The sequence below is a fragment of the Phyllostomus hastatus genome, unplaced genomic scaffold (genome assembly GCF_019186645.2).
Source record: "Phyllostomus hastatus isolate PE091 unplaced genomic scaffold, TTU_PhHast_1.1 phas_contig_1, whole genome shotgun sequence".
Classification (NCBI taxonomy): Eukaryota; Metazoa; Chordata; class Mammalia; order Chiroptera; family Phyllostomidae; genus Phyllostomus; species Phyllostomus hastatus.
The window spans coordinates 5,115,870-5,260,048 of record NW_025333498.1 but is presented as its reverse complement, the minus strand read 5'-3'; the positions used below and the strand labels follow the sequence as shown (position 1 = coordinate 5,260,048).

At 36.7% G+C, this 144,179-nt stretch overlaps 4 protein-coding genes and 1 pseudogene across 10 annotated transcripts; 3 read left to right on the top strand and 2 right to left on the bottom strand.

Annotated features, from left to right (window-relative positions):
• Nucleotides 1-55,345: 55,345 nt before the first annotated feature.
• ASDURF (ASNSD1 upstream open reading frame) lies at nt 55,346-59,671 on the top strand. The gene is made up of 4 exons (XM_045831125.1): nt 55,346-55,581; nt 57,301-57,354; nt 58,856-58,931; nt 59,559-59,671. Exons 1-4 carry the CDS (start codon nt 55,486-55,488, stop codon nt 59,627-59,629), a joined length of 297 nt encoding a protein of 98 aa, XP_045687081.1. The 5' UTR covers nt 55,346-55,485; the 3' UTR covers nt 59,630-59,671.
• Nucleotides 59,651-63,689, top strand: ASNSD1 (asparagine synthetase domain containing 1). The gene is made up of 3 exons (XM_045831110.1): nt 59,651-61,123; nt 61,413-61,594; nt 63,335-63,689. The coding sequence occupies exons 1-3, from the start codon at nt 59,651-59,653 to the stop codon at nt 63,618-63,620; spliced, it is 1,941 nt and encodes a 646-aa protein (XP_045687066.1). The 3' UTR covers nt 63,621-63,689.
• Nucleotides 63,690-67,844: 4,155 nt separating this feature from the next.
• Nucleotides 67,845-128,734, top strand: ANKAR (ankyrin and armadillo repeat containing). Its single transcript, XM_045831928.1, has 22 exons — nt 67,845-68,445; nt 72,198-72,635; nt 74,190-74,353; nt 74,892-74,995; nt 76,574-76,754; nt 77,656-77,875; nt 83,388-83,589; nt 87,044-87,252; nt 90,372-90,476; nt 92,209-92,450; nt 96,466-96,634; nt 106,327-106,568; nt 106,739-106,892; nt 106,980-107,141; nt 111,697-111,803; nt 113,383-113,505; nt 116,533-116,691; nt 119,176-119,293; nt 121,489-121,598; nt 123,059-123,255; nt 127,198-127,244; nt 128,487-128,734. Exons 1-22 carry the CDS (start codon nt 67,845-67,847, stop codon nt 128,732-128,734), a joined length of 4,302 nt encoding a protein of 1,433 aa, XP_045687884.1.
• Nucleotides 100,566-101,455, bottom strand: LOC123806499 (annotated as a pseudogene).
• OSGEPL1 (O-sialoglycoprotein endopeptidase like 1) lies at nt 126,511-142,745 on the bottom strand. 7 transcript variants are annotated; one of them, XM_045831962.1, is made up of 10 exons: nt 141,908-142,738; nt 140,730-140,743; nt 138,736-138,877; nt 135,875-136,262; nt 134,914-135,118; nt 134,690-134,838; nt 133,790-133,920; nt 133,604-133,675; nt 131,886-131,990; nt 126,511-127,879 (listed from the first exon to the last, which is right to left on the bottom strand). In XM_045831962.1, the coding sequence occupies exons 3-9, from the start codon at nt 138,795-138,797 to the stop codon at nt 131,912-131,914; spliced, it is 1,086 nt and encodes a 361-aa protein (XP_045687918.1). In that variant the 5' UTR covers nt 138,798-138,877; nt 140,730-140,743; nt 141,908-142,738; the 3' UTR covers nt 126,511-127,879; nt 131,886-131,911. The 7 variants fall into 7 exon arrangements, with proteins under 7 accessions (XP_045687918.1, XP_045687908.1, XP_045687950.1 ...); XM_045831952.1 differs by lacking the exon at nt 138,736-138,877 and having other exon boundaries at nt 140,503-140,743; nt 141,908-142,744; XM_045831994.1 differs by lacking the exon at nt 138,736-138,877.
• Between the last annotated feature and the right edge of the window lie 1,434 nt (nt 142,746-144,179).

Below are 144,179 nucleotides of genomic sequence, written 5' to 3'. Positions count from 1 at the left end.
TTCTAAAAGCAAATATAATAAAGAACTCCTTGCTCCTGCACAGATATGGGCATCATAATTACAAGATTAAACAATCTTAAGGTCAAAGCAGTTAGGTCAGAATTCTGATTCTAATCAGACCAGGATGAAGCTGCTGGTTAAAAAATAAATCTAAATAACAAAACAAAAACCCTATCCAGTGCAGGAGAGGGCATTTAAACTATTTGTTTATTAGATTCAGATACCTTTGCTCGGCTGGGCAAATTCATTAAAAGATTTTCATGAAACCCAGATTTTCTTGTTAAACTGAGAGCCCTCCAAATTTATTTAAAGGTGAGGCTGATCAATATAGTTATTTATTTAGAGTGTAAGAACACTAGAAAATTGGTGTTAGAGGAAAAGATTGATTTGTATTCTCTGAAACAACCTCTAAATAGATAATTTTGGAATTTTGCCATTTTGTACATTATCAGATTTTTGAAAGTATGCTTTACTCTGCAAAAGTAATAATTATGGATACTCTATGCTAAGGGATCAAGACCAAAAAAATATGTACAGGTCTCAGTTTTTCCAAACAAATTGAATACTTGTTTTTTAACTTGTTTTTATTGTTGTTCAGGTACAGTTGTCTCCATTTTCCCCCCACCCCAGCCATTCCCACTTCCCACCCTTGATCCTACCCCCCTTTGATTTTGTCCATGTGGCCTTTATAGTCTTAATAAGTTATTTTTGTATGGGTTACATACTAAATAAGTTACATAAGAAAAATAAGCTGGTGCATAATGGCCTCTAATATAGCTATATAGTTTTAATATTTGGAATAGTTCAAAACAGATAATGGATTAAAATGTTATCATAAATTCCCTGTGCAGAATAGCACTACAAAATATTATGTGAAATTATTTTTAATAAATAAAACTATGCTTCTAAAAAGGTTCTTGCAGAAAAGATGCCTAATATTACTGTGTTAACTAATGAGAATCTAAAACAAATTAAACAATTAAATAGCTATGCATTTCATTTTGTCATTTTAATTATTTATTTATTAAATTCTTAACTTATAGGATATACATAGATTTTATGAATAAATGAATGAATTGGTTCTATTGCTCCTTTGTAGCTTCAGAACTGCTCTATTTATGGCTAAACCACATTTGTCTTGGGTCTGTTTGTATTTATAATTCTCAATAGTATCCTAGGGTCAAAAACTAACTTATTTTAATTTTAAAATATCTTTAAGCGTCTGAAGATTATCTGTATTTGCTGGGGTCTGGTATACATTCAATCCTAGTCTGTAAACATTGCACAACCTGAGAGCAAGGGCCTGTCACACACATACACATCATTCTCAAAGCCCTAACTCCCAAATTTAACTACCACCATATGCACTTTATTTATAACAAAACCAAGGAATCATAATTTGCTTCTTTCAAATTAACATCATTAAAATGTTCATACTACCCAAGGCAATGTATAGATTCAGTGAAATTCTTATTAAAATACCAAAGGCAACCCTGACGAGTGTGGCTCAGTTGGTTGGGTGTCACCCTGCAGAACAAAGGGTTGCTGGTTTGATTCCAGGTCAAGGCACATGCCTAAGTTGTACGTTTGGTCCCAGTCAGGGATGCAGAGGGGAGCATAAGAGAGGCAACCTATTGATATTTCTCTCACATTGATGTTTCTCTTCCTTTCTTCTCTCTCTCTAAAAAACACTAAAAATTCAAAAAATACCAATGGCATATCTCAAAGAACTAGAACAAATATTCCAAAAATTTATATGGAACCACAAAACACCCTAAATTGCCTCAGCAATCTTGAGAAATAAGAACAAAGTTGGAGATATCACACTACCTGATATCAAACTATACTACAAGTCCATAGTAATCAAAACAGTACAGTACTGGCATAAAACAGGCATATAGATCACTGGAACAGAATAGAGGGTCCAGAAATAAACCCACACCTTTATGGTCAATTAATATTTGATAAAGAAGGCAAGAATATACAATGGGGTAGAGAGTATATTCAATAAATGGTGTTGGGAAAATTGATCAGATATACGCAAAAAAATGAAACTAGATTACCTCCTTATACCATATACAAAAATAAACTCAAAACATATTAAAGACTTAAATGTAAGACTCAAAATCATGAAAGTTCTAGAAGGAAACATAGACAGTAAACTCTCTGACATTTCTCATAGCAATATTTTTTTATATATCCTCAGGCAAGGAAAACAAAAGAAAAAATAACAAATGGGACTACATTAAACTAAAATTTTTTTGCACAACAAAGAAAACCATTAACAAAATGAAAAGACAACTAGTAAACTGAGAGAACATATTCACCAGTGATACATCTCATAAGGTGTTAATTTCCAAAATTTATAAAGAATTTATACAACTTAACACCAAGCAAACAATCTAATTTTTAAAAATCATCAAAGGACCTGAATAGATACTTCTCCAAAAAAGGACAAATGGTCAACAGATGTATGAAAAGATGCTCAATGTCACTAATCATCAGAGCAATGCAAATTAAAACCACGGTGAGCTATCACTTTATACCTGTCAGAATGCCTCTCACCAATACACCAACAACCAACAAGTGCTGGCAAGGAAGTGGAGAAAGGGGAACCCTTGTACACTGTTGGTGAGAATGCAGATTGGTCCAGCCACTGTAGAAAACAGTATGGAATTTCCTCAAAAAATTAAAAAAAGAACTGCCTTATGAGTCAGCAATTCCACTTCTGGGAATATATCTGAAAAAAAACCCAAAACATTAATTTGAAAGAACATAAGCACCCCCCTGTTTATTACAGAGTTATTTACAATAGTGAAGATTTGGAAGTAGCCCAACTGCCCATCAGAAAGTAAGTGGATGAAAAACAGTGGTGTATTTATACAATGGAATACTACTCGGGCATAAAAAAGAAGGAAACCTTACCTTTTGTGACAGCATGGATGAACCTGGAGAGTATTATGCTAAGTGAAATAAGCCAGTCAGAGAAAGACAAGCACCATATGGTATCATTTGTAGGTGAGATCTGATGAACAAAATAAACTAACAAACAAAATGGAAACAGACTCATAAATAAAGGCAACAGACTGACAGCTTTGTCAGATGGGAGGAGCAGTTGGGGGCCTGAGTGAAAAAATTGAAGGGATTAAACAAAAAGAAAAATGACCCAGAGGCAACAGTATGGTGATAGCTAGAGGGTAAGGGGATGGGGGAAGGTGGAAGAAGGCAAAGGGAGGCTAAAAGGTGGCACAAAGAGACTTGACTTTGGGTGGTGAGCACATGGTGCAATGTGCAGATAATGTGCTTATAGAGTTGTACACTTGAAATCTGTATGGTTTTGTTAACCGATGTCACCCCAATAAATTTTAAAATATGGCTCATGTTCTGTGTGAAATTGGCAAAGCTTTTGACAAATAGCCAGTAGCAAGGAGACTCTTCTGTTCCCCGTGATAGAAGCAGTGGCTCCTCTGTTTTCCATCCAGCCCTGGCTGACAGGTATGCAGGAGGCCAGGCGGAGACAGTCAAGAGTTGGAGCTACAGTGTGTGTTTATACGCATATCTGTGCATGCACACATACATGTCTCTCTCCTGGCATTGGTAATTTGGTCCATAAAGTAAAATTGATTTTAATATAAATGTCAGAGAACCTACTAAATTAATAAATACAACTTTGGTACCTGCAGAGTTTAGCTAAATGTATTTTTTTCTCCTAGTCAACTGCAATCATAATTTTTTGTTTTATTGTAATTTAATCAGATGTTAATTTTTCATACACGATCACTTGTGACAAGTCCACACTTTTAAGTGAAGCTTCTTTTTTTAAATAGAGTTTACTTCTTAGAGCATTTTATGGTTTACAACAAAATTGAGCAGAAGGTACAGAAGTTTCTTATACACTCTTTGTTTTTATATATTCATAGTCTCCCTCATTATCAATATCCACCACCAGATGGGTACATTTGTTACAGTCAGTGAACCTACATTAGCATATCATTATCACCCAGAGTCTATAATTTATTTAAGTGTTCACTGCTGATTTTGTTCATTCTATAGGTTTGGACAAATACATCATGACATTTTAACTCTCACAATCTACAAGTTATTTTGCATTACAGAGAAATTTTTATAAGTATATATCATAAGAAGCAATCCTTAAAGTCAAGTTAATCATAGTAAAGTTCCTTCAGCTCTTGGTAGACTCACCAAAATTTACGCTGCTGTTGCCAATAGTCTCTTTTGCAATGCCTCCACTTTTTTTGAGAGAGCTAACTTGTAGGCTTAGTATTTGGAATTTTGTCTTTGTTCTGGTTAATTTTGTTTATATTTGTTTTTAGGAAACTATAAAAACACACAAATTGAAATAATATTTTACTAAATCACTTGTTTGATTGAACCAATTAACCATTTCAATCATGAGTGTTACCAAGTACAGAATGAAGTGTCCAAGCTGAAAATTCTATTTGTTTAGAAATATTGAAATTCAGAAAATACAGCTACATTTATACATTGCCTATATACAACAAATATGTGTATCACCAGTACTCTCAGACAAAAAGGTGGTACTATGGGACATGTTTAAGGAACTTGAAAACACAGGTGCTTTTAAAAGCTTTGAATATATGAAAATACACAGAATAATATTTTTGTTATTAAACAGTGTATAAAAGGTGTGGCTCTTGATTGCCACATCATAATTGTTACTTAGGTTTTTGAGCTTGTTCAGACATCTACCAGCTCTTTCCAGGATCAGGAGAGAAGCCAGGCTGAGATCACAGCGAGCTGCTGGCTGGCCAGGCCGATTGTCAGGTGGGCTGAGTGGGCCTTCAGAGCTCTCCTTCCCTTTGCCAAAGCTCCCCTTACCTTTGCCTGACCTTCCCTAAGTGTATCCCTAACACCACATATGCCCTCCAGGTACTTCCGTATAAACTTCTACTTCTGAGCCAGCTTCCCTCCCCTCAGCAAAACCTGCTCCAGGAAATATGGACTCACCTTCATGTATAAACAGCTGACAAAGCTTCATTTGCTATGTTTCCTTTATTACTTAATTTTAGTTAAGCAACAAATAAGCATACAATAAAATATCTACTTTTTTTAAATTCAAGATTCTAGCAAGTGAAGAAAGTATTTTTGCAGGATGGCGGGAAGGGGAGGGATCTTCCCAGACAAAGGAATAAGGAAAGTTTAGCAACCTCAAATTACTTTCAGAATTGGTGTAAACATTCATATGTACTTAGGAGAGGTGAAACATTTCCACATTAAATGTGATTACTAGTATTTGCTTACATCAAGTACCTGAATAGGAGTCCAAACTACAGCTTTGCGACTTAAACCGTAATTATTTACAAGCCTCATTTCATCCTGAGTTACTCCCAAATTGCTGTAACCTAGAGAAAAATATTTGGTTGTCCAGTGCACAGAGATGTTGATTTGCTGCCTGTTTCTCAGCCAGCCCTGATGTAAAGTATACCTTGGTTCACATCCAAAAGAGAAGAATATTGTTTTCTCATTCAAGTATTAATAGAACAAAAATATAGTCATGTGCTGCATGATAACATTTTGGTCAACAACGGACCATATGCACAGCCGTGGTCCGACGAGATTATAATGGAGCTGCAAAATACCTATAGTCTAATGATGTCATAGCTATTGTAACATCTTAGCACAATGTGTTATGTGTTTTGGTGATAGTGGTGTAAACACACCTACTTCACTGCTGGTCTTATGAGTATAGTACAAACAATTATGTACAGTACATAATATTTGAAAATGATAATAAATGACTATGTTACTGGTTTATGTATTTACTATGCCATACCTTTTCTCCTTATTTTAGACTGTACTCTTTCTATTTATTAAAAAAAGTTTGTTGTAAAACAGTGTGTCATGTTATGCTGGCAGCAGACTCATACATCTCATTACCACATCTCTTGATTTCATTATTTTCCCATGCTTGATTTAATCTCGTGTTGTTTTGTACAGTAACATGCTGTGCAGACTTGTAGCCTAGGATAAATAGGCTATACCACATAGCCTAGGTGTATAGTAGGCTATACAATCTTGGTTTACGTAAGTACATGCTATGATATTTGCACAAGGTCAAAACTGTTTAACAACTCATTTCTCAGAATGCATGCCCACCGTTCAGCAGCACATGACTGTAGTAACCATGTACGAGGCTAAGTAAGGAACACCACATGAGACAAAGGGCAGTAAAATATGTGAGATATTCGAGATTTAGGAGGATGATTGCCAAGAAAGTATTAAAGTTTACTGATATGATGAGGTTCTTTGTTACATCCTTTCACTGCTTCATGAACTACATAAAGGAAGAGCAACTTCCAAAGCAGTATTAGCCAAAACTCCAGTTCTTCTCTTTCCTATGTCTGACAGTGGATGTAGAAAGCAGTGTAAGATATTTGACAGAAGCTATTCAGCTAATGAAAAATATCTGTTTCCCAGGGCTTTTCAAGCTCCGTGCTTCTAATCATGAGCACCAGCGTCAATGGCATTTTAGGTTGCATTGTTATCATATAGTTTATTTATTTCTCTTTCTTTTTTCTTTTTTTCTCTTTCTTTTTAAATTTTATTTATTTTGTTTTATTTCTCTTTCTTTTTTTATATCCCTGCCTCAGGACCTTTGCACATACGTCCTTTTGACAGAAATGTCCCTCCCTCAGATCTTTACCTAGTAGTTCCTTCTCTTCATCCATTTCTTGCTCAAATGCCACAACGTCAGAGACCTTTCCTAACCAGTCTACCTGAGCCAGCCAACCCCTTCCCCCACTCCAGGCATTCTCTGGCCTGTTATTCTGCTTTATTCTCTGCATAGAACTTACTGATATATGAAATATGTATTTTATTGTTCCTTCACTAGAATGTACTCTCCAAACCACCATCTCTCTAACAGTGACCAATGTCATAAATATGGAATGAAGAAAAATCAATTATAGTTTACAATCAATTTTCTTTGTTTCATTTAAATTTTGTTCTATTTTCTTGGTTTTTGTTTATTACGTCACCCCTATGGCCTGTCAAAGACCCTTACTGTGGCTGTGTTCCCCAGGAGAGCCCACAAGAACAGGGTAAGGGCTTCTGGAGGCTCCCAAGGGTTTGTGGGGAAAGCGGAGCTGCCTTGCTTGGACAGGAAGTTTTAAGATGAGCCATGTTTGCAGAACTCTAAACAGTTCTCCATACCAGTTCATTTTCCTGATGGCATGTGCGAATTGCACATAGGGCAGATCTCCTATGAGGTAAAGAAAGACTTGTCTTTTTTCTGAACCTAAGGTAGAGACTCTCGCTCACACTTTCACAGATCGAAACTAGAAAAATTCTGTACCTCAAAAAGCCAGAATAAAGTCATAAGATATGATTCACATAGACTAACAGAAAAGAACAAAGAGATGGTGGGTAATAGTTGGAAGGCAGCACAGTGCAGCAAGAAGAGCAATAGTTGGGGGAGAAGGAGGGAGTTTCTAATTGCTAGTGAGACATGTGGATTCAGACAGGGCCCTCATTCTCTGTGACCCTGTCTCCCTGACCTTTAAAATAAGTGGGCTGTCTTTGAAGATCGTGGCTTTCTTATTGTTCGAACACTTCATGGCACTGAGACTAGAATAGTTGCAGTAAACATCCCAGGTGTATTATATTTCCACGGATGTGTAACAAATACCACAAACTTAGCAGCTTAAAACAACACACGTTTAGTATCTCATAGTTTCCATGGATCAAGAGTCAGGGCTCTGCAAGGCCCTGCAAGACTGCAATCAAAGTGTTATCAAGGGCTTCATTCCTATCTGGAAGCTAGCGATCCATTTCCAAGCTGATGAGGTTTTGGAAGCATTGTTTCTGTACTTGTAGGACTAAGGGCCCTGGCTTCGTGCTAGCAGCTGTCAACTGGAGGCCACTGTCAGCTCCAAGAAGCCATCCACTGTTCTTCCGAAACATGATCGTGTCCATGGGCCCTCTGATAACATGGCTGCTTGCTTTTTCAAAGCTAGCAAGGTAGAAAGAGAGAGAGCTCAGCAAGATGGAGTCCAGTGTAATGTAATCATAAGTGACATCCCATCACTTTGCCATGTTCTATTGGTTAGAAGTTAGTCACAGGTCCCACCCACACTTAAAGGGAGATGATTACAAGGGCATGAAGTCCAGGAGGCAGTGGTCATGGGGCCACCTCAAGGTCTGACTGCAACACTTTTGTATTTTTTCTTACATTCATTCTTTCAGCAGACCCTGTCAGCTGAATCTTTAAGATATCTGCCACTTTTCATCACTCCACTCCAAATCTGCCACTTTTCATCACTTCCATTTCCACTCCAACTTCCCTAGTTTATCATCATTTTCTTTCATTTACACTAGTGCAATAACCTCTCAATTAGTCCCCTCTATCTACCCTTGTCCTGTTAGCTTAAAACCTTCCAGTGGACTTCCTGTTCCATGTGACATATAATCTGAATCCCTACCCCCATGCTGGCCCCAACCACTCCTGTGATCTCAGTTCCCACTCTCTCCCCATTTCCTCACTCCACTTCTGCTACTACCAAGCCCACTCCCACCTCAGAACCTTTGCACATACATCCTTTTGACAGAAATGCTCCCCCCTCAGATCTTTACCTAGTAGTTCCTTCTCTTTATCCATTTCTTGCTCAAATGCCACATCCTCAGAGACTTTTCCTAACCAGTCTACCTGAGGCAGCCAACCCCTCCCCTGACTCCAGGCATTCTCTGTCCTGTTACTGTTTTATTTTCTGCACAGAACTTACTGATATGTGAAATATGTGCTTTATTGTTCAAAGGTTGTGTCCTCCACTAGAATGGAATGTCCATGAGGACAAATCACTGTCTCTCTGACAGTGACCATAAATATGGAATGAAGAAAAAATAGAAAAATCCAACTTAAAATTTAAAAATTAATTGAATTAAATTGGCTTTCAGATAATTTTACTGTATTGTCCTTAAATCTTGCAATTTGCCATAAACCAATGATAAGTTTATGAACAGCTGCTACCTATTCATGCCCATCTTTTTGGAGACAACTACCTTATTCAATCAACTCAGTAGCAATTGTTTTTATGGGGGCAGCTCTTGCTCTAAATCCAAATGTCTGATGAGTGCTTGGGGCACAGGTATTTTGAGTGATGGACTGAAAAGGGGCTTATATGTTTTAGACCAAGATGAGCAGAAGCAATGATGCAGGAATTAGGAGGAAACACCTCTTCTTTATTAAAAACTTCTAAATCCAGTCATTTCCATTTTTAGTGAGCAATGCATATGCAGAGGAGACAGCATAATATGGGCAAAAGAATACTGGTCCAGGAACCAGGAGACCTAAAGTCTAGGCCTGATTCTACTGCAAATAAGGCAAATTAGAGTATTTTTTATTTGTCCTGGGCCTCGTTTCCCCTTATCTGTAGCATGATGGAGTTCAGCTGGATAACTCCCAAAGTCCTCTCTAGTATTAAACTTTTAAAAAATCTATGAGTTCCACCAGTCTATAAAATTCTACAAAAGGGTAGCTGCTGAGTTGAGTCATTGTGCAAAAGTCTGTCCTTAATCACAGCATGTATAGACAAGAGGGAAATAGCCCACGATTGTAACAGTAACAGCAAAGATGGTTCCTCGCATTCCTCTGGAATATTGAGATTGCCTTTCCATTGACAGTTCTGAATATTATAGTGCTGAAACTTGTCTTCAACCTTTGGTGATTACATGTTATCACATGAACAATAAACATGTGAGCCACAGGAACGGTAGCTGTTTCAGTCATTCATACCATATGTTAAAAGCTTCTTGTACTAATACAGCTACTGGTTTGGAATTCCACCCGTACAAAGGAAACCTTTCTTTTATCTAAGCCACAAAAATCATTTGTTAAGACAGAAAACACATATACCAATTTTGGGGCCAATAAACTTCTTGGATGATGTAGACACGGCTTTCCAGAAGGCTTCAAGAATCTTCTAATTTTCTAATAATAAATATGTCACCTATATTCATTCACAACCCTTCAAAGTGATTCCACATGCCATGTTATTTTTGTCTTTGCTTGCATAAAATTGTATGATTTAAGTTTATTTGTAGTCCAATTAAAACACTGCATGATATTCTAATAAAAATAATAATAATAGTTAATTAAAATTACTTAATAGGAAATTCATCATTTCTGATTTTTAGTGGGTTGCTTAGTATTAATGTGAATTAAAAAATCTTAATTAAACCTTTAATTTGCTTATGCTTAATTTACTCAAGTTTAGAACAGTTATAAAAACAACTTACGGTAGGTTCCTCAAACATAAAATTATCAAATGCAGCCTTGTACTTGAAGATAGCACTGTGGTTTGCAATAAATAATAGACACTATAAAAAAAAATAGGAGAAACTGACAGAAAGACTGACAAAATCTGGTAGGCAATGCAAAAACAATGCTTATTGGAAAAACAGAATAAATTTGCTTTTAAAAAACACTGGAAAACAAATCTAAACTAAACTAAATTAAAAATACACAGCAATTTTATTTCACAATCCCCAAATATTTCATGACTGTGCCATTGGAGTTTTGAATTCATTCCAGTGACTGTCTCTGCCTTTGGCCCTGTTTTGTAAGGCTAAAAAAAGAGTACACACTACCTAGTTAGGGTTGATGTTGAAAACAGCAGGACCACATTCCCCCTGCAAATTGCTTTATCTGTCATTCACATGCTAATAATTAAATAAAACAAAGTATAAACAAATGAGGCCTGAAAGAAAAAAGCAAGAAAAATTACACATGTATGTTTCCCAGGTAACTCAGACAAAAGAGAAAGAAAGAGAAGGGGTTGGATATGAGGGTTGGGAGTAACATGAACTGCTCAGGTTGGAAAGACATGTGTTATGGCGAGAAGTGATGTGGGATAAAGCATGTTTTTACCAGTATCAGGTGGGCAGATAAGAGCCACCATCTTCCCATTCATTTTGCCTGTGTTCACCTATTGGTAACTGAAAATGTGAGACAGATGAACTCTTCTAGAGCATGATTTATAAATGACAGTTCATTCGTTACTCTAAAATATTAGGACTGCATATCCTCATCAAATTAAAATGTCTCAACCCCCTCAAAAGGGCATCAAGCACTGTGGTCACAGCAACAGTGCTAACGCTGTGGGTGGGTTTGGGACCCTACTGTAAGGCTGTGGTTATTTAAGACTTCAGAAATTCACTGTGATCATGTGCCCAAGGTGTCTAGATGTTCACATTATTTTGAAAGCTCTCAAACTTGCTATTTTTAAACTCACAATCAATTTATGCCTCCTACATTAAAGGCTTAACATTTGTTTTTGTCCAAAAGAAACCACTCCCAAGGATCTTTTATTTACATAGCTATTTGGTACCGGGAAAATTTTTTTTTTTATCTTTCTCTGAGGCCTAGATTCCAAGGCATACAGAAGACAAGTAGTAAGGGAGAATGAGACCCTGCCGTTGGGAGCCTGAGATCAAGCCTTGTTTACATCAATGAACTACAAGCTTTACTGTCCTTCTAAGAAAAGAACTGAGGGAAGGAACAGTAGTGTCTCTTTCCAAGACCATAGTGAGACTGTGAGCAGTGGTTCCCAGAGAAGGACTGCCGAGGCTGGTGGAGCAATGACCTTTACAAGGGCCATCAGTGGAGAGGGAGCAAGAAAACAGCAGTGCCAAAAGGCTCAAGTGGCAGAACCTGAGTTCTTGCTCTGGGACCTGTGTGAGTCAGTGCTTTGAGAGTCTCCCTGTACGCAAAAAGGAACCTGGTGAAGGTTGGAAGCTTTAGTCATAATAATTTGAACATGCAAAGAGAGTTGTCACCTTATTTTAGTCATAACCTGTTGAGACCTGGGACATAGTCTAATGTTTATGTAAGCTCCTGAAGAGCAAAGGTCTCTGTGCTTTAGTTTCTTTACCTATAAACATGGCTAAAAGTTAGGTCTGAGGATTAAAATTATGTATAATTTATATAAATATAAATGTTTACATTGTATCATATATACATTTATATTTATATATTGTGTTTGTTACATATTCTGTAATACAAGAATTTATATTTTATACTATATATATCTCTCTTTATAAAATTAAATTACAAATGTGTAAAAATTATAAAGTACCTGGCCATAGAAAGAGATAAAAAAATAAAGTATTCATGTATAATTTTGTGCATTTAACCCCTGGAATTGGAAAGAAGGGGAGGAGAGAGGAAAAAAAAGAGAGAAAGAACAAAGAGGGACAGGAGAGGAAAATGAACAAATGAATGAACAAGGGCAAATATTCCCCTCATGTGCCTTGAGAACAATGGAGAATTTCTAAATATGCAAGGAAGTGTTCTTATAGAAATAGTATGGAAATCACACATTTAAATAAAACAACTCCATTTCACACAGATAAATCCACCTCTTCTTTTGACTGTTTCCGTAATACTTCAGCTGGGCTCTTACATCCACAAGTATAACAAAACTGACAGAGCTGGGCAGCAGGAGCAGCCCCAGAGTCCCAGACCACAGTGACTGACTGCCCTGGGCCTCCACAGTCACTGCCTGTGCCTTTAGCCTCTGGAACGACTGGGGGAATCAGCCAGTGGGAGAGAAGATGGTGGCTCTGTAATCATAGTGCTATAAGAACAAAACCTCAAATAAGCAGCAAGACAAAATTGGTTAGATGGTCTTTTCTCCTGTCCACTGACATTCCTCTGACTGTTCTCTGGAAAGATGGTGTTCTGATTCTACCTACAATAGCAATATTGAGGAAGGCAGGTGTGGCAAAGGACATGCCCTGGCCCTATTCCACCCCCTCCCCACGTCATACACTGTTAGAAATGTTGGCTTCCAGTCTCTCTCCTTGCTATACTAGCTCGCTCCCACCTGTCCTAAAAAAAAAAAAAAAAAAAAAAGCAAACCTAGATTATCTAAATTTTATTAAACTTGAACCTCATGTATGTCCCTTATGTCATAATGTGTAAAACCATGCTGTGTACAAGCAGGCCTGCACCAATCCAATTCATTACGCTTTTAGTCAAAAGTGTATATGGACTGAGGGCTCACATCAGAAAGTCCTCTTTGTGTTTAAGTTGATTTGGAAAATTATTTCCATGCCATTGTCATTCTGGAAGAAACTTAGTAGTAGTCATCTGAGTAAAGCCAAAAATAGGAAAGAGACAAAGTTATCAGAGAAAGACTGAGATTATGAAGTTCCTCCTGCTTAGGACAGTGCTTGTCACAGTGCGCACACCCAGCCAGTGCGGGACAGTGAATTGTTCAGTTGCCCCTGGCTGTAGTCTCGACTCTGATATCTACTAATTGAATCAACCTAGACAAAACCCACAATTTCTCCAGTACTCAGATTCCTTACCTATAAAGTAAGAAAATTAAACACATTTTTCTATTTTATTTTCAGAAATTGAATCTTTTCATTAAAAAATCTTATGTGTAAAACTCAACAGGACAAACAGAAACAAGAGTTTCTAGACAACCTAGAAATAAGAGTTTCTGAATCAACCTAGACAAAACCCACAATTTCTCCAGTACTCAGATTCCTTACCTATAAAGTAAGAAAATTAAACAAATTTCTCTATTTTATTTTCAGAAATTGAATCTTTTCATTAAAAAATCTTATGTGTGAAACTCAACAGGGCAAACAGAAACAAGAGTAACTGTATGTGTAGGGATGTTGGAGTGAAAGGAAGCAGAGCCTCATCCACTTGCCTCCTCCCCGTTCCCTTTGATGGCTATTGAGCCATCACAGAGTTTGAAGGGAATTGTGATCGCTCAGCTAGTCCTCCAAGATGTCTTTAAATTTAATGTGCACTTGCACCCTGTGTGGTGATGCAGTGATTATGTTGCAACAGAGCCAACTATGGAGCAACCCAAACTATGTTCTTTCCGGCCTTTGGGTTCTATAGGGTGCCTCGGGGCTCTTGGGGGTAAGAAAACCCTAAAAAAAAAGCCTAGCCATTGGGGTTCTATAGTTTTCCAACCCCATCCCCCACCATTTCATCCAGAGCATGCCTTTTTACTTATTTTATCCATTTCAGAGCCATGCTAAAATAAAAAGATTCTGTTCATTTAAAAGTTCAAAATTTGCTATTTTGGAAAAGTGGTTCTTAAGCACTTTTTCACCTTAAAGCACAAGACAAGTGGTGTTGACATGCACCTTGCTGTCCCATGGGAATGCCCAGAGTTGTAGGCAGCATCTCCACTGCTTTTCCTCCCACTCAGAATGCAGAGGGAAGGCTTGCAAGAGGGTGAGAGTGATGTTACTACATGCCTTGTCTTGAACATACAGTATGTATTTGCTCCTTTTCTGTGGCTAACATGATTGATCACCCCACTGCTGTAAGTAAGAAGTGAATAGGATATATTAATATTAAATAGAAACTTCTTTATTTATAGAATAATTCAGTCCAGATGCAGCAAGTTTACCAACCATGAAAAAACTAAGTTTGATAATTAAAAAGAAATCTAAAATACAGTGCTATGTAACAGAGAAATATTTACCTTCTAACTACTTCATGATTTGTAATTCATCTTTAAGGCTGACTTGGCAAGTGAGCAGGCCTGAAGGGCCTAATCTAAGGTGGGTTTTCTTTCAATTCTTTTTAAAATTATGGGATTTAAAAGAGATGAGAATCACCAATACTTGGGAAAAGATATGAGGACAAACCGTATGTAGGATTTAGAGAGATGACTTGATATGTTGCTGTTTGTAAAGTCTGATTTGTTTAAAATGTATGTGTAAACAAAGCCCAAAGGCAGTAGAAGGAAGGAAATAACCAAGATCAAAGCAGAATTACATGACATAGAGACTAAAAGACCAATTCAAAAGATCAATAAATCTAGGAGCTATTTCTCTGAAAAAATAAACAAAATCAACAAGCCTCTAACTAGACTCATCAAGAAAAATAGAGAGAGTACCCAAATAAATAAAATCAGAAATGAAAGAGGAAAGATTACAACTGATACCACAGAAATACAAAGGACTAAAAGAAGTTGCTATGAAAAACTATATGCCAAGAAATTTGAAAACCAGGGTGAAATGGACAAATTTCTAGAAAAATATAATCTCCCAAAACTGAATCAAGAAGAAGCAAAAAGTCTGAAAAGACTGATAATAGCTAGTGAAATTGAAGCAGTAATCAAAAACCCCCCAGCACCAAAAGCCCTGAATTGGATGTTTTCACAGGAGAATTTTACAGAATATTCAAGGAAAAGCTAACCTCTATCCTTCTCAGACTACTCCAAAAAGTCCGAGAAGAGGGAAGACTCCCAAACTCTTTTAATGAAGCCAGTATCATCCTAATCTCAAAACAAGATAAAGACACAGCAAAGAAAGAAGACAACAGGCCAATATTGCTGATAAACATAGATGCTAAAATCCTCAACAAAATATTGGTAAACTGTATCCAGCAATACATTAAAAAAGTCATGCACCATGATCATGTGTGATTCATCCCAGGGATGCAAGGATGGTACAATATTTGCCAATCAATAAACACAATACATCACATAAACAAAAGACAAAAATCACATGATCATGTCAATAGATTTGAAAAAAGCATTTGATGAAGTACAGCACTCATTTATGATAAAAACACTTAGCAAAGTGAGAGTAGAGAGAGCATACCTCAACATAATAAAAGACATATACGAGAAACCTACAGCCAATATCCTACTCAATGGGCAAAATCTAAAATCTTTCCGATTAAGGTCAGGAATAAGACAAAGATGTCCACTTTTACCACTTCTATTCAACATAGTGTTGGAAGTTTTAGGCACAGCAATCAGACAAGAAAAAGAAACAAAAGGCCTCCAAATTAGAAAGGAGGAAGTAAAACTTTCATTGTTTGCAGATGACATGATAGTGAACACAGAAAATTCTATAAACTCCACCAAAAAACTGCTTGACCTAACAAGTGAATTTGGCAAAACAGCAGGATACAAAGTCAATATTGAGAAACTTAAGGCATTTTTGTACACCAATAATGAAATAGCAGAATCAGAAATCAGGGGAAAAAATCTCATTTTCTATAGCAACAAGAAAAATAAAGTATCTAGGAATAAACCTAAAAGACCTGTACTCAGAAAACTACCACAGTACTGAAGAAAGAAATTAAGATAGACACCAATAAATGAAAGCATGTACCATGTTCATGGATTGGAAAAATTAACATCATCAAAATGTCCATACTACCCAAAGCAATTTATAGATTCAACGCAATCCCTATTAAAATACCAATGATATATTTCACAGATGTAGAAAAACATTTCAAAACTTTATATGGAACCAAAAATGACCCTGACTAGCCTCAGTAATTTTGAGAAAGAACAAAGTAGGAGGGATCACAATATCTGGTATCAAAATATAAGTCCACTGTAATCAAAACAGTCTGGTAGTGGCATAAGAACAGACAGATAGATCCATGGCACAAAATAGAGAGCCCAGAAATAAACCCAAGCCTCTGTGGTCAATTAATATTTGACAAAGGGGGAAAAAGCATAAAATGGAGTAAAAATAGCCTGTTCAAGAAACAGTATTGGGAGATCTGGACAGCTACATGCAAAAAAATGAAACTTGACCACCAACTTATACCATACACAAAAATAAACTCAAGATGGATAAAAGACTTCAATATAAGTCATGACACATGAGAGTCCTAGGGGACAACATAGGCAGGAAAATTTCAGATATTCCATGCAGCAATATTTTCACCTATATGTCCCCTACAGTAAGCAATATAAAGGAAAGAATAAACAAATGGGACTTCATCAGTTAAAAAGCTTCTGCACAGCTAAAGAAAACATCAGCAAAATGAAAAGGAAACCACCCACATGGGAAAATATATTTGCCAATGATGTCTTGGACAAGCGTTTGATCTCCAAAATATGTAAAGAACTCACACAACTACATACCAGGAAGACAAACAATCCAATTAAAAAATGGGCAAAGAACCTGAACAGACACGTCTCCAACAAGGACATAGAGAGGGCCCAGAGACATATGAAAGGATGCTCACCTTCACTAGCCATCAGAGAGATGCAAATTAAAACCACAATGAGATACCTTTTCACACCAGTCAGAATGATCATCATAAACAAATCAACAAACAACAAGTGTTGGAGAGGTTGTGGAGAAAAGGGGTCCCTAGTGCACTATTGGTGGGAGTGCAGACTGGTGCAGCCCTGTGGAAAACAGTATGGAATTTTCTCAAAAACTAAAAATGGAACTGCCTTTTGACCTGGAAATTCCACTGCTGCCTTTTGACCTGGGATTCCACTGCTGAAACACCAATTCAAAAGAACCTATGCACCCCGATGTTCATAGCAGCACAATTTACTATAGCTAAGTGCTGGAAAGAGCCTAAGTGGCTATCAGTAAATAAGTGGATCAAAAAAATGCGGTACATTTACATAATAGAATACTACACAGCAGAAAGAAAGAACTCCAACTTTTCTTGACAGCATGGATGGAACTGGAGAGTATGTGAACTGGAACTAAGTGAAAGAAGCCCACAAACCTTTGTGGTGGGTCAGGGTACCAAGTAGTCATCAGATTGAAGCCAGGAGAATTCATCAGGCCCAAAGAGATCAAGAGATGGCTGTGTGAAGGGAGGGCTCTGCAAGGGAATTGTGGTGTTAGTCAGGCATGCAAGGGGAAAAATGGTCCCTGTCTAAGAGTCACCCAATTCAGTTTTCCCAGAATCTTCCTGGAACTCCTGGAGAGTCTTCTGCACTGGGGGACCAGGCTGGCCACAGCTTGCTAACAATTTGCAGAGTGCAAGCTTGGCAGGGCAAGGCCCCTGGGAATCAGAACAGCGTAGCTAGTTGTTCCCCTATGGTGGGGCTAGTGGATCTCCTGTGGGAGGGGGATGGTGAGGTGCTGCTGCTCTGCATGTGGAAAAGAGAAGAAAAATATCCCCCACTCCAGAGTCACACAAGTCAGTCTCTGACCCCTCTGGTGTTTGCTCTCAAGATCCTCCAAAAAGTCCACACCACAGGCTCAGGAAGCAGATTCCTTCACTGGGTGTGAGCTCAGCTGGGCAGGTCATCAAAGAGTCAGAAGAATGAGGCTAGTGCAGTCCTCCAGGCTGATACTGCATGGAGGGGAATGCTCAACCCAGGAAAAATGAAATCTGTAGGTGGTACAGGAGAAGGACTCAGCAGAGGGACCCTGGTGGCTGTCCCTTTAGACTCTCCCTAGAGCCACACAAACCAGTCTGTCTAGCATGACTCCAATCCACTCCAATCTGCCCTCCTTCTGCTGAAGCCCAGGGTGAGTGGCTTCAAACAAGATATTGTGCACTGGCCCTTTAATAGGGCATCTGGTTTCTAACAAACTCTTGTTTCTCCTTGACAGACGGAATCCCTGCTGCCAGATGTTATATGGGTACCTCTTCCAGGCTCTGGTGGTCCAGGCTGTGGAGCCCCAAGATCCCATGTTCCTCAGCTAAGGTATCCCTCCAAAATCTCAGCCACCACCCTGGGAGCATGGAGCCAGCCCCTTTTCGTATTTCCATCCTTTCTGCGAGTCTTGATGCAGTTTCCTCTGCAAATCCTTGGTAATAACATTTCTGTTCAACTGGCCATCAGTTGCTTATTCAGGCTGATTGTTGTGTAATTTATTTATAATTCCAGTATGAACCTGGAAGGAGATGAATGTAACTTCCACTGACTCTGCCACCATCTTCTTCCTGAAAATCCATAGTTTATTTTATATATTTTTTAAAAACTCTCTACTGACATATGATTGACATGCCAAAAGCTGTACATATTTAATGTATACAACTTGATGAGTTTGGAGTTAAGTGTACACTTAAGGAACCATCAGCATAATCTATACCATAACATATCTATCACCTCCCAAACTTTTACTGCCATTATCTGTAAATAAAATAAAAACATAAAATCTACCCTTTCAGCAAATTTTAAGTATATAATACAGTATTGTTAACTATAGGCACTAGAGATATCTAGGTCTTATGGATCTTTTATAACTGAAACTTTGTACCATTTGACAAATACCTCCCCAAATCTCACCCCCTTCAGCCGTGGCATCTACCAGTCTACCCTCTGCTTCTAGGAGTTGAACTATATAAGATTCCTCATACAAGTAGAGATCATTTTATATTCCCACACACATAACCTCCATCTCCTACAACCCTGTCTCTAACCTACCAACCAAGCCCAAATTCAACGAAATTACAATATAGAAATAATTAGTGACTAAAATCTGTCAGTTATTTGGCATTAACATTTTTGTAATTGATATTTAGTTTGGGAATGTTTTAGATTTAAATCTGTGAGGGAAAACACTACAACAGCCTTTATATAGATATAACTGTTTTGTCTGAGATGTGTGTGCATTTTTGATAAAACAGTGGGAGACTGAGGCCCAGGGACTTGGGATGAGAAGTCAGGGGAAAATGTATCTAATCTGAAGGCAGCTGAGCCCAGCAGCTGGGGCCTAATAAGAGAGATTCAACTGGAAATGCCTCCTTATCAGTAAAACACACTGATCTAAGATACATGGTCATGAGAGCATCTTTTGGTTATGAATTACCAGTGTAAAAAGAAAACTTTTATTTATGTAAGGGCAAACAATAATTTTAAATATCATCATTGAACTGAAAACACACACAGTCCGCATTTCAAAACACAAAGACTTGAGGATAAACCCTGACTGGTGTGGCTCAGTTGGCTGGGGGACATTCCATAAAGCGAGAGGTTGGCAGTTCAATTCCTGGTCAGGGCACATTCCTGGCCTGCCGGTTTTGTCCCAGGTGGGAGATTGATGTTTCTCTCTCACATAAGTTTCTCTCACTCTCTCTTTCCCTCCCTTCCTCTCTCTCTAAAAACAAATAAAATATTTTTTTAAAAAGGAGGGTGGGGGGGGCTTGAAAATAAAGTCCTCAGATCCCTAGGTATCCAGATTCTTGAGAAACAGTACTCTTTCACTATACTCTCATCATTTTGAGCACCAATATATGGATTGAATAGTGCTTTATATTATACATAAGTAGAATGTTAAATTGCTGGAACTCATTTTTAAGTTAATAATCTGTAACAAGACATGAAAATCCATATTCCTGATTTCTAATTTGCATAAAAACCTCCACAATGTATAGTTGCATTTTTGCAAAGCTTTGCCAAAATGCATTGGCCTCAGAAAAATCAAAGTTGTGACACACTCATGCTGTGTAAGGCCACTGTTTTGGGGCCTAGTTTCTCTCAGGGTGCGTCCTGCTCTCCTTAGCATGTTCAGTCGACTGGTTTGAACAGTGGAGACTCTTGCAGGCGAGCTGATCTGGCTTTTCTGCCCCTCCCCCTCACAGAGCTGCCTCGCTCAAGGCTCAGTTTAAACAAACCAGTTACGACCAGCTTTCTATGTATCTTATCTTACCCTTCAAGAGTAATTTCAGTTCAAATTCCAGGGTTCAACTCACATGACACAAACTTAAGTCTGAGAACAAATGGGCCCCTTCAAGCAGGAATTTCCTTTATCCTAAAAACTGCATCAGCTACTTCAACAAACATGATTTAGCAGTCTTCCAAGGAATCCAGTATGATCCTTCTTTGCAATGCCAGAGATAGATATCACAGTTAAAACCATAAGATTTCTAAGTACAGATGGAAAATACATTGTGTAAATCAAGCACCAAGAAATGCATTCTTCCTAGAATTCAACCTTTATCTTCTTGAATTTATTTAGTAGGCATTCTAATGCCTTGTTGATCATTTTTTGAAGATCTGGAATACCTAAAGTTTAAATCCCATTAAACATCACAAAGGGAGAATTATTTCTGATTCAGAACCCAGTCCCATTACCATATGGGATTTCATTTGCTCCCCTTTAAGACAACATAATTAAGTCAAGTGGATCCAAGGGCTTAATCCAATAGTGGACATTTAAATTACAGGGAAACTAGGTGAACTAACCTAGAGAACGAACATTTTAAATGAGCACTGACTGCCTGTCAGGGACTATGCTAAGATGTTTTACTTACTTGTCTCATTGGATGCTCAGTAACCCTATGAGGTAACCCTATTACTATGCAATCCTAAAAGCTACCTTTTCACCTAGACAACCAAATAGCCCATGGCAATGGAGCCTCTGGAATGTCTCTATTAGAAGGCCTTAGGAACTGCATGCAATATAGGAAAATTACGGACTTGCCTTAAAACTGTAAGTAGCAAGCACATTGTTTTTAGATTAAATATTTAGTTGTTATAGTTCAGAAAGTGGCTAAAAGTGCTGTGGAAGGACTCAGTGATCCCGCCCCAGTCCTCCGGACAGGCAGGCTTGCTTCTAGTGTCATAGCTCCATGACACCAGTGGGGACCAGCGCTGTGGGAAGAAGGCTTCACCATGAATCTTGGTTACTACAAGAGTGAAAATACATGGTAAAACTGTTTGTGACAACTAAGAAAGGAGAGATGGAGGGAGTCTAAAAAGAGCTAATCATGAGACAGTGGAAACGTGAGGTTTTTGTAGCAAAATGGAAACTGCTTCACAGCCCCCAACAGGATGTTTTCTATTGCTTTCTCTGCATAACCAAAGGACTGGCGTCTGATTTAGGAGGCCTTTTCCATCTAAAATGTTTACACATACCAGCTCAAATGCACGGTGTCAGGAAAAAAAGAAAGCCAAGCTGTATACATACTTTGCTCTCACTAGTAAGAGCTGAGCCAGGTGTTCTCAGGTGCCCACTTTGGCAGGGACACCGGAAGCAAACAGTGCGGGGGAGGAGGGGTGACGTCAAGGTTCGCACAGGCCTGCAGATGCCACAGCTGGCTTACAAGGTGCATTGATTCACATGTTAATACTGGAACCTTCACTAAATAAGTAAAACTAAACAAAGAGTTTGTGTTCTACATGATTCTTTGGCCTCCAACTAGGGAAAAGAAAGAATATTACATCAGTCCTACATGATATATTTAATTTCTTGTTACATAAACCTTGGAAGACAAATTGCCTAAAAAACAACAGAAAAAAAACCCCACCCCAAAACCATATTACTAACAGGTTTCTCTTTACTCCTCTCTCCTTCCTTCTCTTCTTCCTTCCCTCCTGTCTTCATTTCTTCCTCCTAACAGAGACCTAAACAATAAATGTGTTGTGTAAATATCTGTGTACTGATTATTGTTAGTTAAGAAAGGTAAAACAGCAAAACATTTTTTCCCTTGATACTAAACGTCAGTGACTGAACCGTTTTCAGTTCAGAGGTGTTTGTTTTCCACCAGTGGGAGTCTGCAGTCCTTTAAGACTGAAGCTGATATCTGGGACATGTCACTGGGGGTGTTAGATAATGAGAGCCCCAAGCGTGCTCAAGCCTGAAGCATGCAATGCCATATCTTCTCTTTGCTTTTACTAGCCAGAGCTCCACTTCCTGTCATTCTTTTCCAGTGTGCTTCTGTGCTGTTTCGCAAGAGTTGACCAAAAAATGTCAAGATTGCTTGCCATCTCCAATCCCTGAAAAGAACTTTGATCAGAACATACATGATTTCTAAAAGGGAAATGATAGAATTGATGGTAAACTTTTTTATATGTTTTTTTCTTCCTGGGAAAGAGTAACTATTGTTTTTTAAAAAATATTTTATTGTTTATGCTATTACAGTTGTCCCAATTGTTCCCCTCTGTCCCCCTCCACCCAGCCTACCCCCACTCCCTCAGGCACTCCCCACAGCATTGTCCATGTCCACGGGTCATGCCTATATGTTCTTTGGCTAACCCCTTCAAGAATAACTATCTTGAAAGAACAACTCAAAAAGAAAAATGTTAGGTCTACAGGGGGGTCAGAAAATTAAAATTTGGGTAAGACTCAGTTAAATCAACCAACTGACAAATATCAACTACCAAGTCGAATTAGAAATTAGTTCCTTCCCTTCCCTTCCCCAACCCTCCCTCACATATGAGCCAACTGCAAAATAAGAAATTTTCAAATGCTTATCTCCTCAAGCAAAATCTCAAGCACAGTTTAACTTATACCAGAAGAGGCAGGCAAATCTGACATGGAAAAATGAGGTTGCCACTCACATAGAAATAAAGTATCAAATCAGGAACTGGGCTTAGAAAGATTTTTTATCAAGTTTATTGGGGTGACATTGGTTAATAATATTACATAGGTTTCAAGTGTACGGGTCTATGATACTTTATCTGTATAAGGCCTTGTGTGCCCACCACCCAACGTCAAATCTCCTTTCATCACCAGATATCAAATCAAAAAGCTTCTGCACAGCCACAGAACGCATTTTGAAGTGTGCGTATTTTGTGTTCATAATTACCTAGTGTTTCTGGTCTGCACTTTCCAACGCACTTGATAGTAGACCCTGCCTGCTGCCCAGCTGCTTGTACGAATGCAAACCACTGAGCCCTCTCCAAAGCTATTTTCAAGTCAATGTCACAATTGGATCTGTTTAAGTAAGTGTGTTAATCTCATGAAATGTGTTTTGAATACAAAAAATCTTTAATTATGGAATAAAGGACTTTTCCTTTTTTAAAAGAACTTTTAGGCTTCCTTGTACAGGTTTGCTACTGTGGTGGGAGGGCAGAGAATTCCCTATACTATCCTCAAGACTGACTTCCATAATGAGGTTTAGATCCAGGCTCAGCAATGGCAGTGAGTCTGTGTAAACATGTGCCATACAATCTGTGTTTGAGAGAATTCTGTGTGTTTGTGACACTTGTACTTTTCAAGCTCCATTTCGCTGGCAGAGTAAAAACAACTATTGCAAATTGCCTTTTCTTGAAAATAATGGTAAAGCATTTTTGCCCAAATGTTTTGGTGGTCATCTGCCTCACAACAACCTGTGAGGTCAACAGAGCTTGCTTATTTCCCCATTCTACAGTTTGGGAAATCAATGCCCACAGGATGTTGAGAGCTGTGGTCAGGGTCAAAGAACCCAAGTCGTCTCAGACATCTTTCCTTTGCACAAATGGGTCCCAAACATGACACCAGCATCCAATTCCTAGATCCCACCTCTACCAGTTCTGGAATAAGCCTGGGAATCTGAAAATCGGTAAAGGGTTCCTTAGTGATTCAGGTGCCCAGACAGGTCTACACTAATGAAGTAATAATGAGCAGGCAGGTTAAGTAGAGGAAATGCTGACACAGTATGGTGTCGTCTGTGATTATCCCTCAATCAGCTCTATATCCAATTAGATGGGGTTCTACCTCACAGAGGAGGTGGAAAGGAGATATGAAGAAAGCAGAACATCCAGATCTGGGGAAAAAGAAGGAAACTCAAGATTAATTCCAAATCAATCTAGAGAGCTGTCTATACAACACATTGATTCAGATTCCCCCAGCACACCAGAGTTGCTACTGACCACGTGGTCCCCTCACTAGTGTAGCGCTAGTGTAGAAAAACACTCTCTTTGCTTTATTTCTGAGCTGGGGACAAATTTTCTTAGCAAGGGATATCAGCAGGGACTCAGGGTAACAGGCAACATTGGCAAGGGGAGGGCTCTTCCTGTATCGCTGGTAAATGAGGTCTCTGGCCAGTGGCAAGGGACGAGAGGGGAGGCCTTTCTTTGCTTAAGTTTCTACGTCAGATGTTTTTAAAGGTAACATCATAATTAACATTTGCAATGGTGACAGGTTCCAGTGGGCACTTCATGAATAAAGAAGATACCAAAGGCTTGTATGGATACATACTAGAATAACTGCATTTATTAAAATGTTTTGTTTAACTAAATACTCTTATATGTCTGATGCCACACAAATTTTACTGCCTATTAATTGGTTATTTTGGCTTTTGTTCCTTTCTGGAAGTTGAAAGCACTTTTCTTTCTCAGCTCTTCAGTTTTTGAAAATCCTAAAAATCAATTTTTTTTGTCTTTTAAGTCCTCTAATCCCAGGACAAAGCAGCAGCATTCTAACAATATCTGTTTACAAAGTGTCATTGTAACTTTATTATCCTAGAAAGTGTCACTTTTAAGAAATCATATTTTTCAGGACATCAAAATGGAAATGATGTTTATTTTCTAGGATTGTTTTCTTCTGCTACTATCTGACACAGGGAATGGATTAGATGACCTCTGGGACTCCTTTATGTTCGTGTAGTCCCAGGATTCTAAAGTCACTGAAGCTTCCAAATGGCCATATATCACATTCCAGGGACATGTCACTAAAATTATACATTGAGGTAGATTTTAGCAATTCATTCCTTAAATTTCCTGTTATCAACACATTTAAAATATGAAGTATGTGTTAAGAATATTCACCATTCGCTACCAACTAAATTATAAGCACTTTAAGAGCTGGGATCCCAGCTAAGAGATGGGAACCTGGTGCATGTATAAGTCTAACATGGTGCTTAGCATATAGTAGTTGCTTAATAAATATTTTTGATTGAATAATGAGTATTGTCATTAAATATCTAGAGATAGAGATTCTGATTTAAAAAATTAGTAAAATTTTTGTGTTGGTCTCCCCAAAATGGAAGACCACTCTATAAAAATATTGAGAAAATAGCCATTTTCAAAAGCATCTTTTCCCATTTGAGAATAGTTTATATTTTAGAATGTGAAAAAGAAAAACACAGGATCTAATGCTATTAATTATTATACCACAGGTACAGCAACAATTCAAGTATTATTGACAGGGTTAGAAGTTTATAGTATTATTCTCCAAAATGCTTCTTCAGCTTCTTTCAGAGTATATAAATCATTTTTTACCACACTCGTATCTCATTTCCTTCTGGTCATTATCTGAACTATCACATAGTCATGAAACTGTTGTTCTGTTTTATTGTTTTTGTTGCTGAAAAGTACTAAATAATTTAAGACCTTTTGGGTCACCATTTTTGGAAAAATAAGTATATGCTCCTCTTTTAAAGCTATCTAAATTCTGTTTTTGATGTGTCTTCAAATGTTTGCCTTTCGGGGAGCTGTTGAAAAATTAAAAACAGTGGTGAAAGAGTTCTTTGTCTGAGAGCAACTATAAAACTGTCGGAAGTCTGACTGCGGTTAAGAAAAATAACAAAATTCCATGTTAAAACGACTTCCAGGAAAATTATTCCATTTTGTTTGGAAAAGGCCTGTCAGAATTCATACTGATGGGCACATGCAGTATAATTGTAATCTACTGTTTTCTTAGTTTATTTGTTTGTTCTTTGCTTTTGCAAGGGGGCTTGGAGCAGGGGACTGGAGAAGTCACATTTTTGGATCTATGAAAAGTTCCTAACCCATACATCTAATAAATGTTATTTCCATCTTCTCAGATCCTGTTCCAGGTACTGGTGATAATTAGTGAGTTAGATACCAAGCTTCCAGCCCTGGGGACTCACAGCCTTGTAACTGAGACAGACAATAAACAAGTAAGCAAATAAATCAAGGATATAATTACAGGTTTTTGATAAGCAACATGAAGAAAATAAACAGGGTTCATGAGAAGTAGCCCTGGAAAGAGGGGACCATTTCAGAGAGGTTTGTCAGGAAAATCCTCTCTGAAAAGCTGTATAGGTTAGAACTCTTTACATTATAAATAAAAACAAGAACTGGCTTAAACAATAAAGAGAATTTATTGACTTATTTGGGAATAGGTCTGATTTCCTGCAGGGTTTGGTCTAGCAACTTGAAGTCATTCCAAAAGATCTCTGCTTTCCTCACTGATGAAGTCGTCCAGTAGGACTGCACACAGTTGCTACTCTCCACTCCTCACCCCCACATATGTACACAAATATACTCCCATTTATGAACATAACTACTACCCAATAATCTAGGGAAAGAGGAAGGTCTTACCCAAAAGCTCTCAATGAATCAAAAGAAACTTTTCTTTACTCAGAAACCCTGATAAATGTTTTCTCACATGTCCTTGGCTCTGACTGGGTTACAGAGCCACCCCTGAACTGACCTCCATGGCCAAGGTAATGGAAAACGCTTATTGGCTCAAGCCAATCAGGACCACACCTGGACCTGGATATAGGGTCCATTCCCCACTAACCACAAGTTTAAAAAGGGGTAAGTGTGGGACTCCAGAGGAAAACTGAGTCACTCTTTTACCAAGAGAGATGGATAAATGTTGGGTGCAAAACGACAGATGCATCTATAAGGAGATGACATTTACACTGCCAAGATGAAGATATGTTACAAGCCATTGAGGGAGGGTTCCATGTACCAGAAATAGCAAGTAAAAAATTCTAAAGCAGAAAAGAGTTGAACATGTTCAAGGGACAAAAAATGTTTAGGTATTTATAAAATCCATAATAAATGAGCTCTGGTAATTTCATCAAGAACTCTCTGCTAGCCCTGACTGGTATGGCTCAGTTAGTTGGGTGTTGTCCCACAAAGTTAAAGGTCACCAGTTCAATTCCTGGGCTTGGAGCTTGCCTAGGTTGTGATTTGATCCCCACTAGGGGCACAACCAATTGATCTTTCTGTCTCACATCGATGTTTCTCTCCTGTCTCCCTTCCTAGCCCTCTCACTAAAAAACAAATAATAAGTTTTCTTTTAAAAAGAGAACTCTCTTCTAGCCACACATACACACACACAAAAAACTGAGTGGTAATATGGCCACTTCAGGTCTGTTTTCCCATATTCCTATATTTTCCCTATAATAGCAAATAGCTTCACATGGGCTATTTCAATAATATAGGACCATAATATGGCATAAAATGCTACATATGGTATAACTAAATAATTCTATATAAATTATATATTTGATTGTTATGCAGGCAAAATTAGGGAATGTCTGAGTGGAATCACAAATTCTTATTTTAGACGTGTAGCAGCACTATTTTTTATCAACACTAGAAGCATAGCAATCTAAAGTATTTTTAAAATTACTTTATTGTTGTTCAATTACAGTTGTCTGCATTTTCCCCACACCACTCTCCCCCCAACCTAGCCAAACCCACCTCCCTCCCTTGCTTCCACCCTTGGTTTTGAGTCTATGAAAACACCAGCACTCTTAGACACACTGTGAGTGGCCCTATTTTAAAAAATGCTGAGTGGACCCTGAACTATAATCCACCATGAGCCTTAATGTTTATGCTGACAGCTGGCCTTTCCTCTGCTTTGTAACAGGTTGTGCAGACCAGCAATGTGTACGTCTAAGACATTGAGAGTCTATTATATGTTGTATCACACTGGTTATTTTAATGACTTTTTATTCTTTATCTTAGCTTAGTAAATACCAAAAATAAATAAATAAATAAAGTAAATGCTTTGTAACTTGTACTTAGTCTGAAAAAAATGAAATTTTTATGCTTTTGTATTCTATTTCATGCAAATAAAAATATTTTTTTCTTAAATAGTCAAAAACAAACAAAACTTGCTTTTGGTTATGTGTCCTTTACAGTAGTTCCTGAAAACCCTTCTCTCCACTGCCCCTTCCCCTCTCCCCTCTGGCTATTTTCAGATTGTTCTTAATTTCAAAGTGTCTGGTTACATTTTGTTTGCTTTTTCTTTTGTTGATTACATAACAAAAGTTAAAGGTGAGATCCTATGGTATTTGTCCTTCACCCCCTGGCTTATTTTTACCTAACATAAAGCTCTCCAGTTCTATCCATGCTTTCGCAAAGGGTAGGAGAAAGTTTTAACCACATTTTCAATTGCTTGTTTTTGCATATGGCAGTTGCTAGGTGATTGAAAGATTATGTGAGTATGCACTGAAATTACTTGAGTCAGATAGTCAACTTCCTTGTGTGTTATATGAAGAAAATGCATTCAAAATAGACTCTAGAGCTGACTAGAGAGCAAGGCAGACTGTCACCCAGAGCCTTGAAAGCACACTGAGTGCCAGATGAGGAAAGTGCGTTTCTCAAGTGGTGAAGGGCTGGAGAGCTCTAAAGTGTTGCAGACCTTTGCCTGAAGGCACTTAGCACTGCCTCCAAGAGATGGGGACACGAAGTTCCACTGGAAAAACTGCTGTGTTGTGTTTTTTTAGAGGTGGTATTATCACAAGTGACAAAAGGACATAATATGTAAAGGAGGAGTGGGTATATAACAACTAATTATATTTTTTCTCTGATGTGTATTTTGAAATTTTTCATAATAAAAAATTAAAATTAATTAATTAAAATATAGTTTGTACCTCTTGATGAGAGACAGTTGGTCACTGTTTCAATTTGGAAGTAATATAAAGGCCCAAAGAAAAGTTGTATGATCCATATTTGCCCTCTTTAAAAGGACAGAGGAATAGATTTTTTTCAAACATTTAATGGTAGGTTACATAATCAAAGCTCTTTTCCTATAAATATTAGTTTCCACATAGTTAAAAAAAGAGATTCTTTTATATATACACAGTACACATAAACTACCATAAATTTAACATTGTTACATTGTCTTTATTAAAATCCTGTCAATTGACATAATTTTGTCAACAAAGGTATTTTCTTTGCCATTCAGAACATGGTTTAGTAGGATAATTGTATTTGGTTTTCATGCTGGAAACAACCTAAGTGCCCATAAGGAAACGAGTGGACCAAAAAACTGTGGTACATTTACACAACAGAATACTACACAGCAGAAAGAAAGAAGGCACTCCTGTCCTTTACAACAGCATGGATGGAACTGGAATGAAATAAGCCAGGCAGTGAAAGACAAATACCATATGATCTCACTTACAAATGGAACCTAACCAATAAAACAAAGAAACAAGCACAACAGAACCAGAGACATGGACATAAAAAACAAACTGACAGTCACAAGAGAGGGGGGATCACAGGGGAAAGAAGAGGAGGGGTCAAGTCAAGGAACATGTATAAAGGACCCATGGACAAAGACAATAGGGGGCAGAGGCTTGAATGTGGGGGCAGGTAGGTCAGGGGAGATTAATGGGGGGAAATGGGACAACTGTAATTAAACAACAATAAAAAAGAAAAAATAGCACATTCAAATAAAATAAAAGGAGAAAAGTTTTTAAAAAATGTCAGAATCATGAATCAGTCACTGTGGCTGGCTCATCCACATTCCATGAGCCCATGTCCTCAGCCAGGCCCTGTAGGCTGTGTGAAGGAGGCCAGGTTCCTCAGGCCACCCTCCCCACTGTTTCAGGCTTCATCTTTTGGGATGCATTTCATCAAGGTAGCAAGAAAGTCTTTTTCCTGAGAAGGAAAATTTCTACCAAAGAAATGTTTCTGTACAATTAGAAAAAATTAATTAGTCCTCCACACGCTGCCACATTCTCTGGATAGTCTCTGTTCACTGTTTATCATAACCAAGGATATTTATTCTTTCCACATATATTTTTTCTTCTAATAGCTGAGTGATCTCCTCTGTGGGTGCTGTGTTTGGGTGATATTTAGGGAATAACAGAAGTTTGGGCTTAGAAAAAGGAAGGAGACCTCTTCAGCCCTCATGGAGTACCTCCTTTGGTTTCTCAGAGGTGACTGGGGGCCTGGGAAGGAGGTTGAGCTTGCTTTGCTCACATGCCAGCTCAGAGTTACATTACAAAGGAGGAGGCAGCAGGGAGGCCTTGTTTACCCACTAAAGACCTTTTCTTCCTTTCTCACCAGAGAGGTGAAAAGAGTGTGGTATGAGAGTTACATGTGTGTCTGAGTATGTGCATAATAACCTTGGGTACCTGACTATGTTGACTCAGGGTGGAATGAGGGTTGTAAACAATATCTGTTGTCCCCTTTCCTCTCTGTCAGGAAGAAGCCAATGACAGGACAGAACAGTCCAGAAGGCAAAAGAAGACCTGGAGAAGCAGTTTGTATTTATTTTCATATAGCACTCCAGTCAATTTCAACAACTGGAGTGTGAATTGGATTCCATACTAGTGACTCCTGACTGGCTCTCCCCGCAACCTTTTCTGAACTGTCCCATCTTCACACCAAGACAGTGAAGCTCTGGAGTAGGCTTCACAGACTAAGATTAGAGTAAATTCACTTAAGAATCCATCAAGTCTGTAGTGCTAATCTGTATAAGAAACAAACTTTAAACATGACAAATAGGTCTCCCTCTGAAGTGGGCACCCTAGGGAAGGGAATCCCCTTCCAGCTGAGTCTCTCCAAGGTATCCAATTGGATGACACTTTGCTAGGATAAGGTATTATCTTGCTATTAATGGTGGAAATGCTCATAGTGCCCTCTCTCTGCTTGGAGGAAAATGAAGTAGAGAATAAAAAAAATGGTTTAGGTTTCACTAAATAAGAAGGAAGAAAAAAATAAAAAGGGAGAATGATTCAGCTGGTTGGAATAAATGAGAATGTTCCCATTAACCCCAATCACAAACAACCTGATCCAGGCCTCACCTCTTTGAGGCTCATTAGTCATTCTAAGCATATTGATGTCATCGTGGAGGAAGGGTACAAGGATCTTCTCTTTGAGCACAAGATAATTTCATACGTATATTTTTGGCATGACATGGCTGTATGCCCACTCTGGGGAAGGTGGCTATGATGTAGTCCTTCCAGCCGTGCTTGATGACAATGTGCAGGACATGCACACACTTTGGTCATTAGGGTCAAGGCACTGCCTTCCTATTTTAAAGCTTCTGGTGAATCCCTGAAAGAACTCTGAAGAAACTTGCAGTTCATGCAGGACAGGTGAATGGCTGCTTCCAGGGTGAACTGGTGCTACAGGTTGCCTGGGACCCCAGTTCAATGTCTCAAGGTCAAAGTAGTCATAGATACCAAGCAGGTCCTCCTCTTTATGCACATCCATATCATCTGATCAAATCCGACTTCCAAAGGGAATATCTGCAAGCAAAGAAGATGTCAAAGGGATAGGACCACAAAGGAGTCAATAGTAACTTCTGGGGCCCAATAAAAGGCAAACTTAAAGAAGTCCCTTGAGCTACCTAATGTATCAACACCAGACTGTAGGTCTCAGGTGAGAACGAGGGGCAATGTGGATCATCCTGTCTCCATCCAGTCTCATCATCCTATCCAAGCTCCCAGTTCATGGGCCCAGAACAGCAACCATTACAGAGAAAGCCAGTGTTGTAGAGAAAGCAAAGCCTACAGGCTGGCAAGATTAATTACAGCTCTTAAAAATAAAGAAAATAATATTGCACAACCCTCATTTTTTTATTATCATACCTTAAAGTTTAGAGAGGCTGAGTTATCCAATAAGTAAAAAAATCAGTATTACAGAAACCCAGCTGTGATTGTTATCCTGGGGATCTTTGCCATGAACCCACAGGATACCTAAGGGCTGACTGGATGGTCTAGGAGCACACCCAAAGTCATTCCTCGTCCCCAGATTTTTCCTTATCTTTAGAAACACACAATAGATAAAGCAATCAGATAGGATTGAGAAAAGCAGGAAGCTAGTAAGGAGGAATTCCCTATTCTTACTCTACTTCTAGCTATGTGTTTCTCCTTTGCAGGATCCACGCCATATAAGAAAACAGGAGGGCAAAACTCATTAGCAGCAAGCATTCCAACATTCACATCATAGAGGTGCCAGAAGGAGAAGAGAAAAAAACTGGAAATCTATTTTTAAAAATAATAATAAAACTTCCCTAATTTGGTGAAGGAAATAGACATGCAAGTCCAAGAAGCACAGAAAGTCCCAAACAAGATGGACACAAAGATGACCACACCAAGACACATTATAATTAAAATGCCAAAGGTTAAAGATAAAGAGAATATCTTAAAAGCAGCAAGAAGAAAGCAGTTAGTTACCTACAGGGAGTTTCCATAAGACTATCAGCTGATCCTCAAAAGAAACTTTGCAGGCTAGAAAGGATTGGCAAGAAGTAGTCAAAGTGATGAAAAGCAAGGACCTACAACCTAGATTACTCTATTCAGCAAAGCTATCATTTAGAATAGGAGGGCAGATAAAGTGCTTCCCAGATAAGGTAAAGCTAAAGGAGTACATCATCATCAAGCCATTAGTAAATAAAATGTTAAAGGGAATTATTTAAGAAAAAGAAGATCAAAACTAGGAACATTAAAATGGCAAAAAAATCACAACTATCAACAGCTGAATCTAAAAACACAAACTCAGCAAATTCAGAATGGAAACAGAATCATAAATGCAGAAATCATTGGGATGGTGGCCAGTGGGGAGGGGGTCTAGGGGAATAGCGGAAAAAGTGAAGGGATTAAGAAGTACAAATTGGTAGTTACAGAAGAGGCACAGGGATGCTAAGAGAAGTATAGAAAATGGTGTTGCCAAAGAACTTACATGTATGACCCATGGACATGAACAAAGGAGGGGGTATCACCAGAGAGTGTGGGGAGTACTCAGTGGAGAGGAGCAAAAGGAGAAAAATTGGAACAACTATAATAGCATAAATAATAATACATAAATAAATAAATTAGGAGCTATTTCCCTTTAAAATAGAGTTTTTAAAAACTTTGTGCCCAAACCTGGGGTTCATAGTGTTCAACTTCAGGGTCATTGTTCACTTGGTATAGATTTGTGCTCTAGGAGTGAACAGTGATATAAAGCACAATGAGAATTGGGCTCCCTGAGGTTATAGGATCCCAAGTCCAACACCCTACACTTAATACAAAGCTAATCAAAATGCACAAATTAAAAATGCATGAATGGACTGGAAGCTTGGTATGGAGTGGCACTGGTTTATACATTTTAGGGAGTTGATGTTTTAATGTTATAACTTGTCATAAACTTAATGGGTAAAAAGTGGCATGTTGGTGTTACAATTTATAGTTCCCATAAGTTTATTGGTCATTTGTGTTTTTAAATGAATTTCCTATTCCTTCCTTACCTTTAGTTTATTTTTCTGTAGGACTGCTCGCTCTTTCTTTTCCTTCCTTCCTTCCTTCCTTCCTTCCTTCCTTCCTTCCTTCCTTCCTTTCTTCCACAGTTAATAGGCAGGATTTTCAGAATTTTAAACTTTTTTCTTTATATGTTTTAAATATTTTTCCGTGTCATTTGTAGTTTAACTTTGTTTTTAGAGTCTTTTACCACATAGAAATTTTACATTTTTATGTATCAGTTCTGCCAAACATTATATTTTTGGCAGTGTTAAAAATTCTGATGGTTTTAAACACTAGACAGATAGCACCAATAAGTGAAATGGTTCAGGAGAGGACTGGGTGAACTAGAAAGCATAAATAGAAAGTAGGCATTACTTCTTTAAACAAAAAGGGGAAAACTCTAGGTTATAGGCATGGCTGAGCTGGTTTTCATGTGCTCCCAGAGCTTTGGCAAAGGCACATAGGCCTTATTAAAAGGGTGCCTGGTCATGCTGAGCTGGAGGATTCCTTGAAAGCACACTGAAGCTATGAAAGCAACCTCTAATGGCCGAGTGGAAGAAGATGTGACTTGCCTAGGTTGGGACTGGCCATTCTTTACATGTGCACTTTGGCAAAGAGGAAATTGTTGTTCATCCAACTTTGATGCTTGGGATCCCAGGTAGTGCAACGTGAAGGTAGCATTCAGAAACAGACATTGCGTTGAAGTCTGCTTGTGGTGATTATAAGTAAATACCTTTATTTTCCTTCTCTTTTACACCCACTCTTTGATCCTTTGCCTAGCTAATTTGGACCCCTTCCAATCTCATCTTAAAACTTCCTTTAACTTTTTTTTCCCTGGGCTCTCCTTGTCCACTGTACCCCCATCTGGTTGGAGGCCCCTCAAATATGCCCCCATAGCAAACTGCACTTTGCCTGTCACTGAATTATCACTTCAAAAGACCATTATCTGTTCACCGTCTACCTTTCTGACTACATCACATGCTACGTGAGGCAAAGACAGCTGTCTTGATCACAATTATATTCCCAGCACCTAGCCTAACACAAAGTAGAATCTAATATTGATTTCTGACATGAGTGAATAATGTGTGCATGGCTCTGCAGGAAGTACTGCATCTGTCTCATATTTTCATTCAGCACAGGAATTTGTAAGGCAAAAGTGGTCTTCCACACGGGGCCAAGAAGTGCTTTCTGGCTGGGCGGTGATGCAGACTTTGTCTCCAGCAGAAACTGGAGAACTATGAAAACAAACATGTGGTCACTTGAATCTGTCTCCCTGTCAGCTAGGGAGAGCTTGACTCAAATTTCATCCCAGAAACTGACCCGTGTTACTTCGGTTGTTTATTTATTTTTTTAACTTGAAAGGGAATCAAAAAGCTAACATGGAACACAAACTGTTTTAAAAAAACACAAAGGGGTGGAGGCAAGGAGGAAGAGTTGGAAATAGAAAAAAACAGTGAAAATAAACTGAGTAAAACAGCATTTCAAAACATATTCATATCCTGAGACAACAGGTAGCTATATGACTCTGGTTCTCATGATGTAAAACATCTGACAAAGTTTGTTGATTTTCAAGAGAAAAAAATAAAAGCAACTTCTGGATTTGAATGCAGACTTTTTCTTACATATCAAGTAAAAAACAAAATATTCTCTTTCTTTTTCCTCAGCAGGGATCTCACCCCAAAAGAAGAGAAGAGAGGGGAGGTTCTGAAATTTTGTTTTTATGATTAGGATTATTCCATATAGACTAAACATAAATAACAAGGAAACAGTAAAAAGATTAAGAAATAAAAAGAAAAACTTTACCTGCTAATTTTAATGATTCTTTATAATATTTTTAATGCTTAGAAAGGAAACAATCTTTCTCTATTCAAACTGAGCAGTTACTGTAGGCACTTCAGGGGTATCTGTAGAGCGAACCCCTTCCCACTATCTCCTTACCCATTCCTCCCATGCTCACCCACCAGCTATGACTGCAGCACCCCCACAGGAAAGAAGAATCTCAGGGACCACATGACACCCTTTCCCTGACATAGCTGATGGAATCAGGGCCAACATCTTCCCCCACTGTACCAATCAAATATATTCTCTCAATTTGAAGATACAGAATTTGGTTTCAATTTATCCCTCTTTATAACTAGAAGAAATTTCTGTTGCTTCAACCACTAATTTAAATATGATTCCACAGCAATATAGCAAAGAAAGAGAAAGAAAGAAAGAAAGAAAGAAAGAAAGAAAGAAAGAAAGAAAGAAAGAAAGAAAGAAAGAAAGGAAGGAAGGAAGGAAGGAAGGAAGGAAGGAAGGAAGGAGGGAGGGAATGAAGGAAGGAGAGAAAGAAGAGAGAGGAAGGGAGGAAGGAGAGAAAGAAGAGAGAGGGAGGGAGGAAGGGAGGGAAGGAGGAAGGGAGGGAGGGAGGAAAAGACAGAAAAGGAGAAAGGGAGAGAAACAAAACATACCGCGGATTTCCACAGAGCTGAGATAAATGTACATTATTAACCCTAGACAGGTCCTCAAACAAGAAGACTCAATACATTTTGACCTATTGAAAGTCAAATCTTGTTATTGGGGTATTTATAATATTTATAATATTATATTATATAGTATATATTATATTATAATATACTATACTATATTATAAATATTATACATTATACTATTTACAAGTATTTATAAATTCTGGAAATATTTACTGAAAAGCAATTTATTGGTCTTAAAATTTCTAAAATGGTTTCACAGGTCATTTGAAAAAAATTGTATCACATCAGCCAGTTATTATAAAATTATCTATGAGTTTTGAATTCAAGTATGAATCCAGATAGAAAAAATTAAATAACTGATTTCCTTTGGAAAAATATGTAATAAAACTGAAGGCAATAAAGCCATTTCCAAGAGTATTTAGCTTTTTTTAAATAAAATTCCATTATTAGGTAATAATATGGTAGACAATTAAATTTTAGGTAAGCCAATATAATTAATTATAAAAATTATACATTTATTCTACACTTATTAAAATATACTATATGCTATAGCAGTGAACAAATGAGACATAAACCCCACTACAAGGAATTTACATTCTAGAGGAGGAAGATAATAAACAACATTAATAAAATAAGCAGCATAATCTGTGATATAGTGACAAAGTAGCATGAAAAAGGTGAAATAAGAAGGAGATGGTCAGAGAATCCCTCTATGAAAATCTTACCTCTGAGTAAAGATCTGAATGAGCCTTCAACTTTATTCATGTAGTCTAAACTTTTAAATTGAAATGATAAATTGAACTGATACTTATTTCATAAAAACAAAAACAGGAAGGGGAATTCTTCCTTGGTGAGAGAAAATTTTCTGTCCCTAGAGTGAGCAGCCCTTCAAGGTGGTGCCACTGAGACTTTGTCCTCCTGGCAAATGCCATTCAAGTCCTGAGCTGCCTTCACAGACACCAGGACTCTCAGACAGGATTCATCATCCCTCCTGTCTGATGTCCCCTCAATAGGTACAGACTTGTAAGATAAACTAGGCTTTCTTCTCTAATAAACTATAATCTCCTTGAGGTCTTTTTTGGGGGGTGGGGGGCTCTATTTCCCCTACAAGTAGCACAAGAACTTGTTTATTACAGGCACTCATTTACTTAATAACTGAACAGATACACATAGCCAAAGAGTTAACAATAAACATAATTATAAAACACATACCTCAATATTGGCTAGATTATCTCTGGCCCAGAGTATAGGGTATCCCTGCCTATAAATCCTTCAAGGGACTCTCCTGGCCACCAGGAAGAAGGGTTAGAAGATTTTAACTAGGCATTCAAGGTTGCCAGCAGCTGGGCCTTGGCCACTTTCTCCGCTGTCTCTCCCACCACCTCTGCTCACCAGTCCCAGTCCGGTCATGCAAACATGCTTATCACGCTTGAAAGCCAAGTCTCTGAGCTTCTGCAGAGGTTGTTTTCTTTGCCTAAAGTTCTTGTTCTCCTCCTGTGTCTAGTAAATTCCTACTCATCTGAAGAATCCGTTCCAGCTTTGCTTCCTCTGCAGCCTTCCTGATTTCCTCAGGTAGAGTTAGTTATTCATTCCTCCAAGCTCCCATATTGCCTCATCCATTCCTCAGTGTGGACAAGGCAATATTTACATCACATTATGGTATGACTGTTTCCTTGTCTGGCTTCTCCACTTGACTGAGAGTTATTTGAGGTTAGATACAATTTCATTCATCTTTGTACCCTCAGTGGATAGCAACAGTGTGAGGCAAGTCTCCAGTGTACTTGTTCCTAGATGTCATTCTGCATATTGAGCTGTGGTTCACATTCTAGAACCACACAAATTTAAAGCAGGCACATCGTTTATCTACAAAGCCAAGAACTCTGAAATGTTTGGTGGTGGAACACATATGTGGCATGCTCTTTCATATGACATTAAAGATTTAAAACACATTCAAAATTAACAATATGAATAACTAAATGGAAGAATTTAAGCAAGAGGTTTTAACTAGGGACATTCAGCAAAGTCTGCAGACATTCCTCATTGTTGTACTTTGTGGAGTGGAGCTCCTACTGGTATTTGGTGAATAAAGGCCAGGGATTCTGCTAAACATCCCACAAAGTGCAAGGCAGCCCCCTTAAAAAATTATCCAGCCCCAAATATCAACAGTGTAAGGTTGAGAAATACTGACCTAATTCTTTTACCTTAAGAAACTATAATTTTTTTAAAAGTTACTCTAATTACAAGTTATGATGGGCTCTAATGCAGATGGCTACTTCCCTACTCAACTTCTAAGAATGCACAACTTCTAAAAGTAGTTGTAAAACATTGTACTCTGAACAGAGGGAACTGTTGGTCCCAAGAAAAAGGGAAGGGCCAGGTTTTCATGTTCTACATTTGTTCAGTAGCAATTTGAACTCTGCTAAAACAATTAGATGATAATAATCATCATGCTCAATCTCAGAAATATTTGGATGAATAATTAATATCATTATTAATGTATTATTGCTGACAAATGGATGACAACTTTGGAAAGAATAACTTGACTACCTAGCAACAAGATTACCAACTTTTGTAACATTTTAGCAATGCATACTCGGCTCCAGTAGTTAAAATATAAGGAAATACATCAAAGCAGAATCAGGAATGTGAAAGCACTCTCAACGATGACACCTAAGATTAACCGGTCTCCCAGACTCCAGAAATATGTCAAGAATCTGAAGAGACTAGCAATACTCCAACCCCACCTACTTATTCCAGTGACACAAGAGCAATGTAGTAGGAAAGCAAAATTCTACCTCTGTCTCTAGCTTCTCATTGACCATATTTTGATTGTCCAGAGGTGATCTGCCCATAGGTTTCCCTTTGACATACAGAATCTAACATTTTAAAAACTGAGCTTGTCCTTTTTTCTTAATAAAATGGAGGTCTTGCAATATCACCAATGGCATCACCCAACTTCTGAGCACCTGGGCTCACAATCCTGTTTTCTTCTATTTCACATCTACACATCAGCCTCAACATCCAACTACCCTCTGGGTTTGTATCATGCAATGTCTTTTGGATTTGCTCCTTTGCCCCACTGATTCCCATTTATCTCTGCTTTTCTTTTTTTATTTATATTTATATTACTTTATTGTTGTTCAATTAGAGTTGTTTGCATTTTTCCCCCTCCACTCCTGCCACCCCATTAATCATCTTTTTTTCTAAATCATTGTTCAAATACAGTTTTCTCCCTTTTACTCCCATTCCAGCCCACCCACCCAATACTCCCCACTTCCCTCCCATTACCACCCTCCCCCTAGTTTTTGACCATATGACCTTTAAATTTGTTCCTGTAAACCCTACCCATTCTCCCCTGAAATTCCCTCTTCTCTCCCCTCTAGTCACTGTCAGTCTGTCCTCTATTTTAGTGTCTTTGGTTATATTTTGCTTGTTTCTTTGTTTTGTTGTTTAGGTTCCTATTAAAGGTGAGATCATATGGTATTTGTCTTTCACTGCCTGGCTTATTTCACTTAGCATAATGCTTTTCAAGCCAGTACCTTAATGCAGGTCTTTATCGTTTGTATGCCTGGATTTCTATAACAACCTCAGGCAGTATCCCAACAGGTAGTATCTTCCTGATCCACGCTGTTCCACATGATATTATAAGAACAACAACCACAGCAATACTGATAATTCTGGGCTGCTTGTAGCTTGGGAGTTTATAGCTCAAGTTTTGGGGTCAGACTGCCTGGATTTCAAGAACTTACATACATCATTTAATGCTTGTAACAAACCGATGAAGTAGCTACTATGATTATCCCCATTTTACAAATGAGAAAACTGTCACATGTCTAGTAAGCACTGAGCCAGGATATGTCCCAGACTGCCTGACTCCACAGTCTGAGCCCTTACCATTGTGTGCACTGCCCATCGTCCAGCCTCTTACCCAGGACTTGGAGAGTCCTCCATCCACACCATGAGGCCGCTCTCTGTATATCCGGATCCCGTGAACCCAGCTCCTTTTATCTTTCCGTATCACTTTTGCATGTGAGGGGCTGGTTGCCTTTATTTTATGCTGCATATGTAGTGAATTGTTTTTTAATTGTTCTCAAGTAGCTCCATTTGCTTGTATTTTGTCTCTAGGTTTAAGTTTTTAAAAGAACTTCGTTATTTTTCTACATTCTTCCAAAGTACCTAGTATAATACTCATGACTATAGAGTGCTCTAACACTAATCTTTTAATTACTTGCATGAAAACACTTCACAAATAAAAAAATATATAACAAATTTAGGTGAATAGTTAATACGGGGTATTATTATGAATATAAAAATCAAGTTGGAGAGTTCCTTACAGGTCATCAAAGCAAGCTAGATTTGAAGATTCTGAAAATAGTAAAATCTTAAAGCTTCATTTGTGAAGGCCAAATACAGGCAGAAAAACTAGACTTTATTTTTCCAATTATATAACTGGCCTTATCATTCCATAATACTGCCTAGCTTGAAGCATAAAAGCTCCCAATAGTTTCAATCCCATGGTCCACTGAAATTGGAATCTAGAATTAGAAGTAAACAGTGGTGGGCAGTCCTACTATTTGTATAGTCACAGCATTTGGGCAAAAATCCTGGGGAGAACAGAGACTGGCATCTTGCTCCACTCAGGACCACTATCACCGCTGCGGCTACCACTCAGAAATCTCTAATTGGACTAATAGCTGTGACAAGTCATTATTATGAGTCTTTGGTTTGGCTTACTTTACCGAATCATGTAAGCTCAGACTCAGTCATTGCAGTTCACTCATTGTCTGTCTTGTGTGCCCATAACAGATAACTCAACTTACTGAATTAATGAGTGGGTTCAGAAATTTATTTTCTCTCTACATAACAGTAATAATAACACTAATATCTGTCATTTGTTGGATTGACAGTATGTATAGTGGTTAAAATCCAGCTCTCTCGAGTCAGGTTGCCTGAGTCCACACACCAGCTATTTGTTTTTAGGAAAGTTACTTAATTTTTTAGACTCCTGGGTTCTTCACCTATAAAGTAGGCCTAATAAGAGTTACTACCTTCCACAGGACTTCTGGAAGGATTCAAGTAGAAAATAAATGCTACACAATTAGTATAGTCTTATACATATTACTTAAATACTCTAACAACTGTAGCTATTTTTGAGTGCCCACTTTATGTCAGGCATTACACCAGGGTTTCTCAATCTTGGCATGATTGACATTTGGGCCCAGATAATTCTTTGTTGTGGGGGGTTGTCCTGTGCATTGCAGAATGTTTATTTAGCACATCCCTAGCCCGTACCCACCAAAAGTCAGAAGCACCTCCCATGTCGTGACAATCAGGAGCAAAACCAGCCCCAGTTGAGAGCCACTGCACTAACTTCAGCTCTTTAGAAATATTTTACTGATTCCTTAACATACTCTGACAAGATTGTATGCCAATGGTATTATCTCCATTTTACAGGTAAGGAAATGGCAACTCAGAGGTGTCACCAACTTGCCCAGGGTCACCCAATCTGCCCAGGTTCAGCTGACACCATAGTGTCGGTTGTGCATTATACCTCCCTAATGGAGGTGATGCTTCTCTTCATGACATTCTTGGCTTCTTATCTACAAAGGCACTACCCGTAGGCAGAGGTCAGGAGGACCTTCAGAGGATAATAGTGAAGCCAAATCTCACTGCTACAGAGCCATGAGGTGACCTCAGGAATCCTCATCTCATGCTCATAATCCAAGCCACAGCATTTCCATGCAGAGCAACTGAGTTTTGATAAATCCCACTGGGAGTGGGTAAACGAGAAAAAAAGGCATTATTCTAAAAACCCCCTCAAGAATGTGAACTAAAAATATATACAGGACCCATCTTTAATTCCTCCCTCTCCCTCAGTTTCCGAGTCAAGTCCCTCTCTAAGTAATAGGTATGCTCTTCCATTCAGCTTCTTTTTGTTTCCGGACTCCACCTGAACTCTGGCCCTCACAAAAGACCACATCGAAAATGCTCACTGGCTGTCCCTGTGCCACAGTTCATTTAGCATCCTGCTGCCAGACCAATTTCCAGCAGAAATTAACTACACCAAGTTCCTGACACACTAGGAAAGCACTAGTAAACCCTTATTTTCTGAAGCATCATGTTTAAATTTCACTAACTGACATTCAAGGCCTTTGAAATGCTGTTTCACTCTACCCCTTGTCACTCTGTCTCTCTACGTGCCCCACCTACTCCTATTCACCACCTCCTCACCCCACCACACTCCTGGCCATTCCACCAATGGGCTGAGGGGAACCCTTGCTTCTCTGTGCTCCTCATCCTGTGGCTTCCATGTTCCCTTCTCAATGCCTTTCTGTCAAAATCCTGACCACTCTTTCAGGCCCAACTCAGGCTGAAGCCTCTCCACAAAGCATTCTCTATTGCAGCTTCATCAAGATCTTCCCATTTAAAGGTGTTCACAGCCCTGCCAATCTATCCTATACCACCTAGCACCTTAACTTAACTCTGTTATGTACTGCAGTTTCATGTTTTCCCAAATGCATTACAATCCTGTTGTATGCCAGTACCATATCTCACATTTATGGGCTGTGTTCGAGAAGGTCCTCAATGATCCTTACAAATTTACTCCATGGAAGCCTCCTGCTGCTGTAGGAATAGAAGCAGTGCATGTAGGCATTTGGGCCCTGATCTTATCTCTACCCCCGGGCCCCACCCTATATGATGTCACTTCATAAGGTTCACTGCTCCTGGGAGACACCATCACCAGCACACCTGCTTTCTGCCAACTCATTTTGAGCCGGAGCCCTCTGTTGACCCTTAGCTCTCAAGACTCCTGGTCTCCTTTCCTTATCAGCACACCTTGACTTACTTCAGCATCGCAGTCTTTGATGCTGACCTTCTTCCTTGGGAGTAAACCCAAATCACCGTGCTGAAGTTAGCTCTTTATGGCCTCTTTAATTGGCATCTCTGGGAATGGAAATAATGACATCATCTAAGCCCATGATTCCTAAGAATAACTGAGGATAAGATCATATGAGTGCTTGTGAAGCATTCCGATTCCTGGGCCCTCCCTGCTTCAGACCTACTGCATCAGAGTATTCAGGATATGGGCCTAGAAATTAGAATGCTTAGCTAGCATTCTGGGTGATTCTTATAATCAGACCAGTCAAAGAAACACTAATCTAACATACTGGGTAATATTTTACCAGCTGATCTAATGAGAGATTCAGGCTGAACTGCCAATCAGAAATGAGGCATCTTGAAAAAAAATTTGATTTCAGAGGCTTAGCAGCATTCTTCCTTATGAATTTCCATTTTTCTGGCTATTAGTATAAGAAAATATGTTCTACCAAATAGACCACTAATATAGAAACGTGCCATGTGATTTTGAAGAAGTCACTTGAGAACTCTGAGTTTTAATTTCTCTTTCATAGAAAAATGGAAGGTTGGGCCAGATCAGTAGCAGTTCTCTTTCACGGATACAAATTAGAATCACTTCAGGAGTTTTTAGAATATATCATCCTGCCCTGGCCGGTGTGGTTCATTGGTTGGAGCATCATCCCATAAACTGGAAGGTCATGGGTTCGATTTTAAGTCAGGGCACATTCTTAGGTTGCAGGTTTGGTCCCCTGTCAGGGTGAGTATGGAAGGCAACCAATCAATGTTTCTCTCTCACATCAGTGTTTCTCTCCCTCTCTCTCTTCCTCCCTTCCCCTCTCTCTAAAATCAATAAGCATGTCCTCAAGTGAGGATTAAAAAATATACCATCCCCAGGGATTCTAATTTAATTGATCCAAGTAATTATGTTGTATAACTGAAGTTAAAAAAGTAAACTAGGTGATTTTTAAGATGCCTTCTAGTTCTAAGATAATTCTGATTTAATAACTCTACCATTTTTTAATTCTTCTGTTAACTCTACACATATACACTCTTTTTTATTCCACATTTTAATGACATCTTTGTTACATATTAGATGTTCATGTAGGAGAGAGACTGAATAACTTTAAAATACTCTTATGAGTTATTACTATCATGCAAAAATGTTCAAGAGCGTAATTAAGTCTTTTAAAATATGTAGGCCCAGATATGAATAACAACAGTCCGGTTGCTAATTAAACCAAGTAATGTGTTAGGGGTTTACATATCCATTCTTTCATTATTTCAAGTAATATTTATTGTTGAGTGCCTACTATCTATCAGCCCCTTTGCTAGTTACTGGTGATGCTGCAATACGTGAGAAACATAGTCCAAGCCCACGTGGAAAGATAAACATTGTGTAAAATATTACCAATGAGATTAGGATCACAATGGCATACAGAGAGCTGCAAGAATGCATAAAGGGAGCCTAACCTACTACTCTGAAAAAAAAAAAAAGGCTTATAGAATGGAGTGAGCATTAAGGTGAAACCTGATCAATTAATTGGACCGAAGTGCCTGTGTGGGGGCAGAGTGAACAGCATGTTGGAAGGGACTGAGGTGGAAAGAGCTGGTAGTCTACTGGGAACAGAAGGAGGACCAAGGAGGCTGAAACTGGTAAGTGAAGGGGAAAGTGGCACAATGGGCTTTGTAACAGAACTTAGAATTTATTCTAAAATACCCAAGTATCAGAGTTTAGAATTTGTTCTAGGAGCAGTGAGTATTTTAAACAGGGTGCTGAGGTAATCTGATTTATAAAGTGTGAAGTCCCCACAGTGCTTGGAGTAGGCACAGGGAAAACAGACTATCACAGTAGTTGGGAAATATGATGGACTAAAGTGGTGTGAGCAGAAGATGGAGAAAGGTGAATGGATTCAAGATATCCATCTAAGGAGACTCAGAAGGGCATAGTGATTGATGGGCTGTGGGAGAATGGGCTGTGGGAAGTCAGGGAACTTAAATGAGTCAAGGTTTCAAACTTGAGTAACTGGGTGGGATGGCTGACCCATTTACTGAGATAAAGAAGCCCGGAGGAGGAGCAGCCTCAGTCGAAAACATGAGTTCAGTCTAGGACACAGTGAACGTGAATCACCAGTGAGTCAATGAAGTAGAGGTCTTGTTAAAATGGGTCGAGGACTCAAAAGACAGACCTGGACTAAAGTTACAAATTGAGTGTGCTCAGTATATAGATGACAACGGAAGTCATCAAAGACGGGTGAAATCATTTGCTATGTGTCAGGGACTCATGATAGGTGCGAGGGCAATAGCTTTACTGTGTTCCAGTGACTCACCTTCCAACAAAAGCCACCAGGTATGATCAGTACCTGAATCTTAGTTCCAGTGCCATGGAAACTACCCTGAAAATCCCTATTATTGATCATAGTAGGTATACCCTTCTCTTGCCTGAAGGTTTAACTCCCAATTCAACCCCAAAACTAGAAAGTCAGCTAAAAGTAGACTAGCCTATACTTTGTTCTAAGAAAGTAGGCTTCAACAGAGAGTACCTCTTAAGCCCCTAGGAGATTTTACTTAAATCTTAAAAATAAAATTTGTAAGTTAAAATACATTTACATTACCATTACACCTTTTAAGTATCATTGAACATGAAAATCCAGGGAGGAAATTGCAGATTTTGTGCTTGGCCATCCCCATGGTGATATAAACTTTACAGTTTACAGGGCTGTGATCACAAAGCCCAAGGTCTGTTAGGCCTATGCCACATATAAATAAGTCCACAATCTAAGGGGTTCTTGGGACATGGTCTGCTTTTTAAATGTACCTTGTAGTTTAAAAGAGCACTGCACCTAACAACTAAGCCTTCTGTTTGAAAGTTCACTGATACCAGAAATAATCACCAATAAACCTAACGAAGATTGACATTTCTGAGATTTGACCCTTCTCCAATTATCCTTTTTCTTCCCCCCTTCCTTTTTCTTCCCCCCTTCTCCCCTCCCTCCCTTCATTGCTTTTCTCACTCTCTGTCTCTCTCTTTTCATTTTTCCTTCTTCCCACAGTTTATGCAGATGTTTTTATGGAATGAGACAAAACACACATATATTACTTACACACCACATGCAATGCTAACAGCCCCTCTATACAAGGCACTTTGACAGAACCACAGTATTCATATTAGAAATGGAACAGATCTCATAGATCATCCTATCTAATTCACCCATTTTACAAATAAAGAGAGAGAAACTTTCTTGATGTTCCACTGACATGCTTGAGAATCATCTTAAAGTTTATTTGGCTGTGATGTTAGATTTCATACAATAATGGCAGACACTTTTGTATGATTTTATTAAGGCAGGAGGCCTAGAACTGCACTAACCAAGACAGTCAGCCATTAGACACATGCGCCAATAGAGCCCTTGAAATGTGCCAAGTCTTAATGGAGATGTGCTATAAAATACATAATGGATTTTGAAGAAGGTATAAAAAGAAGGAAAATATCTCATTAATTATGTTTATATCAATTACATGGTAAAATAATAATGTTTGGATATATTGAGTTTAATAAAATATATTAAAATTAATTTTACTTTTTTATGTTTACTTTTAAAAAAATTTTCACCTGGGGGTATGTTTATTGATTTTAGAGAGAAGAAGGGAGAGAAAGAGACAGAAACATCGATGTGAGAGAGAAACTTGGATTGGTTGTCTCTCATACATACCCCTACTAGGGACCGGACCCGAAATCTAGGTGAAACCTAGATATGTGCCCTGACCAAAAATCTAACCCACAAACTTCTGGGGTATGAGACAACACTCCAACCAAATGAGTCATCTGGCCAGGACTATTTACTTTTTTAATGTGGCTACTAAAAGTTTTTATATTAATTACATGGCTCACATTTGCTACTCATGTTATAGTTCTTTTGAACAGAGTTGTTCCAGTATAATAATGCCTATGTCATATAAGGTTGCTTGTTGATTGGCTAACATTTCAGGCCTTTATAATTTACTAACACTTCAGGCCTTTATAATTTAAGTTCCTAAACGCATCAGCATTGATAGATAAAAGCATTCATTCATATATCAAAAAAAAAGTGGATCACATGTCCTAGAGAGCCCATGCTGAGAATTTATTGGTCATGGCTCAACAAGGCCAAGGAATTTAATGATTTGTCCTTGTTATCATCTCTGTACTAAGGACAGGGTTGATACCAACACCCAGGACTATTTGCTCATTGACCTTTTCTCACAGGACAGTTCAATGAACAAAATTGTGAAATGGTTTTCAATGGCTGCAAAACGAATTCCAGTTGAATATAACAAATATTTGAATGCCTCATGGGTGCCAGGCATTGTGCTAGGAAACAGTGTTTATAGGGCATAAGTTACCACCTTAATGTCCAAGGAACTTCTATTCAGTTCTAAGTGAAAAAATTATTTTCATGTTTTTCTCATCTTCATAACTTAAATAATAATATATCTGTATGGGAATGTTGTCTTAATTTTCAAATTCTAAACTAAATATTTGATCAAAGTAAAAAAGCTATTAAATTCCATAAAATACAAATATATGTTAATAAAATGTTAATTTTGACTATGGAATATACATTAAAGCCATTACCAATTTTTTTCTCAAAACTGTCTTATTCATTTTGGTTATAATTTAGTTAAAGCTTAAAACTGAAGTGTATTCTGTGAAATGTACTATTATAAGATGAGGCAAAAGTAGGTTTATAGTTGTACATAAGGAAAATAACAAAATAATTAATAAATAATAATACAAGAATAAACTCTGTGTTTTGCATTCTCAGAGCTATAAATCTACTTTTCCCCATCTTATATATCTTTTCTTAAAGGGCCAGATTTTAATATCTATTGATAGCATTACATGGTTATATGGCTCACTAGGGTTTTTTACTAAACAGTAAATTTTAGTTTATTTAATATAGGCAAATTTTATAAATATCCTTGGTGAATTTAGAGTAACTGCACTGTATACAGAGTAATTCTTGGTTGTGAGTGTATTACAGGAATTACTTTAAGTACTCAATTTAAATTTCTTGACATTCCTGCTTAATTCTCTTTCTATTAACACCTTGGCTTTATCTCTTTGTCACTTAGGTCATCAAGAAGGAAACCTGACCTTGTAACCTTGGAATAAATTCTACTTTGCTATGATCTTCCAGTTTGGTGATGGGTTTAATTTGTTAATACTTTAGCTGAATACTGGGTTGGCCAAAAGTTCATTCAGTTTTTTTCCATAAAATAAAAGAAACATTTTTCATTTTCACCAGTAACTTTATTGATTTGGATATTCTGAGTATGTTGGCTATCCCCCACGATTGCTTCTAGTGTGCAGAAGCCAGGGGTGCTGCTAAATCCTCCAATGCATAAGACAGGCCCACAGCAAAGACTTTGGCCAAAATGTCAACAGTACAAGAAACTTCGTAAACCCTTTTGACACATTCCATCAGTCACAGCACCTTCTCCATACACTGCACATTTTTTTGTGTGATTCGTCTGTGTTTTTACCTTTCTTGAATTAATAAAGCATAAGTGCAAAAATGTTGCATATTTTCTTCCATGTTTAATATTAAAATGGCTGTACAAGAATTCACTAATTTTGATTTTTTTAAATGCACACTGATATGACATCTGTCACAATACAATCTAACAAAATTATTTCAAATGAAGTTAAAGACAACTAAACACTAACAGAACCATCTTATGGGGAAAAAACTAAATGAATTTTTTGGCCAACCCAATATTTGCAACTGTAGCCATAAGTTTTGGGGAAAGGAGGCTACTTTTATCAGGTTTTGGTATTTAAACCATGTTAACTTCATAAATTAGTAGTTTTCCCATACTTTTTTTCTCTGAATCAGTCTAGTTCCAATACAGAAATTGTCCATTCAGCAATAAAAATCACTGTCCTGGTAGCTTTTTAAAAAGTATTTCTTCAACAATCTTTTCCATTTTTTCTATATTTATCAGTCTTTTCAATTTTCTTTCTTTTCTTGGGTCACTTTTGTTCATTTATATTTTGCCAGAAGTTGTTTCCTCTAGATTTTAAAATGTATTGCCACTGGATAACAGGTAGTATTACTTTAAAAGTAATTTTCTTCCGATTTCTTTCATGTCTATGTTCATATTCCCCTTCTCATTCCCAAATTCATATGTTAAGATTTTTCCTTTTCCTTAATCAGGCTTACTATCTTTTCCAAGAATCCAGCCTTTTATTTTACTTTCTATTAATTTTTTAAAATCTGTTCTACTATTTCGAATTTTATTTTCTCTAAATCTCTGTTTCTACTAGGTTAGGTTTGTTTTGTTGCTATTATTTTTAGTCTCTTAATTAATTTGAATTTCTAAATCATACAGTTTCAGTGTTCCTATTTTAAAATTAAATAGTTTTAAATACCTACGAAGGGGAAGAAAAAAGGATGAATAGTTTTTCCCTTTGTACTCTTCCATGTTGTTTGACTTCTTGCCAAAATATAATCTGTAGTTTGACAGAAAACAACAGAATAAGGAATGTGTTATTTGTGAGGTCCCATAGAAATTGTGGTGAATAAGTAGGGGAAAAACTTCATATCCCACAACCATTCAACAATGACCTGACCACTACAAAAACATGTCTCCACTATAACATCTCTTATCTTCCTTTCCCCTATGAACACCAGCATTTATCTTCAGTCATCGAGGGGCAATTGGGAATGGTGACATTGAAAACACATCCAGTGTAAACGTACAAAATGAAAGTGAACTGCAAAGGAATATTGCTAATGTTGCAAAGCTGTGATATTTCATGGATCCCTGGAAAAGCCTTTGACTAAAGAGAAAATCAGAAAGGTGCATATATAATACAACAGATGATTCAAGAGAAAACGCTTTTAATATCAAAATATTTAGAGTCCATTTTGGGGAAATCAATGAAATATGAAGTTCTCAAATATATTTGCAAAATTGGTCTTCCTTGATCATTTCAAGTAAATCAAATATAAAACAAAAGATGTCAAATTAGGCTCTCATATATTGCTTATTCTTGTGCCTCAAAACCCAACACCATTCATTCTTTGCTGATTATAAAAAATAGGCATGGTAGTCATAGAGCCTAAATTTTGTTCAATAGAAGATAAACATAAATTTATTTTCATAAGTTTCATTTTTAAAGGTAATGTAATTTAAAGTTGTTTATTTAAATATTTACTATAAAATTTGTTTTCATTTTAAATATAGTCACTTTTGAGTAAACTTTTCTGGTACCAATTATCCCATTTGAACATTTAGCTACCTTCCCAGAAACCATGTGAAAATGATGTTTTCTTCTTCGTCTGGTGGAGTAGAAAGTAAAAAGGAATAAAGAGAGAAGGCATCTAGAAATAATTTAACTGCTTCCTAGTTTCTCCCAACCAGGCCTTCCTCATGCACTTTTATTACTTGTTTTCAGTTGAATTCCAAGGACAATAGGCAATAAGCCCTGAACTAGCAAATCAGAAGCAAGGCTGCTTCGGTTCATATTGCACTTTCCCCACTTACCAACTGCATGATGCTGGGTAAAAACCAACCACTCCGAGTCCTCATCTGTCAAATGGGGTAATACTAAGTGCACTCACCCCTCATAGCGTTATTACAAGAATTGAATTACACACCTGTCAGAATGGTTATCATCAATAAATCAACAAACAAGCGTGGTGAGGATGTCAAAAGAAGAGAGCCCTTGTGCACTGTTGGCGGGATTGCAAATTGGTGCAGCCACTGGGGAAAACAGTATCGAGTTTCCTCAAAACATTAAAAATGAACTACCTTATGACCCAGCAATTCTGCTCTGGGTATATGCCCAAATAAATCCAAAACACTGATTCAAAAACACATATGCACCTCTACATTCACTGGAGCATTATTTACAATAGCCAAGATGTAGAAGCCACCTAAGTGCCCATCAATAGACTAGTGAATAAAGAAGAGGTACATATATACAATGGAATATTACTGGGCCACAAAAAGAATGAAAGCTTACCACTTGCAACAACATGGATGAACTTAGAAGGTATTACACTAAGTGAGTAAGTCAGAGAAATAGAAATACCATATGATTTTACTTATGTGGAATCTAGGACCAAAATAAATGACAAACAAAACAGAAACAGACACACAGATACAGAGAACAAACTGTGAGTTGCCAAGCAGTAGAGAGATTGGGAGGCTGAGTGAAAAAGGTGAAGGAATTAAGAAGTTGGTAGTTATAAAACAGTCATGGGATTGTGAAGTAAAGCATAAGGAATACAGTCAATAATATTGTAATAACTATGCATGATGCCAGGTGGGTACTTGAATTACTTTGTAAATTATATAATTATCTAACCACTATGCTGTATACCTGAAACTAATGTAGAATAATATTAAATATCAACTTTAAGTTCAAAATAAAATTAAAAAAGAAGTGAGTTAAAATATGTAAAGTACTTAAATCAGTGCCTGCTTTATAGTGATAATTTCCCAATAAATTTAGCTGTTGTCATTCATATACATGTGTGCATGAATGCCAAGTACAAAAGTATATAACTTTAATTGTGTTGTTAGAGTGATCATCCCTGATTGCTTTTGGATGTTTTCATTGAGTACACAGTGAGAGTTCATTATAATAGTTGCCTGTTTCATCATATTTTCATTACCACATAGAAAAGTTAACACTACACATTACATTTCCAATTATTTCATTTGATAATAAGAATAGCTTACAACAAACAACTGACCTTTAAAATAAAAATTATAAATAAACCTTTTTCTTTCCCAACATCATCCCCATTAACTCTCAATTTGTTATGCATCTTAATTTTATATTAGAAATACAAAGAATAAAAGAAATATCTGGCAAAATTATCTTTCCCTCTGCACTAAGACCCTGAAATCTTAACACATACACATAATCCTTTACTATTAAGTATAGAAACACCAGAATTCAACTGTTTTCCAATTGCACGATAAAAATGACAATGACATTTGCATCATGTGGACTATTTTATTCCATCTGTTTTTTCATCCCTTGTTGTTATTGTTTTGTTAAAATGCATTAACTATAGCAACAGAGGTTTTTTTAAAGAATGTGGTGAGCTTCAAAATCTAGATTATATTTTCCTAACACAAGCCATTCAAATCTATTCAACTGTGCCGGAAAACGTTTCATAAGATTATTTAAAAACATGTCTTAATAATGTGTTTTAGAGGCTCCAGGTTCTCACTGGAAATTTTTTCTTAATATGTGCCTTCTGTCCCCCACTACCCTGTTTTTTCCCAAATTCCCAGAGATAAGAGTATTATAACAGTCTGGTTGGTTAGGAAATAAAACTATTCACCCACACATTTGGCAAATATTTAATAGTGACCTAGTGTTCCTGACCAAACAGTCACAGTCTCTGACCTCGAGGAGGTAAGCTAAACAATTGATCGCACAAATAAATGTGCATAGTTACCAATTGCTCTCAAAGAGAGAGAAAAGGAGGGGACTAATTTAAATCAGAGGATCAGGAAAACTTCTCTGAATCTCACATTTAAACCAAAACCTAAAAAAAAAATGGGATTTAACACTGAAAAGAATGAAAGTATCCTGGGCTAGAATGTGTGATGGCCTTGAGGTAAGATGCAGCTTGGTTTGCTGTAGGAAACAGACCAGCTAAACAAGAATATAAAAAAGGATATGAATGGAGGAAATGAGTCTACAGCCATAGATGAGAACTTGTAGGTTATTACAGGATTTTGAGCAAAGAACAAAAACAGTAATATTGTTAGTCATTAATGGCAACCAGTTTTCAGTTATCATGTTAAATGCTTTAAATGAATTATCTCCTTCAGTCCTCATTTTAACCTTCATTTTACATTAAGAAAACTGAAATTCCAAATGGTTTGGTGATTTGCCCAACTCACTCGGCAGGTAAGTAGTATAGGATATAACTCCAGAGCCCATGCTCTCAACCACTATGACATACTGTCTCTCATGATCAGATTTATATAGTTATATACACAATAATTTATATAATAATAAATTTATACATATAAACATGGAATATGTTAACTATGAGATGCATGCAAGACATTTATGTTAGGATATAAAATGAGCATTTAGATACATAGGTCTAAATCTCAGAGGAGAAGTAAAGCGAGGACCAAGTTATTCTGTTAGCCTTTAGATAGATTAAAAGTCATAGGAGTGAATGAGGTTGCCGAAGACCAGGGTGTACATTGAGAAAAAAAATGGCCTGATTAATTCTAACATTTATAGATTGGATACAGATAGTCAAAATATATACTTTGGCTAAGAAATCAAATAAGGATTAACCTACTCAATCAGGTGATGTTTCTATTAAATAATTGTGAAAACATTCTCAATGAAGAATTTTGGGATTTTTACAAGTGAATATTTATGCCTATAGACCATCCTTTAATTTAAGAGAGATTACAATGCAATTTATTAATACCCTCCAGAAGTATGAAAACATCTTACATTTGCACAAGATATAAAAGCTATTCTAAATTAGACACACAGAGAATTTATAGCTTCAGTTTTACAACCTCAATCCTAAACTGAAAGTCAACACAAAAATTCACCAGCCCAGATCTCAAATAGCTGTTCTCCTTTCTCATGGACTAAATTCTTAATTATTTTGAGCTTAAAAAGAATAAACAAAAAGACAAAAGCTGGATTCTCTGCCACCGCTCTTCTAATAAAGACCAGATCTCCATTACCCAACAGGTATCACCAAATGATCAGACCATAAAACTAAATTCCCAATCACTGCCACTACCAATGTGGAATGACTTAGCCATGCGCAAATCAAAAAAATTTTTTAGTCATTAAAAAGGGAAAACAGACAGTAAACTTAGTTCTATAACCACTTTGGATTTACTCAAAGAGCCAATAAAAGATAAGCCTGACAACCCATGAGGCTTGTTCCTTAGCCATAGTTGGCTCCATCACGTGAGTCTATTTGGGTATCTCCAAGGAACGTTGAGATTTCCAATGATAAAGTATAATTTAAAAAATATAAAATCATATCTCTTATGAAAATATAAAATGAACATATGCCAAAATTTTATTCAGCGCATCAATTAATGAGGGACCAGGTAATATGTTAAGACCAATTCAAAGAGTCTCTGAAAAGCTAGGCCTATATTAGTAAAGAAATGTTAGCCTGAGATTGCAGGGTTTGATACAAAACTAATTAATGCTTTACAGCATGATAAATTACCACCTGTGGGGTTATGTGGTCCCCCAAGTAGAACTTATTCACTTCTGCCACACAAAAATCTACAGGTTAACCTCTGCGCCTACAGAATTGTAAGATAGTCCAGTCAATAGAAAGCCAAGCCCAGAAAAGCACTGAAAAACAGCCAGTAATCTCTTGCCTATTTCCAAGTTTTGGATAATTTTTCCCATAAGAGTGAGATAGTGCAAATATTGTGTAGGATGTATATATACTAAAAAGTTGTTCATTTAGCTGAAATTCATATTTAACTAGGCATCCTGTATTTATCTTTTAACCCTAATAACAAGCTAACAAATTACTAAGTCTGTCCAGTTCTGTTTCCAACAATACACCTCTTAAATTTGGGATAGCTTCTTATTAGATAATAAATACTAGCCAAAAAGCTTGTTTTTGTTCTTTTTTCTGTAAATGGCTCTATAGAGCTTAGTTGTTATTAACTTCATTCGAAACAAGTATGTTAGGTTATATTGTGACAGCTGTCATATCAGCATGCATTAAAAAGACATCAAAATTGGTGAATTTTTGTGTAGCCATTTTAATATTGAAGATGGAAGAAAATATGAAACATTTTCAGCATATTATGCTTTATTATTTCAAGAAAGGTAAAAACAACTGAAATACAAAAAAAAAAAAAGATTTGTGTAGTGTGTGGAGAAGGTGCTGTGACTCATCGAACCTGTCTGTGAAGTTTCCTCCTGGAGATTTCTCGCTGGATGATGCTGGATGGTTAGGTAGACTAAAGTTGACAGCAATCAAGTTGAGACATTGAGAACAATCAACGTTATACCACATTACAGATGGACAACATAATCAAAATGTCCAAATCAACGAAGTTATTGGTGAAAATGAAAAATGTGTTTTTATTTTACGAAAAAACTAAACAGAATTTTGGCCAACCCAATATTAAGTCCTATTTCTACTGCACTCTTATTCTTCATGTATACCACTGTGGAGCACACACAACTCACAGTCTACTGGCCCAAAGAAGTGTATAAGTCACTACTCCGCAGTTGCTACTGCGCTACCAGGAGCTGACTTTTCAGGGACCTATCAGATTTCACAAAGCGCTGGGCTCCAGCAAGCCTTAAGCAATTGTGCGCAGGCGCAGAACTGCTCCCAGGCCAGACCAGAACTGCGCAGGCCTGCCGATCGCTCGGCAGCTGCAGTTCCGGCTGTGGGGGAAGGGAGCCTAGGTCGGTGTAGCCACAGGGAGCGTGTGGTGCTGAGTCTGCGGGCTGGGGGCTGCTGGTGCGCGGGCAGCGCTGCGCAGTGGTATTCTGTGCTCATGGACGTGCCCCTCCGGGAGGCACGCCCAGAAGACAGTGCTGGGCAGGCCCCGACCGACGGCTCGACCCCTCACAGAGAGGATCTCAGCAACAAGGTGAGTGCGGGAGGAAACGAGAAGGCCCACAGGCTCGGGACCGGGCGCCGCCGGGTCCCTGAGATGGTGCACTGCGGCGGCAAGGCCCGGTCTCGGCTTGGCCCAGCCGCCTTGCTACTTTTATTCTCAGCCCTGGATAGCTACAGTAAAGGGAGACCCCGAAATGTGCCCTAAAATTAGACCCAACTGGTAGTGGGCGGGGATTTGGTCGTCAGTGAAACTTGCGTAAGTTCCGCCCACCTGAGATCCGCTGCCGTTATTCCGAGAAAATGTGACCACCATCCGTCCAGTTGTCCGTCCCTGACGTCCACCGCGAAGTCCTGTCCATTCTGCTTCTGAAGCTCGTTTCACGAATGCGCCTTTGTCACCGTGCGCGCTCTTACCATCCCAACCAGCTGCCGCCGTCCGCCTGCTGTCGGGAGCCCTGCCGCGGCCTCCCGACTGACCGCCCCTCCGTCGTTACCTCCCTCCAGTCTGTTCTCCACGTTAGCCTAGGCAGTGATCCTAAACCTTCTGATTGTCCTTCTTCCACCCAGAAGAGGAGAGAGGGAAGCCAATGGAATATAAATCGTAGCTGCCATTGACAGGCAAAACCTGTGAAAGTATATTGGGGTTGGGGATGGTTCTATCCCTCCAGGTATTAAATGTCCTAGATTCTTTGGTTGTGTCCGAAACGAATAGTTCTGTCTGGGGCAGGTCTCGAACCCCTCTGTATCGGTTTACTTGTTTGAAGTAAAGTGGAATATGTGTATACCTGCCATTCCTAAAATGCATGGGAAAGCATTGATCAAACACAGGTTTCGAGGTTGTGCAAATTCGGCCTCGGGATTCAGCCTCACTACAGTCAGTTGCCACACTGACTGTTAACTGGGAAGACAAAGGGGTACACACTCGTGGGCGGGTTGCATTTTCAAACCGCATGCAGCCCACTCCGATTACCGTTGCACCAGAGCAAGCCACTTCTACTGATGTATGGCAGATACCTCAGGGATATGGGGTGGACAGAGATTATAAATTTGGTTTTAGAGGCACTGGTGATACGGTGTAATTTGTCATGTTCACAGAAATAACTACCATTATTGAAAAGAGGGGGAAAAAAAACGTGTTTTCCACTTAGTTGAGCCCTCTCCTACAATAAAAAGTGAAGCCTCCTGCAGCCATGCCAGCACTGTACTAGCCTTTGACATAGAGAAAGGAAGCAAAGATGGAAGTTGATAGGTCTTTCTGACCCAGGTGGGGCATTTAGTACTATTTGCATGTTCGGAGTGCCTCCCTGCACCATTTTGTACATAAATCGTGAAAAAGCATTGATATTTGGGGCAGGGGGAAGTAGCCTACCCCTCTCTCTGTTTGCTATTCTTTATTTTAAAAAGCTAAGACAAAACAAAATCACTGGAAAACTGGTACATACTGTCTCTTTTAAGTAAAGGATATAAGCCTTGTTTAGTAACTCTGATTCTTGCATGAATGCTGATTACCAATACCAGACCCTGGTCGGGCTGTCTGACACTTAGTGAGTCCACTCACTGTTTCCTCCTCCCACTTTTCCACACCTGCACCCTCACACACACTGCTGCTGACGAGAATCTTATGCACAGACTCATTTGGACAATGAGTACATGAGTACATTGCTCATTTTCCCATCTCTACTTTTAATGGGCCCCCATTTAACATACTTTGAGAACTTCTGATTTAAGAAGTTTTTCTTCATTTCAATAGATTAAAGAACAAAAAATTGTTGTGGATGAACTTTCTAACCTGAAGAAGAACAGGGTGAGTTACCAGAGTGATTATGAATCGTATGTGGGAGGGTTTGATTATATCTTATTAACTATATGCTAAAGTTACAAGAATTTTATATAAGATATAATATTTCAATATCTTTTTAAATTGCAAAAGCAAAGTCTCTAAGCTTTTATATATAGAGATAATATATAGATAATATATAGATATATATTTAAATATAGGTATATTTACCTCAATTTTTGTAGTTCAAAAGAAAATATAGATATATAGATACCTATATATTAATCATAGTTGATAATATTTTTCCTCATCATGTAAAATTCACATTACCTTTGAAGCAAATGATACTGATTGTACCATGATACCTTAGAACTGTAACAACTAATAGTATTTATTTTGTACTTAAATTTGATATTTTCTTTTAAAATAAATGAACTTTAAATATATTAAGAAAGAGAAAACAGTTTCTTTAAGTGAAAGTGGATAATTGTTAAAAAACAAGAAGGATTGTCCTGGCTGGTGTGGCTTAGTGGATTGAGTACCAGCCTGAGAACCAACGGGTCCTGGTTCAGTTCCCAGTCAGGGCACATGCCTAAGTTGCAGGCCAGGTCCCTGGTAGGGTGCATGTGAGAGGCAGCCACATACTGATGTTTCTGCCCTTCTCCTTCTCCTTCCCTTCCTCTCTCTCTATAAATAAATAAATAAAATCTTTTAAAAAAGGATAAATTCCTTCCCCTCCCACTCCCATATTTTCTTACATAAATGTTCCAAGTATGTAACATGGTTATTGCCATTTTCATTAATATATTCATAAACAAGCAAACTACTGTTTCATGTGTACTTATCCTGTCAAAAAGTTATATTTTAAAGTTAAGGAAGAAATAACTTTGAACTCTTTAAAGTATTTTACAGATTATTGATAACTGACAGGTTAGACATTTCTGGTATTGTCACTTGTATAATATTAGAGGTTAAAGCACAATTGATACAGACTTTAAAGAAGGCAAATTGGCAGAATGCATCAAGACCTTAAAGGAATGTAACACTTCCACCCCTGCAGTTGTATTTACAGGAATTGATACTGAGGAAAGAAGTCATGGGAGTGCACAGAGATTGTATAGGTTTACAATAGTTAAAAGTTGGTAACACCTTAAATATCTAAAACTTGAGAACTGACCAAACTGTAGTATGTTATACCCGTACAGTAATGTTGTAAAAGAACACATTAATAAGAAAAAAGCTCTCAATATATTGTTCATTGATAAAAGCAAGTTATAAATCTGTACTTACAGGAGACTTTTTATTTGTTAAAGTAGTATTACGGTATTTGCAGAGAAAAAAAGAGTTTCATATCAGTGTTAATGGTAACAGTAGCAGGATAATGGGTAACTTTTGTTTATCTTTATGCTAAGATACTGTTCTGAACTTGTGACTGTAGTTGAAGAATAGGTAATAATAGGGTTCAGAGTTTTGACATCTGCTGCTTTTTAGATCAAATCATAATATTAGCCTAAATTATGTTTTGCAGAAAGTATATAAGCAGCAACAGAACAGCAACATTTTCTTTCTGGCTGACCGAACAGAAATGCTTTCTGAAAGCAAAAGTAAGTTTTTTTTGGTACATTATATAGAAATACACAGAAAGTTTTTTGTAGTCTCTCTGTAGAAATTCATGTTAGTACTTAAATTATACTATCTGTATCAGACTGTTTTAATATATATCTAAAGATTGGGTGGTGGTACACTTGTTAATAAATCTAATCCAGTAGTTTGGTTTTCTTCAAGTTAACCTTCCAAACATGAGTTTATGGTAAAGGTGAAAATCAAATAAAAATACATAAGATGTGTTAGAAAGCACTAATTATTAAAGTGTGTTTTAGAGTTTGAGATAGATCTAGTATGAAAAACTATTCTATCACTTTCTGAAACCTTTGTGACTTTTCATGAACTACTTTGAGCCTCCAAAGTCTGTGGGGTTTAAATAAGATGGTATATGTAAAAGTGCACAGCCCAGTGCCTGGGCCAAAATAAGCATTTAATATACTGACACTATCTATTTTCCTAAAAGATAAATATTCATATGAGAAGCCTGTTGTAAATTATTATTTGCATGAATACACTGCATTATACTCAAATGGTTTGATCTTGGTAAATATGTTGTCCTGTGAATTACTAGGTAAAAGTGCAAGAATTTTTATTTTATTTAATAATCTTTTCTTATTTCCCCACAGATATATTGGATGAGCTAAGAAAAGAATACCAAGAAATAGAAAACTCAGAGAAGACCAAAATCAAGAAATAGTCAACCTGACTTCACATAACAATGTGTGGCATTTGTTGTTCTGTAAGCTTTTCTATTGAACATTTTTGCAAAGATTTGAAAGAGGATTTATTGTGTAATCTTAAACGACGGGGACCCAATAGTAGTAAACAGTTGTTAAAGTCTGATGTTAACTACCAGTGTTTATTCTCTGGTCATGTCCTTCACTTAAGAGGTGTTTTGACTGCCCAGCCTATGGAAGATGAAAGAGGTAATGTGTTCCTGTGGAATGGAGAAGTCTTTAGTGGGATAAAGGTTGAAGCTGAAGAGAATGATACTCAAGTAATGTTTAATTATCTTTCCTCTTGTAAGAATGAATCTGATATTTTGTCACTCTTCTCAGAAGTTCAAGGTCCTTGGTCTTTTATATATTATCAAGCATCTAGTCATCATTTATGGTTTGGTAGGGATTTTTTTGGTCGCCGTAGCTTGCTGTGGCATTTTAGTAATTTGGGCAAGACTTTCTGCCTCTCATCAGTTGGCACCCAAACATCTGAAGTGGCCAATCAATGGCAAGAAGTTCCAGCATCCGGAATTTTCAGAATCGATCTCAAATCTACTTCCATTTCCAAATCTGTGGTTTTAAAATTGTATCCTTGGAAGTACATCTCTAAGGAGAATGTTATCAAAGAATGTGTTGATAGCGTGACTCAAATTTCTGCAAACTTGCCGAAGTTTGTATCAGTGGTAGCAAATGAAGCCAAACTGTATCTGAAAGAACCTGTTGTTCCTTTAAATATGATGTTGCCACAAGCTTCATTTGATAGTCATTGCATTAATATTTCCAACATCTCACCTACAAGAGAGATACTTCAGGTCTTTCTTACTGATGGACACATGAAAGAAGTAGTTCAGCAGTTCATTGATGTCCTGAGTATTGCAGTCAAGAGACGAGTTTTGTGTTTACATAGGGATGACTGCCTGACACCAAGTGAAGTTTTGAAAACTTGTGATAGGAAAGCAAACGTTGGAATCCTGTTTTCTGGGGGTATTGATTCCATGGTTATTGCAACCCTTGCTGACCGTCACATTCCTTTAGATGAACCAATTGATCTTCTTAATGTGGCTTTCATGACTAAAGAAAAAACTGTACCAACTACTTTTAACAAGAAAAGGAGAGAACAGAAAAATTGTGAAACTCCTGAAGAACCCTCTAAAAATGCTGCTGCTGCTGTTGCTGTTGCTGCTGCTGCTGCTGGTCCTGATAAACAATTCACTGTACCAGATCGAATCACGGGAAGAGCAGGTCTAAAGGAACTACAAACGGCTAACCCTTCCCGGATTTGGAATTTTGTTGAAATTAATGTTTCTGTGGAAGAACTGCAAAAATTAAGAACAGCTCGAATTTGCCACTTAGTTCAGCCCCTGGATACAGTGTTGGATGATAGTATTGGCTGTGCAGTCTGGTTTGCTTCTAGGGGAATTGGTTGCTTAGTGACCCAGGGTGAAGTGAAGTCCTATCAAAGCAGTGCAAAGGTATGACAATATTTCCAATCAGAAGAATTCCTGAGACCTAATCTTGGTCCTTAAAGCTTTTAGCATTTAAGTTGTGAAAATATAGCATATTTTAATTGCATTTAAACTACAATACTATGTATATGACTTTAAAAATTGGGCACATTTTACTATTTTATGACTTTGCCTTGTGGATTTTCTCTGAAAATGTTATCTTTAAGGTGATAATTTTTAAAGCTTTACTTTTATCTTATTTTCTTTACTGTATGGTAGATAACATGTTTATATGTATTTCTTCAAACTTCTGTAGGTAGTTCTTACTGGAATTGGTGCAGATGAGCAACTTGCAGGTTATTCTCGTCATCGTGTCCGCTTTCAGACCCATGGGCTGGAAGGATTGAATAAGGAAATCAAGATGGAACTGGGTCGAATTTCTTCTAGAAATCTGGGTCGTGATGACAGAGTTATTGGTGATCATGGAAAAGAAGCAAGGTAACACCAATTCTCTGAGTGTTGTGTTAATTTATAAAAATAATAGACTCTAAAAGGAAATTTTAGGTTCCTTTTTTCTTTAGAGACTGTTAAGTGAATAACCATAGCAACAGTAATATCATGGCTTTATATAGCAAACAAAGATGGCAGCAAAGGAAGATGTGTCATTCAGTTTTAGAAAGAAGACATGTGTTCAAGTAGGTCAGTTTATTCAGTGGTAGTTTATTATAAGCATACAAGGGCAAGGAGTCCAAATAAGCTTTGTGGGATTTAGAACATCCTAATACGCCAACTCTGAGACTTCATTGTTTCTTGTTTGTGTTCTTTTCTTCCTTCCACTGAGCTATGGTTGCCTTTGCACCATTGTCATTCTTATGTTGCCCATTGTGACATGTAAAATTTTGACCATTGTGTCATGATTCTAATTTTCAAAATTACATTATAAAGAGATAATGCCACAATATAACGTCTATAAAATGTTACTCCTTTTGAAGGGGGGGTGTGTATGTGTGAGAGAGAGAGGGGAGAGAGAGAGAGAGAGACACGTAGGGGGAGAAATTCAGTCTGTTATTTCAGCTAGGTCAAGGAAAAGGAATTTATTTTATTTAGTGAATGCAGTTAATTCTGAAGGTTCCATATGATACTATCAGGTAAAAATGCATATGAAAAATGTTTAAAACATTGTGATTTAACAAATATCATAGTGGCTAGATCTAAAAAATTTATTATGTACTTTTGCATGCACATTAACAGTAATCTATTGATTAGATTCTTAATCTAAATACTCTTTTACAGTTAATTCATTTTTATAAAATATTCCATATAACAATTGCCTTTACCCTTCTCAGTCTCTCTACTTGAGCTAGAATCAAATACAATGAAACACAAACACTGCTGTAACTGTATTGAGGAACTGGGAGGAAAGAGAATGTTAAAGTACAGTATTTTAATCAGAAAAAAACACAATTTTGTAGGAAAACAGGAAAGCCAAAAGTGGAGAGAGTTACTTTTTAACATCTAATATTTTGTTGTTATATCAATTAAAATGGCTTAAATATAATTAAACTGTTTTAATACTTAAAGTTTAAGTTCAGGATTGTAGAGCCCTTCTGTATTGGTTTTGTATCCTTAAGTTCAGTTTCTTAAGATATGATAAAAGACCAGATAGAAATTGAATAATTGACTTAAGACCATGCTTATTTAAGACATCCTCGGACATCCTCAAACATATCTTGTGAAACCATTTGAAATTACTTCTTGATACCATAGGTCTAATTTAATTATTTATTGACGCAAATTTTTGTAACAGACATATTAAAATTATGTATTATGAAATATTTCTATGTGATTAAAGATTAGCTACAAAACTGTGTAAATAACCAGAATATTTTTACTTTTTATTTTTTTAAAGATTGTATTTATTTTGAGAGAGGTGGGGAGGGAAAGAGAGAGGGAGAGAGACATCAATGTGTGGTTGTACCCTCCAACCAGGGACCTGGCCCACAAACCAGGTATGTGCCCTGATTGGGAATCAAACTGGCAACCCTTTGGTTTGCAGGCCTGTGCTCAGTCCACTAAGCTATACCAGCCAGGGCTGAAGAATATTTTTAATTGAGGAAAATAGTACCTTGAGAAATTAATTTTATACTGTAAATTATAACATTGAATAAAATGCAGAAGTACATAAAAGAATTATAACATTGATTTTATATTTATAGTGTTTCTATTTATTTATTTTAGATTTCCTTTTCTGGATGAAAATGTTGTCTCCTTTCTAAATTCCCTACCAGTTTGGGAAAAGGCAAATTTAACTTTACCCCGTGGAATTGGTGAAAAACTAATTTTGCGTCTTGCAGCAGTGGAACTTGGCCTTACAGCCTCTGCTCTTCTGCCAAAACGGGCCATGCAGTTTGGATCCAGGATTGCAAAAATGGAAAAGAATAATGAAAAGGCATCCGACAAATGTGGAAGACTCCAAGTCATTTCTTTAGAAAACCTTTCTGTTGAAAATGATATTAAAACATAATATTTCACAATGTAATAACATTTGCTAAATAATAATTATATAACAATAAAACACTGTTGTTCTATTGTATAATGTAGTAATTTTAAAATTTATTATGTGAATTTTTACTTAACTGTACAACTTAATATAACCAATTTAGTCATATTGACAGCCTACAGAAAGAATGATTACACTTGAATGAACAACTTTGGTATTTTAAACTGTGCTATTAACATTGTTTTCAACTCTGACATGATTCATGTTCCACCAGCAACAGAAGGCAGTTTTTACTGACTCTTTTCATCATGGTAGCTACATCCAAAAAGCACTCAGTTTGTTGTCAGGGTCATGGCTTACATGGGACCCTATTTGACAAGTGAGAGAACTAAGGTTTAGAGAAGCTAAACTATTTGCTTGAGGTTCATGCTCCTGAGCAATACTTGGGCTTCTGTTACAGTTCCTTAGGCAACTCATTTCCCACTCTGAGAACATTTGGAGACTATTTTAAACATTCTCTTGTCTCATAAATCTCTACCTCCCTCTCTTTGCCTCATTCTCAGCTCATGACCTGGGCTTTTCACAGAGAGATCAAGTCATCAAGCCAAGAATGGCCTCCACTTTTCAACAGCAAAACTTCTGATGCACCTGTAGGTACACCTATCCTTTTCTCCCTTCGTACCATTGGGAAAAGAAATGTGACAGTCCACCCATCAAAAGGCTATGCCTCCACATGTTCTCTATCTCAGTCCTTCCTGCTTTTCAGGAATCTTATACTCTCTCCAGCATCTTGAGTCTCTTTGCTGTAGGATATTTCCTATCATTATTTAAATATTGCAGTCTATACCAATTTAAAATGCACATCTCGAGTCCTTCATCTTCCTCTATTTTATCATCTGCTTCTCATCCACACTCGCCCTCTCCACCTTTTCACCTGATTCACTCCACTCCAACCTGACATCCACCCACATTATTCAGCTATGATCACCATGCTAAGACCACTGCTAGGGATCTATCCCCAATTAGGGCTGCCATGCTTTCTGAATATGGACATGCTTTGATTCTTTGAGTCATGAAAGGAATATTAAGGTACATTTAGGACAGAATTGTCAAAGACTTTCATATGCCCTGAATTTACTCTCTGGTGAATGCAATGTTTAAACCAGATTTAAATATTACCTGAAATAGCTTTCATCTCTACCTAAAAGCAAACAACTTCCAAGTATCTGGTACTGAGTGCTAATTTGACATTGCTTATATTGGGAGTGGGTAACTTAAGAGGTTTGCCCAGCGGCCTAGAGTAGACTATATTAATTTTTATAATAATTCAGTACTAAAAACAGCTATCGTATATGTAATGCCTAATCAATTGAACTAAGGAATCTCCAGGTCATCTGCTCTAGCAGGATACTCTGTGTGTGTTTGTTTTGGTTTGTTTTTTCTGTAGTTCCCAGAGGGTCTGATTATTTACAGACTTGGTAATTAATTCCATAAACATGGGGATAAACTTCTATGTTAATCCTTAAACGAATAATCTTTCTGAAGGTTTGAGATACTTGGAACAAACCATATGAGTATCTGAATAGGAAACATTTTATGTAGAGGAATTTACATGTATTATTTCCTACTTCATAACTGCAAACAGAAATCTCTTTAAAACCATGATTTTTGACATCCCCTTTCCCAGCCCATGGCCTTGGTTAGCTTTCCTTCCTGTGCTGTCCATACATTTGATATCTGTCACACTGTTTAAAGAAACCTATACAATCATCCATGGGGCTTGGTATCTGCCCTGTGTTCCAGGTTCTCCAATTTCCAACGCAGTGCCTGGCTCATAATCGGTTCATAAATGTCCAAGAATGATGATGGAGGTGGGATTCCAACTTAGGAACTACCTTAGAGCCTGATGCTGTCGCCTCTACCACACTTTTTGTTTTCTTCACTGAGACAAACAGTGAAGGTAGAAGAAAGTAATAGAGAGGCCAGGTAACCAGAACATGAGGAGTAGCTGAGTTTTAAAGAGGGGGTGGATTAGAATGGGGGTGATACACTTATATGGGAGGAATCTGCAGTCATCAGTGGTGCCTCAGCTGCGAGGACCAATGGCTCTGACCCCTGTGTGGGAGGCTGGGTGGAAGGGCTTCCAGAGCAGGGTGGCCACACAAGTGAGCAGGCCTCCCCAGGCTCACCCAAGCAGGCCTCCTGATGGTGGATTCCCACCCAAAGAGAAGCCATTCCTGCTGATCACTGTCTCCGGCCCCCAGGAATATCCTGAGGACCCGTGTGGATGCAGTTTCCCTCTTCAGGACAAGAAAACAATCATTTCAAAGTAGGTTTCTACACTTTCATCTTTTCCCCTTTCCCTTCTCCGTGTGGGTATTGGACTTGCTTATGGACAGACTTGGGCAGGTCCTGATTCTGAAGGTGTGAAACCTTAGGCACATTCTGTGACCTTCTTAGTTTCCATTTCCAGCTACACAGTGACGGTACTTACTCTCTGAGCCGAGTTCTCAGAATGCCCTGATGGCATCAGCATCACCTCTAAACTTTTCAGAAATGCAAATTCTCTGGCCCCACTCCAACCAACTGAATCATAAACTCTAGGGTAGGGTCCAGAAATCTGTTTTATCAAGTCCCAGGGGTGATTTCAATGCAGGCTAAATTTTGAGAACCACTGTAAAAAAAAGGGGGAGACTATTTTAAATTAAATACTGGTATGAAGAGTTAAACAAATGGTAGATATTCAGTAAATAGTGGCTATGATCATTATTATTCCAGGAACAGAGATGTAGTTAGTTAGTTACACAGAAACAAAGTTAAGCAAGCAATTCTTTCCTTGCCTTTTCTTTTAAGCAGATCTTTATGTTCTTGCTTTTAAAAATTAAAAAAATAAGTATATGCCACTCCAACAAAAAATAGCTATGCAACATTAGCTTCTCGTATATAAACTTACATTTCTTTTTGACATTGTTATTAACATCTTTTGACTTCTTTACAAAAGCAGAACATGACTAATGTTAAAGGTCTTACTATTTTAATTGTTTTAATTCAAATTATAACTTTTTCATGCTGCAATTGGCTTAAGATTGAAAAGTGTAATAGCCCTGGCTGATGTAGCTCAGTGGATTGAGTGCAGGCTGTGAACCAAAGGGTTGCCAGTTCAGTTCCCAGTCATGCCACATGCCTGGATTGTGGGTCAGGTCCCCAGTAGGAGGTGTGTAAGAGGCAACCACACATTGATATTTCTCTCCCTCTCGTTCTTCCCTTCCCCTCTTTCTAAAAATAAATAGATAAAATCTTTTTAAAAAAGAAAAGTGTGCCCTGGCTGGCGTAGCTCAGTGGATTGAGCGCAGGCTGGGAACCAAAGTGTCCCAGGTTCGATTCCCAGCCAGGGTACATTCCTGGGTTGCAGGCCATAACCCCCAGCAACCGCACATTGATGTTTCTCTCCCTCTCTCTCTCTCTCTCTCTCTCTCCCTCTCTCTCTCTCTCCTTCTCTCCCCCCTCCCTCCCTTCCCTCTCTAAAAAAATAAATAAATAAAATCTTAAAAAAAAGAAAAGAAAAGTGTAATAGGTCTACCACATGACCCAGCAATTCTACTTCTGGGTATTTATCCGAAGAACATGAAAACACTATCTTGAAAAGATATATGCACCCTCATATTTATTGCAGCATTATTTACTGTAGACAAGATATGTAAACGATCTGTGTCCAGCAACACAATGGAATATTATTTAGCAATAAAAAAGAATGAAATCTTACCACTGTGACAACATAGATGGACCTAGAGAATGTTATGTTAAGTGAGGTAAATCAGAGAGAGAAATAGAAATGCTGTATGATTTTTACTTATGTATAGAATATAAACAAACACTATTATGTATAGAATAGAAACAAACACAGATACAAGGAACAAATGGATAGTTGCCAGAGGAGAGAGGGGTGGGAGAATAGGTGACAAAGATGAAGGGGGAATAAGAGGTACAAACTTTCAGTTATAAAATAAATAAGTCACATGGATGTAATGTACAGCACAGGAAATATAGCCAATAATATAATAACTCTGTACAGTGACAGAAGGTTACTGGTCATATGGTGATCATGTTGTAAGGTTTATCAATGTAGAATCACTATGCTGTACACCAGAAACTAATATAATATGGTATGTCAACTATAATTTTATTGCTCATTTTTTCTTTTTATTTATTATAGAAAATTCAAAAAGGACACAGCAGAATTAATTAAAAATGTTAAAACTGCCCAAAAAAGGATTACCTAGATTTGACCAAAGTCAGGATGAAGAAACCTACCTGGAAAATTTAGCAGTACAGAGAAATGCTTCTGCTTTTTTTGAAAAATATGATCGGAGTGAAGTACAAGAGTTGCTAACTACTGCACTAGTTAGCTGGTTGTCTGGTAAAGAAGATGTCCGCTATCAGCTGGACATCCCGGGTGGAATTATGAGTCAAATGAATAATGTAGCCTTCAGCACTGCAATCCTGCTGACTCCTGTGGACCCTACTGCCCTCTTAGACTATAGAGAAGTCCATCAGATCATAAGGGAGTTGGCTGTTGGGATTTATTGCTTAAATCAAATTCCTTCAATTAGTTTAGAAGCTAATTATGATCAGAGTTCTTCTTGTCAATTACCTCCAGCTTATTATGATACCAGAATTGGGCAAATTTTGATCAACATTGACTACATGCTGAAAGCACTGTGGCATGGAATATACATGCCCAAAGAAAAGCGAGTCAGATTCTCAGAATTGTGGCGGACCATCATGGACATTGATCCAGATGGAAAGCCTCAAACAAATAAAGATATTTTTGCAGAGTTTAGTTCAGCAGGTAAGGGAATTTAATACATTTTATTTTTATTAGAAGCCATTTTAAAAAATTGCATGTGTGAGTGAAAGATTTTTTTAATTGAAATGTATTGGGGTGATGTTGGTTCACAAAACCATACAAGTTTTAATTGTACAACTCAACAAAACATCATCCGTACACTACATCATGTGTGCATCACCCAAAGCAAAGTCTCTGTCCCCATCTATCCCCCTTTGCCCACCTCCACTCCCTCCACCCCTCTTCTGGCTATCACCACACTGTTTTCTTCATCCATGTGATAGGTAGGTAGGTAGATAGATAGATGATAGATAGATAGATAGATAGATAGATAGATAGATGATAGATAGATAGATAGATAATAGATAGATAGATAATAGACATATATATTTTTTCTTAATCTCTTCACAGTCTGTCATTCAGCCCCCTCAACCCGCCTCCACTCTAACAACTTTCAGTCTGCTCCACGTAACCATGCCTCTGTTCTATTGTGTTTGTCAACTTACTTTGTTCATTAGATTCCACATATAAGTGGGATCATATGGTATTTGTCTATCTGGCTTATTTCAATCAGCATAATAATCTCCAGGTCCATCCATGCTGTCATAAAAGGTAATTTATCTATGGCTCAGTTTTAGGTATTTAGCCAAATTTCTTAAAAGATATTTTTTAAAGCCAAAGAATCCTTTCAATAAAATTTTAATTTTTCAGTGTCACCAAAAGTTATGTTTTAAATGAAACAGCTTGCCTCTCTCATCTTAATCTCTGGTTTCTGCAGAGCAGAGCAGATTTCAAAAACCTGACAGAAGATTTTCAGTTTATACTTTTTTGTCTTACAGAGCCTATGTACGAAAATCCACAATAAAACCAAGGATAGAGGGAGTGCAGTGAGAAAAATCTTCAAAATGATTATCAAATTTGTTAGCTATCCACACTGCCATTTTTATAAACCTCCAAAATGAATGATATAGGAATTGAAATTAAGGATAAATAATGTGTATCAGCAGTCCAAGCTTTGGTATTTTAGTAGCATTTTGTTTCATGAGTATTTATCTTTGATTTACCTAATTTTTAAATTCCTCTCTTCTCATGGTCATAATTCTCCACTACCTGTATGTAAACAATAGATGCCACCAAATCCTGGTGCATCTCTTTACCATATTTAGGTTTTTATTGAAGTTTTAAAAAGATTTTTCCCCCACGGTTCCTTTGCAGCAGACCATGTGGAATGGGGAGTAAAATGGGAAATGTGTGACACTGTTTCCAACAGCTTTCATTGATCAAATATATTTAATCTTCTTCTATATAAATTGCTATGGTTTCATCCCTGGAATAAAGCCCACTTGATATTACTGGATCCAGTTTGCTAATATTTTATTGAGGATTTTAGCATTTATTTTCATCAAGAATATTGGCCTATAATTTTCTTTGTAGTGTCCTTATCTGGTTTTGGAATTAGGATAATGCTGGCTTTGTAAAATGAGCTTGGGAATCTTCCCTCCACTTGAATTTTTTGGGATAGTTTGAGAAGGATAGGGGTTAGCTCTTCTTTGAACATTTAGTAAAATTCACCTTTGAAGTCATCCTGTCCAAGAGTTTTGTTTGTTGGAGTTTTTTGATTGCTGCTTTGATTTCCTTAGTTGTAACCAGTCTGTTCAGATTGTTTCTTCCTAATTCAGTTTTGGAAAATTGTATGTGTCTAGAAATTTATCTATTTCTTCTAGATTGTTTAATTTGTTGGCATATAGTGTTCATAATATTTAATGCAGTTAATATGGTAAATTAGTTTCATGGAATTGTTTTCTTATTTTTCCCTTCTTTGTCAATTGATAGCTAAGTCAAAGGTATATGTGTATGAACAAAATATACATATATGTTTGTAAATGACTCTAGTTTGATTTACTCACATTATAAATATTCATTGAGCTTTTATTTCTTGCTGAGACACAAAAATAAGTCTGACGTCAAGAACAAATAAACAGTAACCCTAAGTAAGCTCCATGAAAAAAGGGCCATTATCTACCTTGTTTATCCCTGAATGTTTAATGCCTAAAACTGCCTGACACATTGTAAGCACCAACAAATGTTTGTTAAATTGCATTAAATGAATTGAATCAGCTCGCTTAATGAAAGGTAGTTGCACATCCTCAGAGATTAAGTCTAGCCTGGCTGTCCCAGGGGCATTTAATAATTGTGAACTCAGGGAACAGCCCCTCATCCAGGGTGTCGTCCTCCTATTTCTGTGTCAATGACTGATTCTTCTCTGGACACTTTCTTCTCTCCAAAACATATCCCCCCATTCTCGGCTATCACTCTCTCCTCCATTTCATTCTTCCACCTCCTTTCCCCACTCCCCTCCCTCTCTCCTCTCCCCTTCCCTTCTCCTCCCCTCTTTCTTCTGGCGGTGCTATCTGGGAAAGGCAGTCCCAGGTTCTCACTGCTCCATGAAAGTACTATGCCATGAAAGTCCTTATACTATGACCAGTCCTTGGGTGCTTTCAATTTCTGAGTCTGTCTGTGGTGACAGTTGACTTGTTCCCACCCACTCCAACCCAGGAAGTTTTAGAGGTATCAACAATGCTCTGACTCATATGTAGATTTTGTAAAACTGTCAGCAACACTCTAATTTCTTTATAAACTCTTAATAATTTATTTTACTAACTTTGGCAAAAGGGAGAGAAATCATAATGGCCATTAAAAAATCCAAGAATATTGTGGAAAGATAGATAAATAGATAGAAAGAATTTGAGGGGAAAAAGGAAAAAGAAAGAGGAGCACATTAATGTATCATTTACATTTAAGGTTCATGTGTTACAGTCAAACTTCACACTTTACTGAAAGTTGTATCTTATGGTTCTAAGCTGTTTTCTCAAGCTTAGATTAAGGATAACATTATAAATGCAACTATCCTATCTTTATTTTATTTTTTAAATTTTATTTTTCAATTACAGTTTACATTCAGTATTATTTGTATTACTCTCTAGTGTATAGCATAGTGGTTAGATAATCATATACTTTACAAAGTGTTCCCCCCTATATTTTTAATGCCCCTCTGACATCATACATAGCTATTACACTAACATTAACTATATTCCCTATGCTGTACTTTACATCCCTGTGACTCTTTTGTAACACTATTTTGTACTTCTTAATCCTTTCATAAATGCAATTATGGAAAGACATTACTGACAAGAAGGTCCTTAATTTCTTCATAAATGGAAAGAAAATGTTACAGGAAATTTGTCACTTATAATTAAAATCAAGTTTTAATTCTTATTTGATTTATCATGGTTAAGCAGGAAAGTTATTGATTGCATATGTTTATCCCCTGTTATCAGCAAAAACAAGAACTATGTAATACAGTGCTGGAAAAGCAAATTACCCTATTAGACCAAGTGAGACACTGATTTCCTGTCTAAAGGAAGATAACATTTTCTTGTTCTTCCATATTTTCCCCAATTTAAAGTTGAAACTTACATTATTGTTTCCATGGTGTTGTGTTTCTGTTCCTTTAAGGAGAATGGAAATCTACCATTTTTAATTCTATATATTTCCATCTTTCTTTACTCTGCTTAGTTCCCACTCATCTGTCTGTTTTTCACCTTTAACAATTTTACTAGCATTTTATTACCCCCTTACTGTCATGTTAGTAGGATTTCAAGATGAAACCCTGGGTTTAATCTGCTGTATTTATCTAGAAGCCAAGTAGGAAGCTTTCTTGACCTAAAATTTTTCTTTTCTTTTTCACTGTAAAGGTTTGATTGATATTACAGAGGATCCAGACTTTAATGGAATCTATGATGAAGACATGAATGAAGACCCAACATATAACCCCAATTGCCCCGAGGAAAAAGCTGTATTTATGAAACATGCTGAAAATATTATGCTAAAGCTGACATTCAGTACCACAGAAGTTCAACAGTGTGAAAATGTTTTTATTTTTGAAACAGCCTATTGGCTCACTAATGCTATAAAGTGTAGTCAGGATTGTCTTGATATTTGTACCTACCAGAGACTGCAGCAAAGGTTATACCTTCAAAAAAAGGTTATTCAAAAACACTTTGAGAAGAAAAAGGAAATCAGAAAAGGGATAGGATACCTAAAGTTAATATGTTTTCTAATTCCATTTCTACTGAATTTAAAAAAGAAAATGAAAGTTCCATATTTAAGTAGTCTGCTTCAGCCTTTTTCAGGTATCACCAAAAGTCAAATATAAAATATAGATATATATTAAATTTATATTTAAATTTAATTTTGTTTTAATATGTAACCCAGGCATATAACCTAGCTGTTGCCTATTAGAAAGAAAAAAACAAGCTTTAATGTGTCCAAAGTAATTGAATATACTTGGTATTTGTACATAGTACTTGGTATATATAATTGGTACACAACTGGTATATGAAACAATTATAAAAGCTATTGAAAGTCTTAAAACAAATTCTGAGAAATTGGGAAATACACCATCTTTATGATGGGACACCACTGTGGATATCATATGTTATCCAAATTACTCTGTAAAGTCAGTGTGCCCTTCTTCACAAAATCCCTATCTTATTTTTCATGTAAGTTTATAAATTGATTCAGAAATTAATATAAACCACTAAAGGATCATGGATGGTCTTACTTTGCAGAAAAAGAGATGGGAACATATTTGAAATGTTTAATATATGGCCCTGTAATTAACAACAGGGCAATGTAAGAGAACAGAGAGCTGAAACAGGACCATGTGTATGTGGCACCTGGCAGGACTGCAGTGCAAACTATTCCACCCACCCAAAATAGCACACAATTTACATGTTTTCATGGGACCCAAGCATGTGGGCTTTCTATTCGGATGACAAATTTTCAGTAGAAATTTTGCAAATCCCATGAAAATTTGTGTCATGAGGACTCAAATGGTAAAGATTATCCATATCTGTGAACTATTTAAAAATGGGTTCACAATACTCGTCTGGGGTGGGGGTAAAGGGATGGTGCATGTGCGGAACTAAGAGAGCCTTGCTTAAAGAGGATGTCAGCTGTATCTGTAATGTTTCATTACTTAGATTATTAAAGCCAGATATGTTAGTAGTTAACAGTTAATTCAAGGTGGTGGGTTTAGGGTGTAATAGTATTCTTTGTGCTCTTCTATATGTGTCTTTTACATTTTTCAAAATGCATTGTACACTTTATATTGATGAAATCATATTTTGCTAACAAGTCAAAATATTGAACAAACCTAATCCTTACTGAGATTTTAGAAAATTATATTTTTTCAATTAAATGTTTTATGTGTAGTTTTATTACTTTCCAGGAAAGTGGGCTGGTTATTTTTGTAATGTGAGAGATACCCCCTTATTTCTTTTTAATGTCGCTTTTCAACTAAACTAACTCAGGTAAATTTTTGTTTACTTAACCAAAGTTTCTCTAAGGAACAAGGTTTCAAATCTTTCTGATATTTGGAGGTTAAGATCTTACTTTTGAGCTCACACATAGAAATCATTAAGTAGAAGAATGTTTTGACTATCCTTTTGGAATATCTGCAATAAAACTACAGAAAATGCCTAAAATGTATGACATAAATATAGTAAATATTTAAAATCTACACTTAAGAGCATAAATAATTTTGTAGACTACAATTACCAAATTTTTCAGTTCATGTGGATTTTTCACTTTGTTTACATAAATGAGAATCTAGACTTCCAAAATATGATTGTTTATATGCTGCTTTTCATTGTTTAAATAAAAGTTTGTTTTCATTTTTGGAGATGACAAGGTCAAGACAGAGCGAGAATTGCCTCCATTTATTTACGGGAAAGATTTTAAATGCCAGAATTTTCACTACACAGAGGATCAGTATTTTCATGTTCATGGAGGAATTGAATTTGATATCACCACCTCTTCAATTGAGAATGCTTTGGAAGATTTTAAGGTTTAAATTATTATTGTTCCTGACATGGTTTGTCATTTCACACCTCTTTTATGCTGTTTTCCATTCAGAAACAGTCTCTGTTGGTACAGACACTAGGCAGCTCTCCATATGACTATCTTCCCGACTCACTAATTTTTTCATACATTATGTTACGCACATGAATTAAGTGCCCTCAAATAGTTAACCAAAACTGTAGTAGAAATCCCTGACCATTCACTACATGTTCTATCTTCCTCAAAGATTAGTATTGTAATGGAGATTCTCTAGAGTTTGGGAATAATCCTTCTTCATCTGGGATATAGTATAAGCACTACACATTTCAGCTGTCATTGCTTTTCAACTTTTTCTATATTTCTTTTCTTTTGCATCTTTTTCTTCATTCTCAAAGTAGGGATCTGATACATGCAGTTATTATTAGGGTCTGGGAGGGATATTATATTTTTAAAAATTGTCATTTACATGTATAAAATTTCATCTAAAAGACATCATAATTGTGTAATTTGTTTAAAGATATGTTTTTACTAACATTATATTTTAGAACAATTTAGAAAAAATAAAGAATTGTGCTGCTAATACATTTGTAGAAGATTCAGGATACAAAGAACATTACTCAATACCAGTCATGGAGCTAAATGGAAAAAGGTAAGGAGCTTTCAGAGCAGCCACCACTTGTTGAAAGCAGAAAACTGGAAAGTGTCAAAATTCAAAGGCTAACTTAAAAGCTAAGATAGAGATCTCAGAATAATAATGACCCCCATGAATGACATACAAACTCAACAAACTATTAAATGTTATATCTATTATTTCCTGCACTTTGATACATTCTGTGAAATAGTCCTCAGAGATGGTAATTATAATTAACACAATCTGATCCATACAGCTCCTTAATATTCTAGAGCTTATCACCACTGTGGTTTGAAAACTTTCTGAATAGGATTCAGAATACATGCTCCTTGATGTCAGAGGCTGGAGTCAGGCAAGTCTATGTTGATGAAGGTGGCACCTCCATAAATTGGGACCCCCGGATAAAGTGACAAGGACCACCAACAGCCTGGGCAGTTTATTTGTAAGGTGCAGGTGAAGACAGCCTTTAGCTTCTTGTGGTCTAGTTTCCTTTTGTTGGAGAGGATGGTGGATAAGAAGAATGACAAGCTCAAATAAATGTGAACAGGTCCTCAGACATTCCTACATCTGTGCAGAGATCTAGGACAACATTAAGAAAACTGGGATTGAACTAAAGGTCAAGGAAGAGGATATTAGCCTCTGACTAGTTTGTAACAGAGTGTTTCCCTAAGACCTTCTTTTAATTGACCCATGGGGCCCAGCTTTCTGAGCACAGTCACCGACTTGCTTCCCTAAAAATGTGCACAATGGAACAAACTCCTCAGCACTCTTCGGAGAAATGGTAGCCACTAAGCAGTAAAGTGAACAGCCATAGGAAGGAGTTGACCACTGTCAAGAATACGGTATTTACAGCAATAAGTACTTTCATTTGAAGCAGAAACCCAGGTAACAGGAAGAGGCTTCCCATTGGCAGAGGCGCTCACCACTGGAATCTCGGGATGGGAAAACGTGTATCATGGGCAAAAATAGAGCAAGGCCACCATCTTCTTTCACCTGTGATAATAAGCAATCCCAGAGAACAGAGTCACTCAAAATTTTGTTACTTTTGCATTCCAGATCGATAGGGGCTAAGGCTTTGTCCACCTATGCCTCAAGGACCTGGCGGGTTGGGGGTTTCTCTAGTCCACTGCTGCAACAAAGTAAAAGTCAAGCAGCCACTACGCAGTCATCATTCCAGGTCAGACTCAAAGCAAACTCTTGAGAAAGTATTGCAAATGGAGCAATAATTAGATGAAAAGGGTTAATATATAAATTTGTGACAGGAGAGTAAGCGGATGGTTAAAAGGTAAGCCTAGAATTCCTTCAAGGAAGCGTTAGGGTTTCCAATGAGTTTTAGGCGATGCCCCCAGTCACTGGCATGGGAAGTGCAGAGTCAATTGGCAGGAAGGGCCAATACGGAAAAAGACACTTGTTATTAGAAAGGCTTGATTTGTAACAATTGATAAATCATGTTATTAAAATGTTTACAATCAAGTACAATTTAAACTACATTTTACATTTGAAATTGCTATTAAAAAATAACATTTACCAGCGTATTAAAAAGTACCAAATTACTTCAAAGTCAGAAAAACTTACCTTTAAAAAATTTTTTTATAGCTACTATGTGATTTATTTTGAACTTGAAACTTTCTATCAGCAACTATATAAGACACAGTGGTGGGGAGCCATAAATGAAATAATGAACAATCTAAGACCAAAAAGACTTCCACTGACAGATGCTCAGCTACATGAACAATTTAAGAAAAAGTTTGGTTTCAAGAAAGCCATGAAATGCAAGGTACTTCAGTAATTATCACATAATTTTGTGTAAGAATTTATATATCATAAATATATATCTCAAATTTTTATCTCTGGGATAAATAATAGATTAAATAAAGTTTTCAATATGAAATAAAATTTCCACATTTTAGCAGTGAAATCTATACAATTCTGGGTTATAAACTTATGGCAGGGTTATAAAACAACCTGTTAATAAATCAGATTATGATTAATTTTAATAATGGCTAATATTTATTAGAGCTAAGTTTGTATGTGAGTCTCTTTCATAAATCTTTTCATCAAACTCTTTCAAGGTACTACTAGTATTGTCATTATTCCTATTGTACAAATGAGAAATTGGAAGTGCAGCCAGTTAAGGATCTCTCCCAAATCACATAGCTCATAAATGCTAGAGGCCAGATTCAGTCCTGGGAACTAAACCTAAAGAGCAAACCTAACATCCTGAAATAAATCTCTGCATCTGCTTAAACAACCTTGATTTATAGCTTCTGGAACTGATTTTTAAAGGGTGAGCTCACCAATTTCAAAGAATACACTGGCATTTACTTACCATTTATTTGTTTTAATTTCTGTACATTTAAAAAATTTAATAACCTGTGAGTTTTACTTTAAAATATTAAGTAGTTGGAGCTCCAGCCAGGTAGCTGAGTTAGTTGGAGCATTGTTCTGATATGCTAAGGTTTCAGGTTTGATTCCTGGTTAAGGCACATATAAGAAACAACTAATGCATGCATGGATACGTGGAACAACAAATCAATGTTTTTCATTGCTGAGTGAGACACTTTCTGAGAACCAGTCCTGTGGTTATATCAATATATTTCACTGTCCTTTTTTTTCTATAAATGATACTTAAGCCATATTTTGAAAAAAACTAATTCCGGCCTTCTTAATAATTGTAGAGTATCCCATTTGGTATGAAATCTGCTGTTGAAAGAGGATTATCTGCTATTTTCCACACATTTAGCCGTAAAACCTCAAGCTCAACCATCAATGTTTCAGATGAGGCCGGTTACACAATTTTCCACCACGCTGCTCTGCACAACAGAGTTTCCATCATATGCCAACTGTGCTACGCAAACTTCAATATCAACCAGAGACGCTTTATTATGGTGAGCCAAGGTACTATCAAGTTTTAAATTTTTTAAAAAGTTTTAAATTTTTTTTCTTTTTCTTACCCCTAGTCAGTATTAAGAATGCATGTCAATTTTAGACAAGCCTAAAATTTGGTGCTGGTACATAGAGCAAAGTTGAGGGTTTTGTTTCATTTATCTCAGAGGGGCTCCTTTTAGTTTTCTAAGTATCACTTATTGCTTCCTTGTCTTATTTGTTTATTGTGTCTCTGTCACTGGAGAATAAGCTTCCTGAAGGGCAGTGATTGGGTTTACTTTGTTTGCCATGGTATCCTAGTGCCCAGAAGAAAGCCTGGCTTTGATAGGTGCAGGATATCATTGTTGTTAAATGAATGCATAAATGTATGAATGCAGGGAAGCATTTGATAATCACTGTCATAAAGTGCAGTGGTTTACTCTAGAATTTCAGAGACAGGGAAGATAAATAGAGATCTTAACAGAATATCCATTTCTATCCCCAAGGTCTCAGCTGGGAGATAGTTTCTTCACATGACATAAACTTATATTTATGACAAAAATGTCCTCTATAATAATGTTTTAGGATTTGTGACCTCTTTAGGGGTACCACCATTTAAACTTTGAAAAGCAAATTTTCCTGGTTATTAGCTACACCGACATATGTATATATTCTTTGGAACATATTTAACCAGTACAAAAATAATAAAATTGAAAATGAGAGTGGAGGTCCTCCATAACTGAAGAGAGAAATAGAGATCAGGAATGGTTGATGCAACAATATTGGCAATAAAAGAAAATTATGATTTTACATTTTAACTAGCTATCTTAACAAGCTGTGTTAAATTTTCACTCATCAAAATGAAATGTTCTGCTTTAATCCTTTGACTACTAATAAATTCTGTACTCTATCACTATAATTAAACTGTGTTGATAGTAAGATGCTTCTATTACTTGATTAAAATATTCAATACAGAATGAACTTAGTTAAAATAGAGCACAAATTCAGTCAAATTTAAATGCAATGGGTAGCTTTTGTTTTAAAATGTGTTCTATTTTAAGCTCTTATTGGTGTGAAAAAATTTCTGATAAATTAGTCTCTCATCCATCCTGTGACTACTTGAATTTCCATTGGCTGAGAATTGGGTAGATTCTAAAGTGTAGAAAAGGTTTAACTCTACTGGCATTGTCTATTATTACCTAATCAACACAACACCACCTCACCTGTGCCTTTTGACCAACCACTTGGGAGGCACAGGTCTTCTCTGATGTGATGTCAGGTGCACACAACATGCCCAGGTGGCTTGATCAAAAGTTACCCCCAGCGCTGTTTGAGGTGATCTGTGTCTACACATAGCCTTCTTGTTCTTATTCATATGAGTCTATTTTGACTAATTTAGGAAACTGCTATATATTAATAATCATATTTCGATGTGTATTTCCTTTTAAATCAGAGTCATCAAAAATGGACGTGAAAAAAGAAAGAAATGGTAAGACAGAAGTTAAATATTTTGTGCATTTTAAAACATTATTGCATATATTAAAACTTTTCTTACAGTGTATAATCTCTACAATGCTGTCTTGTGAGAATGCCACAATGCCATATACATGTTGAAGTATAAACTTTTTCTACTCGTGGTTACTTATTTATATTCCTCCTAAGCTTGTTTTTTTTTTCATTTTTAACTGTGAAATTTGCAGTCACCTTTACTTATTTTTATAAAATCAGACCCCAAAGTGGTTTTGATCCCTTAAACAAACAAAAGCCAGTTAATATTATTTAGATGTGCTGCCATCTGGCGACAGTAACAGTCTATGAGGCCTGAGGGATGAGTCTGCTGTAAGCATTAGATGTGGGGAAAACAGAAAAATATGTAAAGGCATATATGTATATATATATCTTCATACTTTGTACTAGGTAATTCAATGAGAGTTTATTTTTTAAAGAAACCATTTACAAAGCCCTGACTTTCGTAAGGGGAGGGTGGTAGTTATTCAAACCAGCCACCGTGCGTTGGTGGAGGAGCACAGCTGACCTGAACCCCTCACAGAGACTGAGTAGTGCAGGGTGGCTGGTAAGGTGAGAGCAGTGGGCCTGCAGTGGAGAAAGAAAGGTTATCGGGCCCACCTACTCTGTAGGAATTTGCAGTTGAGTAATAGTAGTATGCTTCCTGGCACAGGGGGGGGGAAATTGGGACAACTGTAATAGAATAACAATAAAAATTATTTAAAAAAAGATTTTATTTATTTATTTTTAGAGAGGAAAGGGAGGGAGAAAGAGAGAGAGAAACATCAATGTGCAGTTGCTGGGGGTCATGGCCTGCAACCCAGGCATGTACACTGACTGGGAATTAAACCTGCGACACTTTGGTTCGCAGCCCATGCTCAATCCACTGAGCTACTCCAGCCAGGGCTCAATAAAAGTTATTTTTTTTAAAAAATCATTTTATGGCTACCCTGTATAATAGTACTTGTTTGTTTAGTGTGTCTCCCTCATGTGAATATAAACCCCACACAGGGTGAGGATTTGGTTTACTTTGCAATGGTGTCCTAGTGCCCCGAAGAAAGCCTGGCATTAGCAGGTATTCAGGAAATAGTTGTTGAATGAATGCATGCGTGGATGAATGCAGGGTAGCATTTGACAATTACTGGCATAATTAATACATAGTAATGTACTAGAGGAATTCAGAGAAAAGGGAGGTAAATGTGCTTTTCAGGCCCCAAGAGAATATTTATTCTCTAGACCAGGGAATATTCTCAGAAAATGGTTTCTTCTGCCTGCATAGGTCCCACCAGAGCTTCCCTGATTCTAGCATGACTTTGGACAGTGTTCCTCGTCCTAACCACTGTTGATGCTGTGGGCCGGGAAATCCTTCATTGTGGGAGGCTGTCCTGTTCACTATAAAATGTGTATGTAGTAGTATCCCTGGCCTCTACCCACTAAATGCCAGTAACAACCCTCACCCCAGCTATAACAAGCAAAAATGTCATCAGACATTGCACATATGTGTGTTGGGAGGTTCTGAGATAAGTTTCAAGTTCATAGGAATCAGTCAGGAACCTTATTAAAATGCAGAATCTGATTCAGAGGGCCTGGGTGGGGGCCAAGATTCAGCATTTTTATGAAGCATACTTTAAAGTAGTAAGAGGGGGTTTATAGGGATACAGCTCCTGCTCCTTGGATGTGGGGAAATGGTTTTCAGAGAGTGGCAGAGACAAGAGAGAGGGTGAGAGGGGACGTTGCTGTGGTTTTAAAAAGAAATTCTTCATGTCATTTGGATATGCTTCTCCGGCCGAGAGCAGCCTTCTGCCTTGCCTTTGGTTGAAATGAACCCATATGCTCTAAGTCCTATCATTAGGTCTCAAGTCTTTCGGGGAACCTGCCCTTGTCAGTGCTCCCCCCACCTAAGGTGGAACAGGGTAGTAGCTAGAGGAGGCTGGATTGGGTATTTCCTTCTGTGAGATCAGTAAGGTTCTGATAACCCAGCAGTTCAGGCCCTGGTAAAACAGTTTCTCCTGCAGGCAGGCCTTGTTCAGGAAGACAGAATGGTCTGGTGTGTTTCAGAACGGTTCCTTTTCCCTTCCCCCTGCTGGAAGCAGAGGGGATTTTTTTCTGATATTCACTGTGAGGACCTGAAGGTAAAACTCAGTCACATGTAGGGTTCCTCTGACTGGGTCCCCTGGAGTTTTTAACTCCTCAGATTCGTCCTCATTGAGCCGCCAGCAATGCGCATCCCAGCACTGGTTCCTGTGCAGGTTTCTGCTCTTGGGCTCCTGCTCCGGTAAGTTGTGATGCTCAGAATTTACCTGTCTAGCTCTCCCATTTTGGAGGCAGCATTTTTACCCTGTGACCTCATTTCTCTAAGACATTTAAGAAGAGTTGTTGATTTTTAAGTTTGCTCAGCTTTTTACTGAGGTGAGAATGGAGTGATGAGTTTTAAGCTCCTTACATGCTAAACCAGAAACAAGTAAAACTAAGCACGTAGCTTTAAATAGATTTGTTTCAGGTGTTATAGATTATCAAGTCTGTGATATAAAGCTTGGACTACTAAGGCAGGCAGAGGCTGTTAGAAATTTTTGAGTCAGAAGAAAAATAGTGCTTTTTCAGAGAAATGAAGGAGTTAGCTAGACCCTGGTCAGGGAAGTGTTGTTTGAGAGAAGGAAGCTTTCAGAAAGCAGGAACAGATAATTCATCATCAAAATGAGGAAGACTTGATAATGGAAAGGGCACTATTAAACATTGTTCTCAGGCAACAGTCATAGACTAGTATTTTCCTGGGCAGCCTGGGAATGTGTGGTTGGTCACCTTACATTCGAGGAGCTACAAATAGGCCCAAATGAAGAAAACCAGGTGTGTAAGTTGTGGGTTTTTTGGAGGGTGGAGGCTAGCTGGTGGTTCAGGTTAAGTTGAAGCCAGTGGTGGTGGTTCAGGTTAAGTTGAAGCCAGTCATTTTCTTTCCTGTATTCATATTCAGATGACCTTGAAAAGCCACTGAGAAGTTTTAAACAAGGGAATAAAAAGATCACATTTACATTTTGGAAAAACAAATGGACTGGGGAAGGAAAGAAGATGGGGACATCCTCTGAGAGGTGATTATGGCTCAGAGTTGGGTGGTGGTGGCAGTGAAGACAGGTTCTGCAGATATGTAGAATTGGTGATGGGCTGGTTATGGAGATGAAATGAAGGGAGGTGCTGAGGAGTCTTTCAGGTTTCCAGTTTGTAAAACTGGACGGCTGAGTGTTGATATCCTTTACTGGCTTAGGGAGCAGTGAAACAGGACCAGGTTTGGAGGGAAAGATAGGGATTCAATTTTGAATATGTTGAATTTGAGGTGGTGTGTGGAGAGGCCCAGTCACATGTTGGAGATACAGATCTGGAGTTTGGAAAAGAAACTGATCCATAGATATAACCCTGGGAGTCATCAACTTATAGGTGGTAAGGGAAGCCATTGAGAAGATAACAAGGACCAAGACAGAGATTAAAACTCATTTGGATGCACAATGAGAAAATACCAAAGGAGACTGCAAAGGACCAGCCAGAGAGGTAGAAGAGGAATAGGATGGTATGATATCACAAAAGCCAAGGAAAGGAACTATTTTAAAGAGGTAGATGTGGTCAATTTACTGTTGAGAGGTCAGTAAGATGAGAATTGAAAAAAGCCCACTGGATTTAGTGACATTTTGAGTGAGTTTTTTTTAAAAATTTCAAAGGATCTTATCTTTTGTACAAAATATTTGAATTAAATGGAAAATAACTTAAACAAATAGCTTATTTTATCACAAGACCATTTAACACATTGACTTAATTTTCAATTATTTAATATTTTAAGTGTTTACTCTTATCTTATAAAGAAGTATTCATTTTTAATGGTTAGATATCCTGAATTAAATAAAGAAATATAGAATTGCCTACATTAATCCTTTTAGTGCTTATCTTGGAGCTTTTATACCACACAATACTAAACTCTGTGGAAAGATATCAAAAAGTCATGTTTTTTAGAAATGTCAGATCTTTGACCACTGAAGGAATTGTCCATCCATTCCAGGTCCAACACCACTACACCTGGCTGCACAGGCTTGCTCACTAGAATCAGCCACCTGTCTACTTTGTTTCAAAGCTGATTACATGCTTTCTGAAAAAAAAGGCTGGATGCCCATTCACTTTGCCGCTTTCTATGACAATATCAGCATCATCATTATTCTCTGTAGGAAAGATCCTAGTCTGCTAGAAGCAGAGGCAGCAGCTGAGTAAGTTATTAAGCATTTGCAAAAATATACTTTTCTGCTCTCATGGCTTGCCCCAAACACTGACACTAAAAGAAATGGTTGGTATGGTTGATTTGAACCGCTGTGTAAGGCTTACTCTGCCATCCTTCTGGTCACTACCTTCTTCTCCTACCACTTATCTTTAGAATTTATACAGACAGCTTTTCTATTAGCCTATGCATGCTGTCTGGAAGAATAAAAAGTAAGCCCTAGCAAACAGTTGTTGAACCATTTGGAGGCTGGCCATCCAGGGCTGGGACAGGACCCCTCCAAGGCCACCGGGGGTGTGGGATCCTCTTTCTGCTTTGCCATCCTGGACATGGGCCTCTGATCTCATACTTCATGGTGTGCTTGCACTTTCCATGAAGCAAAGAAGTGGACAGATGAAAAGGAAAGGCATATGCAGGCTGAAGCCCATCCTTAGGGATTGTAATAGTTTTCCCAAAATGCCCACTTAGGAGACTTAGTTATCTCTCATTGGCCAGATCTAGGTCACATGAACTTCCAAAGAAATATGAGGTGGAGGAGGGACAGAAAGTAAGCCCTAGCAGGTTTTTCCTAGCCTTCTCCCAATGGTATGGTTCTACAGTCTGGTTTGTCAGGCTTACTTCTTAGTGCCCCAGAAGAACCCTGAGACTAGGGAAGAGAAAGTTCCCCTAAATTGGAAACTATGCAATCAGGATGCAGCCCCAGGGCTCCAGAACAAAATGGGTAGGCCTTGGATAACAGGAGACATATTTAGTGGTATCCAGAATAAGAACACATTAAAAAGAAGTAAAATGATTTACTTTGAAATACAGAAACAGCCCAAACAGGTGTCTGTTTCAGTTTTGCTGAGGACCAACTTTTAGGGTGGAAGTGTAACTTCTGAGGGTACGCTCTTGGCTGGTATTTATAAAACCGGGTTGTTGTTTTGAATCTCTGAACGTGATTTAGGCATGGTTTCATTCAGATATTTCTGGGTCTTCAAATAATCTTTCCATTATTATTCAGCATAGAAATTAATCCTCTCTCTGTGTTGGGGCAGAAATGTGTATGGAGAAAGCTTTCAGGAAACCAGGATCTCTGGCTAACAGATTATCTAGCCTAATGGATTCTGGAAAGAGCCATGGAATGTGGAAACCCAAGTTCAGGTCCTGGTTCTGTCATAGTTTGGACAGTGTGCCTTTGGGAACAAGGAGGCTACAAGACTGGGTGGATTATAAAAGATCAAACAATTGGATATCAGAGGTAGAACGTAAGGAAGAAGCAAAAGATTAGCAGAGAGGATGATTATAGAGGTTGAGATCTCCTCTGTGGAGCTAAAGAGGAGTGGCTGTGCTGAATGTGCATTTGAATATGGAACGCAAATGAAGGTATGACAAGGAACTGAGAAACTGGAACACAGATGGTAATTAGCATGGATGTTGAAGTCACTGACAATAGGAGGGGCCATGCGGGTGTGGCAATACATGAGCTAGGATGTGGAAAAGGACTCACTTGAGTGGGGGACAATGGCACTATGGAGCTAGATAGGGTACTATAATGTGTAGCATATTTTTCAAATGAGGCAAATCAGAGTGATGATATTAGAATAACAGTAATCTTTATTCCTACATTGAATATGAGAAAGAAAGCAATAGGAGAATAATCTTGTCAAAGTAGAAAAGGGAGAAAGTAAAGAGATGGTCACTCATAAAGAGCAAGAGTTTCCCCAGTGCCAAGAAAAAAGAAATAGAGGAGAGGCTTGGGGTCAGCTGGATAGAGGTCAGGAACAAGATGCAAGAGAGAGAGGTTTCACAATGAGATAAAGGCATTGATATAAGGATTTTTAAAAAAGTAATAGTTGAGGCAATGTGATGTGGTGAAAGGAGGAGAGGGGAACTATGTATTGAGACTGTGCTAAGCACCTTATATCACCTCTTAGACCAGTACTATCAGCTGATTTTTACCTTCATTCTTTTACAGACAAAGAACAGAACCCAGTTTGCTTCTGGTAACATTGTTAGTCAGTTAGACCTATTAGTTAAGACATGGTTGAAGCTGCTATAACAAAGTACCCCCAAATATTTGTAGTTTAAAATAGATAAACATGTAGCTCCCTTTTATGAAGTCTGGGTTCATGGTTGAGGGCTGGCATAATGGCCTGACAATACGAGGGACCCTGATTTCCTCTTGTTGCTTCTTATTATGTGGTTTTAATGTCCTGGTGCAAAATAGCCACTCCTGCTTTCATGATTATGCCTGTATTCTAGTCGTGAGAAGAAAGAGAGGGGAAAAGTAATTGTGCACTCCTTTTCTCTTTAGGTTGTTGTCCAACAGCTTTTATTAATATTAGATTGGCCAATGTGAGTCTGGTGGCCATTCCTATCTATGAGGAGGTGGGAATGTCATATTTTGGCGGGGGGCCATATGTCCAACCAAAAGGTCTTCATACTCTGAACAGCAGATAGCAAGTTTTCAGAAAAACTGTTAGTTTCTGCCACAATAAGGAAGCTGGGATTTGAGGACCAGACCTGAAGTATAAATGTTGTAACTCCAACTGAGTCCCAGGTTAATCATTTGTAAAATGGGCTGATAATAATTGCCTTGCTTTTTCCTTCACTCATAGAGTGGTTGTAAGGATTCGATGAGATAGGGTAGTCTCAGAACTTTGTGAATTATCAACTTTTGAACAAATTATAAGACATGGTAATTACTGGGCTGGTCAAAAAGTTTGTTTTTTTCCCACAAGATGGCTCTAGCAGTGCTTAGTTGTCTTTAACTTCACTCGAAACAATTTTGTTAGATTGTATTGTGACAGCTGTCATGTCAGCATGCATTTAAAAAACTTAACAAAATTGGTGAATTTTTGTGTAGCCATTTTAATGTTGAAGATGGAAGAAAATAAGCATTTTTGCATATTATTCTTTATTATATCAAGAAAGGTAAAAATGCAGCTGAATTGCAAAAAAAGATTTGTGCAGTGTAGGGAGAAGATGCTGTGACTGATCAAACATGTCAAAAGCAGTTTTCGAAGTTTCATGCTGGAGATTTCTCCTTGGACTATGCTCCACAGTCCAGGAGACCAGTTGAAGTTGATAGCGATCAAATAAACATATTAATTGAGAACAATCAATATTATACTATGCAGGAGATAGCTGACATACTCAAAATATCCAAGTCAATAGAATTATTGGTGAAAATGAAAAATGTGTCTCTTTATAGAAAAAAAACATGTGAACTTTTTGGCCAACCCAGTAATTTGGGAAGGAGTGTAAAGACAAACACTAAGGACAACCAGGGCGGGGGAAGCAAATCTATCATATATGGAACATACAGAAAAATAACATGTAAGAAGGAGAGGTGATGGGAGAAATCAGACTTCCTCCAATAGCAATTTGGATAGTTTCACAAAAAGTAAATTTGACATATTATATGTGTGCTCAATTATTATAATATGTTCCTTGATTTTTAGGAATCAGTGTACTCCACTGTTACTTGCTGCCACTTCAGGAGCACTGGACACTATTAAGTACCTATTTTCTCTGGGTGCTAACTGGAGAAAAACAGATATTAAAGGAAATAATATAATTCATTTATCAGTGCTAAGCTTTCACACAGAGGTTCTCAAATATATAATAGAGTTAAATATTCCTGAACTCCCAGTTTGGAAAACTTTGGTAGGTGAGTATAGAACGTGTAATCTCTTTATAAATAAATGTTCTGATTATTATTCAGTTTAATTATTGATACTTACTCTGAAATAGAGGAAATAAAATGCAGTAATACATGCATCAGGTTTTAAATATTTAAAAATCATGAAATAAACATTTTTTGAGTTAAAGCCAGAAATAAAAATAGCACCAAACTGGCCCTGACTGGTGTAGCTCAGTGGATTGAGCACAGGCTGTGAATCAAAGAATTGCTGGTTCAATTCCCAGTCAGGGCACATGCCTGGGTTGCAGGCCAGGTCCCCAGTAGGGGGCGCATGAAAGACAACCACATATTGACATTTCTCTCCCTCTCTTTCTCTTTACCCCTCTCTAAAAATAAATAAAATCTTAAAAAAAAGAATATAAATTTGTATTTGCTTGACTTGCATTTAAAAAAAGCACCAAACTTTATTTTTGTGTGTGTAAAAGTAGTTTTATTTCTAAATTAAAATCAAAGATAAAGAACCCAGGCAGAATATAGTTTATACAATTATTTTTATTTTCCAATTTTCTTCAAAAGTCCAACCATCTTCTCTCCATCGAAAAAGCAAATTAAAAAAAAAGGAAAGGGGGAGGAAATTAAAGTTTGAGTGGAAAAGACTCCCTCCAATTTATTCCTCACTTCCTAATTTTAGAGACAGATTCAGTAACTTTTTTTTCACATTTTGATGTTTTTTTGAGAAATTCTGCTCAAGATTTCTGTCCAAATTTTTATACAACCTAGCCAGAATATTATAAGGGTAAGACTTACTAGGCCAACTGAATGTACACATCTAATTTTATAACTTCTCACTAAAATTACATGGAGATTAAATAAAAATAACACCACCACCACTGGCAGCAAACAAGCATTCAAGAGAAAACAGGAAAGGATACAACTGCAATAAGATATTGGAAACAGATAGGAAAATCTTAGGATTTAACTGACTAGAAAAACCATTCCATGCCAACAGTGGAAAAACTGAGACCCTCCCACACTCACACTGTAAATCCTCCATAGGTTCAAGAACTTGCAGTGCCAGTCAGGAGTGCTCTCTGCAGAGGCTAACGAGGAAAGACCTAAGGATGCTAAGTAGGGAATTCCCCCCCAGCCAGCAGGAAACTGGGAACCTGGCCCTAAAGAAAAGCAAACAGAATTTCAAAGATGACAGTAAAGGGAAGTCTCAGAATAGAAACTGTGTACCCAGGTGGACGAGAAAATGTGGGAGGAATTACTAATAGGCACAAAGAAAACTACCCAGATGAAATAAAATAAGAAAATTATTACATCCAAGGAAAACAAAAGAAAGGAGACTCAACTGTACTATATTATAATGCTTAGATGTGAATAATTGTTTAAGTATCATAATGTAAGTACTGAATACATTTTTTTAAAGATTTTATTTATTTTTAGAGAAGGGAAGAGAGAGAGAGAGAGGGAGAAAGAGAGATTGATTGGTTGCCTGTTTGGGCCCCAAGAGGGAACCGAACCTGCAATCCAGGCATGTGCCCTGACTGGGAATCAAACCGGCAACCTTTTGCTCTTGCTTTGCAGGATGACACCCAACCAACTGAGCCACGCCAGTCAGGGCTTGAATATTCATTTAAATATTTACATAAATATGGGGAAGAGGAAGCAGAGGTAATGGCAAAGCAGTATTGAAAGAGCTAGTTTCTCATTTACCATAATGTGAAGTCAATCTATGATGTCTAAAATTTATATAGCAAAAGGTAACAATGTGTGTAAGTACTTAGAAATACAGAGATGTGTAAATCACAGAAGGTATAGGGAAAGAGTCCAAAGAGTCCAAAGAGGCTATCTGGGGAGAGAAATTCAGAAGGCTGAAGAGTGTGGGCCAGTGAACCACTGTATTTTGCTGCAGGCCTTTTAGTAACATGTACTACTTTAAGAAAATAAAAACTAAAGCAAAAAATGAAACAAATTAGAGATGAGAACCAATATATTTTTCCAACAACTCATTTTAGCATGGGAAAAGATATATTTATGACTTTCAGTCCCAATCTACTGACTCAGGAAGTCGGAATAACTGGTTTTTACTGGGTACGGGGAACACATTCCAATTATCAGCCCCAACAAATATTGGGAAGTATTTTCAATGTCTGTATTTGTGTGCATATGTATCATTTTATATCTTAGTTTTCCTAGGAAGAATTAAGAGACAATCCTGTTACTTTTAATAGACTAAGATATTTGCACACTCACCTCAGTATAGAATAGTATTCCTACCCGGAAGAGCTTAATGGCACAAAACTTTCCTGACAGCCACTGCTCCCTACAGTCATTGTCAGGAAGTCCCGATGATGATAACAACAAGGTAACCAGTGAGCATCGGCCACTGTTTCTAGAGCGTCTCTAGAATAGGTCTTCCTCCTTACATTGACCATGTCCACTATGAGTAAAAGAAAAATAGCCAGAGTTTATTATGTCTTCAGGATTAGCTCTTGGAGTGGAAGCTAAATTTTAAAAGAGAGCCACGGAGAAAACTAGCCAAGGTAGGAATTAGGGCCAGATTTGTTATTACAAGAGCTGGAAAGGAGAGATGAGGCAAGGATACTGCTATGAGGTTTTTCTTGCACCATAAACATTGTTTGGAAGCATGTGAATTTGTATTATTTCATGTCTGGAGTATAAGTTCATTCTTCTTCATATTCAGGGAATATATAAAGCCTCACATATGATTTAATAGGTATTAAATTTTTATTGACAATAATGTAATTTACATCCTTGAAAAGCCATACTCAAATTTTATTCAGCAGCTGATTTCCGGCCACTGAGGTGTACTATTTTCCAAGTGAACTTGAATCATGTGACCATCTGATCTAAGCCATTCAGGCCAAAGATAAAAAGATTTACGATTTTTAATACTAATTATACAGATTATAAAGCTCAAAGATCACGGCTGTATGTGGTATGTTCAGCATCTCTCAGAAGCCCCCACACAAAGGGAACTTTATGACTGAAGTGGTGGTGATGGTGCTGGTGATCTCAGCTCTTGGCTTCACTTGGCCTAGACAAAACAGAAACAGAAGCATTCACTTCACTTCTTTTGTAAAATTATAACATGTGTTTTTCTGTTCAACACTCACCAGAAATGTTGCAGAGCGAAAGCTACAAACGAAGGATGATGGCTGTCATGTCCTTAGAAGTAATTTGCTTAGCAAAGGAGGAGTACTGGCAATATATTTTGAGTGCAGGTGATGTAAAATTTATTAATTTCCTTTTGCTTATGCTGTTTTATACAGAGCTATATCATAGTCAGTTAATCACTTTAAGAAATATTTTTATTTTCCACACAGAAGCTGCACAGAATCAAAAAACTATATAAGTCCCATTTTTCTAAAAATTACAAACTTACAAATATTAAATTACTCTACAACTTCTCATATTTACTACTTTCATGTAGAAACTATCTCTATTCTGTATTTACACAAATTATTTTTTTAAAGATTTTATTTATTTAATTTTAGAGAGGGGAAGAGAGGGAGAAAGAGAGGGAGAGAAACATCAATGTGTGCTTGCCTCTCACGTGCCCCCTTACTGGGGACCTGGCCTGCAACCAGGCATGTTCCCTACTGGGAATTGAACTGGCAGCCTTTTGGTTCAAAGGCCTGCACTCAATCCACTGAGCTATGCCAGCCAGGGCCACAATTTATTTTTTGAATTAAAAATTGTATTTGTGCCCTGGCTGATGTGGCTCAGTGGACTGAGCACTGGCCTATGAACCAAAGGGTCATTGGTTCAATTCTCATTCAGGGCACATGCCTGGATTGCAGGTCAGGTCCCCAGTTGGGGGCATGTGAGAGGTAACCACACATTGAGGTTTCTCTCCTTCTCTTTCTCCCTCCCTTCACCTCTTTAAAGATAAATAGATAAAATCTTTTTTAAAAAAGTGGTGTTTGTGGTTTGTAAAAGCAGTCCTGGGTTTGTAGATAGCTCTGCAGTGTGAACTTAATCTAATTGCTTACCCTCTCTAATCCTAGTTTCCTCATTAATAAAATGGGTCATACCTCATAGGATTGTTTAGAGAATAGCACTATTCAATATAACTTCCTAAAATGATGGAAATGTTGTATCTGCACTGTCCATTATGGTTGCCTTTAGTCTAATGTAAATATTGAACATACGTGATATGTTCCATAAATATTTGTTGAATGAATGAATACGTGAAAAAAATTACTATAGGTAGTGCCCCTAATGTGTTCCTAAAAATAGGTACAAAAGTTCTATGTCCAAAAAGTGAAACACAGATAAGTAAGTTATGATGGAGATTACATTTCAGATAAATAAACAAGGCCTAATTATACCTATTCAGTATTTTATTTTCCAACACTTTGTGTGTGCTCCATAATGTGCTCTTTTCTTTCACATTGAACTGATATAATGAGTATCCAACTGAAGCCAGATTTTCTATTTTCACCATGCCCATTGATTTTTGAACCAATTGTGATTAATCAAGCTAAGCTTGCTTTTTACTAGATTCGGCACTTAATTTTTGTTTTTGCAGTACTTGTATTTGTAAAATACATGGTTAAAATATAATACAATGCTCAAATAACTGCACAAACACTGCCACAGAAATTTGAGGCAATATACAAATGAACTCTGCAATGTGGCAGCTCAAAGGATTTATTTGTCCATGATCTTAAGCCAAAATTCAGTGTTTCAAAGATTGCTTACAGTTACCAATGTGAAATGTATGATTGTATGCTGTGTGAAATGAAACATATGAATGAGAGAGCTCTGTGTTGTAGACAAGACAGAAAGGTGCATTTATGTAGTTATAAGTGATAACTTATAAATATTTTATAGGATTATTTGCTAATTTTTATATAGCAATACCCATAAATTTTATTTAAATCTTATCATGATAAATTGACTACAAATGGCTACACATAATTCATGTTTTTCTTGATCTCTTCATTGCAGGCACCATTCCTGCTTTAATCAATGCATTAAAAGGTTCCAAAATAAAATTACAGTGTAAAACTGTTGGGTTATTGAGTAACATCTCAACCCATGCAAGTGTAGTGCATGCTCTAGTGGAGGCAGGAGGCATTCCAGCTCTGATCAACCTACTGGTTTCTGACGAACCACAACTACACTCTCGCTGTGCTGCTGTTCTGTATGATATTGCACAATTTGAAAACAAGGATGTTATTGCCCAATGTGTAAGTTCTTTTCATACCAAATCATTTTGACTGGTAGTAATTCCCTCATATAGAAGCTAGAAAGACACATACCATGTTATTATGCAGTAGCCAAACTTTCAGTGAAGGATTCCAATCTCATTGAGGACAAGAAAGAGAAAACCTGCCACAATCCAATGAGTGCCAAAAGTAAACAAGCAAGACAATACCAGAACAGGCATGAGCTTCAGCAGAGATACTCAGTTCCCCTGTCGCCAAGTCTCACAAGGTGGCACAGTTGGCCCAGCTGGATGCTACCTATACATTGAGTTTGTGTCACATCTGTGTAACCTTGAGCTTAAGAAGTCTGTCACTGTGTTTGTTGGCAATCAGTAAGCAAGCCTGTTCTTTGTCTGGAGGGAGCTGTTGCTGTATCATACAAGATTTCTAGCCACATAAAAATCCTGAAGCATGGCCCAGGTGAAAGAGCTGTTATAATCTTGACACACTGGCACATTACAGGTAAGCATGCAAGAGGCCCAGGGAAGACTGTTTCTCAACAAAAATATCTGATAAAGCTAGCAGCTGGGCAAATATGGAAGGCAAGTGCCAACTTAGCTATTGGAGATGTGGTTGCTTCTTACTGTTTATGAGAAGATATTATAAGAAACACTACCATTTTAGATGTTCATCCTGCCTAAGAAATGTAGTCTAATTCTGTACCAGAATTAGAGGAAAATTATTATTTATAAACATCAAACAATCTTTGCCATGCTATATTTCCTCAAATAAAACCCACCTTATTCTGTCTGCTAATGTTTTATTTTTGATATTTTAATTGATATTTGTAACTAATATTTAATAGTATTCTTAGGTAATGCATCTTCATTATGGATTGAATCAGTTAGCATTATAAAATGTACCCTTTTTGTCAAGTGTAATACTTTTGCACTGACTGTTGTCTTATCCAAAAATATATTTATGATCTGTTTTCTTTGTGCTCTCATGTTTAATTTGGCTTTGCCCATCCTTTTCTTGCTATTTTATTTCTTGTTGGTTGGTGTGATATCAATCATTTGGCAAATATATTAGAAATATAGAAACCCCCAGGCCCACCTTCAGAGCTACTCAGTCTTATTAATTTAGACCTTATAATCTTCAGTGATTCTGAGAGCCACCCAAAGTTAGGATAAATGTGTCCTCTGTATGAAGTATATTTAATTTTTATTTTGTCATTTACTTTTTATTAAGTATACAATTCATTAACATTTTTTTGTTGATGTAACATGTTTAATCTTCATTCTGTCATATTTTGTTATTATTTTTAAATCTTCTATATAATCAGTGCTTTCTTCATCTTTAAAATATAGGACTTATATATCAATGTTAGTTACCTATTTTTCCTGGGACTTGGTATAATATTTCAACATGTACATTCATCTTTTATTTTTGGAATGTTTTCTTGAATTTATATCTTTAAATACTACATCTCTATAGTAGTCTTTCAGTTCATTCATACAAGTAATTTTTGAGAGTTTATTATATGGCAGATAGTATTTTAGATGCTGGGGTTATAGCAGTGAATAAAACAGATGAAATCCCAGCATTCATGGAGCTTTTATTCTAGTTGAGGGTAACAAGACAATAAACAAAGCAACTGAGCCAAATATATAGTATTTTATGTTAGTTAGGAATAAGAGTTAAGGAGGAAAATAAAGCAGGGAAAGAGGACAGGGGAAGCTTGTTGAAAAACACTGGACTAAGAATTTGGCATTTGAGCATAGACCTAAGTAGATGGGGGGTGTGACATGTTTTTCTGTTAGAAAGACCATTCTAGTCAGAGGAAACAGGGCCAAAGTAAATGAAGTGGGAGTGTGCCTGCCATGCTCAAGGAATAGCCAGACAGCAAAAGTAGCTGAGGAGAAATGGCAGACAATCTTGGCTGGGTAATTGTGGACCACATCATGAAGAGCCATGTGGGCACCTGTCAGACACTTGGGCTTTTACTCTGAGGAAGTCTGGAAGTTCCGTGCAGAAGTTTACATCATTCTATCTCTATCACAATGGGTAAGCAAGTGGAGATGCAGCAAGACTAAGAAGCTATTGTAATAATTCAGGTGACAGATGATAGTGTCTTGAACCAGGTGTTAATAGTGGTAATGATGAGAAGTGATCATATTCTCTGTGGGAAAGTTGTAAGATCTGGAGGGATTGCAAATGAGACTATGAAGTAATAGCCATTGAGGTAGGAGAAATATCAAGAATCTATTGTTCTATCAGCCTAATGAAGAAAGTGTTTCAAAGAGGAGGGAATGATTAATAGTGTTAAATGCTGTTGTAAGATGAAAGCCAAAAATTGACCATTGAATTTATTGATCACTGAAATAGCTGACCACTTCCATTTAGAAACACCAACTGTTCATGAACTGTATCATCTTTTCTTGTCTAACATAGCTATCATTTCCTCTCTAGTCCTTTTCCATTTATTATTTCATTTTTCTTTTTTTGTCAGTCCTATTCTCCTTGTCCCTTGCTATGTTTTTAGCTTCATTTTTGTGTGGATAGAAATTTAGCTTTTAGATCTCCCCACATCTTTCCCGAGTTTTTCCAGCTCTTGTTTTATCTTCTCCATCTCCACAATATTTTCCCTGAGCTCTGGGGTGTTTCCTGTGTACTCTTGTTTCATAGAGGTGATTGCCTTATCATTTTTTCATTGATAATAATATACCATTTAGTAATAATTTTATCTACTTTGTGGCAATATTTTTCTGAAGTGCATTCTTTATCTGTCACAAAGTTTTCCTGTTTTTTTCCTCATATTTGGATAGATCCTATCCTGGTTCTTTTATGATTATTACTCATCTCTGAATTAGTTTTTTTCCAGCTCAACTACTTGCAGGAAGTATATGTGGGAAAGGGCCCAGACCCATGTGATAGTCTATCAAGAATATGACTCAGGGAATAGGGTTGTGTGCGTGGGTCCTGTCGACCTTACTTCTCCCTAGCCAGCAAAGACTGGTGGGTAGTAGCTTACAATGTCAATTTTATTTCCTCCACAAAGTGAGAGTATTTTTTCCTTTTTACCTCCCCCACAGACTACTTTTCCCAAACATATTTGTTGGTATGCTCCTTGCCTTCCTTGATTTTTGAAACGTTATGCTGTACTGGTGCAGAAAAGCGCATGCTGCCATGCTGCATCCTCATTGCCATTGTCCCAGATAGGGGGAATATGTGTTTCTTTTTCTGCCCCTCAAGGTAGAGCCACCCGTTTTGGAAAACTGTCCTCTGCCAGCATTTTCTGTGGCCAGTGGCCATGGGAGAGCTCTCCCTGTGGACAACACATTCACATTTATTATGGTTTACATTGCAGCTGTCTCCTAGCTTTACTGAAGATGGGGTTACATTTCCATTTTTTATCTTCCTTAATACTCTTGCATTATTTCTATTAGTAGGGAGAAATTCCATCTTTATGCCATTTAATATTAGGAAATTATACTCACATTTAAAAATAATTTGTTGCCCAAATAAAATTACCAATAATGAGTGCATCTACAATGGCAAATATTTCCAAATGGACACTGTTCTCAATTGATCTTACTCACTTGCTTTACTTTTTATTATATGTTTAATATATTATAATATATAATAAATATAATATAAATAATGATGTGTAATTTATATAAATATAAACATAATATAAATATAGTATATTTATAATATATTAAACATATAATAAAATATAGTTGTATATAATATAAAATAAATATATTTATTAAATGTTACAGTGAACTTGGAGCATCAATTTATTTTGGCATAAAGGAGGCTATTTTAAAATATATTTATAGAATATTTACCCTAATACTACAGTGTATAATATTCTCAAAGTTGTATTAACTGGCGCTTTATGGCTCATATCAGTAGACATTTGTTTATGGAGAGATGTCCTATCCTAAATGAACTGGTGTTTGCAGCAAGATCGTACCCTTGTAATTCTAAATAGAGATTGCATCCATCGCAAATAAATTTAACTGTAGTTAAACTTTTTGTTTATTTTTAGAATGGAATCCCAGCTCTGGTAAATCTCTTAAAGTTAGACATAGAAAATGTGCTAGTAAATGTAATGAGCTGTATACGGGTATTATGTATGGGAAATGAGAGCAATCAAAGAGCAGTGAGAGACCATAAAGGCATCAAATATCTCATCGACTTTCTGAATTCTGATTCAGGTGAGCCTCTATTTATGCATTTTTAAATAAGCAGATATATTATTAAGTAACGCAAACACAGGTTTGGACTTGTCTTGGATTGTCTTAGAATGGATCTAGACATGTGTAATATAACCCAAAGATATAGAACACCTGAATTTAAACTGCTGGGTTTATAAAATTAAGGGAGTGAGAGGGAAACCTTTCTTTTTCTTACCCCATATTTCTGCATGGGTCCAAAGGTAGAAATTCCTACTTCCACCTCCCACTCAAGAATGTTATTATTCATTCCTCCTGTGAAAGAAATAATGAGTTCTATAATTTCTCAGTTTGAAGAATGAGTCATTAAAAATGTATGGTTTAGATTCTTTTTGGCACTTTATCTCAAAACAAGCTTTCCAGCAATATGGCTCAAACTTTTATCTCTATTTGATTCTAGTGTCTACTTAGATAGACATTCTAAAGGAAGTGGGCTGTCTTTTTAGAACCACAATCACCCCAATAATATGAGCTTTAAAGTTCAGAGGAGGGGTCAGGGATTTGGATAGAGAAGTGGGAAGAATAGATTATAAACATAACAAAGTTCTTAGGAGAAATAAGATTGCTTAAAGAGAGTTTGCTGTGTGGAAAAAAAGCAGCAGACCAAAAAGAGAAGGTTGAAGAAATCCAATTTTAAGAGCTGGGTGAAAGAAGCCCAGTAGTGAAGGTAATCTTTACCTAAAGTTCTTGGGATCATAATCCTAAAGTTTTCAGATTTTAGAAGGTAATGAGTACATATAAACATTTCTGCAGTGAAAATGTGTTAATAGTCATTCTGAGATGGAGAAGGTGCTCTTCAAGTTATGCTCAGGTAGTTTGGAGTTAAAAACCCTTTGTATGATTTCTGTTACATGCTTGAATTTCCATGGTAGTGTCATATAAATCTTCATTACTAATGCAGAGCAGGACAATTGCGTGTCATAAAAAAGATGAAATCAGAAGCATTGAACAAATGGAAACATTTGCGTATACACATACATATGTGGAAAAATATGAAGCAAATAGATAAAAATGGGTGAACCATATGCCTAAAACAAACCAAACTCAGAAAAACCTCTAGAGACAGAGGTTAAAACTTAGGAGACGGTAATAAACCCATAGTCTCAAGAAACTGCTGTGAATCTACTTTGGGGCCATTTAACCTGAATGCATGACATTTTTAGAGTGGTTCAGAATGGTTAAAAATAAATTAAAATTAATAAAATTCCTTTGTGATCTGCTACAATTTAATAAACCAATGAACATCTTAGACCAGGGGTGTCAAACTCATTCTCACCAGGGGCCACGTCAGCCTCACAGTTGCCTTCAAAGGGCCGAATGTAATTTTAGGACTGTATCAATGTAACTACTCCTTAACTAGGGGCAAGGAGCTCAGCACTGCTGCCGGGTGGAAACAAGGTGCCAGGCTGGATAAAACAAGGTGGAGGGCGGGATCCAGCCCTCAGGCCTTGTGTTTGCCACCTGTGTCCTAGACAATTATTTGTTAAATCATGAAAATTATAAAGGTAGCACTTCTAAATAGTAAACATAAAGAGAAAAATTAATTTTTTATCTTCCTTGGTCTGAGGAGATAATATAGATTAACAGTACTAGATAAATTACTTTCATTTAGGTTTCAGATAAGACAAGTGCTGAGTGGCCTCAGACCCAGCCAACAATGACACTGAGTTTGAATCTCTATCAGCCTGGTGACACTGCTTGCCCCTACCTGGAGACTCAGAACCTGCCTCACACAACTCATGTACCACCAGAGGCTCTTTCAATGGCTGAGCATAACAGGCAACTGGCAGGTGAAGGCAGATCTCAGAGTGCCTTTGGCCTTTTGCTGACCTGGCCCAGGATTGGTACTAGTGGAAGCTGGCCTCAGAATGTGGCTTGGGCCCTCCCATATGTACCCAGGCCCAGAAGAAGCAGTCACCAACTGTGGATCGCTCTGCAGTTCCTTACAAGTAGCCCAGGGGTGGTCACAGGCAGCATCTGACATTGATCTGCAACAGAGTCCCTCCCGAGAGGCCCCAGAGCCAACACACCCAGTGGCAGGATTCAGACCATATCAAAGCATGGTCTTATTAGTGCCAAGAGCAGCACACACAAAGGGAAATCTTGGAAGGCACCAGAACCTGTGGTCCCACATTCTGCTTTGTGGGGTCAGCCCCCACATATCACCCTGTACACAGTGGGCAGTGTCACATCTCAGAGTTAGCTAACCCAAGGGCCAACCCCACCTATGGACAGGCCAACAGCAATCAAGACTGAACTATAACAGGAGGGCTCACATTATCCACACAGGGATATTCCTGGAGCATGTATATCAGATGAGCACGGCAACTGTACCACTGTACCCCCCAGATACCTACTACATAAGGCCACCCTACCAAGACTTGGAAACATAACAGACCTACCTAATATACAAAAACAAATAGAGAGAGGCAAATAAAAGAGGGAGACAAAGAAACATGCTGCAAATGAAAGAAGAAAACCCCAGAAAAAAACACTAAAGAAACTGGAGGTAATCTACCAGATACAGTGTTCAAAACAATGGTTATAAGGATGCTCAAGGAACTTAGTGAGAACTTCAACAATGAGACTGTCAGTAAGCATACAAAGAACACAGAAACCATAAGAAGGAACCAGTCAGAAATGAAGAATATCTGAAATGAAGAATACACTAGAAGGAATGAGGACCAGATAGATAAAGAAGAGCATCACATCAGAGATTTGAAAAACAAGGTAGCAAAAAAATAAAAATAATTTTTTTTAAATGAGGAGAGTTGAAGACACCTCTGTGACAACATGAAGCATGCCAACATCCACATCACAGGGGTTCCAGAACAAGAAGAGAGAGCAAGGGATTGAGAACTTATTTGAAGAAATGACTGAAAACTTCCCTAAAACTGGTGAAGGAAAAAGACACACAAGTTTAGGAACAGAGAGAGTCTTAAAGAAGATGAACCCAAAGAGGCCCACATAATTCAAATGGCAAAGGTTAAAGACAAAGAATCTTTTTTTTAATTGTTATTTTATTATATTGTTCCAATTTTTCTCCCTTTGAGCTCCTCTGCCTATCCTCCCCCCACCCCCCTGCAGATAATCCCCACACTGTTGTTCATGTCCATGGGTTATTCATACATGTTCTTTGACTAGTCCCTTCCCCTTCTTTCCACCATTATTGCCCTTCCCACTACTCTTTGGCTTCTGTCAGTCTGTTCATGTTTCCATATCTCTGGTTGTATTTTGTTAATTAGCTTATTTTGTTCATTAGATTCCTCTTATAAGTGAGATCTTACGGTATTTGTCGTTCACCAACTGGCTTATTTCACTTAGCAAAATATTCTCCAGTTCCATCCATACTATTGCAAAAGGAGTTGTTCCTTCTTTCTTTCTGCTGCATAGTATTCCATTGTATAAATGTACCACAGTTTTTTGATCCACTTATTTACTGATGAGCACTTAGGCTCTTTCTAGCACTTGGCTATTGAAAATAGTGCTACTGTGAACATTGGGGTGCATAGGTTCCTCTGAATTGGTGTTTGGGGCTTCCTAGGGTATATTCCCAGCAGTGGAATTTCTGGGTCAAAAGTTCCATTTTTAATTTTTTGAGGACATTTCATACTGCTTTCCACAGTGGCTATACCAGTCTTCATTCCCACCAACAGTGCACTAGGGCTCCCTGTTCATATCCTTGCTAGCACCTTTTGCTTAATGGCCATTAACAATGGCCATTCTGACCAGTGAGGACTGGTATCTCATTGTGGTTTTAAGTTACATCTCTCTGATGGCTAGTGATGCTGATCATCTTTTCATTTGTCTATGGGCCATCTGTATGTCCTCCTTGGAGAAATTCCTATTCAGGCCCTTTGCCCATATTTTAATTGGATTCTTTGTCTTCCTGGTGTTGAGTCATATGAGTTCCTTATGTGAAGGAAAGGTGGTGAGAAGGACGAACAGCATCCATATCTATTGGGCATGTCACTCCCAAAGGGAAAGTTGTGATCATCCGGTGGGCAGATCTGGAGCTCTGCATGGACTGAAATGGAGTGTTATAGGGGTTTGACCTGCAAAGTCTTTGTGAATGGCTTTGATAAGTTCACTAGAAGGTAAGGACATCACTGGAAAGAGCTCGTCTTTTATAGGCACAGAAACATTACAGGTAAATGGATCCAGAAAATCCTCTGGTTCTGTTTGGACCTTCAGAAGTTCATGATTGTGACACTTCATATGTCAAGTCAGGTGATCCTTTGGGCCAAATCTCTGTACAGTACTGACAGAGGAAGCCCTTTCTTCCAGTGTGCACCACCATATGTCTATGAACATCTTTCTGGGTGTAGAATCAGTGGTCACAATGCTCCCACTGGTGCTTTTTTTCTTTAATCCCACCAGATGACCTCCCTGCATGAGGTTTAAGGTGCTCCAGCAGCACTCCTGTGCTTTCAAAAGTCTACAAACAGACCTTGCAAGTGAGGTCACCACTTGTTGCAGCATGCAAAGCCATGTGACGTTTGAACTCCAGCTTGGTGTTATAGTTCTTGCCACATTCTTCATACTTAAACATCTCTTTGTTAGGTCATGTGTATGTAGGTGATTCTTCAGGTGATCTTTTCAGTGAAACATTTTCTCACAAAAATTACACTTGTGGGTTTTCTTAGAAGAATGAGTGGTTAGTGTTTGATGACAGATGGAAAAAGACTTGACCTTAGCCAGTCCCACTAGCTCTTTGTGAAAGAGAGAAGAACCCAGTCCTTCCCATTTTGGCCAATCGCAGTGCCCTCCAGCCCACAGAATTTCTACTAATTTTTTTCTCATACTTCAGGCTAGATGCAGCAGGCCTGGAAATTGTTTCCTTATGCCTCTTTCCAGCAGCCACTCTAAAGAAAGACTTAAAAACAGCAAGGAAAAGTTAGTTACTTATAAGGAAGCCCCCATAATATTTTCAGCTAATTTCTCAAAAGACAAATTTCAAACCAGAAAGGATTGGCAAAAAATATTCAATGTAATGAAAAGCAAGGACCTACAACCAAGTTTACTTTACCCAGCAAGGCTGTCTTTAAAAATGGAGAAATAAAGAGCTTCTCAGACCAAACAAACAAACTACTAAAGGAGTTCAACACCACCAAACCAATATTGTGAGAAATTTTAAAGGGATTTTTTAAAAGAAGAATAAAGAAAAAAAGGAACATTGATATGCATAATAAAATGGCAATAAAACATTTACCTATCAATAATTATTTTAAAGGTAAAGGAGAATCAAATGCCCTAATCAAAACACATAAAATAGCTTAATGGATAAGGAAACAAGACCCATATATATGCTGTCTACATGAGATCCACCTCAGACCAAAACATACACAGAAACTGAAAGTAGAGGGATTGAAAAAGACGTTATGCAAATGGAACTTTTAAAAAAAGCTGGGGTAGTAATACTTATATCTGAAAAAATAGATTTTAAAACAAAGGCTACAATAAAAGACAAAGAACATTACATAATGATAAATGGATCAATCCAACCAGGATCTATAACCCTTGTAAATACGTACGCATCCAGCAAGGAACACTGAAATATATAAAGCAAATCTTCATATACATAAAGGAGAGATTGACAGTAATAAAGTCACAGTAGGGGATTTTAACATCCCATTGACATCAATGGATAGAATTTCCAAGCCCCCAAAAAACCAATGAAGAAACAGTGACCTTAAATGGCACACTTAGACCAGATGGATTTAACCAATATTTTCAGAGCATTTCACCTCAAAGCATCAGTACATTCTTTTCAAGTGCACATGGAACATTCTCTAGGATAGACCATAAGTTGGGACACAAAACAAGTCTCAATAAATTTAAGAAGATTGAAATCATATCAAGCAACTTCTCCAACTACAATGTTATAAAACTAGAAATCAACTGCAAGAACAAAAAACTATAAAACACACAAATGCATGGAGGCTAATAAGTTGCTACACAATCAATGGGCTAACAATGAGATCAATGAAGAAATCAAAGGATACCTTGAGATAAATGAAAATGAAAACACAATAACCTAAAATCTATGGGACAGAACAAAAGCAGTTTTAAGAGAGAAACTCATAGCAATATAGACCTCCCTCAAGGAGCAAGGAAAATGTCAAATAAACAATTTAACTTTACAGTTAAAACAACTAAAAATATGACAACAACAAAGCCCAAATCAAGTAGAAGGAAGAAGGGAAATAATAGAGATCAGAATGGAAATAAACAAAACAGAGTAAAAAAAATCAGTACAAAATATCAATGAAACCAAGAGCTGGTTCTTTGAAAAGATACACAAGATTGACAAAACTTGAACCAGAGAAATCAAGAAAAAAAGGGAGAGGACTCAAATAAGTAAAATCAGAAATGAAAGAGAAGTAATAGCTGATACCACAGAAATACAAAGGATTATTAAAAATATTACAAACAACTACATGCCAACATATTGGACAATCTGGAAGAAATTGATATATTCATAGAAACATGTAATCTTCCAAAACTTAATTAAGAAGAAACAGAAGGTCTGAACAGATCAATACAACTAATGAAATGGAAGCAGTATTTTAAAAAAAAGCCTCCCAACAAACAAAAGTCCTGGACTGGATGGCTTCACAGGTGAATTTTATCAAATAGTCAAAACACAACTAACACCTATCCTTTTCAAAGTATTCCAAAAAATTCAAGAGAAGGGAATACTCCCAAACTCATTTTACAAGGTGAGCATTATTCTAATTCTAAAACCAGATAAAGAGACCACAAAGAAAGAAAATTATAGGCCAATATCCCTGATGGACATAAATGCAAAAATCCTTAACAAAATATTAGCAAACCAAATTCAGCAATACATTAAAAAGATCATACACCATAGTCAAGTGGCATTTATTCCTGGGATGCAAGGTTGGTACAATATTCACACATCAATGAACATGATACACCAGATAAAAAAATGAAGGATAAAAATTGTATGATCATATCAATAGATGCAGAAAAAGCATTTGACAACATCTAGCACCTATTTATGATAAAAAAGAAACTCTCAGCAAAGTGGGAATAGAGGGAACATACCTCAACATAATAAAGGCCATATATGATGAATCCACAGCTAGCATCATATTCAACAAGGAAAAACTATAAGTGTTTCCTTTAAGATCAGGAACAAGACAAGGATGTCTACTTTCACCATTTTCATTCACCATAGTACTGGAAGTCCTAGCCACAGCAATGAGACAAGAAAAAATAAAAGGCATTCATATTGGAAAGGAAGAAGTAAACTCTCTTTATTTGCAGAGGACATAGTACTGTACATAGAGAATCCTAAAGATTTTACTAAAAAACTACTGGAATTGATAAATGAATTCAGTACAGTAGTAGGATACAAAAATACATATTCAGAAATTGGTTGCATCTTTATACACCAATAGTGAACTATCATAAAGGGAAACTAAGAAAACAATCCTGTTTACAATTGCATCAAAAATACCTCAGAATAAATTTAACCAAAGATGTAAAAGACCTGTACTTAGAGAATTACAAGACACTGGTGAGAGAAATTGAAGAAGATACACATTACTATAAGTATGCACTGTGCTCATGGACAGGAAGAATTAACCTAATTAAAATGCCAGTACTACCTAAAGCAATCTGTAGATTTAATGCAATTTCTGTCTAAATACCAATGGTGTTTTTCACAGGATCAGAACAAATAATCTAAAAATTTATATGGAACCACAAAAGACCCCCAGTAGCCACAGCAATCTGGAGAAAGAAGAAAAACATCAAAGGTATCACAGCACCTGATATCAAACTATACTACAAGGCCAGCGTAATCAAACCAGCACAGTACTGGCATAAAAACAGACATATAGATCAATGGAACAGAAGGAGAGCCAGAAATAAACCCATGCCTTTATGGTCAATTAATACATAAAATATACAATGCAGTAAATGCAGTCTATTAAATAAATCATTTTGGAAATATTGGTCAGATACATGCAAAAAAAATGAAACTAGACTTTCTTACATCGTATACAAGAGTAAATTCAAAATGGATTAAAAACTTAAATGTTAGACTTGAAACCATAAAACTCCTAGAAGAAAACATGAGCAGTGAAATCTTGGATATTTTTCTTAGCAATGTTTTTATAATATGTCTCCGCAGGCAAGGGAAACAAAAGAAAAAATAAACAAATGAGACTACATCAAACTAAAAACGTTTTGCACAGCAAAGGAAACCATTAACAAAATGAAAACACAATCTACTGAATGGGAGAATATATGCACCAATGACATATCTTGTAAGGGGTTAATATGCAAAATTTATAAAGAACTAATATAACTCAACACCAGAAAAACCAAACATCCAATTAGAAAATGGGCAGAGGACCTGAATATACTTCTCTCCAAAGAGGACATACAGATGACCAATAGACATGAAAAGGTGCTCACAGTCATAAATTACCAGAGAAATGCAAATTTAAACCACAATGAGATATCACCTCACACCTGTCAGAATGTCTGTCATCAATAAATTAACAAAAATATGTTGGCTAGGATGTGGAGATAAGGGAACCCTTGTATACTGCTATTGGGAATGCAGACTGGTGCGGCCACTGTGGAAAACAGTATGGAATTTCCTCAAAAAATTAAAAATTGATCTGCCTTATGACCCAGCAATTCCACTTCTGGATATATACCCAAAAAAACCCAACATACTACTTGGAAAGAATATATGTACCTGTATATCCACTGCAGTGTTATTTATGATAGCCAAGATATGGAAACAACCTAAGCACCCATCAATAGAAGAGTGCATTAAAAAAGTATAATGGAATATTACTTGGACATAAAAAATAAAACCTTACCATTTGTGACAGCATGGATGGACCTAGAGGGTATAATGCTAAGTTAAATAAGTTAGAGAAAGACAGAGACCATATGATTTCACTTACATGTGGAATCTAAAGAGCAAAATAAATGAACAAACAAAATAGAAGCAGACTTAATAGATATATAAATCAGACTGATGGTTTTCAGAGGGGAGGGAGTTTGGAGGGCTGAGTGAAAAAGATGAAGGAATTAAGAAGTACAAATTGGTAGTCACAAAATAGCCCTGGGGATGTAAAGCATAGGGAATATAGTCAATAATATCATAATAATTATTATGGTAGCAGGTGTGTACTTGAAATATCAGAGGACCATATTTTAAAGTATACGATTGTCTACCAATTTCACTGTACACCTGAAAATAATACAAAATAATATTGAATGTAAACTGTAGTTTAAAAATAAAGATAAATTATAAGTTACTAAGGAAATGTGATATACCTATTGATGGAATATTTAAAAGACACTGATGTTTATAAAGCATAGGAAAATGTTATATTGATAAATTAAAATGCAGACATTGTATTTCTTGTACAACTGTATTAAATGTCTTTAATACTATCTAAAATTGTATATATACTCATAAAAATAGTAGATGGGCTTAAATGAAATGTTTGTGTTTGGGTGGTAAGAATGTGGACAGTTTTATTTTCTCTATTTTTATTTTCTAAATTTTCTAAAAACTCTGAATTTGATTTTATAAAGTGAGAAACAAAGATGTGTTGTGTTTTTATATTCTTACATTTTAAAAGATTTCTTTAACTGGTTCTTGAATTCATTTGAAGATATGTTAAAGGCTGCGTCTTCTGCTACAATAGCCGAGGTTGCACGTGACAATAGGGATGTTCAGAATGCTATGGCTATGGAAGGAGCCATTCCACCTCTGGTGGCTCTTTTTAAAGGGAAACATCTGAGCGTCCAAGTGAAGGGTGCGATGGCTGTGGAATCACTGGCAAGTTACAACCCTTCTATACAAAGAGCTTTTCTGGAAAATTCATTAAGTAAATATCTTTTAAAACTTCTCAAGGTAGGAATTTTGTGATTACTTGTCCTTTTTCTTAGACAAAGTATTTGATATTGAATTCAGTTCAATAAAAATAAAACTAAAACCTATTCTAGAATAAACATTTTATAAAACAGATATGCCTACAGTATTAATAAATGTTCATTAAATGAGTGAAATATGTTTTAAAATAGGCATTTCAAATAGATGTTAAGGAACAAGGAGCTGTAGCACTTTGGGCCTTGGCAGGACAAACACTGAAACAACAAAAGTATATGGCAGAACAAATTGGATACAACTTCATAATAAATATGCTTTTGTCGCCATCAGCTAAAATGCAGTATGTTGGTAAGTTATTTTCTGTGTATAAATCTACACAATGTGGAACACTGGAAATCAGACATGTTTCTTGTTTTGTTTTGTTTTTTAAACCAGGAGGTGAAGCAGTCATAGCTCTAAGTAAGGACAGCAGGATACATCAAAATCAAATATGTGAAGGGAATGGAATTGCACCACTGATTCGCTTACTAAGGATTAGTAAACTTGCTGAAGGCACACTTCTGAGTGTCATCAGAGCAGTGGGATCAATGTGTATTGGTTTGTAAATTTATTCCCAATTTTTTAATTATCAAGATACTTCCCATACCCCTCTATCTCCACTGTTAGAGACCTCAACCATATTAAATATGGTTTAATACTTAATTAAATTAAATTTACAGATATAATTTTTATTTCTGCAAGACTTTAATGAGTAAAAGTGGTATAATTCAGATTTTTATATCAGTTTTGCTGTCCACATTTTCCTAGACAAGAGGTCCTCCAGTAGAAGTACAGAAGAAATAGCTTGTTTTCAAACTCAACAGCTTAGACTGGTTACACACATACACACACCTTCCTTTTTATCTCCCATCAAATTCATGCTTGCTTGTACATTCTTGACAAATGCAGCATATTTAAAGTATTTTATGTAGGATATAAAATAACTCATAGACACAGACACACAACAGCATGGTAGCTACCAGAGGGAAGGGGGTGGAAGGGCAGTAAAGGAGGCCATATATATGGTGGCAGAAGATGATTTGACTTTGGGTGGTTGGCACACAGTGTAATATACAGATCATGTATCATAGAAATGTACACCTGAAACCTATATGACCATCTGAACCAAAGTCAACCTAAAAATTTAATAAAATATAAATGAAACTTTAAAATAAAAAAATAAAAAATATAAAATAACTGTTTTATCATCCCTGTATCTAGTTCCAGTATCTCTGTCATTTCTGGGTCTCTTTCTATTGCTTAATTTTTTCCTAATTATGAATCATATTTTCCTGCTCCTTTGCATGTCTAGAGTTTTTTAGGTATGGGTTCTTTTATGTTTTATTGAAATATAATTGACATACAATAAAATATTTAAAATAGGTAGTAGGATAAAATACATGATTTAAATGTTCACTTTGATGAGCTTTGACATAGGCATTCAGCTGTGACACCATTGCAATCAAATAAATGAATATAATCATAACCCCAAAAGATTTTATTGTGTCCCTCTATAATCCCTCCCTCTTTGCAATCCCATCTCCAGATAACCACTGATCTATTTTCTATTACTGTAGTTTAATTTGCATTTTCTAGAATTTTACATAAATGAAATTAATCAGATGTACTCTTTTTACTTCCTTCACTCAGCATAATTATTTTGTTACTCATCCATATTATTGTGCATGTCATAGTTCACTTCTTTTTCATGCTGAGTAATATTCCACTATACGGTATGATGGTTAATTTCATGCCTTATTTGATACATACATACATACAACATTACATACATACATACATTCATACATATCCTGTTGGTTCTATTTCCCTGGAAAACCATGACTGGTACATATCAATATACTAGTATTTGTTTATCAATGCACTCATTAGTGGACATTTAGATTGTTTTGTTTCTCGATATTGTAAATAAAGCTGTTATGAGCATTTATGTATAAGTCCTGAGTAGACATGTTTTCATTTCTCTGGGGCAAATACCTAAGAGTAGGATTTCTGGGTCACATGGTAGATGTATGTTTGATTTCTAAAGACACTGCCAGACTTTTTCAAAGTAGTGTTATCACTTGGCATTCCTACCAGCAGTGTATAATAGTTCCAGCAGCTTCACTTCCTTGTCAACACTTAGTATGGTAATTTTAGCCATTCTAGTGTGAGTGTATAGCAAATCTCAATGTAGTTTTAACATGCATTTTCCTATAGACTAATGATTTAGAACATCTCTTCATGTGCTTGTTTGTCATTTGTGTATCTTCTCTATTAAAGTGTCTGTTAAAGTATTTTGTCCACTTTTATTGTATTATCTTTTCTTCCAGTTTATAGTGTATCTTTCCAGATTTGTTACAAGGTCTTTTGAAGAGCAAGAGTTTTTATTTTGTTTATTGATTTTAAAAAGTTTTAGTTTATAGGTTTTGTGTCCTCTTCAAGAACCTCTGTCAAATCCAAAATCAGAAAGGTTTTCTGTTTTCCTGCATATTTTGATGATCCGTTTTTTTTTATTTTTTTTATTGTTCAAGTACAGTTATCTGCATTCCCCTCTACCCCTCCCCACCACTTCGGCCCTCCCCCCACCTCCTTCCCCTGTTTCCACCCCCCTTGTTATTGTTCATGTGATATTTTACTATCCACTTTAGTACTATATATTGAAAAGATTATATTTCCTCCATATATTTTAGGCACCTTTGTCAAAAGTCAGTTGACTAAGTATTTGTGGGTCTGTTTCTGGACTCCATTCTGTCTACTTGTCCATTTGTGTATCTTTATGCTTTACTTACTGTCACAATTACTAGAGATTTACAGTAAATCTTAAAAGTGGGCAGTATTAAGTCCTTAAACCTTTTTCAAAGTTCTTTTGGGAATCCCAGGTCCTTTGTATTTCCATACAATTTAAAAAATTAATCTTTCAATTTCTGAAAAAGGTCTTCTGTTATTTGATTGGAATTACATGTAATCTATAAATAAATTTGGGGAGAACAAACATCCCAACAATATCAAGTCTTCCAATACGTAAACATGGTGAATCTCTCCATTTATTTAGGTCTTCTTATATCTCTCAGCAATGCTTTATAACTTCCAACATACAACTTTTGCATATATTTTACCCATTTTATCTTAAATATTTCATTTTAAAATCATGAGTAATAAATTCTGATTGAATTCTGGACATTGTAAGTTTAAACTGAAAGATGCTGAATCTTACTGTCTTCCTTTAAAGAGTCAGGCTCCATTCTGGGATCTGTTTGACCCTTTTGCAACTAGCTTTTAAGCTTTGTTAGGACAAGTCTAGAGCAACCTTCACTCTGGAACTAACTTAACCCTAGTATTAAGAAGATATTTTTCCTTGGACCTGATCATAGCCCCCTTGTATTATGAGGTATCTGGACTCTGGCCAGTAGGAACACAAACCATCCCCAGCCCTGTGTGAGCTCTGAGAACTATTCAGCCATTGCTTGTAGTGGTTCTTTCCCCAATTTAATGGAGTTTCATCCTATCATTACCATGTGAAGTTCCAGTCAAAGAATTGGGTGTAATCTTCGTATAAGAACACCATTATTATCATAACAATTATCAAAAATACTCATATTTTGAGACCCATCTGTAGTATCTTCACCCTTTGAAATCCCCTTTCCTATCCCTTTCCCACCTACTCTGAAGTGAGCAATCCCTCTTCTGTGCTCCAACTGTACTTTTCTCTATCTCTATTAAAGCACTTATTACACAGTATTGAAATCGTGTACTTAGATAGTTGCTTTCCCTATAAAATATAAACTCCTTGAGGGTAGATATTCTAATTCCTCTTTTTAGCCCTAATTCCTGTCTCAGTGCCTAATGCATTAGGCATTCAATACCTGTCAGTTGAATGAAGAATGTTCACATAATAAGTGTTTGTATATGTCCCTCGGCGGCCAGTGAGTGAGTAGGAGACAAGGACACAAATGTGTTCTTTGTTCCTTCTATTTCCCCCAATTCCATCAAACCTCCCCAGACCAATAAGTAGGTGGTTTCTCTTTATCGTTTATGGAGAGGCCCAATCTTGCATTTGTATTTTAAGTTTATAAGCCTACTTTATATGTGTTGTGACACTTATGACAAAAGAACAGAATTAAAATTCTGTTAGATCCACTAGAAAGAATTTTTAAGTTTCTTCACTGAGATCAGGCCTATAATTTAAAGTAGTAGGTTAAAAAAGAAGACAGTAAGATTATCTTTTAGTATGTGTATTTAGGGAACCCAAAAATTTGCAATATTTAGGGAAGCTAGAATATTTAATCTATTTATTTTTATAAAAACAAACATTATGGAAAAACAGTAGCATCATAAGCTTCAGTACCTTGCACATAATTCTTCAATAGATGACAGCTATTATATTATTATTCCTTGCTAGTCTAGCATTTCTAATTTGTTTTGCGACTATTAGAAAACTATGTACACTTTTAATAGTAAATTTTCCATTAAACTTTACCTTTTGAAAACAATTCAGATAAATTAGTGTAGATACAGCATTTCTTTTGGTAATTTACTAATCACATTTTTTATAAGAGACAAACCCTCTTATATTTATTTATTTTTCAAGAAGTTTAAGTCCCTGAGTGGCACAGCATTACATGAATCTCTGTCCAATGGCCTTCACAAGAGGTTGCTTTGGAACTCGGCACGAACCATGCCACTGTTTCCATGAGAATGAGTTACCTTCCCCCAGACTACTCTGTTTTTGTTCAGTTTGCCAACAAAAGTCACTGTGCTGTTCTTTATTTAGTACATCAGCACATCTCTCGCCTAGATGGAATTCAGTTTCATCTCGAGCACAAACACCTGTCATTTTAAGAAGAGCTGTGTGCTCCCTCTGGTTCCGGAGACCCCATTCCTGTCTGGACCACAGCCTTCCAGACATGTTTGTCGTGTAGAAGCCCTGTCCAAACAGGCCTGCACAGTTCAGAAGCAACAACCCCACTTACCTCCACAGGCTCCAATGTGGTGGAAAGAGTTTACTAATGTATTATGCTAGGACACTTTAGCAACCAAGCATATCAACCTGTGTTTGACTTGGCCATTTCCAAGATGGAAAAAAGTTTCTTATTGATAATGTGGATCCTTGCAGGTGTTGCCCATACAAGCAATCCCATTAGTCAACAATTTATTGTAGATGAAAATGCTTTTCCAGTACTTATTCAACTACTAAGAAATCACCCTTCTCCCAGCATTAAGGTATGTATAAGGTTTTAAGGATTTTTTTCCTGATATGGTAAAAAATTAACATAAATGAGTTTTTTAAGAATAATTTGTATCTTTATGAAAAGTTCACAAGCTTAATAAAAATATTTGACTTTTAAATAAAATTATAGAAGTTTTAAACAAAAAAGTTCCTACAAAGATAGTAAATTTTATTAAAATATTTCTTTAAAATATGTCTTATACCCTCACTCATCAAACAAGTTTTATTCCTCAGATGTTTGATTATTCACAGAATTTATTCCCTACTTCCTCAGATATTGGTTGCTAAAAATTGGGTGGGGGATGTGTGATTTATGTAGCAAAATTTTTCAAATATAAGCGAATCTTGTCATTGCTACACCATCAAAACGGCCCTACATTCTACTCAACAGCCTGTTTTAGCTGGCAGCAACAGCCTTCTCAAGGGTAAACATTACTAAGAATTACTAAGAGTTGTTGAAGAGTCATTCACTCTTCCTTTTACTTCTAGTAGAATGCCTTTAATAAAATGGCATTGACCTCTACTTAAACCCTTTTACTGAAGCTTTGGAAATTGAGGCCAGGCACAAAATGGTAACAACAAAAACATATATTTTCTCTTCAAAATTTGGTATGGGCTCCACTGGAAATGAGAAAATAGAAATGACCAAAGTGGAAAATATGTAAGTAAACATAACATTATTTCTTTTAAGGAATGTATTTGTTATCAGAAAAGATGCTATAAGTTTTGTGGATTTTCTTACTATGAAATAGATTTATTACAGAAGTTGAATTAGGGGGAAAAAGGAAAGAGGCATATGCTGGCAGTTTTTTTGCTTGAATCATAGTAAAAACTACACTGACTTTCAAAGTATAAATAAATCTTATAAGATTATGGAAAATGCTACATAAAAATACATTTTTAGTTTAAATGTGCATTTTCATGATTGCATCCATCTATATTTAAGTATATATTTTCAATACATTCTTAAACTTGTTGAAACAGAACACAAATGAAATTCTATAGTAAACAAAATACTTTTGCAATATTATGCTTTTCAAATTCATAACATTTTTCATAAAAATGCATAGTGTAACAACTTAAAAAACTTAACTTTGAATCCTAATAATAGGCAAGATTCATTTACATCAGAATGTGCAATAAATGACTGCAGATATAGAGAAGTATTCATTAATACTACTCCTCAGTACTTTGCTTAAACGGATAGGCATTCCATTAAAGGCTTACAACTCAAAGGTAGGGAGCTAACAAGCAATTCAAAACAGCTTTTCAACCCATGCCAGGAAATTTTTAAAAATATTTAGATATAGAAGGGATACACCTATGCTCTCAAATGGAGTTTTGTGGTCATGCCAGCACAGAGAGGAAGGAATTTTCCCAGCTGTTCACAACGATAAGGGACATTCCACCAAAAGTTGTAAATACCACTAAGTACTAGCGAGAGAATTGGAATCAATGGATTTCATAGTATCTTTGAATTAATGTATCCACTATAAATTTGTATAATAAAAACGTCATTTTGATAAAGCATAAATGAAAAAATAAGTTAATTTCTGAAAACCACATATTTAGGTTGAAGTGGCATTTTCCTTGGCATGCCTTGTCCTAAGGAATGATGAGTTGCAGAATATATTACAAGAAAATGAAGGATTTAAGTATGCTGATGTCCTTTATCTTCTTCACTCACAAGATAAGGTAATATCTTTATAAAATATTAAAGATCATTTAGAAAAAAATGTTTTTAGGTCACATCCTCAAATTATCATCAAGTCTTTTTCATGGTGATATTCAAATGTGTTACTTAAGAAATGTAAAATCTCTTCAATAAATCGTTTGTAATGATGAGATGATATTGTTCCATATTTTTCATACTTAGCACATATCATTTTTGAAATGTAGCAATTTTATACATTGGGACAAACCAAACATCACATCTCTTCTATCCTGAATCCATCAAATCTTTAACCTAATTTTGTAACCTTTCAACCCTCAGTTTTCTGCTGCTTACCCAATATGCTAGAATGGTGCTTCTCAGTCTATTTGTGATAAAGAAATAGCTTTTCCTCACCAATCCAATATTATTTTTTAAAAAAAGACAGACTTTAAATTTTGAAATAATTTTAGACTTTCCAAAAAATTGCAAAAATATTTAATAGAGTGTTCTGGTACACCTCTCATCTAGTTTTCCTGGATGTCAATCAGGAAATGAACATTGATACATTACTATTAACCAATATGCAGACCTTATTTAAATTTTGCCTATTTTTAAACAATGTCCTTTTTCTGCCCCAGAATCCATCAGAGATTCCACATTGCATCTAGTTGTCATGCCTTTTTAGTATCTTTCAATCTGTGAAACTCAGTCCTCGGTATTTCAGGATTTCATATCTTTCATGATCTTAACATGTATGAGGAGACCGGGCCAGTTATTTTGTAGAATGTCTCTCAATTTGTTATCTGATGTTTTCTCATGATTCAATTGAGGTGATGCATTTTGATAAGAATACCATAGAAATGACATGATCTTCACTCATCTTCCCAGTGCATCCTTTCAGGAGGTACATGACATTGACATGTCTTACAACTGGCAATGTAAACTTGTTAAAGTGGTGTTTGCCATATTTCTCACTGTAAAGTTACTGTTATTCCCATTGTAATTAATAAGTATCTTGAGGTGAGACACTTTGAGGCTATGCAAATATGCTGGTTTACATTGTACCTTTACTCACCAATTTTAACATACACTGATGCAACAGTGAATACTGTGGCATTTGCCTAATGATGATTTTTTTTAAAAAACCCTCTTTCCTTCTACATTTATTAATTGGCATTTCACTGTAAGAAAGAGCCATTTTAAAAAATGTTTATTCTAGCCTTGGCTGGCGTAGCTCAGTGGATTGAGTGTGGGCTGTGAACCAAAGTGTCACAGGTTCGATTCCCAGTCAGGCCACATACCTGGGTTGCAGACCACAGCCCCCAGCAACCGCACATTGATGTTTCTCTCTCTCTCTATCTCCCTCCCTTCCCTCTCTAAAAGTAAATAAATAAAATCTTTAAAAAAATGTTTATTCTCAGTTTCTGTAAATCTTTTGTCAACCATTTTGTGGATTGTCACTGGTCCATTGGCCACAGTTTGAATAGCACAAACCCTAGAAAAACTCAGGGACTTCTGTTACCTAGAGTGCATTTGGCAATTAGGGAAGAAAATTGCCAATTATGTCCCTCTCAGTCCTGGGAGATTTGGGGAGGAGAAAGAAGGGTTGTAAGGGGAGAAATGAAGTCACTACATTATTTGTTTTAATATTTTAATTTATGGCGGTTCACAAAAGATAGAGAAGTTCTGCTTTAATAAGATGAGGAATAATAGGGTGAGGCGGTTGAATTCATATCTGACTCTCCAGGTCATCTTTCTTCTCTCTCTGTTCCTTTCACATTTTAGTCTCATTACCCCACGCCTCAAGCCACACTTCTCACTTTTCCTCTACTACCCATTGCACTATCAATCATTCTCTTTTTCCTTCCAGTCTGTTACCACCTGTTTTACTCTCTGGAGTTCATCTCTTTGACTGTACCTAATACCTTTCTTCTTGCCTGTAGCCTAGTGACTATTTAGTGTGCATACAATTTTTATTGTGGAAAATTTCAAACAACTCATGGTCAATCTTATTTCCTCTATATACCTACTTGCTATCCCTATGTCATTTTTGAATCAAATATCAGGCATCGTATAGTTTTATCTGTAAACATTTCAGTATATAACATTTTAATGTAATGATTCATAGTGGCAGAAGAAAACTCAGTAAGATTAGTGGTTCTCTTTCTCTCTGTACTATACTGTTCAAACAAAATATCAAAAATAAGATTTTGTCGTAATATTCTATCTTCTGCGCCTATCTGGAAGATCTATGATACTTGTTCATCTATGGCAAACAGACTGTCTTTAAAGGAGAATTGATTTTTGCTCTTTTCCCAGTCCCAGAATATTAAAGTGTGATTTTTTAAAAGAAATCATCTTTAAGCCCTGGCTGGCGTAGCTCAGTGGACTGAGCGCGGGCTGCGAATCAAAGTGTTGCAGGTTTGATTCCCAGCCAGGGTACATGCCTGGGTTGCAGGCCATAACCACCAGCAACCGCACATTGATGTTTCTCTCTCTCTCTCTCTCTCTCTCTATCTCTCTCCCTTCCCTCTCTAAAAATAAATATAAACACAAAATATTTTAAAAAATAAAAGATTATATTAAAAAAAAGAAATTATCTTTAATTCCCTCTTAAATAGAATTTTACAAATGAACTTATTTTAAGAGATGATAATCATTCCACAATGCATAAAATACAATATATAGCCTGTCATACATGGGAAGTTCTGATTTATCAACTCATTACTTTGAAATGTTGAAAATAAAAATATATTGAGACAAATTAGTTGAGTGTAAGTGAAATTATAAAGTTTCCTATTGCCATTTTGGTATTCAATTATATAATCAGTAATCTAACATTTCTTTTAAAAATTAATTTTTTTCTCTTTTCTTCTCTCCAATATCACAACCTAATTCTTTATTTTCTGAGGTAACTGTTTTTATCTGTTTTCCCCAATATAGTAATGTCATATTTTACTCCCAGCAATAAGAATGCAATATATTATAATGGGCAAGAATTCAATACCTATTACCTTGATAACCTGATAAATGAAGTTAAGGATAATGCATGTTTCCTTTATTTCCAGGATATTTGTTTAAGAGCAGGCTATGCATTGACCCTTTTTGCCTTCAATAATCGCTTTCAACAATATTTAATGTTGGAAAGTGGAATAATGACCATATCAATTTTTGAACCTTTTCTTGAATCAACAGTTGAAACTGAGAAGGCAATGGCAGCATTTCAGGTATAAAATTAGAGGTTAAATCTTTAACAAATGTCTTTTTAGTGAAAAGTAAAAATTTTTAAGTATATTTTATTGATTATGCTATTACAGTTTTCCCAATATTCTCCCCTTTATCCTCCCTCTGCCCTGCACCCCTCAGCCCTCCTTCATTGCTCCCTCTAGTTCATTTCCATGGGTTGTACATGTAAGTTCTTTGAGTTCTCTGTTTCCCATACTGTTTTTGACCTCTTCCCATATATTTTATGCCTACCAATTATGCTTCTTCTTCCCTGTACCCTTCCCCCCTTTCCTCCCTTCCCTGTCCTTACTGAAAACCTTTCATGTGATTTCCATTTCCCTGATTCTGTTCCTGTTCTAGTTGTTTGCTTAGTTTTTGTTTTCACTGTTTTTCTTTTTCTTAGGTTCATTTGTTGATAGTTTGTGAGTTTGTTGTCATTTTACTGTTCCTATTTTTTATCTGCTTTTTCTTAGATAAGTCCCTTTAACATTTCATGTCATAATGGCTTGGTGATGATGAGCTCCTTTAACTTGACCTTATCCGGGAAACACTTTATCTGCCCTTCCATTCTAAATGAAAGCTTTGCTGGGTAGAGTATTCTTGGATGTAGGTCCTTGTCTTTCATGACTTCAAATACTTCTTTCCAGTCCCTTCTTGCCTGCAAGATTTCTTTTGAGAAATCAGCTGATAGTGTAATGGGAACTCCTTTGTAAATAACTCTCTCCTTTCCTCTTGCTGCTTTTAAGACTCTCTCTTTATCTTTAATCCTGGGTAACTTAATGAAGAAGTGCCTTGGTGTGTTCCTCTTTGGTTCCAAATTCTTTGGGACTCTCTGGGCTTCCTGGACTTCCTGGAAGTCTATTTCCTTTGCCAGATTGGGGAAATTTTCCTTCATTATTTGTTCAAATAAGTTTTCAATTTCTTGCTCTTGTTCTTCTTCTTCTGGCACCCCTATAATTCGGATATTGGAACATTTCAAGTTGTCTCAGAGATTCCTATGTCTCTCTTCATTTTTTTGAATTCTTTTTTATTCATTCTGTTCTAGTTGGATGTTTTTTTCTTCCTTTTGTTCCAAATAGTTAATTTGAGTCCTGGTTTCCTTCCTGTCACCGTTGGTTCCCTCAATATTTTGGTTTATTTCCTTTTGGGTATCTTTCATGTGCTCTTTTATTTTGCGACCAAGCTCAATCAGTTCTGTGAGCATTTTGATTACCAGGGCTTTAAACTCTCCATCAGGTAAGTTGGTTATTTCCTCATCACTTAGCTCTCTCTGAGGTTTTGCTCTGTTCTTTCATTTGGGACATATTTCTTTGTCTTGGCTCACCTGTTAAGTTATAAGGGGGTGGGGCCTTAGGTATTCACCAGGGCAGGGTAACCCTCTTTGCTGTGCTGGGTCACTGCCTGTGGGGGAGGGGCCAGAGAGGGAACAATGGAGCTCCCCCATCCGTCTCTAGCCCACTTTCCAATGAACTCTTATGTGAGACTGGGAGTATCTTCCACTGTGGCTGTAGTCCACAGCCACCTCTGAGTCTCAGTTTCCCATTCAGTCAGCCCCGCCTGCAGTCTACCACCTCACTGTAGCCGGCCCTGTCTGCGAGGTCCACTGCACCTCTGCGGTTTCTCTCCACCTGCAGCCTTACCGGTCTGGTTGCTCTGGTTGACTGTTTCTTCAATTCCTTGGTTGTCGGAGTTCTGTGCAGTTAGATTTTTCTGGCATTTCTGGTTGTTTATTGATTTTAGATTGGTTGCTATCCTCCTTTTGGTTGTGTGAGGAAGGAAGGGTTTCTATCTATGCCTCCAACTTGGCCAGAACTCTGGTCCAAAAAGTAGAAAAATTTTTGAATCTGAAAAAATGTTTATTGATCTGTAAAATTCACACTTTTCACAACAGCCCCTTTCACATCATAAGAACCCTATTATCTACAAGGATTTCTTCATTTATATAGAATTTTACAAGTTAAAATGGAATATTTGCTTTTGTACGTCATTTGATGTTTATAAGACCATGTCATATTGATAGGCAGGTAGCAGTATTTTCATCACCTGCATATTACAAGGGAGGAGGCAGAGAAACATGGTAGTATCCTACCCAAGTTTTCTAACTGCAGATCTTTAGCTGATCACCCGATTCTTCAGCCTATGACAGCTAGATGTATCTGGGTTCTTCTAAGTCTTATTCTCTCTCTTCTTTTTCTACCCTATGACCTTTAGGAGCAGTATTTCCCATGAACCCATACTTCAAGGATATGAAAGTTACAAACATTGTAGAAAGAATACTACAGCCTACCATAGTCAATAAAATGATCAGACAGGGACAAGTGTTCGAACTCCTACCCCTGTCACTTGCTTCTCTTCTATTCAATCAGATCAAATTACCCCTCTTACCTTCCAGAGAAGTACTAAATCAATCAATCCATCAATTAATTAATTACAGAAACTGAGAGGAAAATGTTCAATAATTCTATGCTTATTTTTTTTGTTTTTAGATTATTATATTAGCTAAAGTCATTACAGACATGGACCATATTACTTTGTCTTCAAGAGGTGTTACTATTTTAGTCGATTGTTTGCATTCAGTTCAGTCCACTACTATTGTATTGACAGGTGAGAAATAACTAGAATCTAATTGTATCCACATACATCTATTTTCAAAAAAAAATGTTTTTGTAACCAGAGCAATAATAAGATAATAAGCCTGATACTCTGTCACACAGTTTGGAGAATGAGTCTACATGTAAGTCTTGAACAGTGTCACATTGATAGGCAGGTAGTAGTGTTGAATAATGTAAGTCTTTTCTGTACCCCAAATAGGAGCAGAGTAACTCTGAACATGGCCTTTTTCATTTCTTCACAGACTTTTTCAAACCCTAACGATTTTTTCCAGAATATAAAATTAGAATTCAACTAGGAGTTACTAACAAAATTTACACACTGATTTATAATAGTGGCCAATTTATACTGACATGCCTGTGTCTGGTGCCCTTTTGACCAAATGGACATATATGGCTAACATTTAAGAGTTCTCTACATTGATATTCAATATAGCAAGGCAAAATGGTCCAACAGAGTTCTTGACACAATTCTAATTGGGTAACTATATCTACTCCAGATCCATCTCTCCGGATAATCAATAAGTACTTTACTGACTTCATATATCTCTGTCAACACAACATAAAACAGTATCAAAACAATAGTCATTTACAATTTGGAGTTAAGTTACAATTTCGAGTAACTACCACCAAAATCTGAAACAGATCACTGAAACGGATCACTGAAGGCAGTGAAGGAAGCTCCACTTGTTGCCATAGAATAAATTATATTTTTATGTTGTATATTTACTTAGCATGTAAAGAAATTCAAGCAAAAGAAAACTTTCTGATGGAAACTACCTAGGGAAGAAACATGTTTTTAAAAAGTTATTAAACATATTTTTCTCTAAGTAACAATAATCCTATGACTCTGAAAAACAATTGTAATGGGTTTAATTTTGCTCCATTAAGTATTGTGTGGAAGAAATGCCACATTATAATAGCTTTCAAATATTAATTTCCCCAGGCTGGTAAGAATTTAATCCCCCAAATTACTGGGTTTTCTCTGCACTCTATCAGAGTTATACACATCTCCAGAGTCATATGCATGTCAGAGGTATCTCATGCAGAGCAGGCTATTCTTGTCTCAGGTATACCATAAAATAAATGATGTGCTCAATGTCTAAGTCCACATGGTCCCCAGAAGAGGCTCCAAAGGTATAGATGTTTTGCAGAGACTGGAATTTCTGTTGCCAAGTGTCCCGTTTTCTTACATGTACCACTTAACTATTATCCAATTAAAGTTCCTGTTCCTACTATGTCCTTCTTAGTCTAGACTCTTTGCCTGCCCCCATTTGTTCCCTATTTCTTACTCTGCAGGTTTAAAGACAGCTCTCTCCCTTCCTGCTAGTGTATGCCCTCTATAAACTCAGGCTTTTGAAAATATAAGCCTGAAAGAAAGGTTAAATTTAGGCATTTTTTTCTCTAGGCTATACAACTCAGCCCTCCCCATCCTTAGGCAATAAATTCAAAGGTCTTCTTGGTTTATAGTGGTGGGGAAAAAATAAAACAAAAACCCAGTCAATACCTCAACAAAGCATCTACCCACAAATGTAAAAATACATTTACTTATATCTTAAAAGTTGTGTTATACTAACACAGCAACATTATGAAAGAATATCACAAGAGAACTCTAAAATTAAAAAGAATTTGAATGAAATAGCTTTATGTTGGTAGTTGCACATTTATTTAATTACTGAATCACTTATTTTCAATCCTAAAACACTTATTTTCATGGCAAAAATTTCAGTGATTTTAATCTTCAATAAGCAACATAATTTTGATTTTAAAATACCATTAAGCTTTTCTTAACTCAGAGCCATTTGAACTTCAAAAAGGACATATCAAGTTTCCTTATTATTTTTTTAGTTGTGTCTCTACATATTGTTTTCTTAAGGTATGTCAATGTTCATAGTCATTAAAAAGAAAAAGCCCTAAAACCTCAAAACAAAACATATTCTGAAACCACAAGGAAGAAAACCTCTAATTTTCAAATATTACCTCTCTTAAATAAGTTCACTTAACTTTTAGTCCTTGTGACAGAAAACCAAACCATAATTATGGGGAAAATTTATTCTAAACTTGACATACAAATGCTTTTCCTCAGCACTTGTGACTCAAACCTTTTTAATCCAATGTGCCAATAATCAAAAGCACAGTGTATCAGTTTATATCAAATAACACATGCATTTTTTCTTGTTTAATTTTTAGGGAATTTAATAGCTAGCCTGGCTCATTCTAGAGCTGGTATTCCAGAAGCATTTACCACACTAGGGACAATCCAACGGCTCTGTTATCATTTGTACTCAGAAAAAGAAGAGGTAAAGACAAAAGTAATTCTAAAATTGAATCTTCTAAAACTGTAATTTGCCTCTCTCATTTCTGTGGGCTAATTTCTCCACAGGTTGAGTGTGATATACAATAGTTCATGTTACTAACTGAAAATGAAATTACTTCTCTACTACTATATCTGCCATCCACAATTCTGGTTCCCACAAAATGTGAAAATTTGTTTTAACTTTGATATTTAAGATTCAATCTACAAATTACTGCATTGATGATACAGATATTTATAATTAAAATATATATGAAAAGTCTCACAAACTTTTGTGATCTCACTGTCACTTCTATGATTATTTGGAATGAATGAAAGTGGAATTTATTGGACAGTTTTCCTTGTCTGCCAAGCAGGGTTAGCAATGAGGGTGTGTGAAGAAAGCCAGGCTGGCCAGTAGTGGTGTGCCTCTGAGTGCCCCCTACGCTTTTTGCCCCACGTGGAAGGAAGTGTTTCTCCAGTTTAGGGTAGGCTGGAATCACCCAGAGGAACCTGTTACACCATCCATGCTGGGCTCCATTCCAAGAGTTTCTGATCCAATACATCGGGTATAGGACCTAGAATGTGCATTTCTAACAAGTTCCTGGAAACTGGAGCTGTTGTTCCAGGGACCATATACTGAGGACCCCTGTTCAAGGTGTGGGAGATATATGGAGATGCACAGCAGTCAGATGCCAGTGTAAAAACCAAAGTGTCAAGCTTCTGGTACTGTGAATGGGCCACATTGCTTATGCCAACTAACAGATTTCCCTAACAACTGCCTACGAGTATACTTTAATCAATCATATGAATAACCTAATTAATTCAAGGTCACAGACAGAGAGTATTATTTCCTTCCAGAAAAGAAAGGACTTTTCCTGGAGCCCTATGGCCTGATGCTTGTTCTTGTTTGTTTTTGCTAGTGGAAAATTTAGTTGCTTTCCTCAGTGGTTTCCTATTATAATCACCTGAGCAGTTTGGAAAAACTGTGATGTCTAGGCCACACCCAAAATAATAAAATCATAGTTTTTAGGGGGTGAACCCTAGGCATGAGTAACTTTCATAGCTATCCAGGGGACTGCAATTCACAATCAAAACTGAGATCCACTGGCTTGGTTCAAACTCAATAGTTCTTATTCTGGCTGTACGTTAGTTATAATCTCCTGTGGCACTTTAAAAACAATATATATGACCAGATTCTGCCCCAAGAGTCTCATTCAGTTGGTGCACTTAAACAACAAGGAAAACTTCTGGTGATCCTAAAATGAGAGGACTGAGAATAACTAGTAGAAACTAATGACAGTTGACATTCTCTCTAAAAACATGACTGTGGTTGCCATAGGTTGACATACATATTTGTTATACATAGCTGCAGGAACTTCCCTATGAAAAACGTAATGAGAGCACTGGGTTACATATTTTAAGAATAAAGCTCAATGGTTAAGGAATTGTTTCTTCTTCATGTAGGTTCGCACAGCTTGCTCCTGTGCTCTTGGCTACTTAACTTACAATGCAAATGCTTTCCGCATCCTATTAATGGAATGCAGGAATAAGCCTAACCAGTTCCTTCGTATAACAAATAATATCAGCAGAGATGCAAGTATTAACCCAGCCTTTTTGAAGGAATTTCAAATACAACAAAAAGTGGGACTTCCTTCCTTAAGGTATTGTGCTTATATTTGAAGTTGCAGTAGTGAAATTATTGATAGAGGAAATTTTAATGAAGTTTAAGAAACATCAAACAAGGGGAACTATTCTTGACAGGAATATATGTGTTTTATACCAAAGGATAAACTTTATTTTAAATGTCCATTGCCAAAGCGTGTTTTAATTCCAACTTATGAACAGGAGTGTGAGTGCAAACAAGAATACAACCAGATCTTGGCGATCCTGTCTGACAAGGATTATTCACATTTCAGAAGTTTTGCGGAGCCTAGTTGCCTCCACGTCTGTGAGAGTTCTGAGCCAACCAGGACCACCACCACCATGACCTTGGCATCAAATGGGACTTTGGGACTTGAGGCAAAGCATGGTCAAATCAGAACTAGTGGTTGGAGTTATGCCAAAGTTTGCCAGACATTTATTCACATATTTCCTTCTGTAAATGTACCTGAATTTTAAGTCTTCTCTGCAAATAGTACTATTTACACATAGGAAACAGATCTACTCAAGATGTACTATTAACTTTATAATAATAGAATAGGATCCAATATCATGGTTCTAAAAATAAATTTTAAGTACAGAGAAAAATGAGTACATCTTCACAGTCACTTTAATTTGAATTCTTTGAAAAACTTAAAACCTAAAACTTGTTCCTTAATTTTTTAAAAAGATTTTATTAATATACTTTTAGAGAGGGGAAGGGAGGGAGGAAGAGAGGAGGGAGAAACATCAATGTGTGAGAGATACATTGATCAGCTGCCTCTTGCATGCCCCCAACTGGGGACCTGGCTTGCAACCCAGGCATGTGCCTGGACTGGGAGTAGAACTGGGGACCTTTTGGTTCACAAACTAGAGCTCAATCCACTAAGCCACACCAGCCATGGCTATTACCTCATTTTTTAAATAAAAAGCCAGGGAAATCTAAATTGCAATTGCTGTGATTGACAGCATCAAAAAGTAATTTTTGCTGGTTTAAAAAAATTAGTTTAGGATAAGTAATGGAAGTATTATTTGACAGTCACTCCCACAGCTAGCCCACAAGGCAACTTTTTGGGGAAGTAGAAAAAATATCCCTTCTCAGGACACTTTACTGCCATCTGCTGGAAAACTGTTGTAACTATACAAATCTGCAATGACGGAGGTGAATGCATTCCCTCTAGTTGCCAACACTCCACTTTCAGGATTATAAATAAGCAGTGACTAGCAATTAGTAAACTTACAAGAATGGTTACCTAGTGAGGTAGAAGTGGTGAGCAAATAACAATTACTCTCGTAACAAATAGTGCTACGCACTCTCCTTAGAGCACTTATATGGACAGTTCCCTATAATTTTTATAACACTCCTATAAAGGAGTTTGGTTTAAATGAAACTATGGGAAACGCATTAAAAGATTACTAAAATAAGTTTGGAAGCTTGGGATGAATAAGCATAACCTTTCACAAAATATTCCTTGATACTACTACTGGAAAGAGAAGGTAGACTGATTGTGATTGGGATCATAATAGCATGTTTTTTAGTGTATACCACTACTCTATTTCTATACTCCCATCCAAGAATGGAATATTAGAAGAGTCCCTGGATGTGTAAGTTTTGAAGTACTTGTAGAGACATATTTCACTGGTGTTAACTGACCCTGCATGAAAATAATATGAGACCAACACTAGCTAGTTTCATGTTAAGCCTACTGGCATGAAGTTGCTTCATTAAGGTTGAAAAGAGCAAATGTTTCTCATCTAATTAACCAGAAATGTATTTGTGATAACTATTTAGTACTTTAATCAAAACTTATATTACCAGGGGATTTTTTGCATATAATACTGTATTTGTATGTTAAAGGTACAGGATGATGATTAAAATAATACTTCTTTTAAAGCCACAAACACCCCCCCTTCCAAACACACATACACATTGACTTAGGCACATTTGACTTATTATTCTTTGACTTGAAACACTTCCTAGGTACCCCATTACTTTGAAAATGAAGTTTAAATTTTTTCACATTATTTTATAAGTACAAACAACTTTTTATTGCAACATGAAGTTATTCTTAAAGTCAGTTCAAATACATATTTTCAAATATTAATAATTTCTTAATTTAATTTTTATTTTTCCCATTACCATTTAGTCCCCTCATACCCACCTCCCCCCCAGCAACCACCACACTGTTGTCCATGTCCATGAGTCCTTTGTCCTTTTTGCTCAATCCCTCCATCCCCTCACCGCCCCCCATTCACTAGCTGTCATGTGCTTTCCATCTGTTGCGCGTGGGTCACCAGCCAGCAGTGACCACGGAATGCTGTGGATGGCTCGACGATAAACACGCGAGAAATAACAACATGCACAGAGACAAACTAGTTTCTGTGGGGAAGTAGGGACGAAATGGCCACCCCCCCTAGTGGGGGAGCGCGCTGATTTACCGTCCATACCTGCTTTTATTAGGCTCATTTTGCATAATAATTCAGGTAAAGTACAGTACTCATTAGGGGAAGTAAGGAACTATAGAAAACAAAGAACTCTACCGGTCTATTGAGTTGGGGGTCAAAGAGCTGTAAGACTGAGGAACAAAATAACTTCCTCCTAAGACCCTTCTCATTCAACTGAGAGCATTCTAAACAAAGAAGGTTTCACAGTAATTTACATGTTCTTTCTTAGGCCAGATCACCCAGGGAATCCGCACTTCTCAGTACCGAGCTGCACCACCCTGTCATTGTTTCAGGCTTAGGTGGAGCAAGGGAACTATGGCAACCAAGAGATAAGGAGATTTTCTTCCAGACGCTGAGAACTCAGGCTATGTCAAAGCCGAGGAAAGAGGGTCCATCACCCCCTTTTGCTGCAGCCCCCCAAGTCCTTCTTTTGGGGAGCCTCCCAAAGTGATCGTGCCTGGCTTAGGTCGTTCCCCCCGTGGGGAATCTTACCCGTCTTTGGCTAACCGACCAAGCTTTTTGGGGGTTCAGTCATGAATAAAGCAGCAGAAGCAGCATTCCTGCCAGGAAGATAAGCTTTTGTCTCCTTGCTGGCTTACGGTTCCAAGGGCGTTCCCTTAGCCTTAGCTAGGCGGGGGTTTCAGCCTCTGATACCAGTCAGGGCAGTTCCCAACATCCATCTATGAGTCTATCTCTGTTTTCCTTATTAGTTCAGTTTGTTCATTAGATTTCACGTATGAAGAAATCATATGGTATTTGTCTTTCTCTCGCCGGCTTATTTCACTTAGCATAATGTTCTCCAGGTCCATCCATGCTGTGGCAAAGGGTAAAAATTTTTCTTCTTTTTTATGGTCAAGTAGTATTCCATTGTATAAATGTCCCACAGTTGTTTTTTTGCCCTGCCTGGTGTGGCTCAGTGGATTGAGTGCCAGCCTGTGAACTGAAAGAACTCTTGTATTCCTGGCTGGTACCTTCTAGGAGATGGTGTTCGCAAGAGAAGTTTGTGGAAGGTAATCCTGTGGGAGTTCTCAGCCATGAAACTTCACAAGAATTCAAAGTACAGAGTAAACAATGCTTGTGATTTCTCATATTCTTAATACATAAAATGACCTGATCTGTACTCTCCAACCTCATCTCCTATCAGGTGTCCAGATACCTTTAAGTCCGACTGCACCAGACAACTAAGTGCCCTTGGAACATGCCCTGCTGTTTTATAGTACTATAATCTTTCATGCCCTATTTCCTTGATCTTGGACACCTGTCCCCCACCTCATCCGTTTGAAGACCTATTTTCTTCAAAACCCAGATGAAGTGTTTTTCCTTCCATGAAGCTTTCCCTGATCACCTTAAGTAGATTTAATGTTTCAAATGTTCTGAACAATTAAGTGTATAAATGAGTACATGAATATAAAATACCTACAGGTAACATGTATAAATTAGATCATTAGGCACTGAACATGGTACGTAGATGTACAAAGTATTTATATATTTCTAGTTTGATAAACATGTTTTCCTTTTAGTCTGGAGAAAAATGGAGGACCATCCATAATTCCTGTCTTTAAAAAAGGTAATTGATTTTTCTTTTATCTCTGAGATACATTCTAGCCCTGACACTCTGTTTTCTGTTTATAAAAATTCAAAATGTAGAGACTACCAGACGTTTACCTGTGAACTTTGGCTTTTGTAATTCTGTATAACTAAAGTGTCTTCCCATTTACAAACCAGTGTTAAATATTTCTTTTAAGGCCTTTCGTACTAACATCACTTGACAGAAATTCATCTCTTTCTTTGCTTTTTCTCACAAGCCACGCACAGTAATAAGTCATTACTGAAAAACATGTAAGTATGACTTAAATTATGACCTTGCTATTGTTTTGTTCCATGTACAACTTGTCTAATGAATTCTTAGGGAAGAGACCACATTTTTTTCCATTGATACTCTGTACGGTTTTCTACATAGTTGGCAGATGACGGCTGAGCAGTCTAGGCCTGCAAGATCAAAGTCCAGATCTTATACTGTTACCCATCAATGCCTATCAGACATATGATAGGAAAAACAAATTACTCACTGATTTCACATACATGCTTAGTGCTTGTTCACAGGTGTTTAATGTAGGACCAAATTCAGTCTTATTTGGCATATTGTCCTCAAGCCAAAAGCAAGCATGGAATCATTCAGAAGTCAGTTTGCTTTAGTTACAACTGGAAAGAGAGAAATTAGGGAGAGAGAACAAAAGAAGAAAAAAATTTCATTTTTCAGGGAGTATTTGAGGGAAGTTACATATGTATACATGGGAGGCTCTATTTCTGAATGTCCTGGGCATAAGAATGTCTATTTTTGTGTACAGCTTCTTTAGTTAGTCTTATTCTTCCTTCACTTTAATACTGATTTCTAAATAACAATCTGTACCAGTCTTGGTCTGAAGAAGTTTTCACAGGTTTGTGGAAGTAAGACAAAATAAAGACAAGGTAGCAAGTTTCTGCTAAAGTCTGTTACTTTGAAATAATGCCTTTCATACTTTTTTGGTGTTAAAATATCTTCTTTTACAAAATAATAATTAAAGTAATGAGCATTTTTTTCTTTTATAAAGTGCCAAATTGGCACAATAAAAAGTTGGCAACCATATGTTTTGTCCCCAAAGATTTCTGCACTCTGACATCTAAGAGTCTGGAAGCTACTGATCAATTCTCTTAGTATGCTTTACTGATGTAAAGAAAACAGAACTACGTGGAACTAAAGGTAGTAAGACTATACCTGGGTTCTTAGGCTTAAGAAAGAGACATTTAATTGTGGCTCTCTAATTTTTAGGGAAACAGCACAGAAGAAAATTAAAACCTAAAATTCAACCAAGAGACTCTTTGACTTTATTGCCTCCTGTAACTAACTTCATGGGACTATTCAAAGCAGCAAAAAAGACCACTGTTTCTCACAATATTTTTTCCTTTTCATCTGCAATTTCATCAGATATCATAAAAGTATCAAGACCAAGAATAGTATTTTTGAACGAACTTGGAAAACATGTACAGAAAGATGATTTGGAACCTACAGAAGGCTAATAAAAGCATTTTAGCATGAAAGGATTCCTGAGAAATCTTTTTAATTTTTAATTGTGGTAAAATACATATTACATAATTAAGTAATCTTTTTTTAATGGAAGTTCTTGATATTGATATTTAAGATTTAAGATACAGATTTCCCTTATTATTTAAGATACAGATTTCCCTTAGCATGTCTACTGGAATTAAACTCAGGCAGAGTTATAGTTTCAAAAAATAGGTATAATTTTCTGAAATAGAATGCCTGAAGTTAAAACTATTAAAATATAGGAACTGACACAAGTGGCATACTTAGTATTTGTATAAAGTGTTATAAATGGTTTTTAATTGGTATGCTGTGCTAAAGAGGCCTGATTCAAAGTAGCCCACATTAACACTCACTGAAATACCTTAAGATATTTATTTAATGATAAATTCCACAAATTCATGAGGCTTCTAAATGTATACTTTTAAGACATTTTATTTTTTAAAAAATCTGAACTCATTGACCATCATGTACCAAAGTATGGCTAAAAATGTGGCAAACAGCACTGACCACTCTCCATACTTATTGAGAACCTCTGGTTTACAGCTGGAAAGGGTGATATTCTCTGTGCTTAGAATTACATGGTGTCTCTGCCCAGAGAGAACTGTTTGCAGCAGGTAGTAGTTTTGTTGTATGTCTGCTTCTCCCATTTTACAGCAGCACATAGATGTGACACGAAAGCAAGTTGGGCTTCACTGTATCCTTTAAAGGCCCCTTTTTCTCTATCCACTTTGCTCAGTGTCTTCATATGTCTTCCTGGGCTGCACTGAACATATCTATTAATGAACAGTTATTTTCCCCAACATGCCTTAACACAACAGTAATGATGGTGATGACAGCAGCTACATGTACTTAGACTTTTCCATGTGCCAGAGTCCAAAGCCTGTGCTCTTAACCACTGCACAATACGAGACCTCTTTAATCCTCAAATACAATTCTATTTTCTCTTACTTGCTTTGAGTCACAGCTTTCTGGTGGATGGACTAAAATACAGGAATTGTGGTGGGGGAATGGCTTAATTTATACTAGAAAGGGATAAATAATTCAAATGATAAGAAACTATGTCATTTATTTAGTACCATTAAAAATAAGAATATCAAAGGAAATATTAAGCCTATGTAGACTTTTTTAAAAGCCTTTATTTTAGATAGCAAACTTTAGCTTTGCAACTATCTTCAGGTGAGCTAAAACTGTATTTTAGGAGTATTTCCAGTATAAGGATCAGCATTTCTTTGTTTTCAACAACATAGACATTACCTGAGTACCTTGGCCTAGACAGACCATCGTATTACTTCCAATACTTATTGTATTTCTCTGTAAATTACTGTCAAATACAGCCCCTTCCTCCCTGTACAGATTATTTTTATTACGTTGCATTTTCCTTTTGTTTTTTAAAATTATGTGTAAAATAAGAAAGTCCTCTAAATAGAAACTTTTCAGCAACTGCTTGTTTCATACCTGACTATAAGCTAAATTTGGTACATATCCTTGCCAATATAGAGCATGATGTTTCTCCTTTTCCTTTCCATCTTTCTTTCTTCTCTCCTTCTTTCCTATGGCTAAGTACTGAAAGGGCTCAAGATATGAATGCTTCCAGAATTTGCTCATTTTCTTTATCTATAGTTTCTCTTACTTAATCATGAACCCAAATTTGACATGTATGCTAGTAAATTTAACCATTTATATTATAGATATCTCTATTTTATAATTGTGATAGTGGGGAGAAATTTTGGTCAATTTAAACAACTTAGTTTATAGATATCCCTATTTTATAATATGTGATAGTGGTAAGAATTTTTGGTCAATTTTCTTCCATAGTTTATATGCACTCTGATTCTAATAGCCACAGCAAAGGACTCCACTTCTTCTCTTTGAATTAAGATCCACATTATACAGAACACAAATTCAAATACAAAATGTGAATTCACTAATTGTTTCTTTTAAATATCTGTAAACCAATTCCATCAAACCTATACCTCAACATCAATAAATGCAAAGCTTTATAAATTGGCTGTTTCTGTAAGTTCCTTCATATAAATTATGTTTTCTATTTCCAGTATAAATTGGATGATCATAAAATAACACTCTATGATCACAATTCTAAAGAAAATAACTTAAGGAATTTCTCATAAGATAGTCACCTGAAGGCAGGATTAAAATGAGAAATCTTTTCATTATAGATTTGTATCCTTTTCTCCTATTTCTTAATAAAGCAAGTCACTGACTAGAAAGTTAGCTTGTCCTGTGTGGATGACATTCTAAAAATCTCTACTGGTAAATCCTCTCAAAGGACATTATACAGTCTGTGGCATTGTCCGTAGAGTCAAACCTACTTTAATCCAGGCAGAAAAAAGTGATAAACTATTATGATATCTGCAGTACAAAGTTTCAGATTCTGGGAAATTATCTGAAAACAAAACCAAACCCTTTTTATCTCATCTATTTGCGTCAATTAAATAACATAATGAATATACTAAAATAATGAATATAAATATATGTGATCAACTAAAACGTGTAATACACAATGAGAAATTACTTGCATGTCACATTTCTTATTCTTAAAATCCCAGATGGGTTTTAAGAAATGTATAGACATTCCATTTGCTCCAGAGAACATACCTATATAACATATTTTTAAAATTTTTTATAATTAATAACATACATTCTGTTAAATGTCACCTTTTGCCTTGATTTAGAATTCTACAACTTGACACAACTTTGACCTGGCTCCTTTTCCAACACTGTTCTCTCAATGGAAAAGTCAGGCTAATTTTCAACAGAGCCAAAGAAATAGCTTCTACTACTCTGATAGGAAAAAGGAGAAGACAATCTCGGGCTGTATGACATGGGGCCAGAATTTAGCAGAGTCACTGTATTTCTTCCTACAGGTTTGTTTTTTCTATCTGCCAATAGTAGTACATCCTCTCCCCCAGAAGATGTTTTATTTTGGTTTTTGATTTAAAAATTTATATTCTCTTGTAAGACAATAACATATTATTGCAGGCTCTCAGAAGAGCAGGTTAAGCATCAAATATAAGAGGAGTAACAAAAGAAAGTGTTCATCAACATATTATATATCTTCTACAATCTGATAAACAAAAAAAATTAAAACTGCTGAAATACTACCTTCAGGGATTTTTGAAAAGCAAAAATCAAATCTTCATTTTCAATGGTGGTACTTTTATGGCAGCTTCTCCAACTTCTTTCGATATATCTACTCCTAGAGGACATCTGCATGATAATCAGACCAATCACATTATTTCAAATATTTGCTTCCTGATCTGGCACTAGTCTGCAGACTATTTGCTTAGAATTCTTAACAAACAATATGTGTATCTAATTTATAGTTAGTTGTGTGTAGTGATAATTCTTGAATACGTGTAAGTACAACAGGACCTCAAACCAGAAGAATGGATGAAGAAAGGCCAGTTTCACTAATAAGAAATCTAAATTTGGAGATTTTTTAAACTACTTTGAGGTATATTTGACATGTAAAAAGTTATACATATTTAATATACACAACTCAGTGTGACTTTGGGGATTGAGATGTTTCGAAAGAAATAATTCTGTGGCTCTCAAATACTGTAGATAAATAAAAACAAAATGAAGTAGGAAGATTTTTAAAAAGTCTTATAATTCTCTACAATGCTAAAAAGGCAAAAACAATTTACCATATAGCTAAAGTCAAAACTACATCCACTCCTACTTTAGAAATTCCCTAGATTTCCACTGATTCTTCTCTGAGGTTTCAAAATCTAGCTTCTTTTCCACCTTCCTTTGTCAATATAGGCAGGAGAGGTCTTAGATCCCACCCTCTTCCTTTGTTCTTCCTTAATAAGTAATTTTGGCTACAGATTTCTGCTTTTTCACTATGTTGCAGAACCTGGAAAAAGCCATTGTCTCCAGCCTCTACACTGCCCAAAGAAGGCACCGCTGGATCAGATGATATATTCTACCAAAGACCAGGACATTGACATAGGGGTTTCTTCTGCCACTACTAACTAAACTCAGTTCAGTTACAATCAGCCATAAGAGTCTGTGGTTCATGTAGCTACAGTGATGGACTACAATGCTAAAAAGTTGTAAAACATCAGATGAACCAATGTTTAAAACAGAATTATGTTAGATTATGAAACATAATCATCCTTCACTATTTTTACTATTCTTGAATTAACTTAGACCAGAACTTGATAACAAACTGAATAACTGTGCTATTCTTTGGAACTTTGATTAGGGAGTAAACTAAGACTTCCAGAAAACACCTGCCTTTGGCCATTACTCAGCTGCACACAGAAGGGTATATTCACAGCCCAGTCTCACACCCAAATGCTTTTTGCACATATTTCTTGTTTCCCAGCAAACTAGCTGGTTCTGAGGTGGTCCTGACACTGCAAAAGTCAGGCTGCAGACAGGGTTTCCATTCTGGTTCCAAGTAAAAAAAATCACTTTATAATTCTCGCCTTATAATGTTTCTAACTTAAGATTTGTCAAATATTTTATAACTTGAAATTGCAGCAAACATATTCCTTTAAGGTATCTATTTCCTAGGTTCACGAAATAAATTAATGTCACTAGATTAATGTTACTAGAATGTCAGTGAAAACCTCAAATATAAAGGCAACATTGAGGCTTTGACTCTTTTTTAATTAATTAATTTTTATTGTTATTCGAGCAGTTTCCCCCACTCCAGCCCAACACCCCAGCCCTCTCTACCTCTCTCCCCTGTTTCCACCCCCACCTTGTTATTGTCCAAGTGTCCTTCATAATTGTTCCTGCAAACCCTTCACCCCAGGCTTTGACTTTTATAATTCAACTTGCATAAAGATATGAATTGTACTACATACTTCGGTTCATAACGGATGCCTTCTGTGTCGTATAAAATGCCCAAGCCAGCACGCAATCTTTCAATACCATTCCTATATAAGAATCATGGAAACAAAATAGCCCAAAATTTAAAAGAAGAAGACTTACATGATGAAATGGCAATATTTACATAATTATGAGGGAAGCACATATACCTTGTGGCTTACCATGCAATCATAACACCATTGTCAGTGCACAGTCTGGGAGGAGGACACAGTAAAGTGCACTGTGTTGCATTTGTTACAATTTCCAGAGCTTTTCGGATATATAAGTTACTTGCAACTCCTCCAGATACAACCTGAAGTAATTGAGAAGACCAAAATTAACAACAATTACATATGGATATGAGCCAAGCTGTTAGCTATATTATACAATAAAAAGATCACATTTTGATAGATGGATAATGAGCAATTGATATATCTCTACAATAAAAATTTGGAGTATAAAAAAAACCACCAAAAATTATCAGCCTATAATCACTACTACCACTTTTTGTATATTTTCTTCTAACCTTTTTCTAATTATAATCATAGTACAATACTTTAGACCCTGAAGTTTTTACTTACAAGTATGTTTCCTTTTTATTACATAATCCTTAAAACACTGTCATTTTTGATATTCCATTTTATGAATATACCATCATTTAAATATTGTCTCACTTTATAATTTTTCAAAACAATTAAGTTTAAGATACAGTTAAATAAGAAGTTTATTTAAAGACTTTAAACACATTAAAAGAATTTCACCAAAGGAAAATAATTTTTAAGGAAATTAACCTATTTTTCTAAAAATAATGAAACCAGTTACTGCATTTTATTTCTTATTGTAAACCATCTTTTTAAATTTAGTGAGAAGATGTAGCTTGACACAGGCTATACATATCCCATAAAGCTGCCACACTTGTACAAGAAATGGATGTTAGCTTTATTCTGCATATTTCATATTGTCGGGTCTAGTGTATGGCATTAAAGACCTTTTCATCCAATGCACAGGGTCAATTAAGCTCTTGGAAGAAAAGTATCTTAAAGTGAAGTGTTACTATTCCATAATGAGATGAGAAAACTTACCAATACTGCATTACTTTCAGATAAAAAGTTTTTCTGCTTGCAAAATAGAATAGCACGGTGTGTTCTTTTTGCAATGTGGCAAGCTGTTGTGTACTGCACTGCAGCAGCAATGTCAGCTGCTGAAGACAGAAGTTGCCCCTTCTCAATACCTGCAGAACGAACAGGCATTTTTAGGCAAAACCCAGGATTATTTATCTGTCCAACTTTACTAATTATAAATGTACCTTCCTCTTTTTCCTTTTGCGTTATTGTCTTATCTACAACATGTTGAAGTCCAGAAAAAGAAAAATCACAATTTTTAGCACGTTGCATGGGAGGTTTGAAATCAAAATGCAGTTTATTTCCTTGTTTAGCCAAATGTTCTATAGCCTTTCCCCCACTCATGGTGGAGCATTCTGGATGTTTTATTAAAGAAAGTCTTCTTGCTACCTATCAAAAACAAACAAAAATTTTTGTAATGAGTTATAAAATTGCACATATTGAAACGAAGATGCAAAGGAAATGAAAAACACACAAAACCCTGGATGGATAAGACATACTCTACTTTTACTTCTGACAATTGGATCAATAATGGCTGATCACTGTCTCCTTATCTACTTTTGCTCTTCTACTGGGTATGGAAAATAGATTTGAAATTAGCAATGACCCCTTAATGCTGAACTTCAAAAGTGAGATGAGCTTTCACATCTCATTTATTCCAATCATTTCAACTGTTGGCAGCAGGATTTCTTTGTATGGCATTAGGCTCTGCAGGATTCTAAAGCAAAGGAAAAAGAAACCTGCTTGGTGATCGTGTCAGCAATTGTGATGTTTAACCTTAAAATTTTGTGTATCTTTAATATTCTTATGTTATCTTGGCTCACATTTCACATTTTATAGTACTTTACACTTCACAAAAATGCTTTTTGCACATACATTATCCTAGCTGATTAAAAACCTAACTGTATTTGCAAACTCTTTGAGCCCTTATATGTTGACGTAAATCTCTTACCATTTTATTTGGAACAGCTATTAAAGAATCTTTTGTAAACTAGATACTACTTTTTCTTGTCTTACTGCACATACATTTTTCAGTCTAATATAATATCATTCAGAAATATTTAGGTGAATGGTACTAATGCAGCTATTACTATTTAACTGACACTGACACCTTAAAAAAGAACAGAGAAATTAATTCTTAATTACCTTGTCAAGCATGTCACCCGGCGCTATGTCCAAAGACTTTCCAAGAAGCAGAAAATCTGAAACTCCTCTAACTAACGCCAACAGACAATGGCCTCCAGAAATCAAAAGAACTAAAAAAGGAAATTCTACTTTATTTGTCAACCTAATAGTAAGTGCATGAGCTTCCATATGATGAATGGGAATAAAGGGCTTTTTTAATTGATCAACCAGCTGTAAGCTAAATGATAAGCCCACTCCCAAGCTTAAAGCAAGTCCTGGTTTTATGGTAGTTGCAATTGCTGAGAGTTCACTTGGACTGATTTTACTGACAGAGAGAGCTTCTTGTACTATTCGTTGAATGTTTTCTCTGTGAAGCTGTTGAGCTACTGGAGGAATAATTCCACCTGTTCTGAAAGAGATTATTAAAAAGCTTTTTATAATTTTAAGATGGTAAAATAGGAAGAAAAATTATATATTATAGCTGAAGATATGTTTTTAATCATTACATAGCTAAAAATGTTAGTTAAGTCAAGTATTTTCAAATGTGTCATAATGAATGCAGCACACTATAAGAACTCAGGATGTAGTACTAGATTAAGGGTATAATGTTTATTTAAAATTGTGCACAAAAAACGCCTACAGATTTGTTTCTTGATGAAAGCAATTACCAAAATAATCTTGAGAGGCATTTTAAGGAAGAAATTTGAACACAGAAAGGACAGGATAAAATTGGATTTTAGGAAAATTAATGTCTCTGCAGTAGTAAGACTTTTAAAGACTTAAAATTATTGCAAAAGTGTAAGGTGATTACATCTTAATCTGGTGATTGTGAGAATGAAAAGAAAGGGAGAGGGAGCCTGGAAAACTGTAATAATTAATTGGATATAAGAGGAAAAGAAATGAAGGCATCAAAGATGATTCAGATGCTGAGCTGGAATGACTGGGAGTAAAGAAATACTAACAGAAACATGAAGAGTTTTGTAAAGAAAGATAAATTTATTTTTAAACACTCTGCACTGAAGTCACAGCAGGACAGTAGAACAGCTTGCAATTCTGAAATAAAGTTTGTGCTCAGAGTTGGTAATTTTGGTTTTTAGTCCATGTAGGACAGACAGTGGATAATCACTCCAAATGTCAAGAATAAACAATTAGGAAGTAAAGTCGCCAGCAAAAAAACTGCCAGCATGTGACAGAAAAGCAGAGCAATAAAATATAGGGTCTGTGACATGTACCTCAACTCTTGAAAAAAACTTCAAGCATTTGATATTGAAGATCTGCTAGTTCTCTACACAGAAGTTAAAATCCTCAGTAGGAGCATACAATAAACTATACAACTATGTATTTGTATACAAATATACAACTATATTTTCTTAATATATTTACTTAATATAGTTGTCCCTTGAACAATGCAGGGGTTAGAGGTGCCAGCCTCCATGCAGTCAAAAATCTATGCATAACTTTGATTCCCCCAAAACTTTACTACTAATATCTTACTACTGGCAGCCTTACTAATAACATGAACAGTTAATTAACACATATTTTGTATATGTATTAAATACTTAAAGTAAGCTAGTGAGAAGAAAGTGTTATTAAAAAATAATAAAACTATATTTGTAGTACTGTACAGTATTTGATACCATGAGTTTATGTCTGTTTACAAGACATCAATCATCTATCACCACCTACATCAGTAGTCTTATATGATACAAAACATTGCAGATTTATATATATTACTAAAACTAGACATCAAAAATGAAAATATACTATGAAAAAATTTCATTTATAGAGTACAATGATTTATGCACTGATAACAAAGCAGCAGCAATGTGATTGCTTTATGGTAGTCTAATATAATCGACATAATTGCATCACAGTAGCCTAGCCTATACAATAATGAATGGTTAAAATTTTTTATGGCATGTAGTACTATAACCATATTCATAATACAGTCCTCTCCATAGGGTACATGTGTAACGAGGCTTTAAGGTCCTAATGATCCACCCTCCACACACACCCCACCCTGGGTTAGAGGCTGAATTACAGATGTTGTGTTTGGAGGCAGAAAGTCCATTTTGATGCCTTTAGCATTCAACTCACAGCTTTCTGGGTGGTCAGGGACATTGTCTAATATCAAAAGAACTTTAAGAGACAGCCCCTTACTGGCAGTGTACTTCCTGACTTCAGGGACAAAGCATGGATGGAACCAATCCAGAAAAAGGGTCCTCATTATCCAGGCCTTCTTGTTGTCATATTACCAAAAGACTGGCAGCTAGTAGTTATCTTTTCCCTTCTAGGCTTAGGTATTAGCAGCTTTATAGGTAAGGTTAGTCCTGGTCATAAGTCCAACTGTATTTGCACAAAACAGTATAGAGTTAAGCCTATCCCCTTCTGCTTTAAATCCTGGTGCTCACTTCTCTTCCTTACTAATAAATATCCTTTGTGGCATTTTGTTTTTCCAGAATAGGGTACTTCTGTGTGCATTAAAAACCTGTTCAGGTAGATATACTTTCTCCTTAATGATTTTCTTAACATCTGGGAACTCATCTACTACCTCTTGGTCAACAGAAACTGCTTCACCTGCCATCCTAACATTTTTTAAGCCAAAACTTTTTCTAAAATTATCAAATCATCCAATGCTGGCATTAAATTCTTCAGCTTTAGATCCTTCACCTTCATTTTACTTTGTCATGTAATGACTTCACTTTTTCTATAGGTATGCCTTTCTTATAGCAATCCTGCACCCACATAAAAGCTGTACTTTTAATATGAGATAAAAAGGTACTTCCTAAGAAGTGCAAAATATTTACAACTGCTGACATAGTGGCAGCAACAGCCTCATGATTTATTTTTTTAGCAATGGCCCTTACATTGGATTCATTTACCTTAAAATGGCAGGCATATCTAGATATATATCAAGCAATCCAACTTTTTCCTGTAATGTCATAACTCTTCTCTGCTTGAAGCACTTCCAGCATCACTAGTGGCACTTCATGTGGGTCCCATGGTTATTCAAGGTTTATGGTACTGCACAAAACACAATGAAAACTACACAAAAATCCCCAGTAGATCACTTTCTGCTGTGATGCCCAATTTACCGGAGAGATGAACTGCTTATGTAGAGGTATTACAGACAAACGGCACTTCAAGCAGATACAACAGGTGAGCTTACTGCACTAGCAACAGGTGGTGGCTACAAAACTATTACAGTACTGCAGTATGTACTCCAGTTAATTTTATGCAGTTATGATTTAATATTTCATCTTTGTTGGTTTACATTTCTCCTAACTGCAAATGGCGCTGTGTATGGTCTAGAAATATATTAATAAGTTTTGATAAATTTTAAGTTTTTATAATAGATTTGTATATATTTTATGGTAGTAAATGATGGACTAGTATCTACATATATTTTATACATTCATGACATACGTTTCTCTTGTTTGTTCAAGATTTCTAAGTTATGTGGTACATTTGCAAGTTTTTTTCAAATTGTCACAAATATCCAAAAATATTTTCCAACATATTTACTAAAAAAAATCTTTGCATAAATGGACCTGCGCAGTTCAAACCCGTGTTGTTCAAGGGTCAACTGTATAACATATCTTAGAGATCAGGTTAAGCTTCTTGAAGGCAAGGACTTTCTAGTACTTCACTATGCCTTACTAACACCTGCTAGTCCCTATCACATATTATGTAACCATTCGAGGCCTATTCTGCCTCTTCACCTATATTCTTTCTAATTATAATATTCTATATTATTTCTATTATATTTCCCACAGTCCTATATGGTAGGCATCCTTCCCACTTTATGGATGTAAAACAGAATCAGAGAGGATGAAGCACTTGCCTAAAGGCAGACAATACCAAATGCCTAATTCATAATTAAAATACAGTTTTGTGATATGAAAATACCAACCTTTTTCACTATTCATCCATTTTAAATTGAGGGCTTCAAGGCATTTTTAATTTGTACAGTGCTTCAACATATTTTGAATTAGCTAATTTTAAAAATCTGGAGATATTACAGTAACATTCTGAATTTCCATTTTTTCTTGAAAATTCTGATGACCAAATAATATAGGGTCTATATACCTGCATGACAATAATTGGCTGGATCTAAGTACTGACTTCCCTCCAGGTATTTTCCACTTTGTATCCAGCCCACTTATTTCTGTAACTTGCCTGCTGGTGCTCTGGAAACATCTTAGTTTATAAAACTTGCACCATTCTGTGCTTCAACACAATAATATTCTTACAGTACCAACATGAGTTATGTATATAAATGTGAATAGGATTTTTTGTTTTCAGTGATTAACACAGACTAGAAGTCAGGCTTTCCTAAGACTGCAGTTGACAACATGATACATACAGGTGAACAAAAGAGGAAGGGCATTACTGAGGGGAAGTCATGGATAAATACTGGAGCTGGGAATGAGCTTAGTTTCTTTTTGTCAACAGGATTAGTTAAGGTTTGAACTTTATTGTCGAGAGCCTTAAAAGCCAGGGCTGAGAGGGTTTAAAAAGTTATTAGGAGCTTTTGTACAAAAGGAGAAATTAGCTCCTAAAATTCAACTTTTATATATGATAAATACAAAAGAATTATTTTACTTTTTCCCAAAAAAGTGAATACCACCAAGATAATGTCTACTTACTTCAAATGAACTTCAGTTTGGGAATGTATTGCTTCTCCCCAAACATTTCCAGTTTCATCCACCACAGCAGCTGCTGTATCATCACAACTGGTTTCAATTCCCAATACTAGTTTATGAAGAAATACTTTTCCAGGATGAAAATTAAAACTTCTTAAATATTCATAAATTTTCCTTTTTGATGGTTTAAAGAAAACTCCTGCTGTCTTATTCAATATTAGCATACTTACTCTATAGATAATTCCTGGAAAAGAATTAAAGAAACAAACTAAATATTATTTGGAAATGATATGGGCCACTAGCACATTTAGTTAAGCAAAATTTTGAAAGCTTGGTTTATATGTCAATTTAGAGTTTTATAAAATTATAGGAAAGTTTTGTAAAAGTCAGCAAAAGTCTTTAAAGGTTGTAACAACTTGTTATATAATTATATAATTTATATAAAGAACAGTATGAATGAATACAATGGTCTTCAAGAGGGAAAACAGGAAAGTGAGATATAAATTTTTTACATTCCTATTATTTTCATGCTCTTCTTACGAAACAACTCATTATTCTTTATTAAAAAGCTAATATTACAGTACAATAGATGATGGAATAGTCCTTTGGAAAGTGCTATTTATTTTTTGACAGCTAAAATGATAGCAAAATGGAACAGCAAAAATAAATGCATTCCATTTCCAGGAAACATTCTTCAAAATAAAATTTAATCATTTCACTGGAAAACAGAGTACACACAAAACACACTCAAAATAAGGTTTAGTGGTCTAGTTTAGAAACAAGTGTTCTCATACAGCTCATCTTAAATGAACCACATGTCGACTAAAACGACTGCAACTTCCTACCTATTTTATCCATTAATTACAAGTTTTCTAATTAAATCTACCTTTTTGCCACAACTTTATCACAACAAAGATCTTCTCAAATCCTATTTTTTCCAAAGTAATAGCAGTCCATCATTAAAGGCCCCCGGTACTTCCACACTGCCAAGTATCTAGTTTCATGCTCCCAAATCACTTGTTCTAAAACTCTCTAGGTGTTTACTAAGTGGGCTTTTTCCCTACAGCACTACTGACAGCATGGAAAAAAGAGGGAATGAATATTGAAACCTTTATTGTTCCACTGGGGCAGAGGGCATCCAGGGGCTGGATATGATCGACCACAGAGAACAGCTAGGGGAGTGCTGCTCAGGCAGACACACCCTGAGAAACTGGATGTGCAATCCCTAAATCCAGGTAGGGCACCTCGTGCCAAGTAAAGTACTTCTCTTCTGGGTCAAGAAGGCTCCCATGTGAACCCAGAGATTTGGCCAGCGATATCTGCTGTAAGAAGGCGAGGGACTAGGTCTCGAACCGCTTTCCCAAGCGGGGGAAAAGCCGGCGGGGGGGCGGGGTGAGCTTTCACCCACCTGTCTGGTGAACAACAGTAGCTAGTTCTCCTCTCGTTCCGTGCAACGACGGGTGGAGAGCCCTTTCTCAGGCGTTAGAAAGCTCGACCTTGGCGCTCCGGAAGTGATGTCATCAGTACGGTGTCGCGTCCTGTAGTCAGGCCAGCTGTGATTAGCCTAGAGGACGTCACTCTTAACTCAGCGTCAATATAAGCGTAAAGCTGGTCTTTGCTGAAGTCACTGTGCCTGAGCTCCTGCATTTTCTCCCGGGCTTCTAGGTAGCAAGACTTCTCTGTAAGGTCAGAGGCCTAGTGAGTGATCTACCGGAGGCTGAACACGGATTGGTCTAACAGCATACCGTTAAGTTCTGAACACTGTGCTGCATTAGAAGAAAAAAAAATTATTTGGCTGGAATTCGGACGCCCCTATGAGAAAATGATTGGTAGATTGTTCATCATTCTATCTTGGAGGAACGCTCACCAAACTGAACGGTGTGGCTTGAAATATCTAATATTTTAAGAGAGAGTGGAAACTCGAGGCTGCCGCAAGGACTTGTACGGGGTTCCTAGACAACCGACGCGTTTCCGGTCGGAAAGTAGTAAACCGTTACTCCCACTTCATTTGAAGTAAAAGATGTGGGGCTGGTTCGTTTTTGTGATGAAGAATAAGGGGAATTGTGGTGAATATTTACTTACAAAAAAATTAATATCCTATCTCCGCATTACATTATATGGTCTTTGCCTACTGTGTACGCAACTTCAGCATAGTATGTCTTCATATTCTTGCACCTTTCATTTTTTTTTTGCTTTGATTGGTATGTAAGCTTATTACATTTGTTTGAATAGATTTATCCCGAGGCTTTCTTCTTCCCTGCTAAGCTTTAAGGTTTTACTAAGCAAGGACCTTATAAACCCAAGGTTGATACAGCTGGTACATATACTTGTGCCTTGCAGTGTGTAGTTCTTGGTTAAAAAAAAAAAAAAAGATGAATAAATCACAATCGGGAAGTCACAGATGTAGTCTAGTGGTAGATACAGATATGTAAATTACCAATTACCAGGATGTTTGGAAAGTTATAACTCATGTTTTCCAATATTTTCATTTATCTGTGGCAATAATAACCACAATTAACAATAAAGTGTCACTATGTGCCAGACACTGTTGTGGATTAATTTATTTAACCCTCCGATGAGGTAGTTACTGTCTTCATTTTACACAAGGCAACTGGTTCATAGAATTTGGGTGATGTTCAGGTCATACAGTTAGTAAATGCAGAGCTAGGATTAGAAGTCAGGCCATCTGCCTCTGGAGTCTGTTTTCGTAATTGGTAGAAGATAAAGTAACTCCTATTTTCCCTATGCTGTATTGTTGACCCAAAGAGGAAAAAAAAAATTAAGACCTAAAGGTTAAAAAGTTAGTCATCCTATCTGATTGGGTATAATAAGCCAGAAGCTGTTTTCTATTATGCACTGGAATCTAGCCTGAACACAGAATCTTTCACATCTGGCACTGTTTTTCTTACAATTTGAATTATGTTGAGCAGGTGTGGCCTAATGCTCGCCTGTGTTGTCAAGAGTTATCCTTGCTGTGTGTGCTAATCTCATTGGTAGATTCCTCTTCTGGGCACCTTTGGCTGATGTTGAGTCTGAGTGTTACATTATGTGAAACAGCAGAACTCTAGGACACATTAGGAAGGAATTTTATTGTTCCTTTGATTGCATGTTAATAGAAAGAAATGCCATTTGGCAAGTGAAGGTGTACATCTTCCATCTTCTTTACTGAACTAGAGAAGTTATTGGGGGAAAGGGTACTCTCTGAGACAGGTCTTGGCTTTCATCAGACCAAATCATGTGGTTTGAGTGGCACTCATGGGCATTCTCAATGAAATATGGCCTCACCACTGTAACTTCAGCTTGAATTAAGAGTTCCAAATAAATCTAAATATGCATATTTTGCCTCTGCTATTGTCTAACTTTCCATTTGTAAACTTTAGAGGAAATTTACAGAAGAATCTTTACAATACTTGTTCTCTAATTATATCTCATGAAATTGGATTTCATCATATATGTATTGGATTCTTTCCTTTAGGCTAGGAACTTTATTAGTTGTTAGGGATAAAATATCCATTCTCTATCTTCAATTAACCAAGGCTAGTAACAGGTAATGGCAATACAGCATTATGGAAAGTGTGCATTGAGAAAGTTGCTTGGGGATGGTGGTATAGCTTGCCTAGCAGGACCTTGGTGTGATTGCTGGGTTTCAACATCTGATTCTTTTCTAGGCTTGAAATTGG

Excerpts from the sequence above, each read along its gene's own strand:
- ASNSD1 (XM_045831110.1), top strand. The coding sequence starts at position 59,651 with ATGTGTGGCATTTGTTGTTCTGTAAGCTTTTCTATTGAACATTTTTGC. Across the intron at positions 61,124-61,412 it reads CCTATCAAAGCAGTGCAAAG|GTAGTTCTTACTGGAATTGG; the intron begins GTATGACAATAT and ends AAACTTCTGTAG. Across the intron at positions 61,595-63,334 it reads GATCATGGAAAAGAAGCAAG|ATTTCCTTTTCTGGATGAAA; the intron begins GTAACACCAATT and ends TATTTATTTTAG.
- ASDURF (XM_045831125.1), top strand. The coding sequence starts at position 55,486 with ATGGACGTGCCCCTCCGGGAGGCACGCCCAGAAGACAGTGCTGGGCAG. Across the intron at positions 55,582-57,300 it reads GAGAGGATCTCAGCAACAAG|ATTAAAGAACAAAAAATTGT; the intron begins GTGAGTGCGGGA and ends TCATTTCAATAG. Across the intron at positions 57,355-58,855 it reads CTAACCTGAAGAAGAACAGG|AAAGTATATAAGCAGCAACA; the intron begins GTGAGTTACCAG and ends TATGTTTTGCAG.
- ANKAR (XM_045831928.1), top strand. The coding sequence starts at position 67,845 with ATGTTAAAACTGCCCAAAAAAGGATTACCTAGATTTGACCAAAGTCAG. Across the intron at positions 113,506-116,532 it reads TTCTTCACTCACAAGATAAG|GATATTTGTTTAAGAGCAGG; the intron begins GTAATATCTTTA and ends CTTTATTTCCAG. Across the intron at positions 116,692-119,175 it reads AGGCAATGGCAGCATTTCAG|ATTATTATATTAGCTAAAGT; the intron begins GTATAAAATTAG and ends TTTTGTTTTTAG.
- OSGEPL1 (XM_045831943.1), bottom strand. The coding sequence starts at position 140,723 with ATGCTAATATTGAATAAGACAGCAGGAGTTTTCTTTAAACCATCAAAA. Across the intron at positions 133,921-134,689 it reads CTGAAAGTAATGCAGTATTG|GTTGTATCTGGAGGAGTTGC; the intron begins GTAAGTTTTCTC and ends CAATTACTTCAG. Across the intron at positions 131,991-133,603 it reads GGCATCCGTTATGAACCGAA|ATGTCCTCTAGGAGTAGATA; the intron begins GTATGTAGTACA and ends ATTATCATGCAG.